Source organism: Poeciliopsis prolifica, unplaced genomic scaffold (genome assembly GCF_027474105.1).
Source record: "Poeciliopsis prolifica strain line A6 unplaced genomic scaffold, Auburn_PproV2 SCAFFOLD003, whole genome shotgun sequence".
NCBI lineage: Eukaryota > Metazoa > Chordata > Actinopteri > Cyprinodontiformes > Poeciliidae > Poeciliopsis > Poeciliopsis prolifica.
This window is the reverse complement of record NW_026562378.1, coordinates 5,709,149-5,832,833: the sequence shown is the minus strand read 5'-3', so window position 1 is coordinate 5,832,833 and position 123,685 is coordinate 5,709,149. Positions and strand designations below refer to the sequence as shown.

Here is a 123,685-nt window from a genome sequence, read left to right as displayed (position 1 = left end):
AACTACACACACACACACACACACGCACAAAGGTGCACCTTTAGCCGATAGAGAAGAGGCTTGCTCACGGAGTGGCTGACGCTTGTGCCCTTGGCTCGATCTTCAGGCCGCTGTTACGGCGACGCAGCAGCTGCGTATGAGATCCCGCACTAATAACCACACACTGAGGGGTGGGGGTTTCATGCTGTCAGTCAGCAGGAGGATGCCGGGATCTGCCGGTCCTGACCCATCTACAGGTTTGCGTTGGTTGTTACATATGCAAATTTTATCCTCTGCCTCCTTGTTCAAACTCAGGAATTGGAAATAGATCTCATACTTGTAAAAACACAGGAACACGTTGATATTTGTATTCCTGTATGCATTAAGTTCACATCTGTATTCGAAACATACATGTAAGGAAGCCATGTCCCTGCACAGCAGCAATTGACCTCTCCTCACTCCTTGCTTACATGGATTGGTAATTCCTGGCCAAAGAGGAGCCTTTCCAGAGCCAAGGGGACTTGCTCTCTGCACTCTCCTCCTGTTCCTGCTTTGATTTCCAATATGTCCTCACCATTACCACAGACAGATGCAGAGGAAACATTTCCTCAACTGACTTTGCTAGCAAGGCCCCAGGGTCCCCAAGGCTGATGGGGGGGCAGAAATTGGAGAATAATGTAATAGAATATTCAATTGGGCTCAGATTGTGGGACACTGGGAAGTCTCCATACCGGCTTCAAAGGGGCATTTGTTTAGTGTCTCTTGCGCCTGTTTTTAAATTTCATCCATCTGTAGATTATGACTCAATCAAATTTGGTTGCATCAATCCACAAAATCTCTCATGAAGTGTGAAAACAAATCTGATCATTTAAAGTGTAAGAATCTGACTGTTTTAACTCTCCTGTTCTCTTCACTTTCTGTATACACCCCGTGTTCTCCAGGTCAAAATGACCCGTCTTCACTGAACCCCCAATATAAGCAGCTTAATTGATTTTTAAAACACCAAATTTCATCTTGTATATTGTAATTCACCACAAAATGTGTGAATACTTGCAATTTCCCTCTCCATTTGAATTTCTATAGCTTAAGAAAAGAAAGAAATGTGCAAAAAGGAGTTTTGAATGCATTTTTATTCATCTCAATGACTCATTTTCTTTTACTTTTCTCCAGTGAACAATTTAAGAGAATGTACAATACAAAAATATGAAAAATAACATAACCCATTCAACTAATTAGCACATGTAGGGCAGGATGCAAGTGCACAGCCTTTGCAGATATATTTCTTACACCTGCAGCACACAGTATGTGTTTTACAATCCTTCTTTTGAGGGCAGAACTGACATCTCTTCCTCTTACTTGCCCTAATAACCACACACTGATGCAAGAGGCATCAGTGTGTGGGGAAGTGGTTGTGGTAGATGGATCCCCAGGTTGATCAGGAGGTGCTGCACTCTGAATTGCTTTCACAACTGCTGCTGAGGCTTCTGTGCGGGGGACATGCTTCCTTCTTTCAATGACTGGAGTTACAAGTGCTTTTCCTAGCTGCTCCAGGAACACCCTCCTCTTGTGCTTACGAGACAGGTTGGGTTGATCTCTCTCCAAATCACAAAGGCATTGTAGGAGGACACATCAATGACGTTGTGGAAGATGACCAGCGGGCAGTCATTCTTCTGCAGCTATATGTTTCAGTCACCTTATCTAGGTTGTCCACACCTCCTTTGTTGTGGTTGTATTCCAGGAGGATGATTGGCTTCCTGTCCACACGATCAATAATGTCGCCGTCTTTGTGCAGTGTGCTCAGAAGAACCACATTCTTTGGGAGGTAGGAAACTAGAGTGGTGGGTGTGAAGGCAAACTTTGAGGAGAAGACCTCTCCCTCCTTTGACGCAAGCAGTGGAGGTGGGAGCTCAGGCTTATTCTTTCGAACTGTACCAACCATGGCGATCTTCCTCTTCAGGAGCTGCTGTCCGAGTTCGTAAGAGGTGAAGAAATTGTCACATGTCACATTGTGACCCCTCAGTCCCTCTGTCACATCAAGCACAACTCGCATCCCCTGGTTCTTCTTCTGAAGATGATTCATCATGCTCTGGGTTGTATTCCTCTCCATCTTCTTCTTTGGATACATCCTTTACTTCCTCTTCTGAATCAGAAGAGGAACTACTGAACTAAACAACTAAAACTTTGTAACATTCTGTGGTTTGTAAATAACTCTGTGACCTTCATTTCAACTCTATTTGCCTCAAGCATCATTTTGACCCGAAGACCATCTTTGTATGTTTTTTTTTTTGTACAGCTTACATGGAAATGTGAATAAAAGCAACATTTAACTTTTTCTATTGTTTTGGCCAATCTAGGAAAAGTCTTAAAATCCCAAGTTAAAAAAATAACATTTATTGGATTTTTTTTTTTTTTTTTTTTTTTAACACAGTGACTGGTCATTTTGACCCGAGGAGAACAGGAGGGTTAAGCCATTAAACTGGAGATCCTTCAGTTCATGTGGGCTACAAGAAACAAAAAAACCAACAAACATTTTTTATTGCTTTTGCATGAGAATTTTCTAACATCTGTGCTGGTCTCACAAATGGTCTATGGCGGGGCTCCTGAAACTTTCCAACTTCTGACCCACAAAATAAGACAGCCAGCTAAAAATGATAAAATGACACTAAGCACAATCAACGGCCAATACTTTTATTTCTTGTAAAGATGGCTTTTTAATATAGCTTTGATGACGCTTTTAAAATCTATAAGCTTTCTCATTGCCTTTTTGGGTGCTTACAAATTTGCTGGGAACTACTGGTCTATGGGGCAAAGCTTTATGGTAATACAGTTAGTGATAATGACAAATATATATTCATAATATATATTCATAAATATATATATATATATATATATATATATATATATATATATATATATATATATATATATATATATATATATATAAATATATATATATATATATATATATATATATATATATATATATATATATATATATGACCTTGCAGCAATCAAACCTTTCTTGTAATTGTTAACCAGCTTTTTTATGGTTTCCACTGATGCATGTCTTTGGCGAGGAACTCAAGTTTTTGAGGTTCAGATTAACATTTCGCTCCCCGTCAGATTATCTGACGGGGAGCGATTCGGGACCATAGCTGAACATCTCCAAAATGTTAACGTCTCTTTTAGTTTTGAAGAGATGTACCATGAAAAGATTACTTCTAGACTAAATCCTTCCAAGTTGTGACTGATTTTACATTTAGCTGTGCAACAGGCCCCGTTCTCACTGTCAGCTAAACTAACAAACTGCTTCGGGGTAAAATTATTAAGTTAGTTAACCACCATGTCAGTGTGACGACTCGAGGTTAACTTCAAGCATCTTAAGTTTTGTAAACAGGCACCCACATGGACACACTGGTATAGGCTGAGGCGCCGTCAAAACGCAGAACTGTTTATGTCGCAGCTTGTTCTTTTCTTTGAGACGTGTCAGCCTTAGAGAATAGACTGATATGAAATAACCCCAGCAGACATGGACGTATTAAAGTTTTTCATCAAGTAAATGCTCCCATGACACTATGAATAACTAAAGAATAAAATGTTATTTTTAACCTTAGATCTCCACGCTGCTATCCAAAAAGAAACGCACTCTCTCAAGAAAAGGAGGTTTAAACGACTGAAGGAAAAACTTTGCGTCTAGATTTTAAAAAATTTAGTTTTTGGAAAAAGTTAAACTGTTGCCGTAGTAGCACACACACCCATCCACTTCATTGTTTATGCTAATTACCAGCTACGGGATTCTAATTACTCGGAGCAGCTGTGCCATGACTTTTGTGATCTCTTGAGAATAAAGACAATTGTTCAGATGAAGGAGCCGAATTTCCCCCACTTTCCCATCACCTGCTACCTCCGCGTAAACATACCTCCCCCGCCCTCAAAACCCATCTCTCAGCAAGAGTAGACGCAGCCAATTCAAACTAACCCAAAGGTGTAGTCCAGCTCCTCGGTGGGTAGCCGGTAATTGCCAAGTGCAACTTTGCGCACATGGTAAGATGCCAGGGGACAGAGTGATAGACTGAAGCTTGAGATGAGGGAAGACTTGAGGGGAAACAAGGGATGTTTCAGAGGAACGGACAGACGGTCCAGACTGGCTCAGCGATAATGTGGCCGAGAAAAACGTGATGACTCATGTGAGAGTCGCGGTAGGACGCTCCTGACTCTGTTGTCAGCTCGCCGTCGCTCGCTGAGTTTGGCATCTCCTTCTACATTTTCTCTAAAATCTGCAGTCCTGAGTTACAGTGGTGATCCGCCGTTGTGCTGCCTCAGCAGTGCGGTGCCCGGAGTGAAGAACGATGATGCAGTTTGGAGGGTTTAAAATTTCACACCCATACTGAGGGAAAGAATGGCAAATTGAGCATTTTAGACAAGGTGCTAATTGAGGAGAAGACGCACCATCTGCTTGGGTTTTCCAAGGTGAGCAATCATCCAGCCTGCTGGGGGCGGGGCTTCAAGCTAAGCATCGCCATTCTCCCCACTTGCACAAGAGGGAGCCATTCTTAAATGGGACTCCAGTTATATCTTTGATCTGCCTTTATTGAGCAAACTACTATTTGATGTCTGTGTGGCTGGACTACATTACAGCCCGTTTTCACCGCATGCTCTTAAAATATAAGTTGTTTCAAAAACAGATCAAACAGGAAGGAGACATTCAATACAGGAGTGCACTTCATTCAACTGACATCTTAAGATTTCCAAAAAGACTTCTTGTTTCGACTTAATGACTGCCATTAGTATAGCTCGTGATGAATAACATTCAGTCCAGCAGTTCATAAAGTAAAAACAACAACATTATTCACAGATGTCACATATAAGGCAATCTGGAGCAGCAGAGGCACATCTAAAAGTTGATGTTCTACCAAACACTTTGTGTCCTAATTATATACGATCTTGGAAAAGCACCCAAAGTTATTTAATATTTCATTCAATGTTATTTGTGTCATTTTCAGAACCTCCCGGTATTTGCAGGTTTTTTTGTAAAGCATCTAAAAATAATGGAAAGAAGATCCAGCTTGGGGAGGTAAAATACTTGAGCACAAAGCTACGCGACTTGATATTGGCTGGCATCTGCAAAGTAACCAATCCAGGGCATTTCTTTTCCTTGGCGACTATTGGCTGCACCCACAAAAGCAGAAATAAGAAAGCACATCTTAGCACTTCTGCGGTAGTGCTAAGATGACTTTCACTGTGCATATTAATGCACATTAACTTACTTTTGGTGTGAACTATTAAAAAAGGCAGTTTTAAGCGGAGTCTTTAAATATTTACTGATTTTAACTGTTGTCGTGGGTGGCTGTGGTCCCTATCCTCTGTACATCAAAAAATCTGGCAAGACGGCGAGGAAAAGGAATCGTAAATGGTAAAAAACTTCCATCTTGAGCGTGCCATCTTTTCAGAAAGTTTGAAGTGAACCTTCCAGCGTTTCCAGGGGGTCTTCACAGCTGAGCTTTTTCTACGCAACAGCAATGAATGTCAGAAATGAACACTTACCAACAGAAAGAAGCAAGCAAAACCTTAGTGTGTAGATGGAGGTCCTGATTAATTACCTGCGACAGATAAAATGTGCACATAATTGCAGGTGCAAGTATGTTAACTGTTTTATATCTTCCAAATCATTTTCATCTGTTTTGAGAGGGTCTACGTCTTAGTGAGGGGGCCAGCCCTCACCTTCCCGTCCTATTGTTAGCACCTTGAGCTTGGGTAGTCTAGGCAGGAAGACCAAACCAGAGGTTCTGCACTGGACAACTTTGCAGCCGTTTCATAATAAGTTGGGTGATCGGCACTGTCAGTTCTGCTGTTTGGGGGGAAATCAGAGCTGCAGACTACACCTCCAGTCATCAATCACCTGCCCTAATCCACCATGTGAGCCAGTCCGCCCGGGCTTCAGGCCAGAGGATTCATCAGAGGGGACAATGCCTGACATCCAGAAAAATGAGACAACCCTCCACATGCCAGGACAAATTGGTGTGCAATGTCACTGACTTGCTTAGCACAAGAGGCCTCCATTCAAAAGGGATTAAAGGGATAGGAAATGTACACTCCGAGCAACATCCGATTCTATTTTGGTTCAAAATTCTGACAGTCGGTCCCGAAAGGTGCCACGGCGGCTCCTGCAGCGGGAAGTTTTCTGCAGTCATTCTGCACACATTCAGGTGTGTGTGCACCTGTCTTTCACTGCCTCTCTCTCCTCTCGCATAAAGTGCTCATCCAAGTTGAGCAAATGAAGGGGAGAGTCATCAATCCGAAAATGATTTATGCACCTTTTTGTCCACCGTGACACGTGGAGCACATCTGCTCCGCTGGGACCGCGGCAGATACGCTACCTGCTTCAGGGATCTGTGCACCCCCAAACCCTTTCTCCCCTCCCCTCTCCTCCCGAGGTTTCAGGTAAGAGATCAGTTCCTGCAGCCAGCACCTCCTCCCCCTACTCAAAAAAATAAAAAAGCACCCCAGGGTAACGCAGTCTGGGCCCACCTTGGAGCTAAGCACATTAGGCGGGGAGGATATTTATGATGTGGAAATGGCCTGCTATTTATTCAGCGTACACAGAATGTGGAGATGATTCATCGCTCTTTCAGACCTCACAAATCTATTCAACTCATGTCTTCATTCTCTGTTTTATTCTCCACTCAGTCTGTGAGGAATTCCCTTCTACTTACTTTTAACTATCCTAGATCCACTTAAAATTCTCTGTTTTCCTTCTGAGACGGAGTCATTTTAATGTGGCTAAGTCGAAAGTTACACTGAGATTTAGAAATGTCTTCGCACAGCTGGAAGTATTTAGTAACTGTGACATGGAAGGAAAAATTATGACATAATTTTGGGCCATTTTAACGCCAATATTTTTCGTCCAATAGCTCTGTCCACCTTTTGAAATTGCAGGAAATACCACCACGTTTGCCTGCAGGTTTTTGTTGGTTCACAAGCAAAATCTGTCAAATTCGGTTGTCGTAACATGACAGTGTTCAAGCAAAGCTTTTTTGAAGACTTTTTTTTTTTTTTTTAAAAACAAGGCACTGATACTGGGGGATTTGCAGGTTTATCCAGGCAACAGGAAGCCTGACAGGAGTCATAGATGAGCAAAGAGCAGCGGAGCAGAGAAGAACTCAACTCTGAATGAAGTGGGTCCCTGGAGATCGTTTCTGAGTGCGGCAGTGAAATTAGAAAGTAATTTTAGGTTAGTCATCACAGTTAATGAAATCCCATCGGAGCACGTTGGAGTGAATGTACAGCAGATTACCTGATCAAGTAAAAATGTGCAATTAAAAGACAGTTTACTGAATAAACTGTTTACTTTCCATTAATTTCCAAGCTTTTTCTTCTCCATAGCTACATTTTTTTGCTCAAATTTTGGCTCGAATCTTTTGACTGCATACCAATGATGCACACATGTTTCAACCGTGTGCTGTCTTTGTGTGGAAAAAAAAAGTTGCTAGCTGTCAATTTAGTACAACATGAATCATTTTGCATTATAAATCATTTGTTGGATGCCAGTCAAAGAGAAAAAGAAGTCTGACTTTGCTTGAGGGGGAAAAAACACAAAAGCCTCGTCGTCTGTTGTGATGTCTACATTCACTGTTTTTCAGGAAACTAAAGCTCCCTCCTAGCAGTGTCATAGTTTTCGTGTGATTGTGTATATCTTTCACACAATCACTTTTAGCACAATCAGATTGAGGTGTCAAAGATAAAAATAGATAAATAAAAGAATAACAGATGGAAATACAATGCAAAAGCCGAAGTCCCCAGGATACATGCTACACCTTTAATGAATCGATTCCTCCGATACCACATTATGGAATCTGTGACCACTTGGGAGAGTATTTTCTAGTCTGGGTGACCACACACACACACACACACACACACACACACACACACACACACACACACACACAGAGGTGGAAAAAGAGAAAACCAAATGGGGTAAGAGAAAAGAGAAACAGTGAAAGGAGGAGTCTGTGCGAGTGTGACAGCGGATCAATAGTCGTGTTTGTGGCGGCGCTCCCACAGGAGTGCTGCAAGTATATGAAAAGCCGCTGCTGATGGCTGAAGGTCCTCTCAGAACATTCCCTGTGTGTTTAGCCCTGTGCCAAGGTTAACCCCGGCACAAAGACGCCACAAAACCTCAGCCTGCTTCCCCAGGGCTACACACGCTCACACAAGCCAGAGCTCCCCACAAGAGCCTTTCTTTTTAACGTGTGTGTGCGTGTGGCTCGTGGTGACAAAATGGTGGACAGTGAAAGTCTGCAATAGCCACAAGTCTTGACAGAAGCTAAGCTCAATTTACCTGTAAATTACATGAATGACTATGCTGGACAGGCAAATCCTGATAACACAGTCAAAAACTTAAGTTATTTCTGCAGTTTAAGTCAAAAACCAGAATACATATATAGATTCATCACACACAAGTTAATACATTTTGTGTTGTCTTCTGCTTATTTTGATTACCAAAGACTACAACTAATAAAGCCCAAGTTTCTTGGTTTGTTAAAATATAACAAAAGAGCAACATAAAAAGCATCGTGAAAACATGAGATAGTTTTGCTTACTTTAAATATACACAGTTCTTTAAATGTCCTGTGAGTAAATAAATTTGCCCATTTATCCATAACAACTGGAACTTTCTATATCTACCAATATGGCCGGATCGCTGGTGCTTTATTTTTGGTCGTTTGTCATTGTGGCCAAGTGTTAGTAAATGAAATCTACCGAAGGAAGCAATTTCTTTGATTTCTGAGTTGCTTGTGGCGAAGCACCTGCGCTTCGAGAAGATCTTGCAGAAAAATCAGCACAGAGAGTGATGACGCAATGCAACCGCTACGTCTCCGTATGTGGCTGACAGCTCTGCTGTGAACTGCAAAAGGAATTATTTCATTAAATGAACAGTGTAATTGCGTGCTAAAGCAAAGCTAACCTCTGTGATTTTTCCTGGCTCAATTTCCATATTAACGCCTCTTTATTGCTTTTACTAGCAATAAACAGCTCCTCCGAGAGAGAGGTAATAACTGCTGGGCCGTAACGACGCTAAATCATGCATTTAAAGCGGTACAAAGTGCGAACGAACACTTCGCACTCAGGCTGGACTGGGAAACTACACATGCTCGGGTAAATCAATGGAACCTTGTCCTCTCTTGTTAAAGCCGGATACATGAGAAGAAAAAGCTCATCTTCCTTCCAAATTACATCCTTCGCCCCAAATTTGCCACCGACGACGGATCGGTGTTGTTTTTGATTACAGAGATGGAGGAAAACAGGAAGCTTGTCATGCTCTCTACAGTAATGATAGGATACTCTGTCAAGCAGCTCTCAAGGTGTCTAAATCCTTCTCCTCAGCCGCACTCCTGCCCGTACGGGCCGTAACTAGCTGCGATGAGTCCCGACAGGCCGTCATCGCCACAGAGGACTGATGGAATACTAATTAGCGTGCCACCACTTGAATTATTCATGCATCTTAATTAGGGGAGAGATTTCCCATTAGGGTTTGAGAAGCGACTGAACAGTTTGGCTCCAATTTTTGTGAGCGAGAGAGAGAGAGAGAGAGAAGAGAGAGAGAGTCGGCCGTGGATGTAAACAAATCGCGAGCAAATGCAAACACGAGGGCTGAGCGTACCTGTGTGCAAGAAACAAAAATCAAGAACACAGTGACGTAGTTTCGGAGCCTTCGTCCCAAATTGCTTACAAAAAGCAACCCAACTTTTCACTTTGGATTGTACAAGTAACACCAGCTGCTTCCCTGAAAAGCTACAGACACCACACACACCGCAGCCCTTCTGCAAGGTTCACGTATTAACTAACGGCTCGTCGCAGCAACCCGCGTGTGATGCTTCTCTCCGTGTTTGCGCCTCGCTTTTATGCCGAAGCACGTCGCGCTGGCCGGCCCGAGGACCCAGGCCACATCCATCTGCTGCAGTTTAGCAGGGGGAATTAGGCACTCAATGTAGCATATTTGTTTAAGTAATTGGAAAGTAATTAATAACCTGAAAATATAATAATGTGCTCGACAGCGGCCCTTCATCTGCGCAGCACCGAGGGGGGGGTGCCGCCGAGTGCGCAGGTGTCTCGTCAGCACATTACGGTGCTGCAGCTTTTAAGCGTGTCTAAGAGTGAGATGAATAGGAATGACTGCAGAAGAGGGGATGAGGAGGAATTAAATGTTGATTCATAGGCGGGGCACTGACACGGGGCTCCACGGGACGCCACATAGCGGGGCGTTTATCGGCTCCAGACGCTCCACCTTGCAGAAACACTGAGCGAGGATGGCAGTGAAACAGGAAGCCCCAGGATCAGGCCAACATTAAACCTCGCCTCTAATTACGCGAGGTTTTTTCATAAATATTTGATTAAATGTCATCTGTTCTGGTGAGGAAGCACAGGAGGGGAATGTTTTGAGCTCAGAGCTCAGTTTTACGCAAACACATTCACTGTGCATGTGCTGTTTTTTTTTTTTTTTTTATAATAAAAAGTGTTGGAATCCAGCTTGAGTAAAATGTCTCTATTCATCAGTTTACTCTTGATGCAACTTTGTGTTGTAATAAAAAAAAGTCTTTCTGCCGAACCATACATCCTGTGGGGGCTCGTCCGGTGTTTCACTGCTTGGTTTCTGTGGGCTAGTGATGATTTCCTGACTTGTGGGACAAGAACTGTTCATATGGCTAGTCCTACTGACAATAGTGGACTTTCTTGCTTCTGATTTATCATCAAAAGCAATCTAAAATTTGTGTATAAGAAATTACTAATGTGCCAACATTCATGATATCAAATGTTTGACTATAATGTATTTCTGTCATTAAGCAGAGTGCAAAAAATTTATTTTAAAATAGAAAAACATCTCATGTCTATGCAGGTCGTTTGCTGAATATATGATATGAGTCTTGTGTAATGAAAACTCTTCCTGTCTATTATCAACATAATTTTATTGTGTTTCCTACTGTCAGTCATTAGCTCTCGTTTTCAGTGTGTTGTCTCTGCAGCAGCTATTCCCTCTAGCATCACAACAGGAAATAAACAGCTCCAGTTTCAGGACCAGCTCTGACTGCTCGCTGTACAGATCCATTTCATTCCCCACTGACGGTCCACTGAGGAGACAAAAAGGGCTACAGCACACAACCCAAATATCGAGGCCTCAGTCTTTAACATGGCCGTCACCGATTCCTGACTCGTTGATCTTTGCCACATGTCTTCCCCCGCTCTTATAATCCACTTCCCTGCAGCTTCACTTTCACTTTCAATTAAAGGCCACAAAAGCAGAAAGAAAAGGGGGAAAAAAAGAGAAAAACGAAAGGGCATAAAAGAGAAATGAACGTGAATTAAAGATGAGTTATGACGTGCTAACTACCCTGAGTCGTCGACATTGTAAAGTGTTTTTAATTCTCATGGAAAGTACCCCTGGTCTCTTGCCTTCAGGTTTGGCAGTGTCTCCTTTCTGGCCTCTTTACCTCCAACTGGTCTCAACAGATAGTTTTTCACACTTTTCCTGGTCCTGCTGGAGGGTTCTACTTGTTAGCAGCCAGATATTCCTTTTCTTTTGCCATATGGCTCCTCAGAATGAGGAATTGTGGCAAAAACATTGACTTCAAATGATTGTTTGAAAACAAATGTTAAGGTGAATTTCACTTCACTATAGTAATAATAGATTTATACAACTCAACGTGATTGTATTTTTGTAACTGCATTTGGACTGAAGCTGTTTGCCTGTTAAAGTCCCCTGAGATGATATTTGTTTGGGAACTGGTCCGGTAAATAGAACGAATTGAATAAAACGTACATGTTTTAATCAGTAAAACTTGTATTTCCTACAAGTACAAGTTGGAACTTGTACTTCTAGCATAGCACAGGAAGAGGGAAGCTGTGAGAAGCGTGTACACAGGGATGATTGACAGTGCAAAGACCCTCCTCCTAGATAATGTTTTATCCTACACTGTCACAACAAAGTGACAGTTTAGAGATAAAAAAAAACCTTAAAAAATAAATGTTACATTATGTAGCGTTAATATGAATATTGACCCAGATGAACCGGCTGTGCTTGCAGGGTCGCTGGGATTCTGGTGACTGGAACATCCTGGTATGAAAGCACAGAAAACAACCTTCTGATTGCGTTCTTCCTAATGTTCCTAACAAACTGCATCCCTTTTCCTCCTATGTGTCATGACCTGAAAAGTTCAGAATGGCCTGTCCTCGCTCTTTCTCTTTCCAAAAACCTTGTGCGCCCCAAACACACAGAGACACACAATCCACTCCCTATGAGACCACCCAAGCAGCTGCTCTGTGTGTGTGTGTGGGGGGGGCACTTCAGGCATTATCGAACTCTGCCACAGAGTCTGTCATGTATGTGTCCTTGAAAGTGTGAGTGAAGGGCGATGGATCCAGGTGGAGCGAGCCGGGAGGGACCTCCCAGCTCACCGCCGCCACTTTGTTGCTCCACCAAGACGGCAAGTTGACAGCTGTTTCTCTGCTTGAAGGAGTTGTTTGGAAAATTCCTGTTTTCGTTCTCTCTGCTGAAGCTCTGTGAAGTGACTCATGAAGAGCAGTAGGCGACGCAGTCGCGTTAATCCACTGGCGTGGAAATAAATAAACTCTTCCAGGAACCATTACCATCTTGTAATGACATTTTTTTTTGCCACTGTTGAAGTTGTTTTTACCCAAGTCTTTTTTTTTTTTTCTCATTTTTTATTATTATACGTAAAAACGTCATTCTAATAAATACGCTCTCATTTCATTCACATAGATTTGGTGTTTTGTGTTTGGTTTGTGGGAAGACACTTTCCGCCTAAACAAACAAAACAAGGAAATTCCTCATATTTGCAGGGTGAATATTTTCCAAACCAGCTCAGTTCATCCCTGTATGTTACATTAAAACTAGTAATTTGCAACTTTGGTTAAAAATAATCAAACGCAGCTCACATAATGTGCTTGTTAGATTGACCATCAAGGCTAATAATGTGTTAAACTTGCCTTCTGGTCACACTTACTCAAAATAACTAAACATTTCTGCATTTAAGAATGTGATGAATCACAAAAATATGGCAAAAATGTTATCCACCATAAAAGTTGTAAAGATATTTAAACTGATGAAATAAAATTACACTGGAAACAGGATTTTTTCCCCGTCATGAGTGAATGGTCAGAGTGAGATCATTATTAGTAACCGACGTTTGGCGAACATCAGATCCGATCCTTTGGCATTCAACGTTCCAGCCTAAGCATTTGCTTACTAGCTGGGTTTTGCCATCAGAAAAGCCGATCCCTGACTCTATGCATCTGAAGAGACAACTTTATTTTTTTTAGGGCCAAATTCTTTGAAGCGATCAGTAAGAGCTGGATGGCGAATCTGTAGGCAGAAAGGATCTGTGGTACCAGTCGCTTTTTGAAACGCATCCGCCCCAGTGCTGACTCTGGGTTTGATTTGATGCAACGTGAAATGCAGCGCCGTTTCTCACAGGATAATTGATAGCAGCAGTATGTCTGCAAACATGGAGACTTTACTATTAAGCCTCCCTGAGGCTGTGCTCCGGCGTCCCGCTCTACGCCGAGGCACGAGTTACACCGGGAAACCACGGCGTGAGCACGGGTGGGCTCGTGTTCACGTCGACCTTGACCACTCTGAGCCTTCATGCGATGGGCCGCTGCAAACATTCAAAAAGAAAACACACTGCCATGTTTTTCTGCCTTCTGACCTTGCTCTGCTCACCGGAGCTCATTACTGAGGGGGGAGGATGGCAGGGAAAATCAGACATGACCCTCAGATTTCTGGAGCCGACATGAAAGCGCCACGCTATCAGGAGAGAGGGAAGGGGGTAGGGGGGTCGGAGGCAGAGCTGTCCACAGCCTCAAACGGGGAACATACTGGTTTGCATAATTTAAGGTTAATGAGGAAACAACCGCTGATTAATCTCACTCGTTTTATCACAGTTGGATTTGCTCTGACAGAGAGCTTTTTGTTAATATTAGTCACCAAATAAAGTGCTTTGACAACAGGAAAATCCAACTTTTTATTTTCCGAATTTAAAATATTTTGATTATCTCTCTTTTTGTTTTTTTAGTAACCTGGACAACTTCTTCATTCTTGTAACGTACTGGATATGACTGATATCGTTAAGTCAGGAAATGAGCACCACGGCATTTAACAGGCAGTACAACAATGTGACATTTAAAAACAGAGAAATATTAGTGTTTTAAACTTACTATGAGTTATAAACGTGATCAGAATGAAAGAGTGACTTCCCTTCTACCTACTGTATGTGAATCAATACCTTGATTAGATTAGGTAAGGAAAGATGACATGGCAATGACGGCCTCGAAATGGTTTTTGTCAACTCTGACAGTGTTTAGTGCATCTAAACTCATACAATGAGCTGATTAAGTCTAAAATCAGTTCATTGTGATTTCAGTTGTTTGGTAAAAATGGGAGCTTTGACATGTGGGCACCGGAATGGCTGCGTTTTAAATTACAGTTTCTGTCTTTAAGAGGTTATTTCTACCCAAACAGCCTCGTTATGCAGTTCTGTTTGGTGCTGGTTTGTTACTTCCAGCTTCATGAACTCAAACTGTTTTCCTCGGCTGGACATCTCGCCGTGCACCGAGGCCTGATTTCAGCCTTGTGTCGCATCGCTTCTGCTGTGTCCCCGGCTCACTTTTGACTTTGGTACTTTCCGCGTCGCTTGTCGATTTCAGACATGGAAGTGAAAGTAATTATTGTGGAAGATAGTCGAGTGAGAAAAGTCGAGGTGGGAAAAATAAAATAAAAGGGTGCAACGTAACTGTCCGTGTCGCAAAAGCAAATGATTAAAGATTAAAGACAGTAGAAGTGTTTGTGTAACACTTATTACACGACCTGGCGATTCAAAAGCTCTTATAAGGCATGCAGGTATTCTGTGCTTTACATGTGGTTTGACAAACAGCACAAACTTGATGTGTGGGGACATAATTTGTGGCAAAACACACAGTACCTTGACTTTTAATGAGTGCTGCGGAGGCAGAGGCAGCCTTTGGCCTCCTATCTCTCAGTTATCCTCACAGAGGTAATTGAGCAGAGGGACACATCGTTCTCTTTTCCCACAGCCGCGTCCCCCTCATCCTCAACCCCCCACTCCCTACCCCATGCCTAATCACACCTCTATTTGCATGGAGAGCACCAAGAATCAGCCTCAATATCGCCGCACTGCCTTGAAAGATGAGTTTTTAATCTGCGAGAGGAGATGAGTTTCTGACCCGCACCTGTTTGTTTCCACAGTTTCTTTTTCCTGTCGTACCAAAGTGACCCGCGGGTAAATTTGCAGAGGCAGGATAGCTGCTCGCCTCCCTAAGTACTGTCATTGTGCATTTATTAATATCCCCATATCTGACATGGCGGAGAAAATGGTTCTTGGCGATAAAGGGCACTTGTCTTGGTGGGTGAGACCGTCTAACAGGCAATCAGCTGAGCTGACAGCGAGTGTCAGCCAGTGTGTGTGTGCGTGGATGTTTTTCTGCAGGCTGCGAAGAGGGCTGCGGTCTTTACGGAGAGGGGCGGGTTTTATTCTTCTCCCATTGCCCTCTATTGACCCGCGTAATGGAGAATTGCACAAGGAGAAGTGTTTGAAACATTCCTTGGATGTAGGTAATGTGTTCATCTGGAGGAGTGGGCCGTTTTCCACCCATCTATAACCCAACGTATATTGTTGGTTTTGTTCTATACGTAAAAATGCCAACACAGCTACGACTTCCAATGTGCCGCTGATGTTGAGGAAAATCTCTGCAAGGAAGTGGCTTCAGTAAAACGCGTTCAGGTGAGTCGGATTTCCAGGGTCAGAGTGCAAAACTTTACGTGGAATGAGGGGAAAATGTGTTTCCACTAAAATAATGTGATTTCTTCAGAACATCTTAGATCTCTAAGTATCTAATGGAGCAATGTTGCGTTTCTGTTGTGGATGACGGACATATCTAAACGAAATCCATCTAAAAGTGTTTTCCTTTTCGATGTAGGAGATCTAACCAGTCCTTGGGAAGGTTCGGTCACATTTCTTAACTTCTGCTGGTAACAAGCGAAGAATTCAAGCATGTTGGATGAACAACGACACAAAGTCTGATCGGTAACAGACTTTGTCTCGTTTTACAAAGCACAAACGAGACGTGCTGGCAGCTGGCCAGAAAAATAGGGAAAGTGGGGGATGACCAAGCTGTGTTAAAATAAATCAATGTTCATAAACAGTTTGATGAGTCTTAAGATAAAAAAAAATCACACTATTGCCACCCACTGGTGTGTTGCACGTACATAAAGATGGTTCCAGAAAGCTCTGACTTATGGTGAAAAAAATCATACTCACAAACTGACAGTCGCTCCTGAATTGATAGGCAGTGGCCATCAATTCACTGTATCCTCTGGAAACACACACGCAAAAAAACAAGTGTTGGAAATGAGAGACTGCATCAAATAAACTTGTAGTCCAGCAAATCTAATCAAAGCCACACGACACAAATTGTAAAAGCAAACTCCATAATCCTCTTCTGACAGAACACCTTCGCTTGCCTTCACACGCCGAGTTGTGTTCCACCTCCAAAGGAAGGAAAGAAGAAGAAGAGAGAAACCCTTTCAGTGTTGAAGCGGCGTAAACCGGAGCGCTACAGCAGGGGGAACCGAGAGGTTAGCTAAAGTTTACAAGTCGTTGATGTATTCAGCCCCTGCATGTGTCGAGTTGTGATTTACATATTCAGGCCGAGACACTGAACGCCGGGTTCTTGGTTTACTGGCTTTGTAAAAGCAATTCGCTGGCGTCGCTCAGTACAAACAGAACTTCAAGCATATTTATCTGCACAAACAGCTCGTGCCATCTTCCCACGGAGGGATAAACACGGCGCGCGCACGCAGAGCGGCATCGCTTTGTTGTTTGTATGCGGACAGAGACACACATCGCAGGTGAGAAAAAACACACACACACACAAAAACACACACACAGCACACCTACTTCAATTACCCACAGCTCCTGCATCCTAACAGCCGTGCTAAACTTCATCGCCTTGTTTACTGTGTTCGCTTTGGAGGGAATTTCAGCCGTCATCTGCCCGATGCTGCTCGGCTTTTACACCGCTGCCAAAAAATCACAGGCGACAGGCCACTTCCCCTCGCCCCCCCTCCGCCCCGACCCCAACCATTCGCCAAAAGACTCTCCGCGTCGGCGCGTGCGTCAGTCATTTGCGGGGCAATGCGCGGCAGGCAGGCCCCCAAAGCGCGCGCTTGAACGCAGGTCTCATTTATTCAACCGGAGCGTGAGGCGACAGCGGCGGAGAAAGAGGCGTTGGAAGGGAGGCGTTACCGCTATTAACTGTCAAAGTCACCTTCACCCCGAGGCACAACCTGCTCCGTCCGAACAGGAGCGAAACGCACGTTCATAAGGACGATGCATGAAGCGCGTGCATCCAGAGGCCGTCACGTTCCTACCAGTCAAACCAGGAATACTTTAAGGCTTGGATGAAAACTTTCCTCCTGTAAAGTTTACTTGCTCAAAGGTTTTTGAGCTACCTTTCTAATTATGTTTCTACAGGTTTAAGCTGCTGGAGAACGAACGCACGAGCCACTTTCTCCTGCTACTCGCCAATTATGAAAAGTCTGCCATTTTTGCTGCTTTATCTGTGTTCTTTTTTTACGTTACAATCAAAATTGGCCATAAAAATCACTAAAAGGTTTTTTTTTGCGCGTGGATGAGGTTTTTTGTGCATTTAGCTAAAAAGGCAATGGAAACCTTTTTTTTTTTTTTTAGTCACTCCAATTTGCAAATGGCAGCAAGGCGCTTATTTGTAGGCGCTCGCCTCCTTGGACTATGCGCAGTCGGCTTTTGTCATTCAAAAGAAGTTGCATCCAAAACTCTTCTGTAAAATAGCCGACTAAAATTTCCCAAAGATGCAGCATACTTAGACGCTCCCACCATCAGTCTTCCTGTCAAAGTCCCTGTCATTTTACACTAATCTGTGTGAAATGCAGGTATAAATATATAAAACAAATAAAAAATGATGTGTTCATTGTTGGAAATGCAACACTGTCTTTTATTATGTTTTGATGTATTAAACAATCTATTGGGATAATTTCTTCTAGTTCAGGAATGGGTCCTGATGGATAAAAAAAGAAAAGAGATTTGTATTATTGAATAGAAAATGATCTGTCCCAGGCTGCAGATTATGTCATAATGCATCGAGAATGCATGTAATTGAATTTTATTATATGGAACAGATAATTGTTTGTTTTGTGCCGTGGATTAGTTTTTTTTCTTTCTTTTTTTTTTCAAATTGATGGGACCGCAGGTGGACACGTCTTCACCACACCAGCAACAAAAATCAACTCCATAACTTTTGTCTTTTCCTCACCAAACCAGGCTGTGTTTGGTCCCCGGCGTCCATCTCAGAATACCTCGGGAGCCTAGTTATCAAGCAACCGGAGGCAGCTTTCTCTCGCCCCGCGGACCTTTGTCGAACAAAGTTCATATCTCAGGGAGGGGATTTCTTTTCTCACAGGGGAAGCTAGCAGGGTGACACTGAGAGAGTCAGGATGCTGGGAATAAATATGGGAGGCAAATAATGGAAGAAGAGTAAGAAAAACATAAGCTATACGAGAATAATAAGTACAAAGCTCGATTTTCTCATAAAAAAACCCAAAACATCAGTCTAATCTCGATATTAAACTCTTGGACTGCAAGAATATAAAAATATACAGTGTGTTTTCATAGACCTGAAGAAGAAGAAGATGAAAAAAAAGGAGAAAGTTTCAAAATGCGTTTGACTTATTGTAACTTTTTAAACTATGGCCTGTTTGCTCAGTTTCTTACAGACAGGCAGTTTGAGGAGAAGGAAATGTTGTTTTTTTTTCTGCTCGTCTGCCGATCCAAGGCCGAATCTGAGGTCGCTGTAGGCAGACGGTGTCGACCTGTCAGCTCCTTGCTCACTGTGGGGTTTTTTTCCTCCCCGTCTCCTTTTTTCGTTGCTTTGTCTCCGTAAAACAACACCGATGAAAGGTGAGATGATAACGGCAGCGACAATTAGAACAAACCTTTCCTCAAACGTTCAATTGGGAAAGACAAGATGGCGGCGACAGAGTGACACGAAACTCATGGAGGTTTGTATTGTTTTGCTACTTGTAGTACCTGAACTTTTTTTCCCCACATTTTGCTGCGATGCACAACCACACACTTAAGTGTATGATTAAGATTTTCTGCGCTAGACTAACACAGAGCGGTCCACGGCTGTCGAGCTAACATGTAAGGGTTCTTGTTACAGCGCCCCCTCAGGCGAGGAGGGGAACTGGTTTTCCAAAGAGTTCGGATGATTTGACGGAGCATTGTGAAAGCGAACAGTGACAACAGCTGAAAATGTGACAATTGTTTGCAATTCTGGTCCCCAATCGAACCGAGTCTACCGGATTATAGCGGCTGGACGTTATTTTGCAGGAAACACTGACACGTTACACAATTTCCGAACTTATCGAATCGACTAAATGTGACAAGCTTTAAGCCGTGAATGTTTTTGCAAGGGAAATGTGCCCCTAGTTTTAAATCCAACCCACACGTTTCGTTCTGACTCTTAATATAGCACAGAATCGACCACCTGAACGTGGCGCACGCAGGGTCGAGCTCCTTATCAGTCCTCTGCCTGGTCAACAGACACACAGGCGGAAAATTGTAAATATCGAGCCTTGTCCCCGAAAGACAAGGCCCGAGGCAATCCATCCCACTGTTACGCTTTTTTTTTTTTCATGAACTAATATGTTCATAGCTGTTGCTTCTAAATGACTCGATAAACACCCGATGCGTCCTCGCAGACGGCCTTGACCCCGTCATGCCGAAGCGTGTTTCTCGCCGGCACCGGTTGGCTAAACGCCGAAAGCGGCTTCGCAGAAGTGACAATTACCGCTCTAACATCAATTTAGACGCATACAACAAAAAAAACTACCAGTGTTTTGAGATAGCACAATTACAGGGACAAATAAAGTGAGCTACAAAAAGAAAGAAAAAAAATATAAAACAAAACTCTCACAGCATAATAATTCAGCTTTAATTAAAAGAAGCAGCCCATGCAAATGGGTCGTTTAAGACTCCGGCCCCGTCCCTCTCACGTCCCGAGTTAAAAGCAGGGGGCCACACGCTGGAAGTCTTTAGCCTGACCTCCAAAGCTTCTCTTTCCCCCCTCCTCATCTATATTTATATGAAGGAGCGGCACTAATTTTGCTCAGTAAATCAGTGTGCACGTTTCGTCCTGACCTCCAGCCCGACACTGAATTAAACAATATCAGGGGGCCCCCCGAGAAGCCCGCTCTTTAACAAGCCTTAAATTCCTCCGTCCAATCCATCAGCGGGGATATTTCTGACACACGCAGGGAAGAGCATGAAATAAGGCAATTATTGAACCCTTCAGCCCCATTTTTACGGCTTGGCCGGCCGGCTGGATGGCGGCGCCGAGATACACGGATTTCTTTGCTCTCCAGATGATTCCCTGTGATAGGAGAGCTAAAACAAAAAAAAACAATACCTTGCAAATAAAAATAAGCTCAGAGTCATTATCCCGTTAACGCAGATCGCCTCCGAGCGTGAGGGGGGTGGGAGGGATGGACTCGGAAGTGGAGCAAGTGGAAAGAGTCACCAGAGGACCTCTCTTTTGGAGTCTCCTTGACTTTGCTGAGTGAAACAACCCAAGTCGCTGCAGTTTGAGAGTTTGAAACGGAGACAGACTTCTCTCTGGTGAACGCAGTGGGGGCTCGGTCTGCGTGTGTATGTCTTTCGTGGAGGTGGCAGTCGATCCGGCGAGCCTGGGCGTCCTCTCAGATTGCCTGACAGATAATCCATCACACAGTCAGTGTGTCTGACAGGAAGAGGTCTCAGTCAACCCTCTGTCTCACACAGCCGCCCTATAAAGGACAGTCGCCTCCCTTCGGTCCCCTCTGGGGACGCCGCCGCACTCAGGCTTCATTAGAGGGGAATGAAGGCCGGAGATCTGGGGAGATTAAAGTGTGTTTGTGGACTCCAAACTGGAAGGAGGGCGAGAGAGAGAAAACATAGAGATGATGTAATAAATGGCGATGACGACTGTTGTCTTATGTTTTTTTTAAATTTTTTTATTGTATCGGAAAAGCTTGTTCTGATATTTTGGAAAACAAACAAACAGAAGTTCCATCTGTTGAATTATGGATGAAGGAAATGGAAAGAATCCTGTTCTCATTTGTAAACGAACTAAAAAACAGATACAACAGGCCTGAAGCAGCTTCGATTTGATCGGAGGTGAAAAGGGAGGAGCTTCTGTAGGACCTTGTTCCTGTTCGTTTACGTCACTTTTGACTGGTTTTGTGCTGTTTTTTTTTATTATTTACTGCCAGATTTGAAAGAGAAAACTAAACTGTGTTGTCGTCGTTGGTGCTTTGATTCGCTCAATAAGAGGCAGACAGGCAAGAAAACCCACACACAGACCTTTGGAGGTAAATACAGAGACATTTTTATCATGTTGCAACCACATCAACAATAATTAATTAATCTTTCTTTTTTTTTTTTCAGATCTTATGTGTGAGAAAGATCGCAGAGTGGCTCTCGGTTCTGTAGTGGAAGGAAAATGACAGATAAATAAAAATCTGAACCGAATCGGGAGAAGCAGCAACAGAGACCATGTGAGCTTTGGAGGAGATGCAGATTCCCACAGCTCAGGCGGGAACACCTGGACAAGCATTAGTCGTCAATATAGCAGACATAAAATAAGACGGCCATTGTTAAAAATAACAGCATGAGAGTCTTGGTGGCAGCAATAAATGAAGCAATTTGGACACACATTGAACTATTTAGGCTGTATGCAAAATGCCACATATTTTGTCTAAGTAGTATAATTTATTTGTTGGCTCTTTAGCACAATATACTGAACACACACATGATATATATATATATATATATATATATATATATATATTTTACATATAATTACTGAGTCGGTAGGTAATATATTTTATCTTCCTGCTCCTTTTCAAACAGAAACCCAGTGGTAAAGAAATTATTTTGTTTTTGATTATGTAAGCACATGTTTTCTCTGTCCTACTGATTGCTTGTTTTTTTTTTTAAATAACTAAAAAATAACTAATAATTTTAATTGAAAAGGGAAAGACAACCAAAAAACAAATAAGTCAGTGTTTTTGGGGAGGCCATTCACAGTTAATGCGTCAAAACAAACCGGCCCTACAAACCCGGGATGGAACCAAAATCCGTGAAACTATTGAAAGATGCTCGTGTTATTTTGCAAATGGATGACATGCTGGCTGCCCAAGCCGACCTTGATCAGTACGTTTCAGACTCAGTGTCAGAAGGTGGGAAAATTAAGTGAAAGTGTCATTTTAGAGTAAATTTCACGGCAAATATCTGCTGTCAGCTGTGTGAAAGCTCTAACCTAATGAACGCCAGGTCCACACATCAACCAGAAACCGCTCCGAGTCGCATTTGGTTATCGCCCGGTTCCGTTCCGCCCGTTAGAAAGCGACACGCGGACAAGAGGACGGCGCCGGAGGACTCATCCGTTCTCGCACGTGCCGAGAAATCTTTCAAAACATTTGTTGCCTCGCTGGCACGTCGTCTCGCTCGCTGACCTTCTGGACACGTAATTGGAGGCCCGTGTGAAAAATGCCTGGAAATCTGGAGCAAGCGCTGCAGAAATCTGTCCCCAAAGCATTTCACAAACAGGACAAGAGGAGAAAGAGACGCGCAACTTTTTAAAACAAATGACGCCAAACTTATTGAAAGAAAGTTTATTTTATGGCAGAACAGTACTTATGAGGCGGACATGGAAGAATATTATGGTCTTGGCATCAATGTGCTGCTGTAAGACCGACTTCCTGAGCACTCCGAGTTTTTATTTCAAATCACCTGCGAGATGAAAGAGTACCTGGCTCTGATTGGTTGTTTCCCACCGAGCCGTGTATTTCTGCAGATGGCTGTTGGACTGCAGGGAGAAAGCAGAGCCGGGAAACGGTTTCACAGGTTGTTTGTCTCGTGCTATTCTGTTGTTCAACAGTGACGGTTTTACCAAACACCTGAAAAACAAATTGTTTACAAAAGTGGCACACCGCAGCTATAAAGATGTACTTTTATTGGCGAGCTTCGTTCTGAACTCTGGTCATTTTCTAAATATTTCTCCTGCGAAACCTTCTGCCCGTCTGATGCGATAAAGTGGAAATACCAACCAGCCAACCTATGACGTTGCACTCAGGTTGCAAATATTTTTTTTCCTCCCCGTGAAATCAGTGTGTGTAAACTGGTATTGATTCTCTCTTCATGCAGACAGATAAATGTATTCACTTTGCTGCGATGTGCCGCTTTACTCTCAGCTTGAAGTAAACTCCCAAAACTAAACTTCAGCTTCACATCTCGATGCTCATTTTATCTCTGGGTCATTAATAAAAAGAGAAAAATAACTGAATGTAACTTTAAAAGTGACCTCCTTGGTAAATATGGATATGCTGATGTACATAATTCGTCTTTTCACATCGAGTTAAAATAACATTAACAAATCTCGGATTGTATTTATTTTACGGTGGTTGTTAGTTTGACCAATTTCACAACCTGGCATCCCTTCTGGGTTGTTGGAAAATGTTCTCAGTGAGATCATTCTGCTGTAACAAGAATGCATTTTGTATTTATTAAGCTTTTGTGCATGTTTTTTTCTTGGTTTTTATTTTTATTTAATCAGGGATGCCTAATAAACATCTGCACTTTAAAGAACAACAGATGAAGGACGCTCTGTTTTTCCTGGAGTCAACAGAGTCTGAACTCAAGGACAAAACCGAACAAAACGCTGCAGCTCTTTTCTCAAATAGACACACCGACCAGATTCTGCAAACACGTTCTTTTTTTCTCTTTTTTTTTTGTATTAATAGGCAAAAAAAAAAGTAGAGTCAGTAGTAATAATATGTTTCTGTCTGCTGGCTGTTTTACACAGAGGGGTCATCCTCCAAAAACACACAAGTCACGTCTTTGAAATATCTGTTTTTAATCCCTTAGATTATGTACACAGCTTTCAACCTTTGTTTTTGTTGCTAACATACATTCATGATTTTACAAAACGATATATTTCCCCCTATTCTAGTTTCAACATTTCACCCCCCCAAAAAAAAAACAAGTTTAGAGAGGATGGAGCTGCATTGTCAGCATCCCAACCTTTCAACCTTCGATCCTCAGGCACAAATGTGTGGAATTAGCACTTTAAACATAAGACACGACGTAGGAACTCAACTGAGAGACATGCAAGGCGCTGCATCTAACCTGAGCCTTGAACAGTTTGCACCGAACGTCTCGCCGCCTTTAGCTTATGTTACATTAGAAGAGTTCACAGTTTCACCTTGTGCTTAAGAAGTACAAAAATGTCTTCCTTTCCCTACAAAAATGAACATAAGCAGCATGATATCCAGAGAGATTTGTCTGTCTCCACTAGAAAATGGAATGTAATGGGATGAAAGTGATAAACTTCGTTTCATTTCCTGTCTGAGGTTTTGGAAACTCCTACAAAAAGATAAAACCATGGTAAAAGTAATTCATCGCAGTCAATTTGTTAGAAAAAAACCCCAACAAACAGCATGACTGTAAAATAATTTTGAAACAAATACAAATATGGAAGTGAGAACTCTTTCACAAAAAAAAAAAAAAAGAAAAAGCAAAGTTGATGAGAGAAAATGGAGGCTTGTGGATAGAAAAGGCTGCTGGTGACGATGGAAGCCACGGAGGAGGAAAGTGTGGGGATGTCGGCCAAAGCTCTCATTTCCTGATGGCGGCCACCGCTTTCTTGGCGGCGTCATCCAGGTTGTCGGCTGCTGTGATGGGCAGGCCGCTCTCGGTCAGGATCCTCTTCGCTTCGTGAACGTTGGTGCCTGACGGAGTGAGAACAAAGAGCAAAACGCGAATAAAGGAGGGAGCATGGGAAATTACTCAAACGGTTCTGAACAGAGACGCTGAGGGTTTGAAAAAGTCAAATTCAAGACTTTTTAAGACCTAATTAATGCCACCCAGAATAAAAATTACGACTGAATATATAGATATGGAAGATGGTTGGAAGAGCTAATAGCAGCTAGCTACCAGTAGCCTCAACCACCTCGAGTCACATGACGCCTTGAAGGCGTCTGTGTGCAACTTCATATTTTGCCTGACAGAAAACTAAATACACAAGATCAAATAGTCTTGAAAAACAAATTTAAGGTCGGTTTACATTTTTAAGATGGATTTAAGACATTTTAAGGTCTTAGTTTAGATGCAGAAATTTCAGACTTTTCAAGGATGCGCAGGCACCCTGCTTAACAAGGTTTGACCCGATCTGACATCTGGAGTTAGAAAAATAAACAGAGGAAGAGCTAGGAAGGAATCTCTCCATAGGTCAACAACAGGCCATTCACCCGCTGATCCCAGAGCAGAGTTACGGCAATGTGTGTGTGTGTGTGTGTGTGTGTGTGTGTGGATGCTCCCCTGGCTGCGCCGAGGTCAGGGAGAGCAGGTGCTAGGTGACACGCTGCTGATCACAGCCTTCGGTGAACCTTAAAGAAAAAGCCCAGAAGCCTCCTGGAGGGGTGCGGGGTAATCCCCAAGCCGCCGCGACACAGCGACCCGGCCGCACGCTGCTCAGCCGAACCGCAACCTGACAGCAGAGTCGCAACACAGAGCGGGGAGCAGAGAGAGGACGACCGACTGGAGCGTTAGCGAGGGGGTGGTAAAGAGAGCGCAACGGAGCAAAAGGTCAAATGAAGCAGTGACGCCCCGGTGACTGCTGTAGGAGGCGGGAAGGTCCAGCTGTTTGCTTGGCATTTACTGAGTCCACAAACAACGGAGACAAAAATATTTACATAATCAGTCTCATCTGATCATCGGCTCTTTACTCGATCAGCTGATCTTCTCCTGTAACAAACCAGAACGACTCTCTTCCAGGAAGGGATAAGATTATCCTCCAATCAGAATCTCCGTTTGTTCATAGGCAAAATGGTGAACCCTGACCTGTCCGTGTGCAAATTGTCAAAGTGATGCTTACAGACCCGCATGGAGGAGTATGTCACACAATTCCAGCAGTTCAAACTAAGATCCTTATCCCGTCTGCGTGAGCTTCAGTGGAGCAGTAGGACGCCGCTCATTTAAATAATTTGGAGATTTCTATGTTTATCAGAAGGAAACTTTCATAAACAGTTTGTCGGCAGTAAATCGGTTCGTGTAAACGGTGCCTTCCACAGGCATTTGTACATCCTGAACTTTTCGGGGAGGAACTAAATTGAGCTTTCTGGGTGACGCACAAAATAACATCTGTTCTGAAAGAGGGCTTTCCAAACGTTTCCATTTTTTTCCATGGCGCTCCAAAAAGCATTAGCTTCTGTTCAGGGACCCCATTTAGTGAACACACAGACAATGTTACAAAAAATTAAAAAATGCAACCCGTGGAATGTATTTTTTCTCCCCGGATTTCATTCACTATTCAGTAATAATTTCATTCGTTTAGCATAAATGCTGCCTGATCTTTTCTGGTTTTAGTGCTCAGGGTTTTTACCCATTTGATAAATTTGACAATCAGCCAATCAGAAAGACGAGCAATGAACATTTCAATTAGTTACTTCAACATATTTATCACAATAATCATTGATAAACAGATCGCTTTTTAAAATAAATAAATTAAAAAAACACTTATTAGATTCAATTTTGTTTTATTTTGCATTTACGACCCCCTATATTTTCCCTCCAAATCTTTTGAATCCCCTCCAGCGCCCCCTAGTGGCCCTGGCCCCAACTTTGAAAAATATCAATATGAACACGTCATTTCCACTGTGAAACACGGTGGTGGCAGCATCATGCAGGCGGGAAGGCTGTTCATTAAATCAAAGCATCATCATGTGTTATAATGGTCCAGCAGTGTGATTGGTTTTCATAATGTAACAGAGTGACCCTATGACAGGAAACTAATTTATCTGCTTCATACAAAAAAAAAAAAAAGTATTTTTTGTGTGATTGTCACATTCATTTGTCACTTAATTTACCAGATCAATACCAGATTAACTGATCTCCTCGCTGCTGAAGCCGCACTGGTTTTGGTCAGACCAACGGAGGAGGTTCGCTCAGACGCTCCCAGCTTGACCTCTGCTCCCACCTGTCACCCCGGCTGGCGTGTAATTAAAACGCCGCGGTACGTGAATCCTCCGGAGGCCCGGCCGTCCCGATCAATAGACCTTTCATGAGGAATTCTATTACCAGCTCCACTTAGCGCCTAATATTTCACCTCTTTTGTCCAGGCGTATAAGTCACTCCATACACATTTTCCCGCGAGCTCACACTCCAAAACAATCAATTCGGCGATGTGATTAATTAGAACGCTAGCAGGAAGAGACCTTGTTCTGACACGCGAGCAGGGATTGGGTGTCTCGAGTCGTTTTCTCGTGGAGCGGTGGACGGTGTGCCGGCCGGGTGTACTCGTATCGCAGTTGCTGACGCTGTCGCTCACACACACACACACAAAGAGAGAGGAACACTGCAGAGCTGCTCACTTTACATCCAGCAGACTGACCAATGAGCTGCTCTAGATTGATGGATCTATGATGCTCTGCTGTCAGACTTATCTGCCAGATGATTAATTCAACAAGCTTAAAAACAACACTGGACAAAAAACACAAGCGGAGAAGCTGTCACTGCAAATACATTATATAGGAGATTTCCTTAAAAAAAAAAAAAGACAAATAAGAAAGAGTGAAATAATTTAAAGCATTTTTTCTCCCTTCACCCCCACAAACCGCGAATATTTATGAGCAGCAGTGGCGCGTGCCACATTGTTCCGATGATGCATCTGCGCTACTCGTGCTACCCGTGTAAAGTGTGAAGGCAGGCGGGGAGCCTGCGGGAGAGAGGAGGAAAAGTCATGCATTTATGTGCCGCGTTTTGCTGTGTGTGTGTGTGTGTGTGTGTCGGCTGATTGCAGTTCCGCTGCGAGCGGCAGGGAGCACTGATGGCTCACAGCGGCGGCGGCGGCCGCGAAGACGGAGCCCCGCTGGATGAGAGCGAGTGACCGAGTGGAGGAGGAGGAGGAGGAGGAAGAGGAGGAGAACTCACATGTTTATTTATGCGAGTTCTCACCTGCGGCCACTAGGTGCTGCCAGAGACCAACTCACAGGCTGGATAGGATGCAGCACACTGAGCTTTAAGCCTGTGTTCATGCATGTCAATTTCAAGAAATTACAAAGTCATTTACTTAGTAATACTATTAAAAAAAAGTTTTATTTGGATGATTTTGAGCCAAAGCTCATGAAAAAAAAGAAAATATTTTCTTAAAAAGATAAAAATAATACGTAAAATAGTCTTTTTTATTTTTTTAAGTCTTTTCGTTTGGTGTGGCTTGCTTTCACGTTTCGCTTTTTCGCAAGCGGACGAATTATCATAGCTCCCATTTGACAGAAGTGACAGGAGGGAGATATGTCACAAACATGGGAGTCCTGCTTGCTGCATTTGAGGTGTTGCTACAACTGCAATAGCGTTCTGATTGTCCATAGCGGCTCATTAAACGCAGGTTTCTCAGTGGGATGTTTCTACTTCGGCAAAAGCTGCTGCGAGCTGAACGAGACGAGATGCTCTGAACCTCCTGACCCACAATGTGCTGGCAGCAGCATCGCTAAGCAGAGAACGGGCGGATCGGCTGCGACTCCAGTACAATCAGTACGTGCAGCGCTGGCAGTTAGCAACAACGAGGGGCTTATTTTTACTATCATGTTTGGCAAAGGCCAAAAAAAAAGTATATTTCCTGTAGCTGGTTTGAATTGGGGCCAGTTTGTATTCACCCCAGAGTTTGTTTGGAAGCGTCACACAAGCACACTTTTTCCTTTGACCGAACTTTCCATTAGTATGTTAGGATACACCAAAAATAGTCTTGACCGTCATTTCTGGTTGGCCTAAGTGTTGATTATCTAATTCTGGGTCTCAATAGCAATCATCAACCTTAACAGAAAAGCTTAAAATACATCACACTGAATGCATCTGCACAACATGTGAGTTACACTTTCTTAATCCATATCTCATCATTACTGATAAAATTAACTGAGATCCACCTCTACCCGCCAATATAAATAGGAATAGTCAGACTCCAATGCTAAAGGAACTTAATTTAGAACATTGAACTACGTAAATGCAAAGCTACAACCGTGTTTTTTTTTTTTGAAACTCTTCAGACTCTGATTTATTAATTATCGAGTCAGAGTGATATGAGCCGGCAACCAACCAAGCCAGGTCTGCAGTTGGTATTTAGCTGTGTGATATACTGCCACTTTACAAAACCTTTCTTTTGGAGCTCTCCTCCAATTAGGAAGCTCACTCGCGACAATTGAGAGAATGTCACTTTAATCCACGAGTTAATTACGGCCCAACTTTTAAAGAGCATAATAAGGCCAGGGACTGCGGCAGTTTCTGCACAGGAGGACTTCAATCGATGCCACCGAACATAAAACTGTGACTAACTCTGCATTAGCACGCCGACATCTGTTGGGAAAACTCCTCTCTGACAAATATTAAGTTGGGTTCGTTTCATGCGTGCATTAGTGCAGACAGAAAAAGTAAGTCGAGATCATTCATTTTATTTGCTTTTTTGTGAGGATGTTGGAACACTTAGTAGGTCTACATCAGGTGTGTCAAACTCATTTTCGTTTTGGGCCAAATCAAGATTATGAAGGCTCTTAAAGGGCCGGTTGTGCCAGAATGTGTTGATAAAACCTGTTCACAAACTGTTAATATGTCAATGAATTCTTAAAATTACATAATATTATTGAAGAGCTTTTCAGTCCCTTCAGGAATAAATGCGACTATTTACCCACTGTATAAATCATGGATTATAATCATACATCAACTAAATTCTCAAGAAACTGGAGGGATTGATTGACACAAATTGGCAGTAAACAGATAAGAACTGCATTGATATAATTGATAATATAATATTTTATCACACTTAGTGTTTAGTCTAGTCTGTGGAGGGCCACATAAAAAGCTATGGCGGGCCAGATTTGGCCCCCGGGCCTTGAGTTTGACACATGTGGTCTACATCATCTTCCGGTTAATCAATCAAATGAATGGCTTAATCCAAGTCTGTGATACTCAAACGGAGGTGCAAGGACCGCTGGTGGGAAAGAATAGCAAAAGAGGACAACAGTGAACCATCCAGTGCTGGTGGCTCCTTAAGTTGTGTACAATTTACCTTTGAATTCAGAGCTTTGGTCTCCGGATAACATTAAATCCAACGAAGCCGAGATCCTTTTGGTCGACATCTCCTCATGCATTCTTTACGCCATTTCAGACATTCAGATTTTTTTAATTCTTCTTCTTTCATCTGATATAATCTGTAACCCACTGGCTAGAGTATTCAAATTTTGAAATAATTTTTTGAAACAGCTAATTTTTGCTGAAACTTATTTTTTCATAGAATTTCAAGCAGAAGCTTTGAGATCATTGTGATCTTTGAAGGTTACATTCAACACATTCCTTTCAGCAAGAAACACCATTTAAATCTGACAAATGGTCACAAGACACTGACTTATTACCACACGCAGCAGCTTTTCAACATCTTTCACCACTTTTGTAAAATAACGATTCCGATTTCATGATTTCTTTTTGGCATTGTAAAAGCCCTTGATAGACCTCTCTGTGTCTGTGAACATGAGCCGCTTGCAGACAACAAAGCACCTTTATTAATACTATTTATATCTGAGCTGAGCTCCAGAGCTCTGCTCAGTTTCACACTGATTTCACTAGAACCTCTTGCAAAGAGGAGTAGAAGAAAAGTCAGTGAAGTCACAAAAACCTTTGGTTCTGCACAGGCGGACGTCCACAGAGGTCACACAGGGTTTTGAGTCAAGCAGACAGACGAGAAGCCTGGAAGTTGAGAATTAGGGCAAAGTTTTCAGTGAACATTTAACAGTTTAAATTGTCGGTTGTTCCTGCTCAGATTTGTATTATATCTGATATATCAGCTTGTGTTTTTATGTTTGCTCAATGCTGGTGAAACTGCTTTAACGTGTCTACTTGTTTTAGCTTCGGCTTACAGAACTCGTGTCATTTACACATAAATTCTGTGTGAATAACACAGAATTTATGCCCACTGAGCTTTTTCTTGATTCACTTAGTCAAGAAAATGCCATTCTTGCAGTGAATTTTATCTGCAACCAGGCTAACTGCTAAACTAGCTTCTGGGAGCTAGTTCACATGTAGCTTCATGTCCTATTGCTGCAGTGAAAGACTAGATGAGAAACGTGACATTTCCAGTCCCTGCTCATCTTTTCCACAAGTATCTACAGTATATCTAGTTGCATGCAAGGCAGCCATATTGGATTTTAAGGTCAGGGCTGGTTCGAAAAATCCCAAATTTCTGTTTTTGAATTTTAACTGTGAGGATTTTTTATTTGATTTTTTCCCCCAATTTTGAACTCAAACTCCCCCCACTTCCGAGAGACAATAAAAAGCTAGCAGATGATAAAAAATATTTTTTAAAATGTGTCTTTTTTCTGCTTTATGATGTAAAACAGTAAACCAAAAAAGTCCAGGTTAGGTTGTACAATTTTTAAAAATGTCCGCAGTATTACTTGGAAATCTTCCGGTTGACTGGAGCGAAGCTTCAGACCGACATTTACGGCTTAGTCAAGAAACTCAACTTCATGAAACACGCATAAAAAAGAAATCTAAACTATTTGTTCCCTTATTTGCTGACCTCTAATCTTCATGCAAAAAAGAAAGTTCCTTCATATCAGAGTTACATTCTTCGACTCTGAATATGATTGCTGTATCTCATAAAGTTTCAGCACCAAGCGGTCGGAGTATTCCCTTTACGTTCCAGGATGAAGAACCCCCTCCGCCCTCATGTGTCCAACATCAAATGCCTCTCATCTGAAGGCAGAGCAGGGGGCTCCTCAATGCTGCAGCAGCTTCTTCCTTTGAAGTGCTAGCCAGCCACTAATTTAAGTTTTCGTGTCTTTTAAACTGTCTAGACCGCTGTTTAAGAAAGAAGCAGTGCAGCTAAGTCGACCGGATTTAAACCACATATTTGACACTGGCAGTTTAATCTCCGGGATCATGTTTTTTGGTGAACGCTAAAACGCCTAATGTGTCAGCCAGAAGCAGCAGCAGCAAGAAGCAGCAGAAAAAAGAAAAAAAAAAAGTAGTTAAGACGCACAGGATTTATCCTGATAATCAAAAAGCAGAAAGCTGCAGTATGTGTTGGTAACACTGTGTGCGGAACGGCCATTTAAAGAATATCGGCTCGGATTCCACCGAAGGTCCCCTTTTAACCTTATTAGAATCTAAAATCTCTTCTTAAATAAACAAGGCGACACCTTTAAGCAAAAAATCAAACCTCTGATCTCCGACAGCCTCCTACAGAACGGCTCATTGAGTCAATAGGTTGGAGAACGCAGTCACTCTTTCCCCCGGACCCTCAGGATCACTTAAAGGGAAAATTGTCCCTTCAAATCGCAGCAGACAGTGAGCTCACAGTGCAATGACTCCATTTTCCTGCTGTAGCCAAAGAGGGCAGTACTGCACTTTCTCAAGGAGCTCCTCCTATTTATACCTCTAATATTTTTCACCACACATGCGTAAATATTTTCTGGAGTTTTTTTCTCTCGCCTGAATCTGTAAGACGAATATAAAATGGCAAGATTACAGTCGTTCCCCGCTACAAACATGAATACATCCCTAATAGCACCCTGACCACATGGCACCTCTCCTCTACATCTGGGAATACATAACTCTCCGCCTGTGCAATCAAGCGCCGTCTTTTAAAAAGAGCCTTTCCAATTAAAAGTGCGCCCGTTAATCCATTCTGATCCCGATGAAGAGCGCCAGGCCGTGCTCGCCGCCCGGCATCCGAGCGGAGCTGAGCTGAGCTGATTGATTCTGAACCAATCCTCTCTGCAACACTGAAGCCCGCGATGTAATGACCCACGTCTAAAGCCTGGATTAGGCCCGGGCCAGGAGAGCACTGGTCGGGAGCGTCGGACGGAGCTGACCTTCTGCCACGTTTGCGAGTCAGGCTGAATTACGCGGCCCTAATATGAGAAATGTTGCAACTTACTGAGAGGCCATTTTAATTGCTAATTCGGTTACTTCCACTGCAGCCAAACGTGGCACTTGTGGGCCCTTCCTCTCTGGTAACCAAGTTAAATTAACTGGATGTTTCGACCGTGTGCTCAATCAGCGGCGCAGCCGGTCTTAAAATACACAATGTTCCAGCAGAGCTTCTTCCCATCCGTTTGGCTTGAAAGTGCAACTGTGGCTCTGTGGGGATAGTAGTTGTTTTGTTGAACGGAAGGTTGCAGGTTCAATTCCAGCTTCCTCCTGCCACATAATAAGGCACTGAACCCCAAATTGCCTACTGATTTGCATATCGGTGTATAAATGTGTGAGCGTTTGAGTGATCAAAATGACTGGGAAAAGTGCCACATAAGTTCAGTTCATTTAAAGTTAAAACGCACTTATGATTTTATTTCATTATACTTTATCTAAGTTACTTTGGACAAACGTGACTGAAAGCAATATTGACACTTTGTTTTCTTCTGAAAACGTGTGCATTGACCGTCGCGCTCCAGCTAGCTGTCCATTACCCGGTGCGGCGCCTCCGCACACAGCCAGGTCACGAAAGCAGGTTAAAAGCCTTGAGCTGTATATTAAATGCTAATAAATACACACCCTTCACTTTGTGCTCTGGACACACAACTAAGTAGGATCTTGACAATTAAGGTAAGCAGTAACTGGCCCCATGTCGGTGAGAGCCGCAGCTTTCCACACACAGTGGACTGAGTGGCATTAGCATACGCAGGTGAAAGGTGAGCCAATCAGTGCTGCGTCAACTGCTCCTCTGACTGCCGCTAATGAAACGCGCAGCAGAATGTGATATGTGTGAAAAATGCATTGCTATTCTAACAGCGACGCAGGGCCACGATGAGGGAGTGGGTCAAGCGCCATATACACAACGACGACTCCAAAGTTTTGTCTTAATTTGCACAATAAAATGAAGTGCCATAAGAATCCCGTTTGTAGTTGGTCTTAAGCCAGCTAGGGACACAGCAAACATGTGGATTACATGCAAAACACATGTAATGAAGCAAAACATATTGATGTGAATCAGAACTTCCTGAACAATTCATCTGTTTGCATGGCAGATATTAAAGACGGTCAAAACCTGAGACATGGAAAACAGGAGTTTGTTGGATTTCTTTTTGTTTTTTCTATTCATATAAAATTTCTATTACGATAAAGTGCTTTTAATATTGGCTAGCGGGAAATCAATGCGGTGTAAACCATGTTCTGCAGGAGAACGAGGAAAAACGAGATCCGGTTTTACCTTCGAGCCTGACCACCAGCGGGACCTTGAGCTCCAGCTCTCGACAGGCTTTGGTGATGCCGTTGGCGATGATGGCACAGTTGACGATACCTCCAAAGATGTTGACCAGGATGGCTTCGACCTGTGAAAAAGATAAGGTATTTTAGCGTGGAAGCCGGCGACGCAGGGTTTTCGCAAGTTAATGCACGACATATGAGCTAACTGAGGATGACAAGAACGTTTGGATTTAATAAAACTGTTTTTAGCCAATGTACAAATGGACTGTTGAACAAAAACAGGACTGCATGGATGGTCAAGTTGCCTGAAGAAAACCATTAAAAAGCCAAAGAGCACAGAAACAACAATTTGGGGATGATGGGGTTGAAACAATCAACGCTGAATTGGTAGAGGAGTCAACAAAGCCTATTATGGAAAGTATCTTCCCAGTATGAAATGGCGGTGGATCAATACTGATGCAGGTGTTTTGGAGATGTGTGAACTCAGACATTTTGGTTGAAAATGTGCACCATTCAGATATGAAGCTGAGCACATGACTAGATGTTCTGGAATAAAAATGATCCGAAACAAAAAACAAAAAAAACAGGTGGAGCTGTCATTGGCAGAAATAGTGAAAGTTCTAGAGAAGTCATCTCAGTACCACTGATCTCAAGCATGCAGCGGCGCCTCCGCACACAGCCAGGTCACGGAAACAGGTTAAAAGCCTGGCGCTAGACACTGTATATTAAATGCTAATAAATACACACCCTTCACTTTGTGCTCTGGACACACAACTAAGTAGGATCTTGACAATTAAGGTAAGCAGTAACTGGCCCCATGTCGGTGAGAGCCGCAGCTTTCCACACACAGTGGACTGAGTGGCATTAGCATACGCAGGTGAAAGGTGAGCCAATCAGTGCTGCGTCAACTGCTCCTCTGACTGCCGCTAATGAAAACTGCAACACAAAGCAGCGTGTTGAACATCCACTGCTATTCTAACCGCGATGATAGGTTGCCATGGGGAGGATACACGACACTGGCTCCAAAGATTTACATAGGTAAAAAAATAATAATCATACACAAATTTACATTAATAATTAAGAGCAACCAGTTAGATTCAGAAGTCCCATTGGTAGTCATTAGTCCACGTCTGTGCACTTTAGTTTCACTATACAGCAGTTAGAGGTTTTTTAGGTGAACACTGGTGAGCAAACAGGATGATGAAGTCGAAGAAGGGACCACAAAGGCCAAGGATACCTTGAGGTTTAAAGCAGGAAGGATGTGGGACATCCAGCAGGAAAAGTTCTCTGGCCAAGAAGGATGGCAAGTTTTACAATGTAAGAAAATGAATACCTCCTCAACAATGTCAGGAGAGGCTATACATGACACTCAGAACCAAGTGTAATTAATATTGTGATCACCACTGTGTGTCAAACTTTGTATGGCCATCCACTGAAAGATTAGAGAAAATGTAGGAAGAATACACCCACTAATGATGTGAAATGTGGCTGTCAAAACCACGTCACCGCAAATGTAAGATAAACCCATAATCAGCAAGACTTGTGGTCAGCAGATCTAGACGTTGATTTCATTGTTGTTGCCGTCTGCGTCTCCTATGACATGGACATGGATGTGGTCGGATAAACCTTTTGAATTTCAAATAAGTTGTGCTAGGCGATCTCACAGTCTGCCGCGTGTTTACTTCAGCCGTCTTTGGTGTTCTGGTGGTGAAGGGATCTTAAAGTTTCTCATGAAATGAGCAGCTGAGGCTGATATCACAGAGCAGAGAAACATGAGTAGCCGGTGTGTGTGTGTGTGTGTGTGTGTGTGTCTGTGTGTGTGTGTGATTACACTAACAATCTAGCACTTGGTAATTACCCTGGCTAGCTCAGTGGAAAAGTAGACTTAGAGCACACAGGATTAATCCTCCGTGTTTGTTTATAATCACTGCTAATCTGTTAGCGCCGATTTGGCTGAGCAGCTTGTGGGGGTGTGCGCCCGTGTGCCTGCCTGTTGTGAATGTGTATGTTTCCTGCATTGCGGTAATGATGTTTACGGGGGGAGAAGATCAAGGACTTGGATTGCTATCAGAGCGACAGCCGTGGCATTGTCCTCGACATGCTATCCAAATGAGCATCTCCTTATGAGACGGCGGAGGATGACACAAGACCCAGAGAGCTCAGAAAGTACCTCTGAGGTGGGGAAGTACCAAAAAGACTTATACGACTGTCTGAGGAAGCTGTTAGTGCTTCGTTTTCTTTTATGACTGAATTTCTAATGTGCGGCTTCATCACCCGGGATGCATAAAAACAAGGGTGAAAAGGCAGGTTAATGGCAGCCTTGAATCACAAACAAACACGAGTCGGATGTTTCGATGAAGAAATTCTGAGTAAATATTTTGAAATAACAGACTAACTAAAAGCAAAGAATTGCACAATTTTTGCACCATATTTTTGACATCGTCTGAACCAAAAAGCAAGGCGTACGAGTTTATGGAAAATAATCTCATCTCTCACAAGTTTTCACCTTGTCTTTTAATTTACTGTAACATCTGAGTCTCACGTTCCCAGCAACTTGAGTTCTTTGGAGTTCAAAATGCTAAAGATAAAACCAGGAGTTCAGGATATCTATCTTCTCTGACTTCAAAGAAGTAATATTTTCAGAGTCCAAGTCAAATCCCTAAAGACTGAAATTAGCATTCTCTCCTCGGATCCTTATGATCTAGACTTCTCAAAACACAGAACTGCTTAAGGTTATGAATCGCCAAAAAACGTTCGCAGTTTACCTACAAGCCAGGTAAACATGCGGAAGAGGGTGCTCTGTGCAGACGAGATGATAAATGACCATTTAGATATTCATTCAAAAAAGTGTTTGGAACACCTTGAAACACGGTGGTGGCAGGATCATACTTTGAGGATGTTTGGCGAGAGTTAAATACAGGGCAATCCCAGTAGAAACCAAAATCCTAAACTCATGCCTGGTACCATGTTGGAGAGCACAGCATTTGCAATGGCGCAGTCAAAGATCTACAAACAATTGAAAAATCAGTGATAAAACACAATATTTGACACACTTTTTAGGTTTCTGTTCATCAAAACAATTAGAAACCAGATTATTTTCTCCCAATTTGCAAGTATGTTCTATTGTGTGTATGTTTGTCACCTAAAATTATACCAATACATAAAGTCTTATTTAAGTTTATTGGTAGGAACTGACACACAACAGCAGTCCCATGTTTGCATCATAGTGCAATAGCAATAGCTAATTCACAGCACTTGTCCCAAGACGAGCTTTTAAAAGGTACCTTTAAAAAAACATGTAAGTGATAATCATTTAAAATAGCATGACATAATGTTGACAGCATCTACAAACAAGCAGGGAATCATAAAACATTAAACATGGATAGAGGTCTGTTTGTGACATAACCAGAGTTTTGAACATACTAAAACTGGTTACGGACTACAAATCAACAGGAAGTGAGTTCCAAACTGCAGATCCTCTCACGGACAGAGCACTTTGAGCAAAACCGGTTCTTTGAAAGCGGACCTTACAATTTCCCTCTGAAGCAGCTCTTGTGGTTACAACAAATAGTCGAGTGCACATAATTGACTTCTAACTCAACCATCTGAAGTAAAAGTGCATTTTTCCATGAAACCGTGATAACAAATGTGGGGGGTGTTTCTTCCACAAATGCACAGACAATTTAACAGACCATCCAATTTGCAGGATTTTTATCATTTGTCTTTTTTTTTTCTTTAAAAAAAAAAAAGACAAATGTTCATTTTATAGATGTGACATAATATGGGATATAACTAAAAAAAATAAAAAATACAGCACACAATGTAACATAGACTTGGGCCATTACAAGCTTCCCCACTAGGGGGCAATAGAGATTTAGGCACCATATGCAGCCAAATGAGCAGTAGTTCTATTCTCACCATATCTACAGCCCATTTTTCAACTCTGTCTCTATTGGGAAGCACCATATTTCTTCCATTCATGCGTCTCCCATTGACAACAATATATATTAATGATACATAGGACATGATTTATGCTTCTTGGCACAAACGTAAATGCAGTCTATAGAAATATGGATGTAGGGAAGAGCAAGTTGTACTTTGCTGTAAGTTTGTTTTATTTTTCCACTCGGTCTTCAGTTTACAAGAAGGTACAAGCCGAGGAACATTGTTCTCCCTGCGGAGAGAGAGAGAGATGTCTGCAAAGAAGCGGATATTTGATTAGAAAAAATGGTCTCCCACTTGCGCCTCGTCTAAGAAGAGATGCAACAAAACACAAGCTTGCATTTATAATCTTTTGTGTGTATCCATTTAGCTCCAGTAGTGTTATATGGGGGTTAAAATGAGTCAATAAGAAGACAGTAAGAGCCAAACTTAGAGCCAATTTCTCATCTCCCGCTATCAAAATCTCACTTTCCTCTCTTCCATGTAGGTTCTCTGTGCCTCTGAAATCCAGCTTCGAGGTATGAAACAGCACTGCACACTTCAATCCACCAGAAAAACCTTCCAAATCCCACTCTAGCGCATTTTACCTCCCCGTTACAGAAGAACAGCCTTTTCCTTAAAGGCGCTCATTTAAGGTGAGCTAAGCTGGCAGCAGGGTAGGTTCCTTTCATCAGAGCTCGGCATAAAGGCATCAGGTACAGTATAATGTGCCAGTTCGCTCTTTTTCAGCGGATCTTTGTGCTTTCTTTCACTCACTGAATGAGCGCCTGCCTTTTTAAAAAATTTTTTTTTACCTGAGTTCCGGTGAAATGATTCAAATTTTGCGAAATTAGATCACCGCTGCTGGCGTTCCAATGCCATGCCAAGGTTTCTTTCATGTCGAGTAAGAAAAAAAAAGGGCTTTCGCCAGAGAAACAAGCTTTTCTGCCTGCTTTTATACGCCCCACTAAGTGCATTTAGGCCAAGAAAGAAATGTAGCCCAAACAATTTGACATGCTCATGTGAATCTGTCCTCCAGTCTGGGCGCTTTCCTGAGACGTGTCTGCAATGCATCTTGCGTTAGTCTCATCTCATAACCGAATGTCAGCTGCCGTCTGCATTGTCTCCAATGTGCATTGGGAAGCAACACTGCACGGCAAGGAAAGTCTTTATAAAATTGATGCTGCGCGCAGCAAACAAACAGGTTTTTGCTTTTTTCCTCCAGATTTTCACTCAAGGGACAATACACACATTGTCTCTTTCTACAAGGCTCCTTCACGAGTTCCTGTGTTCCTGAATTATCACGAAAATACACATTTTCATGCCCATATTCATGTTAAGTGTCGCTAATCTCTCTGCAGGAGAGACAAGGAAAAGTGCCCTGCTCTCTTTGTTAGCAGGAAGCTGATAGGAGGAGGAAAAGGCAGCACTGAAGACGGGTGCGCGTGTGTCTCTCTGTGGCCTATTAAGGGCTATTGTTGTGTCTTATCTGCTGGAGACAGCCTGTACAGTCGCTGCCTGCTTTGGCAGGCCTTGTTTATTTCTCTATGATCTGCTGCGGGTCCAATGCTCAGCCCAGGGGGCAGAGGTTAACATGCAAGCTTTCCAATCTCATGGCGGCCGTTAATTACAAACTTTGGTTTGAAACGACAGGTGTGGTTTCGTGAACAGGTGTGTGTGTGCTAGAGGTATTAATTTTTTTGAGACCTCTAAATTAGGACGTGTTTAATTTATTAAATAATGTCCACTTTGAACTGGCTCTTCATTTTGGCAGTAGAGCAACCAATTTTGCAAGAGTGCCAATAAAGCGATGCTCTCAATGAAAGACAGACCTATAAAGGGGAATCTAATTCGGTGAGCCTCGGTTCTGTCACAACAAGAACGTTTTTTGCCAGATCAAATCTATTCTTATTGAGGCTACAAATCAAGAAAAAGAGAGTGATGTGAAGACAAGATGAGGGAACAGAGGGTGCTGAAGTCAAAGAGTGAGGTGAAGTGAAACAGATGGAAGACGAGAGATGGTGAAGAAAAGGAACGGGGAGAAGTGATGGGAAGTGGTGCAGCCATTGCCTTCCATTGAAGGCTAGGATTGGCCTGCCAAAGGAGGATAAGAGGGAAATAATTATCCGGCCTATTGAAGCATGACAGTCCCTTTTTGGAACTGCAGAGAGACAGACTGTGCGTTGTGTCAAAGATTGGCCATGTCACTGGCAGCGGACACTTCTGACAAACAGTCATGTCTGAAGTTTCACTTTAAGATAAAAAATAAGAAAAATCCACAAACTGGTACCTGGATAGCTGTCTAGCTGATGCAGGGTAGACACACAGGAATTACACGTTTATCATTTCATAATGTCATAATTTTTTTTGCCATTTTTGTACATCTGAATTGCTTTAAAACAAGAATTTCCCTTTTGTTGCAGAGTTAAAGAACTCAAAGCTAACGATGGCTTTTGGGTTTCAGGGAACGCTGCAGGGTGATTGTGCCGTTTTGTGCCATTTGTACCAACTTATGCCAGCTCTGTTTGATATTGTGTCATATCTCAACATGAACTGGAATGTCCTACATTAATGGAAATGATGTAGTCTTAGCAGCTAGGGATTTTACTTAGAACAAGAGGTCCGACTCAACCTGAAACAGAAGATAGGCAAGTGGTAAAGAACCACAAGAAGAAGAAGACAATAAAGTAGTCGTAAGTGCCCATTTATTCAGTAAGAAAAAAAAAATCTGGGAAATTAATATGTTTTATCCAAAGTACTGATATTTATTGAAATTGTATGATACTCAAAACAAACACAATCAAACCCTATCCCTGTCTAAATAGACACTTCAAAACTTGATCACCAAAGATAAATATTTAAAACAACAGTAGAAACATGCTAAAGGCTCGTCAGCAGTCATCAGAAGGGTTTGATTGGAAACAAAAATAAACTTACTGTGAATATGCCACTTTTCAAAATAAAATGTAAATAAAAGGATTATTCCAAATCAGGAACTCCTTTGTTGTTTTATCTTTTGCATATACCTTTCTCATTCACTATCAGAAAAACAAACTTCTTTGTTTAAATTATTTTAATGCTCATCTAAACCTTTTGCCTAACTAAGTCCTTGGCAAAAACCTTTATAAATCAATGACAATCAATGATCATGCTCACCTGGATCCAAATCTTTGAGTACACGCATATTTGCCTGAGCTCTCACTCACATTTATACCCGTCTGCTCTTTGATTTCCTGTTTTTTATCCCCAGTTAAGTCAATAGGAACCCAATCAGGTGCGACAATAGTTTTAAGAGCTCGTAAGGTAAAAAGGGGGGATGGATTGAGAGAGGGTGACGTCTGGAAGATCAGGGAATAGATCCGGGAGATGGCCTTTACTTTAAAATGTGAGGGGGGAAAACTAGTGAGGTTAAAGGCTGTGACATTTTCATCATGGCTGTGTTTAACCAGCCATTCTAACCTTCTTATCTGGAAAAAAAAAGGAAAAAGAAGAATAAGGCAGCCTTCCTGAACTTCTATTGAGTCGGGTATTGCCCATCGGGGCTTAGCAGGAGTCAAGCTAAGCCTTAGCATGCGGGACAAGTTGAGCACAATGTTTCACCTTGCTTAACAAGCCTTTAGAAGCGAGAGATAATCAGGCTGAGCTACTTTGCACAGGTAGGAGAAGCTAGGACCGCCGCTCCAAAACAACAACAAAATCAACTGCAAAATTAGCAGCAGGGTACATGTTGTCATTTCATAGCCACTAATGATTATGATTTGGGTTATAATGGCAGGTTTGGGCCAAATGGGATCAGATCTATTCCAGTCCCCGCCATTTGGTGTTGACAGTCGAGAGATAAAAAATCTCGCAGCATGTGGTGTTTAATGTTTGCAATCATTCGCCTTCTGATTCACTAACTGCGGGCTTCCCTATTAAAATCATTCTAAGCATGTTTGACAGGTGGGAGAGGCACAAATAATGCTAATTAGAGTAAATAAAAACTGTTATGTGGCAAGCAAACAAAAAAAACAAAAAAAGAATGCTCCGATGCGTCCTGACTGAAAGGATTTGTTTACATTTCCCCCCCCCTTTTCTCTCCAAAGGTAATTCTTTAATTTGTTTTCCTTTAAAAATGCAGGACAAACAAGCAAGAGCTGTTTGACTGATCTCGCTTTCTTTTCGCCGCTCTATTGCAACGGTATGTAATCACTCGAGAGTCGTCAGGCTGCTTCATGACTGCGTTCATCACTGTATTTACTTTCAGTTGATATGCGATGCTTTTGTCAAGACAAGAAACAGAAAATAGGTCGTTACTCTGTGTGAGGTGAATGGTGCAAGACGAATATAGTGGAAAAAAACCCAAAAAACTTTCTTTAATCTTTATTTCTATCCAAATAGACCTAGTCCTTGTCAAGATGCAAACTCCTGTAACTAACAAAGCCTGTTATAACTTGTTCCACATTTTCACTTCATGCATAATTTAATCCAACTCTTGAACCCTCTCCTTGTTGGGTAACAGAGAAAACGTGTAGTTTTATTCCATAAAAACAAAGCTGTCACACCAAATGGTAACATTTCTCCTCTGGAGAAACAGAACAAGTAAAAAAAAAAAAAAACACACAATGGAGTTTATAAAAAATTTATTTTGCAGACACGCTAGTCTTATGTTGTTCAACAAAGCTCGTTTCAGTCTCAACCTCTCATTCTCATTTGGTGCACAAGTATCCACATCCTTAGATTTATTAACAATAATCATTTCGCTGTTAGAGATTTCCATTTCATAGATTAAATGTTTTGTTCAGCCGTCTGATATACGGGACATCTGTGCTGCGCCACGGATCGGGTCAAACGCTACGTTACAGCAAAGCTCACAGCATGGCCTTCGAAGAAACAATCTAAATGTATCCAATCATACAACCTAAAAATATTCATCCCAGATGTAATGACTTTTTCATTTAAGAATTTCACACTTTTCTAAACTCAGAGTTCACTGTTCTTTGTACTTTTATTTAGCCTATCCATCGTCTTCCTCTAATCCAAATCCAGTTACGTGCTCAACAGGCGCTAGAAACCATCGTTACTTTAAGTAGACTTGCAGAAATCCCACTTATTCTGGGCACTGGCAGGATTGCAAGGGGAGGCGATGGGGAAGAAGGAATGTGATAGGAAACTTCACAGTCTCACTTTTGCTTTTCACGGATTATATAGTTCTGTTGCCATCCAGTGGCCGTGACCTCCATTATGCACTCGAGCGACTCGCAGCCAAGTGTGAGGCGGCCAGTAAGAGTCGGTTCCTCAGACTCCGAGGGGGAAAGGTGGAATGTTCCTTCCAGGTCGGAGGTCAATATTTGCTTCAAGCAGAGGCGTTCTCAAACAGTGAAAGACTTTCCTCATATTGTGCAGCTCTAGTCCAAACACAAAAACTGCTCATCTTTTTGTTTCGATGGGCAAAACTGGGTATTGGTGAAAATATATTTAATAAAACCATATTTCTTCCAACTGTTTTGCTCAAAGTGTTCAAAGCTAGAGGACGATTCTCATCAAAATGCGGAAGGCTGATGTTTCCACAGCTTCCACGTCGCTTTTGCGCTGGAGTTGTTGTATGAATCTGAAGCCTCTGAAAGTCAGCTTTGCAAAACATGCTTTGCTACACTGCACATCGTTTGTAATGGAGATACAAAACAGCTGCGCATGTTGTTATTTTTGGAGGCACAGGATCAATTTTATGTTGAAAGGCTTCATGGAGTTGTTAACATACCCCGATAGGCTCGGATAGTCACTAAAGCAGGTGCTGAGCATAAAATCGAGATGGCCAGAACGGCTACTGGAGAATTTCAAAACCCCACATTGAAGAGGGTGTTTAATACCTGAAAACATCTGCAGTCATTGTCCAGAGAAGAACTGTCTTTTAATCTAGAAAGCAAGGTGTTCATAACTGTATGGCTGATCTGATTTTAGCACCTTCACTTAATATGGAAACTTCTTTCAATGGAGAGAAAGAAACCAACTAAATCAAATACCAAAACTGTGGCCCTCTATAAACTAGACTAAACACTAAGTGTGCTTTAATATTATGTTGTCAATCAAATAAATGCAGCTTTCACCTGTTTGCTGCCAAATTATATCAATCAGTCCCTCCAGTTTCTTGAGCATTATCATGAAAAATGCTGCAACTATTGGGAGTTTGTTGCAGATTTTTCTCAAAAATTGCTAAAAACTGTTTTTACTTGTGCTAAGCACCTGCCTCAGTCTTTGATAATGTCAGACTATCGGCCATAATCTACAGTGAGAAATAAAAAGTCACATTTACCATCATAAATAAGCGCAAATACTGCAAATATTTCCAAATTAGACCCACAAACACGAAATCCTGGAGCGATTGACAAGATGTTCAGTAACATTATTTAGTTTTAAGAATTAATTGATATTTTAACAGCTTTTGAACAGGTTTTATTAATCCATTCTGGGACAACCGGCCCTTCACAAACAGTCATGATATGAGTTTGACACCCGGCGTGATCTTAATCAAATATATGCAGGTTTTCATCGTTTCTTATTCAAATTTAATAAAACTTCTAGAGAAGCGCGACACATCAAAGTCCACAGGAAAGAGAGAGACGCCGCACACGATGCCGAGGGAGGACGGAGAGCCGCCTATGTAGTGAACCGGCAGTTTGTCAGATATCAGTGAGGGATGTACAACTCCCCTCCTGCTGCTCACCTCGGGGTATCACAATCTCCCTGAACCCCTTCTATGTACTTACACTCATCGACACACACGCACACTGACAGGCACACACACAAATCATTTTGTGTGCAGAACTGAACTCAACAATTGGAGCCAACGTAGGGCAAGCATATTATTCATTCCTGGAGGGAGTCGTGTCATTACTGACAGGCAGACATAAATATTCCTGAACTCCTTCACCAAGGGTTAATAGCTGTCCATCAGACAGCAGTGACACACACAGGGCTGTGTGTGCCCAGTGCGGACACAAACAGTATGGGGGCGTTCAATGTTACACCAAGGTTATTTGTGAAGATTGGGGGAAAAAAATCTGGAGAAATGAAAGAAGGGATAGAAGACGATGGTTAGCATCAGTGTAGCATGTTTAAAAGAAAAAGAAACAGACCATCTACACACTTACTGCTACACATACCGGAAAGATTTTCTCTGCACTTCACAATGACGTATGAGTTGAAAAGTTTCAACAATGTTTCTGTGTCGTCTCTTAGGCTGCTTTGCTCAGAGCAAGAATTATTTCATTAGACTGAAGGAATGCGCGATAGTCAGGGAATAGCATACCTAATCACCTCAGAGACTCGGTACAACAAACCAGCAGCTGAATATGAAAGTGCCAACATTTCCCACTTTGTTCCTAATGCTGCACGGCCAATCAAAATTAATTTATTTTAATGTATGCACACAGAAGGTCAATTATCCAAATGATTCCAGTTCAGATTGCACCTGATCTTGGGAGCCAATGAGCCATGGAAAGGGCAGATGGGTGTTCTTTGCAAGGCAAATCATCACCCCAACTCTTTTTTTGTGTGAGTATGTGTGTGTCACCTCTGCACTATTTACATGTCCAAAATGCACGGACCGTTATTACTGGACTGCATTTCACTCAATGCATTCCAGTAATAAATAAATAACTTAACATTTAACTTGCGCAGAAGAAGCGAGGCCAGAAAAGACCAAGATGAAAATTTCCATATGAGATATGAAGCTCAGCTGTTTATCTCAAAGTCTGAGAAGTAAAAGAAAAATCTGAATTTCACAAAGAAAGTGAGTAAAGTAACTACAACCATACAAAAACATCACACAACTTGCTTCATTATTGATTTAAACATGCTTAAATATAAAGCGTCTCGGGCAGTGAGAGTTCATCAACTTGGCTAATTATATTCCCGCGAGACCAAAGAGCATCATTTCAGGCACCGAGTAATCTACCTGCCAAATATTGCATCAGAACAAGTTAATCTAGTAACAATAAGTGTTCTTTCATGTGTTGTCTTTTAGAAACAACTTGTCTGAGGCTTATATTTCTTTATTATTCGAATGGAACGGCATTACGTTTAGTCTAAATACAGATTTTTTTAAAACCATGAGTTGAGAAGGACGGATGAAAAAAAAAAAAAAGGACTTTGCAAAAAATGTGGCAATTTTAAAGTTCAGTTTGGACCTCACTCGCTTCACAATACAGTAAGTGGCACTGTTACAGCAATTTTCATCTGAATACGTTTCATTCAGGCTTGCAGCAACATAGTGCAACAGTTTCCTCAGAATATATGAAAAGATGAAGTTACTGAGTGACTCCTTTAAATTGTGAGACAAGGCAATGGTAGCCAAAAATGAAAAGACCAGATAGGTAAAAAACAACAACAACAAAAAACAAACGACACAATAAACAGCTCAGAGCAGCACAGTACATAAAATGTTTGGACTGGTATTAGTAGATGAAAAGAGTGGACAGCTGTTGTCAGTATTACAAGTGAAGAGAGAGAAGCCACGGAAAGTTCCTACAAGATCGATGATATGTTTCTTAGCCTCCTCAGAGATGAATTTATTTTGTGTAATTCAGAACTCAACTGAACAGAAAGTATTCACTCTCCACTTTGGTTTGTCAGTCTTCAACTACTCCCCCTGTTCTCCATACCGAGTCTGAAGAACTGAGCTTTAAATTTACTCAAGCAGACGAACCTGTTCAGAACCGATGGGAGCAATTAAAGTTTGATTTTCAAAGACCTACATATGGATCTGAAAACTGATGAGACTTCTTATTGACTCCCACTGTTTTCTTTCTGAGCTGATAGAAAAAAAATCTGCAAAAAAAAAAAAAGCAATAATTGCTAATCTCAAGTTTTATTAAACCAAAATGAAGAACTTGTTTTATAGAGGAACTCTCAGACGTCTTACAGGAAAAGGGAATCAACCGGTCGCTCCCTGCTGACTTTTGATGGAGCTGAAGAGCAGAGAGCAGCATATTAATTAGCCGTTATGGGTTTCCTCAGGTATTAGAGGGATCAAAGAAAGCAATAAAAGGCTCTCAGATCGATAGAGGTCACAACTGCAGGCTTTCTCGATATCACGACGGCCAAGTAAGCTCAACAAATAATGTGACCTTTAAACTCTAACAGAAGATGATTCAATTGACTTGAGGTGTCAGACTTGGGTTGCTTTACATAGAAATACAATCCTCTAAGCGGGCTACAAATAGTGGATCCACACAAGCTGGTGCACATCTCCTAACATTTCCCTGTAAGACTCAGAAACTAGAATCTGTTGTTCCAAAGTGCTTACACAGTGCTGTTAAAAAGTGATGCAACTTAATGGCACACTTTCTGTAAACAAATCAGTTTGTATTCCCACAAAAAAAAAAAAAACTGAAGTGTTTTTTCCACCAACATTTTAACAGTATTTTTCAGTCAAATGAAAATGTGATATATCAGCTATTTTTTTAAATCTATTTTTAGCTTCCATATTACAATGTAAATGAGACAATATATTTACAAATGCAAAAGTATCCACCTTTCTAAGACAAATTCAGCAAACACTAAATTTGTCATAGAAACGATTTATTAAAGTGCATTTGATTTAGATACTTGGTTAACACATGAGAGTCGATGCTGTAGTTGAGTCCAGTCATGAAATGAAGCAATTTGTTAGAGATCTGAGAGGTTATTTATATTTTCCTGGCAGGTGGTGCCATTTTGTAGCACAATTGGGAAAACATGTTGCCTTCAATTGATTTGAAAATGCTCTATGTGTCAAAAACTGAAAACAAACTAGACTTTACCTGAGGCTCCAACACAGAGATCCAGGTAAGATCCAGCGTATTGTATGAGCAAGGTCAGGGTAACCCTAAAAAGACTCTCAACGGGCGATTCGAGGATTTCTCCAACATGCTTGAGTGACCCAAAGAAACGCTCTGGGTATGCGTTTGATTTTAACATGATGTGAAAATAAAAAACAACAATTTTGCATAATAGACCCTTTTAAAAGTCTATTTGCAAAGCAACTGGTCAGGCTTAATCAGACGAAGCCTTGCTGAGTTACATTTATGTAAGATTATCATTTTGTGAAACTGATCAACCATAATCACTATTACTCTGCGTCTGCATTAAAGGCTTTGAAAATGTTCTCAACTTTTCATGGATTTAATGTTTTGTGTGGGAACAAATTATATTTCATCAAATTATTATGAAGATCAAACAAAAACCGAAAACATTCTCCTCCAGCAAAAACAGAACTGCAAACAGCCCAACATCCAACACAGAGCTGTACTCTCCACATTCCTAAGTTCACAAAAACATAATTATTACCCAGTAGATTAACTTACAACATCTTTAAATACATGAGGAACGGGGAACCTAAATTGTGAGTTCCAGTAAAAGAGTTATCGTATCTTCAGGGGATGCAGTCAGTGAGTTTAAAAGTCTTGTCCATCACCAGCGGTCACACTTGTGCTAATTAGCTGGGGCGCTAATAGCAGAGCTCATTTTCTGTTTGACGAATCAAGCGTTCAGCTTTAAAAACAGTTTTGTTCACTTAGTTTCCCCTAAATTAATTTTTCTAGTTCAATTGTAAAGCACCGCTTTACTTGGCAGTTTTTTTTTTTAATATTTTTTTAAATTTGCGTTGAAGTCTTGCTTATTGGCTGCTAGAGATCCGTCAGGAAGTGAGATGTTTTTGTTTGCGCTTTTATTTCAAAGTGGGTAAAGACTGTTGACGATTCCTCACTCTCGTTCATAGCATCTCTATGAGATCAAATTAGTTATCTTTTTGTTTTGTTTTTCTTACCAACCACTGAAACAACAGTTCAAGTATCTGAATGATATTCTACATCCAGAATTACTTTTACTACGCTTTATAGAAGCTTTTCAAACAACACGGCTCGTATTTCTGTTTGAGGACTAATCTCACATGATTAATATAGTTTCCTTTTGTTTTTGGTTTCCACCTTCCCACATGTTTGCACTCGTATTTATCTTAAGCATTTTCCTGGTAGCAGGAATGGATGCTCAAATTTGGGACAGGAATATGGATAAAATACAGTTTGCGAGGATGAAAAATGAACTGCAGAGCCGCGGCAGAGAAGCATGAGTGAAGGTTCTGTTGAGGCACTGTACAGACAGCAAAATGAGAAACTGCAGAAGATGAGTGGAAAGGGAGGGAAGTTCTGGATGGATGTGTAAAATGGGTGGAAGAGTGTAGTGGGGGGTTGTCCTAGCAGTGATTACATTGTCCATCAGGCCGCAGGACGGCCTGCATCAGCCCACAGGATTGATGTTTGACAGAATAATTAGAAAACTGTCTCAGGCTGTAATCACTGGAGCTCATCTTGCAGAAGACGACTTCCATTCCCTCGCCGCCACACAAGCAAGCGCGCGCGCACGCACGCGGACACGCAAGCGGGAGCCGTCTGTGGTTGACTGGGTGTATACGGCTTGATAGAGTGGTAGGATGGGAGTGTTCCAGTTTATTCTTAACCAGCTGAAAGACTTTATCTGCAGAGGTGGGGACAGCAGACGATCGCGGCACCCTGGCTTACCGAGGGCGGGAGGAGTGCGGGACACGCTGGTGATTTTAAAGGTGCGCCGCGACTATTTATGGAGCGAGGCTAGAAAAATGAATTGAGTGGAGTTTTATCGCCGTGGCTGGAAGAACCCACATGTACGCCAACCCTCTCCTCTTTTGACTCGATTAGTTCAGAGCTGCCGTTTCAGTGATGCATCTATCAGTGCAGATACTTGACACAGTCCAGACCAGCAGCTCCTGTGGGAGGAAATATCTCTGCTGGCTTTTATTTATTGCTGCCAACCAATGAGCTGTACATTTTGGAGACGCAGCACACCATGGAAAAGTGGAATATTTATTCTAGAACTTTTAAATGTTCCTGCCTAAATCAACTTTCGTCAAAAAAAAAAAAGTGGGATTTTTCTTTCTTTTTTTTTTTGCAAATCTTATATATTATACAGACCTTTGGTGCACTTTGGTTTGTGAAAAACAGATGGAGCATCACCTTAAAGCTTTTTAAAAGTACCACAAAAGATCGGTGTAAAACAAGACGTCATTTATTAGTCTTCAGCCAATGTTGTTTAGGAAAGAAGCTTTTGAACGCTGACCAAATAGGCAGCACTTTATTTGAAGGGGTGTGCATAGGACTGACATGCACACAGTCATAAACATGAAGGAGTCTTTATGAATGTTTATTACTGTTGTCATGAAGGGTCTTTCAGTAAATATTAACACTTTTAACGAAAAGTTGCACAAGTCAATTAAAAGTGTCAACTTTGCATTAAAGTGTCATTACTTACCAAATAATGCAAATTTGCACTTTTAATTGACTTTTAACATAACTTTCAAAGGGTCTTTGAAAGTCACTTCAAATGAAGTGTTACCGGAGCATAAGCATACATGAAGATCAGATTAAAAAATTTAGATGTTACCAAACATCTAAGTCGTCTTCTGCAAGATTAGCAGGTCAGCAATTTCTTAATGTCATGTCAAAAAATATACCAACGTACACAATCTGTCGAGACAGGGAGGTCTTGACAAAATTATAATTTGTCGTCAGAACAAGTTACGGCAAAACATACGCTCAACAGACACCCATTAGATACACTGATTCAATTGTTTATTACAGAAAGAAAAAACTGCAGAGCTAAGCACATGGCAGCTGCCTAATATATCCAGACACCTAGAAGTTTTAAAAATGACTTGCTGAAATTTAAGCCATTATTAACCAGGATGGTTAATAAATGGACTTTGAGTTGGTGATACCTGGCAGGACAGTGTGACTATTTCAGAAAGTGCTGATATAATGGGATTTTCAAGCACAATTATTTATCAGGCTTACAGCGAATGGCCTGACACAGAGAAAAATAATCAGAATGAGGGACTGGAAACACCTTGTTTATGTCAGAGGAAGACAGGCAGACCTGTTCAAGATGATGAAAAGGCAACTGTAGCTCAAACGAGCAGATTTTACAATAAAGGTGTACAGAACACAATCTTTCAAGTCAAAACCTAAAACCCAAAAACACACCAGCAGCCAATGCTTATCGGCTCAGAGCAAGAAATGGGGACAACATTTCACACTGGCTCTCTAAAACTGGACAGAAATAAGTTGGAATATTTCCACCCAGCCAAATAAGTGACAAGTTTGGTTTAGCGATACGTGATATGGCGACGTTAGGTTTTCAATGCTACTTCAATCAACTCCTATTCTTTTAAATCTTGGTGTCTATTACATTTTATCTAGAACAAAAATAAATTCCTAAACAATGTTTTATTTATATATCAAGGAGAGCATCATGACTTGCCTATAGCGAGAGTAAATGTTTCGGGTCTGACCTCGGCACTCGGAAAACAAATCTGAGCATCACACTGTCGGATAAAACACGTTTACATGCCAAACAATAAAAACTGAGACAAAGGCATTCCAATTTTTAGGGAATGCCTTGCACAAAGCATGCAAGGGATACCTTTGCATCCCAATTCATCACCCCAATTACAGCTGCAACACTAACCCTACCCCAAGCCTTAAGCCAGAACTGGGTGTAAATAACATGTAATCCTGGTCAAACTGCATAATATTGCAAAGAACTTTGTCTGATTCCCTCTTGCCATAACATACAGAACAACCTTCAGAACTTCCTGAAGGCTTGACAAAAGGGTCATATGCCATTATTGGGAAAAAAAGAGAGAGAGATTGAGTCTAAATGTAAATTGCAAATGCTCTCAACAAAAAGCCAGCTGTCTGCAGTTCTCTTAGTGCAGCATGTTTTAAACCAATCAGGAAAGGAAACAACATCCCTTGAAAAGGTCTGAGCCAAACATCAAAGAATGTTTTAATCAAATTATAGCCAACTCATCCAGAGCTACAGTATTGCAGGTTAATCCCATAAAATTGTTGCTCCCCTATTGTCCTCAGGTCAAGCTACTCTGTTGCTTCTAAGAAAAGCATCAGATTTCCTGTGCACATCCTTCAGGTCCTCCAGAGTACCACCTGGATGTCATCATTATCTTTTAATCAAATCAAACTCTATCAAAGAGAACAGAGAACTAACAAAATAGAGGACTGTACTGAAAAAGAAACTTGAGCTTCTTTAACAAAGCCATCCACCAGGATCCATTAAGAATCCATTAGGACCAGAGAACATTGGGTACACTTGTCCACATTTTGATCCACACAAATATCCAGCAGACGGTTCCCTTTATGAAGGATTTTGTGACATTTTTGAGCACTGATATGGTGCGTTTTAATGATTACAATAAATCAGAGCAAAAGGCCTTTGAGTTCGTCGCCTTGGCAACAAAAACGTCTATAAATCGAATGGCCTGCCGCCCGCAGACTCAGAGCAATGTGAGGATATCTGTTTTATTTTTACATCAGCCTGAAAGAGTCCATATTCAAACGCACCAGGAGAAACGAAAAGAAAACGAAATTACAACAAGAGCCAAGATGAAAATGAACTCTTGATTTGGTGGCAGATGCTGTTTTTTTTTTTTTTTTTGTGCGCTCCATCAGCAACAGAAAAACTACGTTAGGGGCATCTCGGTTTCCCCGCAGCGCAGATCTCCTGTCCGTCTGTATCTTCTTTTGGCAGCAGCAGCTGATGGTGACTGAGATAATAGCGCAGCGGAGCCGTGTTTTACATCGCCTCAGCTGCTTGGTGAACAAGGCAGGCTGCTGTAGCGGCAGACATTCATGTAAGCCCAGATAGAAAACCAGGGATTCAGCTGCGTCATGCAATCTGACAACACAGGTTTTTCTACCAGCTGCCACTTATGATGAATGTAGTGATACTAATGAGTTACTATGGACTTTCTTCTGAAATGTTCTAGATTGTTTGTTTTAATTATTCGGGGTATTTAAGTACAAAACTCCAATCGAGATGGAAAAAACCCCCCAAAAACAATAAGTTGAATTTTGGCTCAAATGTGGGAAAGTGCGATTTCGCTGCAAACCTTTCAATGTCTGGATAACCTTAGAAGACCTCAATTTCAAATTCAACCAAGCAATAAATTAAAATAAGCCACTAAAGAAAACACACATTGGGAGCCCCTGCAGAGCATCTCACTGATTCAGGTGTATGAACCGGCTCCTTTAACAGACACTGGACACGTAATGCTTCAAGAGCTTACTGGTGTCTCAGTTTTTGGACCGTTCAAGGTTGTTTTATTTTTACGATTATGGCTTACAGCTAATACAAGCTAAAAATATTAATATTGTATTGCAGAAATGCTAAAAAAAAAAAAATTCTACCATGTACTGCAATGCACACCGCACCCCATTCCTGCTCGAGGCTCTTTTTACACAACTAAAATCCCAGATTTAAGGTTTTCAGAAAATTAGAGTAATTCATAAAATCCATAACACTTACAATGCAGAAATGTGGACACATGCGTCCATTTACTGTGCAATAGACATACTCAGTATTTGACTGTATATACTTTTGCATCGGTGATCAATGCAGCATGGCATGAGGAGGATCAGGGTCTGCTGAGGTGTGACGAATAGACAGATTGCCTTAAGAAGAGGCCTTTGGGGCGTCTGTTGGCTCCGCTGTCTCTTCTTCCTCTTGACAACACTCCACAGATTCTTAGTGCGGTTCAGGTTAGGTCAGTTTACTGCCAATCAAGCACAGCAACACGATAGTCATTAAAGCAGGCACCGGTACATTTGGCAACGTCCTGCTTCAAATCAAAATCAGCAACTGCATCGTCTAACTTTTATGACTTTGGGCTTGATGACGTTGACCAACAGCAGCAGGTGACGCGGCTCCTCAAATTATCACCGACTGTGGAGGCTTCACACAGTACCGTAATGACTTGGACTCCAAGTGTGTCGGACTAAATTAGAAAATTAGAAAGCATTTCTAAAGAAAATGCAAAGTTTACATTAGACCGGATAGGGAGGGGAAAAACTTAAATCATAGTCAATAAACACAAATATTGTTTCTCAAGCTATGAAATGAAACCTCATTTGTTCACTTTAGGTACAGATTAAAATGAGTTTAGATTCAAATTATATGTTGTAATGAAATACAAGTGCACATCGACACGATATATCTCGACTGGGTTACCCTTCACTAGATTCAACAGTTTGTGATTTGTGATGCTTTTTGCTTGTTTGCAAAGATTTAAAACAAATGGAGGGTCAGAGCTTTGCTTGGTGTGTGAATCGGAGTGAATTGAAGTGAGGAGATCCTGTTTAAAGATGGATTCATTCATAGCGAAAGACTAAAAATGCAATAGTGAAATGGGCATCTTATGTTGTAAGACTAACCAAAAAGCCAACACAACCAATGAGCTCGTCAAAATATAAGTTGAGATGTTGCAAACAGAACACAAAGGGCATTGACTACAAATAAATCATGAAAAATTATGTTATTTTTCAGAAAGTTTGTAAAATTTAAAGTTTTAGACAATGGAGTAATAAAGAAAAATGTCTGGAAACTCAGACATTTGTTATATCTAGACTCTTAAAAAAACAATAAAGACAATTACTGATTTTTTCAGTGCATTTTCCAATAACAAATCCAGGCAAAAAAAGCAGCTGTACACGCTTAACACTGCAGCTATATGTGTAATGCCAACATCAGGCTGTTTTCTGGAGGCATAATGCGTGTGTGTTTTCACACGAATGTCATCTATTCTGACCGGCAGCGTAAAAACACAACGCAAGAGCCGATCTCTCAGGAGATTTGACAGGAGGGCGTTTCATGTGAGCCTCATTGTCTTTCCATTACAGCCGATAATAAAGAACTGCGCGGATCAGACAAGAGGCTCGTATCAAATCGGGCCTGGAAAAGCCAATTATAGTGACAATAATCCCTCGCTGTACCGCTGCAGGCATGTCTCACTATACAAAGCAACAAATACCTGAAACAAGACAGACTGGGAGGGAAGCTGTTGAGATGAGAGAAGACAATTAAAGTGATACTGAGCAGAGAACAGCTAATTAGACCTCACAGCTGGCAGAAAGATTTCATATTTCAAGAGCACAGCTTTGGGATTTTGAGGAATTTAGATGGTTTTGACAAACTGCTGGAATATTTAGAAATGTCTGGGCATTCAAGAGAAAAAATGTATCTGTACTCATTTTGAATGAATGAAGCGTTTGTGTGTCTCTGCGACTTCTGCAACGGTTCTATTTACGTTGGCAGAAGCAACAACAAATTTACTTTTGTCTTAAAAAGTGAACAGATAGTTAATCTTCTTAACACCAGCACAAATATGTGGTGATACTATGGCATTGTTGTACAAGTATTTCTTGGGAATGTGCTTACATTGTAGACAACACGTCAGTACTAGGTACCAGGGCAAGGCTTTGGTACGCAGCTAACAGCCTTAGTTTTACGGAGCTAATTAATTTACAACAACATTAGAAAGCAATTAAATCGTGATGCAATCATTAAAAAACAAATTTAGAAGACCATCAAACCCATCAACAGCCAAGTAGCAAAGAAAAAGGGCTGCGTTTTGTTGTCAGTGCACGGCTCAGGGAGCACAAATGGCCTCATCACTCGAGTCGCTGAGTGGCCTCACATAAGACAAGACGACACATGAAACTGTTCGTGACAGCTGAGGGGTTTTCCTACAAACCAGTTTCAGTACAAGAACTAGGCCAGTTTCTAACTGGTTCTATGAAGGAATCTTTATAAAACTAAATATCTCTCTTGGTTTGATCCTGCCTGCTTTTTAGTCAGAACTTTTGCAGATGGGCAGAGCGAAAGGAAAAAGTTTCACCACATCAATTATTCTACTCAGTATCAGCAAACAGATGCTATGCTTCCTTTCCGAGTCATATTGTAGGGTGCATTCACATGAGCCCTATTTGGTCCATTTTAATTGAACTCTGGTTTGTTTGCCTAGAAAGTCCGGTTCATATGGGGGGTGTGAGTGTGCATTATAATGCAGGGCATTCTGGGTAAATACAAACCCAACAAACGCGTGCCTCTTGCGTTAATGGGAAAATGTTTTGTGATCTTTTGCCAAAGATGAACAAGAAATCCTACAACCGTTAAAATCTGACCCTCGTTTTTGTTTCCATTTCACAAGGGAGGAAGTTGAGCTCAGAATCCCATACAGAAATCTTTTAAAATGGTTTGATTCGTTTGACACAAAGCAGTGTGAAAGCAATCCGCACCAGCTGAAAATGTAACAAATGTTGCAATTTCGTTGCCTAATTTTACCAAGTCTATCCTACTATCCGGTGTGAAAACATCACTCTGTGTGTGGCAGAGCAACTTTTTGTTGAGGATTAAATGGACATCAAACTTCGATTTCTGTCCATCCACACACCTTATTGGTCCCCCTGTTCGGCCTCTACCTGACCACCAAAGTGTGAACCAGGTGCTGCGATGACAAAATGCTCCTGGCAGCAATAAGAGAACAAGGGCCGCGCTGCTCAATTAGACTGAGCTCCAATCCGAGATCCTCTATTGATTTCAAGAGAATGAGGAATGGCAGACAGGGGAAAGCTCAATCAGACATAACCATGGGACTTGCCTCTCTCCATTTCTGACTGTATGCGTGTGTGTGTGTGTGTGTATGCATGTGTGTGTGTGTGTGTGTGTGTGTATGCATGCATGTGTGTGTGTAGGGTTATGTGAAGATCAAATGGGGACAAATTGATGCCAAGACAAGGTGATGAGGTGGGGTGAATACATTAGAAATCTATGCCTTTTATTCAAACATAATGGTAAAGTAATAACTCTGTTGACTGACGAGGCAGCAAAAAAAGCCAGAAGTGTTTGAAAGCATGATGTGCCCTTCTAATGCAGAACAAATGGAGAAGAAGACGGACAAGGCATTAGTTCCCTAAAGGGCAAATCAACCCGACAAGTCGGCTACATCTCTACTCATTTCCATCTCTTCTTTAAATTAACCTTCGGCAAAGAGTGCAGACTCACATTGTTTGCCCTTCACGTTCCAGTTGAACCCTCCCAGAAAGGTGGGAATTGGACATTATTGCTTTGATTCCCGAACATTAATCACAATCAATCGGCAAGAGCAGCTCTCCATCAATCTTACATTTTATTATTATTCATTTTCGAGAAGAACATTGGAAGTTCTCACATAGTGATCATCATACTCCGGACCGACCATCATTCTTTCTTTATGTCGATGAAACACGCTCAGAAGTTACCGACGAGAATGTAAAATGAAGAGAGCTGATAGAAAATATTTATAAAGATGACTCCACTAAGATATTTATACCAACAAGGCAATAGTTTATAATTTATACCCGTTCTACAAAGTGACTCATTGTGTTTTTGTATTTAACAGAGTCCTGAAGTCAGAGCTGACACATCCTCACAATGCTGCATTTCCTCTTACTGCAGCTCACCACCAGTGTATTCAACACCATTTCTCAAAATTGATAAATTATGCAAAAATACAGCTACTTCTGCACTAGATTAAGCATAAAATATCAGAGGTTGGAGGAAAATAAATTTACTTCCAGTGAAATCAAATTAAACTGTTTATACCTCATATCGATATATCTACAGAGATCTGTATATTCTTTAAGTTATTTTACACTAGCTTTGACCATATGTCCAAGATAATCTGAATTATTTAGTGCTTCTGACCGCTTTAGATATTTCCTCTTTAGATTTCTGCATATCAATCTTTTCCTCTTTCCTCATGAACCCGGACAAGCTCCAGATGCACTGAAGCCACCGCCATGTTTCTCTGTTGGGATGGAGACAAGTAATTATAAGTCAGAATAAAAGGGAATGCGTTAAAATAAATACATTGCATGAAACTAAATGCTTTTTTATTAATCATTGTGTTTTTGTAGGAAAATTACAGTTTTGCCAAGTACAGGCAGGAGTGTTTCCCTGAACGTTTTGATGTGCGTAAACAAAACAAGCCTCTAATCATGCCCATACTCATGATGCATTAATCAGTAGACGTGCGCTTCGGTAAAGCAGTACAAGTGGGACATAAACGTCTACCCTTCCCGTCTCGACGGCTGGAATGTACAACCTTGAAACCTGCAGAAAGAAACAAACACATTTCTGCATCCAAAAAAAAAAGAAAAGTGCATAGAGTAAACTGAGAGGTAATATTTCATCACGCTCGGAGTGAAAAAGTTTCATGGACTAGCAGAGAGTTAGCATTACTACGGTATTGGCTTAAAACACAACACTAATCTTAAAATGTACAGTGGTGGACGACAATGCGCACAATGCCGACCCTATAACGGCCACTATTAGCTTTTACTGCCCTGTAAGCAAATCTGCCAGAAAAACCATTATATAACGTACAGCCTTCCTACTCCCGTAATGGCAAACCAATACAATGACCAACATGGCACATAATTGAAAAGAAAAAAAAAGAGAAATACATCAACCAGAGCTACTGCTCCCGGAGAACACACAAACTGTCTGCTTGTCAAAAGCAATGTTCACTTCTCTTGTAGCCTGGCCTCAATATGGCAGCCCCAGTGTGTCGGCTGGACTAAGTACGCGTCCCCGAAAGGCTGCTCCCCTATTTAGTACTTGTGTTATATTCCGCACGCTGAGAATGAACTCCATTATCGGGGTAGTTTGCTTTCTTCTCTTTCTCGCTGGTGCTGCTTGTATTTATTACACGTGGGAGCAGCATCTCCCACAGGCCCGCAGCTCCAGACAGGGAGGTGATTTCACTCGGCTCCAAAATAAAACAGCTTAGGACTTTTACATCACATGCGAGTCTTGTGATTAAAAGTTGATGCGGGTCCCAGGTGGGCCGCATGTGCACACGAGCGGCGGCGACACAAGCCACATATTTGCACCCATTTACATGTCTTTGTGGTGAAAGAAAGAGGGCCGTGTGATTTCATGTACAATAACGTGCTTTAAAGCATCAGGGAAATAGCTTTTTAGCACACAGTTGTTTTATTTCTTCCTTTGTTCCTTCAAGGACAAGGCAGCGTTGTTGTTGTTGATGTTGAGCAGAACAACTTTCGCGGCCCAACTTGCTCAGAGTGGAGCTTCTTCCGTCCCGCAACATTTTGGGGACGGGATCCGACGTCGGGGGCAACTGGATGAGCTCCTGCAGGATTCGGCTAGCAGCCGTGTAACTAAGAGCAGCGCCTCGCTTTTGAGCACAACAGGACTGGGCAAAATGAAAGACTACAGGGACAGGAAAGGAGAGGTGCAAGGAGGGAGAGAAGTTCAGAGAAGAGGAGAGTTAGACATAGACAAAGCAAAAAATAAATAAAAAATTATGAGACAGAATGATGAGAGCAATAATGGGTCCATTTTGACACTGCGCTCAGTATAAATGTGCAGTCATGTCCAACTAAATAACTAGTGGCAAATGGCATCTATAAAAATAAATAAATTCTGAAGAAAGGTAATCTTAGGAAAACAGTAAGAGCCTGGCCCTGTGGACAGGATGATGGGATCTGGAGTGTCACCGTGAGGAGGAAAGCAGTTAAAGATGGACCACAAGGTAAAGCAAAGCAAAGCTACTGAGATGGAAAGAAGTTAAATTGTGTGCCATTTTGTTTCAGGGCCACAGGGGATAGAGAACTGTGGGAGGCACCTTTTAAAGTTACACATAGTGAAGGAAAAAATAATATATATATTTTTTTAAATTATGATAACTGCAATGGAGTTCATCACAATATAACATGTGGGCTTAAAAATATACATACACTTCAACTGATATTTGGTTAAATGTTCAGCAAAATGCAGAGAAACTATCCACCACTTGTACCAATATGTCTGAAGATTTGTCCTGCTACAAGGTTTGATATGTTCTCAAAGTGTAATGTTAGCCTGCTTGATCCATCAGGAAACGGCAACTTAGTCCTCTCAGAAAACATGAAAACAATTAATTTAAGGCGAGGAGAAAGAATGTGATGCTACTTCATTAGGAAGTAAATCCCTACCACCTGATGCAGAATAGTTTGTACAGTTAGTTTTAGTTTAAAATCTTTGTCTCGACTCCTCCAAAAACATTTTTCTTGACATTGTGGCCTAACGATTCAATCTTTGTCTTCTCTCACCTTTAAACCTCACTCCAGAAGACGACTGGCTTATCCGTGTGGACAGAGACAGATTCTTACAGCACTTGAATATGATTTTAGAGAAATCCCTTCTTCCATAGTCAGAATCCTCTCAATTCACGCTACAGCGTACAATCTACCCAGCTTTTGTCTTTTGTTGTTTGAGAGAAAGGAGAGAGAAAAAGTCTGGGTCATAAGTTTGAAGTGGAGACCAATAACACAAGTAATGCTTTAAAAACTAAATTTAGGATGTTCTGAGTCGGGGTGTTTTTTAGCAGGTTTATATTGAGGAACTGATTATGCACAATTCAACATGACAGATACACCTGAGGTAAAAGCATTTGTTTTGATGTGAGTAAACTATTTGTTTAAGTAACTTTGCAGCTGAAATTGTTTCATTCTTTCATTATGTAGCAACATGAGAACTTCAGCAGTAACAACTCCACACAATGACATTTTCACAAGGATCTTGTGTACTGCTTGGGATGAAGCTGGGTCAATTTGCCTGTTGCAGTGTTCTTAAATCCACTACCAGGTTTCAAAGCAACACATTTAACTTGCCTTTTAATTTGTCTCTATTTAGTTGGTGTCGATATCGCTGCTTTTTCTCAAATTTGTTTTTGCACTGAAGAACGGCTGTGGGAGGGGGAGCTTTTCCAACAACACATGCAACGAAAATGTGCCCCAGACTGCAGCCGACGTCAGCAGAACAAACCGTTCTGAAAGGCTTCATCTTCATAAGGAGTTTCCTCCTGTTGCAGAATGCTTCTGCCTCAGAAAAAAAGAAAAACATATAACAGTTGAAGTTTACTTTACTTTAAATAATGTATTGGTTACATTATCTGTTTAGTCCATTAGCCTTTCTGCTGAGGAGTAAACAGCAGAAAGGAGGAAAGCATTCCAGAGGAATTTCATCATATACTGTAGCCCATAGAAATTACGACGACAACAACAACAAAAAATACAGCCCTAAGCTTCGAGAACAACATAAATGTCAACCTGAACAAAAAAAAAAATCCATCTGCCACTTCCTTGATGGCACAAGCACGAAGCAATAACAAGGTCATTTGGCTGTTGGTATAGTCCTGCTGCTCCTGCTCTGTGCCTACAGGTGATCTGAGAAAAACCCCAATAAATTCAGCTATTCTGTCAACAAACTGTTCGAGACGCGGATATGAAGAAAGCGCAGCTATTTATTTCGGCATGGAAAATAAATACGTCTTCGCATAAAAAGGCTAGGGAGGAGGGCCTCCAGTCAAACAAAGCTGAATGGTCTGGCGGAGACAACCGAGCCGCATAAAACTTCACAAATTTAAAGTGAGAACTTTGCTTCCAGTCATTTTATTTTCTCCTTTCCCTCAGTTTCATTACACTTTGGAGTTTATTTCCTGTGCATGTAGCGTCACAAAAGTATCTCCACCCTGCACGCGAGTTTCCTTTTCCATTTACTTTTTTGGAAATATGAATCTTTACGGTAATAGATGCTTAAAGGGAAGATATTAAGGAGAGAAAACGAAGGCTTTGTCATATCCTGCCTCGTCTCTGTTATGCAGCTGCAGACGCTAATATTACTTCCTCTCCTCTCAGCACAATGACCCAGAGACATCAAAGCAGCATCTGACAGGCAGGGAAAAGAGACAGAAAGAGGAGGAGAAAAAAAACACACACAAAAAAACAAAGTATGACGGAGAGACTGTGGCTGACAAAGACGACAGATACCAAAATACCTGCTTTGTTGTGTGACGGTCGCCACACTTGGACCGTATTGCAGGCCTGTTCCTTGTTCATATGGGTTCTATGATTTAAATGGGAAATAAATCGATTGAATCTCTCTGTGACGAGAATGACACAGAGGCCAATAACAAGAATAAGCAAGATATTAATGGCTGTCCTTACAGTAGGCATCCAATTCTTTATCTTCTTCTGTAACAAACTTATACTATGCGTCATCAATAATGTTCACCAAAATATTAAAAATAGACGAGCACTAAGTAATGAAAATACATTTATCCGAGATATACTGAATAAATTCAGGAGAGAATTGCGTAAAGAGCAGCCCAGACTCTATCCATTAAATGTTATGATGTTTATTAATTAAGGAAACTTTGTACACGAGTCTTGATTGCAGTTAGCTGGAAATGGACTGAAGACAACGACAAGGTAAATTATCAACCAATCAGACAAAAACATGAAGTAAACATTGTTGTAAATATCCTAGACCTTAAGCAAACTCCTCTTTATCGTCAGGAGGAACAAAATGTTTGATATTTTCAGTCTGTTGATGCATTTGTCAAGTTAGATAAAACTTTAAAAACAAATTTAAGGCAGTTTTCGGGTTTTGGCTTTCCTAACAATGTTAACCTCGCTGCTGGATGTCCTGCAGACGCTACAGTAGACAAAAATACCTTCATTACCAGCAAAATCGCCACATTGTTTGATAAAAACAAAAAATAAAATGATCAATTGATTGAACTCTATTGCACATATGATTTAGTCACATGACTTTTATTAACGAATGCTGCACAATCTCTAGTTGTCTGATGAGGAGCTTAAATGCCCCCTGGGTATTTTGAAGTGGTGCAAGAAGTAAGTGAGGTAAATAGCACAAAGTGAAATATGAGTAGACAGCATGTAATACTGAGGAAATGTAATGCAGCATTAGTTAGCTGCATACAATATATTGCTTAAAGTATTCAAATTAAGGAATTGGTCCAGTCACCTCGTATCCAGACACATAAAGACAACTACAAAGTCGGTCTTCTAACACCTGCAAGCCATATCTAGGGTTAAAGAAATAAGAAACTCATTCATCCATTTATCAAGGTTGTTTTTATAGTCAAACTGATTACTGCAACAGTGCTGTTGCAGACATATGCATTTAATCCAGAAAGCAGATGCTTTTGTAAAAATATGTCATATTAAAGCCCATCAATCCCTAAATAAAATATCTTTGAGAATGGGGTGCCGTGTTAGTGTAAAGGCGGCAAGTCAGTAAAATAACTCAGCAAATATCATGTACAAAATGTCTCAATAGTGAAATCTCTGAATATGACACATAAGTTTAAAAGTTGAGGCCACTTTAAGGCAAACTGTCATTTGTAATTTGATCATTAGGTGATAAACCGACCTCAATGACTCTTCAAACCTCCATTTGTTGAGTTTATCAAATGCACAGTGCAGTTCAAACATCTATTTTTAAGTAAAACAAAAAGTAAAAAAAAGAAAGAAAGAAAGCAAATAATAAATGCAAATGAGTAGCTTGCTCAAATTATGAAATGATTAACATTCCCTGTGCAGATGAGAGCTGGTTTCCCAGCTACCCGGGTTGAAATGCTAATGGGGCCTCCAACTCTCTCTAATGTCAGTCCTGTTCGACTTTTCTCCTCCAGGCTGGGAGGAGCTTCTTGTTGCTATTTCCGTCCGCAGCAGCAGGAGGGACAGACAGGAGGTTTATTTCCCAATCTGCATTTGGGGAGACGGCCCAGGACACATTGAGGCGAAGAAACAGGAGGGTGGGTCCTCTTGTCCATGGGGGAGCTTTTTTTCTTTTCCCGCTTTTTCTATCTTTTTCTCTCCGCAAATATCCAACCTATTTTTAAAAGCTCATTACAATAATCACGGCCGCTCCATATGGGGAGGGAGTGATGAGTGAGACCCTGTCTCTCCTGTTGATTGCATGTCTTTTTCAAACCACCGTATTCTTGTTGCTCCATTATTGGGTTTTAAATTAGAAGGGCAAATCGATCAGAGAGCAGAAGTGTGATTTGACAGGCAGTAAGAGCTGATTAAAGAAGATTTTTTTTGAGAATTTAAACAGTTAAATATCTACTAGCTTTAGTTGAAATTATACTTTAAAGCAATAAAGTATAATTATTGCTTTAAAAACACATTCTCATATGTTTTTATGACAATGTGCACCGTTTCTGTATTTTTAGGAATCCATAACATATCCTATCGGTAATGTTAGCAAAATATACATGGAAATAATGAAGAAAATCACACTGTGGTAAACTTGATGTGATCATCGTGAAACTTACGTCTCTGATCTGAGAACCGGTGGCTGGTTCCCAGCCAGTCCAATAGTGTTTAATGTTGCTCGAAATTGCAAAAATAGATCAACACGGCAACTTTAAGAATCAATGTTCAAAGTGCTGCCTTGAAAATACGCCTCCATTTCACCCAATTGTTGGGAATTACAACTTATCTTAGAAATCTGTGACGGTGTATAAACCTGTGATGTTATTTAAGAAAAAGAAAGACGGAGGGGAAGATCTCACTTGTACTCTTTCTAAATATTTACCATTTCAGTTTTTACCACAGTGTAGCGTGCGTAAAAATGGACAGTTGACAAGTGGAGGCCAAAAGACAGAAGTGTCAACCACAGCAGGTACATAAACATTTCAAAAAGGTCTTACAGACATAGGAAAAAACAAGTCAACTATTCTAAATTACAGAGCGAAAACATGACATGGTATTCCTCCCTAATAAAGGAATGACTTTGAATTAAAAAGAAGGATTTTTCCTGAACTTTCAGGATGAGGGATGCAACAAACGATATGTTTATTTAGAATCTTACTTAGAGGTCCCAATAACTGCGTCTGGGACTGAACTTGCTTTTCTTAAATTATTTTGAACATTTTCTTAGGACTAAGAAATCCAAAGGCACCCAATTCGTAATGAAATGGGCTTTCATTATTTGAAACACCTGTGAAGTTCTCCATTTGCAAATTGTTCTTTTGCCCGGGTATAAACTCAAAGATGTTTGTTGCACATAAACATGGTAAAGTGTTCCTGAGACCGCATTTCGACATCTGCGCACGAGGTGAAAACAACAGCAAACAAGCTATCGCAGCTCGTAATTAGAGTGAAACGCATACACTGTCGAGTCGAAGAAATGTTTGTTATTGCTGGAAGGTGGTTTTTAAAAGCTGGACTGATTACCAGCTCATTTAAATCTGTATTCCACACGTCAAAAGGCCGCCGGAGCCGCCGACTCAAAAGGCAACTGCAGATCAGTGCTGGGATACGGGGGGTGACAGCAGTGAGGGAATTAGTGATGTGATAACTGTCAACACACAATCAGCCGTGCAGTATAGTTACAACGCTCACACTGTTTAGACTGGACTTATTAGATTTCTGAACATAGAGTCGAATCGGTTGCAAAACAGCCCAAGCTGTCACTCACTTAGATTCTCAGAAGCACGCTTCTGATTGACTGTGCGTTTTTTTTTTATAAATTTTTTTGATAGGCGCATGATGATGGCTATTGAAACAAGCCTTTGACATCCAAACATGCAGCTGAGAATGGAGTTCATCTGCTCTCAGCAACCAAAATGATGAAATATGACGACACAAAAGCCTTTTTTGTCTCTGTGAAGCATGGACAAACGCCAAGCCTCACTAATGAGCGCTATTGTCTGAGCATCATGGCAATGGCCTGCCAAAAACAAAAACAACTGATAAGAAACATGACTTATATAATCGCAACAGGTCGTCAAGTTTAATTTCTTTAATGTTTGAGGCGACGACATAAGAAAGCGGATTCACTGATGGGCTTGATTCATGTGGGTAAGCTGTGCGAGAGAAAGAGAAGCAAAACACTTTTGTTGACACTTGGCTTTTACCTTTGGGTCAGCAGTCAGCAGCTTAAAAGCCTCGTACACCTGCCTCTCTTTGACACCGCCCCCGAGGTCCAGGAAATTAGCCGGCTTCCCTCCATGGAGGTCAATGATGTCACATGTTGCCATGGCCAGTCCGGCTCCGTTCACTGAAAAAATAAAATAAAAATGTTTATATGCCGTATTTTCCAGACTATAAGTCGCAGTTTTTTTTTTATGGTTTGGCCGGGGGTTCGACTTATACTCCGGAGCGACTTATGTGTGGAAATTAACACATCTGTACATCATATCACATGTTATTTTCTAAACCGCAAGAGGGCGCTCTAGGCCTGTGTTATTCTACATTCGGCGATAGCAGAGTTGTTTACAAGCGACACAGAGGACGAAGATTTTATTGCGTTTCGTGATTTGAAGTGACACGGATGGTTTGGTAAACTTGTTATTTATGCTAAGGTTATCTGAATAATTCTTAATATGTTATGCTAACATACCAGGCACGTTCTCAGTTCGTTGTTCATGTGTCATGTAACGTTAGTATACCGTACAATTATTCAGCCTGTTGTTCCCTCTAGTCTATTTTTATTACCTTTCAAGATGACATGTCTGTTCTTGGTGTTGGATTAGTCAATAAATTGAGATATGGGTAATCGACTGATACCGTCAGTGCAAATAATAATTATATCAACTGCCGTTGCTGACCTACAAAGGTTTCTCAACAGCAAAGTAAAATCTTTAAGGATCTCAAACCTTAGAAGGTTGAAAAATATACTTGTGGCAGTAGCTACAGACTCAGAACCTAGTGGTGAAGACCTTTATTTGCATGATCTGAAAACGGAAAGAGCATAATTTTATCACAAACCATCTTCAAACAGGTGCTTCCTACATAAGTTATCTATAAAGATGTGTAAAAATTACCCTTACAGTAAAACATCCATTTGTCAGCGCCATTTCCACTCTCACTGCACAAGACTCCACTACTGAAGAAAACTCATATTTGGTAGCCCAGTGAACGTTTTTGATTTCATAGCACACATCATGATTGATGATGAAATGGCATTGTTCATTTTTCTTCAATAAATAAATAAATAGTGGGGCTGTCTTGACATTGATCCCAAACACAGAGGCAAAGAACTGAAGATGGTTGAGAAAAGTCGTCAGAAGCTTTGAGGTTTGATGACACACGATGTGGAAGAATTGGTCAAAATTACATCTAAGCAATGAACGTGACTAGATTACTCAGACAAGTGACATCTGGAAAGTGTCATTTAATAACCCCCAACTAATTTATAATGTTTATTAAATACATTTCAAAGCATGTCTGTAATTTATTTCTCTGAATCTTTTTCACACATATCAATTGTGCTGATTCCCTTACAGGTGTGATCCACTTGGACTGTTTCAGAAATCTAGCTTGAAATTCATACCTTAGTAGTGATACATTTAGTGAAAAAGAAAAAACATCAACATTTTCAATTGAAGGAGACTGAGCTGTATTTTTTATTTTTTTGCCATCGTTCACCTAACTGGCTGTACAACCACCCTGCTGGGTTGTGCAGGGGCCAGTGGCACAAGTATGTCTTACCTCATTTAGTTTAGACAAGCTGAAATTGCGTCCTGGCAAGCTCCCCCTCCGACTGAGGTCTTAGTAAAAGGAAAATTTGCTTTAACAGCTGTCACTTTGGTGCCTTGCTGAGCTCTCAATGAAGCTGCGGGGTCTTAAAAGCTGTTGTTACTTTAAGAGAGTGGAAGCAGGGGATGCAGAATTGGGCGGGGGTGAGCGGGTGTGCGGAGGTGATGAGGGTGTTAACACACATCTAATGTGTTTAGGAGGCTACGGGGTAAGGAGCGAGAGCACCTGTTAGTGCTGCTGTACACTGTAAAAGCTTTGATTTATGACAAGAGAGGAGGCCTTTAATGAGAATGCTAACAATCTGGCTCACTGGAGACTTTCTGGGCGGATTATGGCTAATTAGAATCCATTGGTTATGGCAGCGTTCATTTCTGGAGTCTTCAGAAAGCTGCTTGTAACGTAGACGAAAGCTACAGCGGTTTCCTTCGCTGCCCCCTCCCCACAGACGCTCAAAGCTATTTGCCAGGAGATGTCCACCTACTGACAGTGACTCATTTATTTGTTGGTGTTTGTGTGTCCAGGTGAACGCGGTCTGTGACAGGGCTCTGCCCTCCTACCAAAGCAGGCGATGTTTCCGTCCATTCCGATGTATTTAAGATCCCACTTGGCCGCCTCCATCTCCGTGGCGTCGCTCTCCGTCATGTCATCCATGGCGAACACATCTTTCTGACGGAACTCGGCGTTGTCGTCAAAGTTGATCTTGGCATCGAAGCAGACCACTGGGGAGACAGGTGGGCAAAGAAGGAAGGATGGTGAAGACGGAGTTGGGAATGGCATCGGCAAGAAAAACACAAACTGGGAAATGGTAAAGAGAAAAGGCAAAGAAGGTTGAGGAACTGGAGAAGATAAATGGAAACCAATTATGATTTTTATAAACATTAGATGATTGAGCAAAGAAAAATTTGTTCGTTTTTCTTCCTGGTCGACGTTATTTCAAAGTTTGACTCATTAATTTGTGTGCTTTTAATGCTGATAGATGTGTAAATGGAATTTTTTTTAAATTTTGAACTAAACATCAAGGCCTACATTTAACCATACTTTCACATAGTTTTATATTAAATGGCTATGTAACTTCAAATGGCTTCGGAGGCACTTTGACAGAAGACTCAATAATAATTTGAATAATTAAAGCAGGGCAGATACTCATATCCAATCAATGGTATTTATTCCCAATTAAATGAGGTCTGCTATATTTTCCTTATTTACAAACTATCTACAAACATTTTGGTCATTCTGAAGACATTTCTTTAGTTTTATTTCACCAAAAAAATCTATTTAGAGAAGCAGTCTGTTATTGCTAAGTAAAGGTGTGCTAGTAGACAGCACACGATCCCAACTTAAAAGTTGACGTAGCAGGCTAGCTAGCATGCTGGCATCACTTCACGTGTCACTACTTTCTTGCCAGAAAAATTTTTTACTTTTGAGCCGATATCAAAATTGTGTTAAATTTTTTTATGTTATTTTTTTTTATTTGTTCCTTATCAGAGAAATATGTTGGCAGTAACAGTCTGTTAGCTTGCGGATAGCTAACAACAAAATAAAGAAAGTCTTATTTCCTTTAAAGCTCTTTTAATTTTTTTAAAAATATTTAGGCTTATAATCAAAATGTTAAGGTTTAAAAAAAAAATGAAATTTTTTTGATATATGTAGGCTACAGATATATACAACACTAATAGGCTATAGAAAAGAAAGAAAAATACTGAAGTATGATTGTTAAACAATACATTTTAGTTTTGACATTTACATTTATAATATCAATTTAACAGTTATGGTTTTAAATATGTTTACATTTTTAAAAAATGGATATACTTTTCTTTAAGACATGGTAAATGGCTTCATGTTGACCTTCCGACACACAAAAAAAGAAATATTTAAATATCTCAGCACAAACCTTTTATCCGCTCATTATTCATATTTTTTAAAATAAAGAACACTTTAACACAAATCTGATTTTAACCTGTGACACTAAAGATGCAAGTAATCTTGCTGTAATATCTTAACACATCACATTATATCTGTTCAGAGTTAGATACAATAAAAATTTATCTCATTTTTCTTTATTTCCTTTATTTCTTTGAAAGAATGTAAAAAAAAACAAAAAAAAAAACAAGTTGGGCCCAAGTTTAACAAAAATCAGTGCTGCAATGATTTGTTGTGACAGTAAAATGTCGTCATCAGATGAATAACGAGGACTTGAAATGTAACTTGAGTCACATTATGTAGATTTGTACTGTGGGAGCAGATCGAATGTTGTAAATTATTTCAACATGTCCATTAAATTTGGTATATTTGAAAGCTATAAAAGGGTAAGAGTCTGTGTGAAATTTAAGGATGGTAGTTGCAATAAAATGTTACTATGCCAAACCTGGATCTTTAAATAAAAATTCTCTAATAGAAGCAATTTTAGGACCTGATATGGCACAACTCCATGACGTCTGTTTTTAATCAACTTTTTGTGGGTCAGCTCGCAGACAGCAGGAGAATCAGACAGTGTATGATTTATTTTAAACTGATGCAGAAACCATCACCCTGAGAGAGTCACATCTTTCTTATGCTAACATAAATACCATAAAGCTATTTCACAGACACCTTAACCGTGACAGTCACAAAGAGAAGGTCTGAATTAGGCCTAAGCTCACAAACCCAAAGGTACGCACACGCACATCCAAATACAAACCAGATAATGGAGGAGAAAGAAGATTAAAATAAAATCAAAGAGCATCAAAACAACATAAATATTTTAATGCAGTCGCTGTATAATAATGGAGACAGCGACAATAAGCCTTAAACCTGGTCAGGACTTCTCAGGGGAACCCTCAAAGGCAGTGAATGTCCTAAGAAGGAAGCATATGAGTAACTTATTGAAAGCTGCTCTGATCAGAAAATCCCCGTCTGTCTAAATGTTCCCAAACACAAAAGGGTTCAAGGGCAGACGACAAAGGTACACGCTGAGCTGTGGGTCTTTCTTATCCCTTAATGTTGCTTGTAAAGATGGCCTGGGTTTTCCTTCCCAAGTAATATTTAATAAAAATTACACAATACCAATTTAATGTAGTACTCCGCCAACGTCAGCGTCATCAGCAGCGAGCAGTTTGATGAAAGCAAAGCGAGCAGAGCTGGTGTGAATGCAGTGCAGTGTGATTGAGCTCATAGCTAAAACACGTTGATCATCATCAAGTTGTTTTCCTTTTTTGTATTGCCGGATGCTTTATGCATCATATCAATAATTGTTTCTATGGATTAAAGCGAGCTGTTAAAAGGAGAACCTATTTAAAGGGTTTTGTAACCTTTAATTTCAATTTGTCCTAATCTCCCTTTCATGTATGAGGAATAAGAAAGATTTCAAACTGAGGATTCCAGTTGGAAATCTCCTTTATTACTCACTCAAGTGACTAAACTCTTGATAATTACTGAGGTCTTAATGGGGTTTATGGAGTCTGGCCCAGAACATCCAGACGTACCAATACTAAATTGGCTTTGGGTTTTAGAAACAGAGAAAAATATATGTGAGAAAAATGTTAATTATTTCTAACACTAACTTAAAAGAAATCTTGTGATGTCTGTTGCTAATCTAAATGCAGCTCCAGGCGTTCGAGGACCTGGAATTACCCTGATTCCCTTTTCTCAGAAACGTATCTAATTGATAGGTTTCTTTTTTTTTTTTTGTTTGACTGTTTTCTGAATCATATTGAGATTGTGGTACACCAGGGAAGCATGAGAGGCTGCTTTTTTTTTGTTACTTCTGGATGAGCTTAAAAATCGCTATCAGAAGTGAAGCAGCAGCATGGTGTTAAAACACAGAGCTCTGCTCCCTGAAGCCATCTGTATTTTGAAGCAGATAAAGTCATGTTGACAAGTGGCTGATGTCAGTGTGTTGCAATTAGAGCACACTTCACATTCTGCAACGCGTTCAGGCCTGAGACGATAGCATCTTTGCAACGTGCCGTGTTCTTTCACTTTATTTTATTTTATTTCATTAAAATAAATACAATTCTGGAAATCATTAACATGACAAAAAGAAAAAATGCAAAAGACATAGGAAAGGTGAGCCGTTTCACTGTGAAACACGGTACCTTGTCCTTCGGGAGTCTCTCCGAGCGGATTGACTTCAACTTGAGTGGCGTCGACTTTCAGGAACAGATCATAGAGCCTCTTAATCTGATCCGCTGCCTGCAAAGTCCACAGATGACAATAATTACCTGATGGCTTCACTCGGAGCACTCAGCCCCCACTGAGGCCACTCGGCTTCTGCACACAGACTGCATGAGAACAGGGCAAATGGGCTCCCGACATCGCCCCCGTTAGAGCCTGTTCTGCATCGAGACGTACATGCAGAGAAAAATTGATTTTCTACCCTTAAAGACCAGCTGGCCAAGAAATCGAGCACAAATCAACACACTTCGATTGTTTGTTGTTAATTTTTTACATGTATAGGATTATGGCAACATCTCTGCAGCTGCAACATATAGTAGCTATTGATTTAATGTGTTGGATTTTTAAGTCCGAACCGCGCCTTGCAAAAAATTGATTCGCCCTTAAACTTTGTTACAAACAAACTTTTGTATTTTGGTAGGACTTTATGTGACAGTCTAATCCAGGGGTGCCCAAAGTCGGTCCTGGAGGGCCGGGATCCTGCATGTTCTCTCCCTAATGCTAGTAACAACCTTTTCAGCAGGTCACTGTTCTTTTTAGGCCTCTAATGAGCCGTCATTGGATCCAGGTGCATTAAACCAGGGAGAGAATTACAACATGCAGGACGCTGGCCCTCCTGGACCCACTTTGGGCACCACTGGTCTAATACTTGGAAGTGTATCATTCTGTAATAGGGAAGGGTGACATATAGGTTTATGGGGTTTTTTTTGCAAATAAAAATCTGAGAAGTGTGGAGTGCTTTTTTTCTTATGAGTCAGTCCTGCTTTAAACGCCTCCACAGCTTCATCTTTGCTGTTCTAATGCTGTTTGTTTTCTCTAACAAACTGCAGAGTCTTTGCAGAACTGCTGTGATTAAATGACATTAAATTTACTAACCAGCTGACTTTTAGTAAAGTGACTGGTCCCACTTTATTGTAATTTCGGGGCATTCGGAGCAAAGAGAAAACGTGCACATTGCACTTTTAACATTTTAATTTGTGAAAAAAAAAAATCTTGAACCGTGTGTCACTTTACTTCTGCTTCAAAATTACACACTATTCAACCGCATTTCAAGTCCATACAAAACACAGAGACGTCTGTGGCTGTGATGTGAAAACATGCATGTGACATTACTGAACCTTTCTTCTTTAACTGCTTGAGTACGGCGATAAAAAGTAAAGCTGATTCCACTGCTAAAGTCCAAAATTTTGTCCTTATACAAACTGCAGAAGACTTTTTCTATTCCTGTCTTAAAAAAAAAACTGTCCTGGCATGCACTGAACATCTCTCCTGTCCTCAAGTAGCTTATTGGAAGCAGAAAAGTTATTTTTGAAGTGTTTTAATTTTATCGCAATGAAAGAGTCTGGCAGCTGACTCGGAGGCAGCAAGGGCAAAAGCAAAACTAACAATGCAGACATTTACCCAATCCTTTTCCATTTTCCCTCGTGCCTGTTCAAAATCAATGCCCTTTCAACACCCTGCAAATGGAAAAGATCTCAAATAATGGGAGAAGTGGAGGGTAAAGGAGGGCGTATTGCACAATCAAAAGCAAACATGTAAGCAAACCCTAGTTTGTCTGATTTATTTGTGCTTCATGTGTTGGAGTTGTCGACTTAATCTGATTTTTTTTGTGCCATTACTGACCTGATGCCAAAAGACAAACAGTTTCAAATCAACTCGTCTGGGCGCTCGCTCTCATTTGGACTGCGAGGCCTGGGCTCGTCTTCCCTCATTTAACGGGCCGATGAAGATCGAAGGTGAATTTTAAAAGTTGGGGTTGAAAAGAAAACAAATCTTCTTGTTTCACAGACCAGATGTCACAAAGGGAAGATTTCCAGCTCACCGCAACACCCCAAAATGCACTGATCCCAAAATCACTGTGCGGCTGGTTCTGTCATTAGCGATGTCGGCGCCCCGAATCTCTCTGTGTTGTGACTCACTACCAGCTACAACCAGCTAACACCTGGCAGGTGAGAGTGTTGTAAAGACCCTTCAACATGTTGCCCGTGGGAAACTAATAACAGAAGAAGTACGACGTGTTTGCAAATGCAAACCCGTCCCGTCTGTATGCGCACATGAATTGCAAAGTCTGTCTGCCGCCTCTTAGCATTGCAGCTTTAAAGGCTTCGGTGGGCTCATTACCTGTTTTTGTAGAGGTCCTTTGAAACCCAAATTAGCTGCCATGCGAAGCGCCTGGTCGTCTTGCACGCCTTTATATATATCTATGACTTCCTAGAGGAACAGCACAGCACAAGAAGGAGAACAGACATGAAATGACTGAAGAAAGGGAGAGAGGAAGAGGGGAGAAAAGCACCAAAACAAAAACAGAGCCATCCTATTGTATATTTAAAAAGGGAACTTATGTCTGTCCAGTTTTTCCGCATGGCAGACATCAAAAATGTTCCTGGTTCAGTTGAGAGGATGGTCAGTCTTCACATTTATAATGTTGACATATGGTTTTAGTAGGTGGCATTTTACCTGTTTTGACTCATTAATAATTCAATGCTTAACTTGTTTTCCAGATGAAAACGAGCTAAACATTGTGTGGGCTAAACTTATAAAGATGTGATTCCCCTGTTTTGATTCAAACGTTAATTTTAAGTATTAATTTCTCCCATCACGCAAACTGGAAACTGCAGCGACCAATAAAGTCGACATTCCATTGAGGTCACCATTGTAAAGGTTGGCGTAACTCTTCTTTTGTCGGTAGAAACCCGCATTTCTCCGATACGACTCACATATTATCCAATTCCACCATTATTATAGTTTTCTACGTAATACTTTTATAGTGGAATCTCCCTGGAAATCCAAGCATTCCTATTGCTAAAGTATATCCAGACATCGTACACTACTGTGTGATCAACCTAATGTTTACAGTCTGCGTTATGGGAAGCACTCGCCTGTGTAACATGTAAATGTGGTGTTTAAATCAAATGAAGAGGCACTGGATGTCTGCTCCCAGAGACGGCCCTGGGAAGGGTAATGAGGGGTAGAGAGAACCAAGACAGTAACAACTGAGCAAAGGATCATTAAGACAGTAATAAATGGAAGAAAGAGGTCGCAAACAGGAAAAGGAGAGAAAGGAACAGAACATCCAACCTGGGCCATCAATAAGGGAGAGTGCGTCCAATCATAACCTTTTTAAAACAACAAGAAGTAGATTGGCAAGACGTAATTGAATTATTTTGTTGACTTTTAAGAAAACTGATATTAAAAAGAGTGGAAAGGTGGTGTGCATCAGCAGGCAAATCCAAAGTTATCCTCCTATGATGTCTCCTCTAGACTTTTAGCTCACAACTTCATTTTTATACTGACACTAGAATAAATGCTAACCAGATGTACCAGATGAAGTAAGGTCGTTCTGATGAATTTTGTTAATAATAATAATTTTTTTGTTGATGAAATTATTGGGGGGATCGTTTGGAAAAATTGACATCAAAACTGAAAGGTGGATTTTTAGATGTTGTCAACTTCTTGTGGTACTGACTGGTTACAACCTCTCAACAGAACTAGACTTGACAAAAAAATCTGAAAATCCTTGTCTTCAATTTGCAGTGTGTTTTTTTCTTTTGCTTATTTGTTCATTTATGCCATGCAAAGCCATTTACTTTGTACGTAGGAATACAGTGGAAAGGTCAATTAAAATAAATGCATTTTAGCCCTGTTTCAGTCGTACGTACACACAAATATGTGATATACTTCCCAGTGAAATCTGATTTTTGGAGAGCTCAGTTAATTCGTTTCAAACAGAAGAGTGAAATTAACAGAAAAGTTCTGTTTATTTCTGTCCAAACCCTCTAAAAGCTTTGGCACATCACCGTGCAATCAGAGATCTTTGTAATGCTTCTACAACTTGGACGTAGTCCCCCACATGTGCTCCGCCAAAGTTATTATACATAATTAAGACAGGCTCCTCACTGCAGATAGAATTCAACATTCGATGCTTGAAAACAGACTGAAAGGAAAGTTTAAGAACAATCCAGCATGTTCAGTGAAGGTGCAGATCTGATGTGGAAAACCGAGAGTACAAACCGGAGGCTTCTGAAGCCATAAAGAGGCACATCTGAAAATACAGCCAGACAAAAATGGTGATCAAAGATCTTTTACTTGACGGTAATTTTGAGCAAAACCAAGAGTTGCTGAAGGTTTGCCATCATCCAGGCACTTCTCTAATCAGGCCATTAAAGAAGCGTTAAAGTAGGACAGGAAAGCTTTGAATGGAGAATTCAACAACATGTTTGCCCAAAGCTTATTACCCATAAAAGTAAAAAAAAAAAAAACACATAAAACACCTGGCCTCAGAAAGCTAATGTTTAGACCTAAAACTAACTCTAAAAAGAAAAGTAAATTATACAAAGCTGCAACCTGATGCTCATCATCCAGCTTAATTAAGTTTAAATACGTCCACCAAGAAAAAAAAGACATGGTGAAAACAACTTAATCTCGTGCCAAGCTCATAAAACATTTTTAATCTCTTTAAAAATAATAATAATAATACTAAAAAAAGACAATCATACCAAAAATAATCTGTCTGAAAACACTCCATCGGAGATGTAGAGCCGAATCTTTGGAATGCGCTGACCTCTGACCTTGAAAGTTGCATGAGTATGTGTGACAAGATGAAGGCATATGTGGTACTTAAAGTTGTCCATCTGTTAACAGTGGCAGGAACTTGCCAAGTAGCTCCCATTGAAGATTAATGAGAAGTAATAGAAAGCATAAGCAGCCTTTTAACGTGTCTTCATTTGTTTAAATTGAGGCCCAAGGTGCTGCTGTAGAGACACAAGAATCAACCGGATGAGCACAAAATCCCTCTTTAAATTTTACCTCGATAACTTGGCCCGACTTCAAATCAAAATAAAATGCTAGATGCTCACTAGCTTTCCCAAAGGAACAAACTTGTTGAGCGTCAGTAGATGCTTCTGTAAAACACTAAAGCAACAAATATCCAAACTATTTCTAAGTCTGCAAAACATTTAGACTTTCTGTCAGTATCTCAGTATTTCAAACCAGAAGTAACGTACCTTAAAGATGAGCTCTGGGGTGGTGGCGGCCACCTCCTCGATGTCCATCCCTCCCTGGGGGCTTCCCACCATTACTGGACCATTACAGGCCCGGTCCATTAGGATGGCAAAATATGTCTCTCTGCTTATATCCAGAGCCTCAGCAACCATCACCTGGACATGAAGAGGAAAAAATGACATGGCAGACAGAGCATCCTCTACATCCTGGTGTAGAGGACGTATTTATCCTCTGTATTGTATTTATGTATTTATCCTCTACACCAGCTTCTCAATATAGCAGAAAATCATTGAGATATTTTATTTCAATAGCAAGGATGCATCCAGGATGTGGGCTCCAGCTGTGAACGGTTCACAGAGTGTCCTATCAAAATATGTGAAAATATGGTTCTGAAGAAAATCCCAATGAAGAAAGAGTGGGCATGGACTGGTATGACTTTAGCTTCTGAGTCCCACAGGCTGATTGCTTCCTCACCACACTTCTTCCTTTCACTCAATTTTCTATTAATATGCATGGGAAGAGGCGTTCTGCCACAGTCAGATTAGAAAGCAATGGCCTTTTATGGCTTGTTGAAGATGTCAGTGACTGTCTGCCAACATGTCTGTCATAAATGTTTTTCTGTCCATTCTGAAATATAAAATAATTAGAAGCTACATTTTAATTGTTTTATTACATAATTACCAGAACTAAGCATTTATATTAATCTTTATTTTTGTTCTATTTATTCTTACTCTTATTTGAGATACAAATGCTAATTAGAGGAATGTCCACTATAAGTGACGACAATAGGATTTTTCTATCTTTTACTGAGAACTCCTTGACATTTTCTCGTTGTTTATCGTCTATACAAGCTGGACGACATGAGTAAGTAGCAGGTTCCACATACTAACACGGGTTACGAGTCGGACCTTTCAAGAAGCACTGCACAAATCAAGGAGCAAATGAATAAAAACTAAGAGAAGGAAAGAGGGAATTTGGGAGGGAAAAAGCAAACAGGACACCATCCGTTCTGTTGCGGTTAAGGAAGAGTTGGTTTTCTCTGTACAACGTCCGCTTGAACAAGGACATTCCCTTCCACTTCTCACCCGTGTGAATGAGAATGGACAGCTCTCCCTAACCTTCATGTTAAAAGACTTGCCCCTCCATTTCCTTGTCCAAACGCTGCCGTCCCCAGTCACTGAAACGAGTCTCTGGAGTTCATTTTCATTTCAGTCTCTGCTCACAAACCAAACACGTTTTCACGTCGGTTCTCCTCCAATAGCCGTTTCCCTGATAAGTCTGAATTTGTGTCATCCTGTGGTGTTCCTCACCCGACACCGACACTCCCCTCCCTCCCTGCCTTGTCATCCATCAATCAGTGCCATGTCGGCAAATCGGATGCAGAGGTACTGGGCCCTTTTTTCAGGTGGGGGTGGGGGAGTACAAGACAAGAATAACAATGACAGAAACCATCAGAAAGGTGTTGTTTTAAGCAAAACTACTGCTCTCGTAGGAAGATTCTTCGGCTTTTCCTCATCTTGTCTGATTTTCTGCACTGTAACCAATACGGTAGATGTCCAGACAAAAAGACAATTCCACTTTCGCTCAACTAATTAAAAAAAAACAGACTGTTTGCCATTCCCTTGAGACAACTGAACTCAAAGCTGTTTGAGTGACTTTAGCGGAGGCTGACTGGATTCCACCTGTAAACTCTGCAGCAGGAAAGAGGAGTAGTGGTGAAGAAGGATGATGAGGGGATAGGAGAAAGAAGAGGAGTGCAGGAGCCACACACACTAAGCACAAACTGAGAGGGCTTCATCACCTGGACATGTCTGCTGTGAAGAGGTGCTGGATGCAGCGTGCGAGCAGGAAAAATAAAAAAAAATAAAATAAAAATCATATTCCTGCTTGTTAGTGGCACATAGTAACAGTTGTTTACCAAACACTTTAAATTCACACTGCGCCTGGCTCAATTTATGCAACAAGCCTGAACACCAGGCAGCACAAACCCGCAGTAAACAACAGCGGACAGCTACCCTCTCCTGCTAATATGCAGGAGAGGGAACTCGGAGCCAGACATTCATTTTACAGAGCAGCATTACTGGACTCGCAGAAATGAGGTCAAGAAAAAAAAGAAGAAAAAAAAAAAAGAACATAATGAAAACATTAAGAAAGAGAAAAGTGGATTTTTCTTTCTCCTTTAGCTCACCGTTTTCACTTTCACTCCATCTTTGGGTGTCTGCTTGGTAATCAGGTTGAAGCCGAGCATCTTTTTAGCCAGCTCACCAACGACTGCGGGGCTGAAAGTGGAGAGACGGCGCTTAAAACAACATCCATCACCGTAATGGCCGCTTTTTACGACTTCGTAATAGCATTGTACATATTCTTCCTCACTCTGGGGATTACTACATCATACGCTGCCTTGCCGAGGTGTTTATGCTCCTTGACTTTTCACAGTTTGTCAAGTTTCCAACTAGGGCCGGGCAAGATGTCGCGACTACATCATCGCTGTGATGTTGGGTGTGCTTAATCCTCCTAACAACAATCTATTCCAAGTGTAATGAGTTCGCACCTCGGCCCCCTCAGGGGGTCTCCTTGGAGTAGACGCTCAAACCTGACACAGCTGCTGAAGATCACCAAGCTGGAAACTCACACAACAAACGCAGCAGTGGAGGGGGGTGACAGGAATTCTCAATTTATTGATGTCACCATAGTACTGTTTTCTGATTTTGTGCAGGACGAGCTACAACTAGGTAATTTTTTATTTTTTTTTCCAGTGCGAACTTTTTTTTAATCAACACAAAGTGGTGCCTTATTGTAAAGTGAAAAAAAGGATAGCTTTAAAAAAAAAAAAGATATAAAAAAAAAATCAGCTTATGCTAACTACTCAGTCCAACGCAAATTAGAATGGGGTAAACTGCATAACAGAGGAGCATTGCTGCGCTGACGTTCTTAAAGAGACAGAGGCCCAATGTCAATGCATCAAACTGCGAAGTCCTTTTTTTTGTTTTTAAGTTTTGTTTGGTATATATACCATTCCTATAACAACTTACGGTAGCGTTGATGCTTAATTGTGTTACAAAACGGCACTGTGTGCATGGAAAGCACGTACTAATACCGGCCCTTTAAGAGAAGTGACTAATTCTTGAGGGCTCTGATACAGATGGTTGTAAATGAGCTTCTCCTTATTCTCTCTGCCGAAAAGCTCCCAGCAAACCAGAGCTGCTTCAGTAAGCCTGCTCTGGTTTGGTAAGAGAATACAAATGAAGCTGGTGGTCGGGGGGGGGGGGATGCATTCATTCTTTGATAAATGGCAGCGGTGCGAACCGCGCTCTCATGTCACTGTCTTGGGATGATGATCTTCAGCGTGTCTCACTTAAGAAAAAAAAAACTTTTAGGAAGATTTTAAACTGCAAAGTAAGGTGCTGCTGATACTGCCTGCTACAAATGTCATAAATCAGCTTTTTTTTTTTTTGCCTCTAAGGCCGCAGTAAGTGGTAGCAACAATTGATAAAAAGGAGGCACTTCTTCAGGTGCTGGGAGAAAACAGGGGGAAAGAGACGCTTTTTCAAGTCGCAGCTCAGATTTCTGGAGAAAAGAAAATGCAGATTTCTGCTCAGGCCATCATTAGAGGAGCACATTCAGCACACTTGGTGGTGCAAAGTGCTACAGCTAACCTTTAAGCCGCTTTTTTCACCATTTAATTAAAATGAGTTTTTTTCCCTCCCAAAATACAGAATAAGGGAAGAGAAATATTTGCAACAAAAGAAATCCTGACAGTGTCTTTGTGCTTAAATAGCATCTCCAGAAAGCCAACCCTAAACGCTAAAATCCATCTCCTTCAGTAACTCAGTTTTGAAAAGCACATAAGGGAACACTTACTCCTTAGTTAAGTGCACTCCCCCTTTGAGGCCGCTGTCGAACACACCCTTGCCTCTCCCACCGGCCAGAATCTGAGCTTTCAGGACTATTTCTTTGGCATCTGAAAAAGGAGACAGAGACCATATTAAGGAGGGAAAAACATAAAAACTCAGGAGAAGTTAGACAGATCACTTAAGATATGGGTTCATCCCCTCAGACAACACCTTGAGCCGGTAACTTATTTGTCTGTGGGATTGAAAAGGGAAGCGAGGTGGAAAACAGAGGGCTGTAAAGAAGACAAGAGAAGAATACAGATTATGAGAGAGTAAGAAGTTTGCACTTCTGTTCAGAACTCTCCATCACAGCTACAGCATTTTAATGTGATTACAAATATCGCCGGACGTTCTGAATTTAAAACATGTGAAGCTAAAATTAACAAAACATTTTCAAAACTACAGTTGATAGATCAGAAACACTAATTTAGAGGTTCAGCTTTTTGTTAAATCCGCAACAGCAAAAACACAATCAAGCAGTCACCCTGTATGGAAATCATTTGACTTACATTAGAATATTATTATGTTTGTAGGGCATTCCAACCAAAATGAAAAGCAGCATCATTAAAAAAAAAAAAAACTGCTGCAGACTGATGCCATGAACGACATATTTTTTTATCATATTTGTTCTAATTCCTGCTCTGGGTTGAGCAAAGTATATAAACTAGATGCTCTTGTTCTGGGTTGCTAAATAAGTAAAAGTACTCCACAATTATAAGGTAGAAGGACATCAAACAAATGCTAAACCAAAGAGGAAAATTTATTCATGTCTTCACTGCATGAAGTAAAAAAACAAACAAACAAAAAAACATATATTTTGAGTCTGATGTATTTATTGAACTGGGGGGGAAAAATCTGCATCTGACCCGGTCATCAGTAGTCAGAACTGATCAAGAGGAAACAAGCCGCCTGCAAACACTGGTGAGTAGTGGTGTAGAACCACATCTAAAGGGCATGACAACTAGATTTATTTAAATATTTCCCATCACAGTGAAGACTGTCTGGCAAACTGCTGTCAGGATGCGACGGTGTCTGGTGAAAGAAATTACAAGATATTAATACAAGCCCTGGAGAGGCTTTATGCTCGACCCCCGGTAACTACCTGTTCTTGACAATATTGTTTTGACATAAGAACAGATTTTCCTGAGCTGCCCTGTGTTTGGAAGAGTCGACCAATTAAGATGCGAATCAGGGCGAGACTGGCCAACAACACTCAGCTATGAAAGTGTTTAAGAAGACTCCAACATTTGCATGGTAGCATTTTGGATGGCTGATTGAAAAAGTGACCGACTTGACATGATTGACAGTAGCAGGCTAAAGAAGAGTCGCCAATGATGCCACAGTTAGCATTTGCTTCAAAACCTCCAAGCAGTGGGAAATTACAGGACTATCTTACCGTTGTTAATAAATTTGGACTGTATTTAATCCTTTCTAGGTGAAAAATGTAAAGATACAGTAAACTGATCAGGTGTGAAATTAATAATTCCACACTGAACACATCATTTGAAAAAGTTTGCCAACTGAAATGAGTAATTTCAGTATTTCTGTGTCATTAGCATTAAAATACATACATCGTACCAAAAAAACTGAATCAGCCTTCTGGTCTATCCATGGCCACAAGTGTATAAAATCCAGCAGCTAGATCAGGCAGTTCTTTTCTAGGTAATAATGTGAAGGAACTGTTCATTATCATGTTCATTATCATCTTCCAGCAAGGCAAAGTGGTACCTTTGCAATAAGTTAAGTCAGGAAATATATTTGCTCAGATATATTGCTGCAGATTGACTGTGCACTGCACAGTGTGTCATTGAATGGCCCAATATAGTTCCAGTGAAATGAACTCGTATTGCTGCAGCATGCCAGCACATTTTGGACAGTTTTAATGCCAACAGCTTTATGGGACTGGTTTGGGGATTATCCTGTGCCATCGTTATGGTGAACCAGTGCAAAAAGCAGAGCACTAAAGTTCTAGGTGCAGAAGAACTTGATTGGGTCCTAATACTTAAATCATAGATGGAAATGTGTTCTGTCAATCAGCCAAAGGTGTTCTGTCCCAAAGTTAAAATACTTTTGGGATGAATTAGCACATCAGTGTCTGACTTCACAAACCTCCTTATAGATAATTCCCAGAAACAAAATCCTGAACGTTGTGGGAAGCTTTCCCAGAGGCCGACAAACTCCAGGCTTGAGGCTTCAAGTTCCAGAAGACTTAAAACAGTCAGCATCAAATTAAACTCTAAGGATTCAGAACAGGATGTCAGTCAAGTTTCACTGTGAAAGAGCAGACTAGTTATATATGGCCTAAAACCAAAGTGGATTTCTTTAGTTTTCCCAAAAATGTTGATCAATTTTCATTAACCCCTTCACTGGCGGTGTCCCATCCATGGAACAAATCCAGTTTGTTTGAATAATCTGTCTTTTTCGGCGCCAGGTAAGGGGTTAACCGATTCTCGTAAATCGTCTTGTCTTTTTATCTGGATGATTGATTGGTTGACGCTTTACTGTTCATTTTAATCATCATGAGACTCCAACTGTATATAGAAAAAGTTCACAGTGATTAAAGCTCTTTATTGTATAGCTTTCCCCTTTTTAGAGCACTCCTGCTATTAACATGGCTACCTGCATAACAACAACCACATTAGGGTTTAATTTGGTGCAAGAACCGGGTCTTTGGATAGAAAGGAGGGGGAAAAAAACAACTTATCAAATGTCGGATGGTTTCACATGTCCTTGTCCTCATTAAATAACCAGCATAGCTTAATTTTGCTGTGACACACATGAAGAGGAGTCTCCCTTTAGACCTCTGCAGACAATCATCTTCTTTTGCATTTGGACCAAGGACTCCTGATAAAGGATGGTATCTAACTAAGTAATGATTATTCGGATGAGGGGGGGAAGGAATCAACCACTGTCAGACGAATCCTATCAGTGTGAAAAGTGCAGAAGAGGGACGATCTGTTGCAGTGAGAAAGACGCCTTAACCTTGTTGGAAGGAAAAAAAAAAAAAAAAAAAAAAAAAAACACACACACACAAGCTGCTTCAACGATTTTGCGCCAGAAAAAAAAAAATAAAAAAATTGGCACAGCGAAAACTGTCTAGCAGCTGAGAAGCAAAGAAAGCCTAAAAATGCTATCTGAGCTCAGAGCTGCTGTAGTTTGAAAAGAAACCAGAGAAAATAGTCTCTGACAGGGCGACGGGGATTAAACCAACACTATGTGAGTAAGGCCTGCTCTGTGTGGAGAGCCGAGGGAGAGAAAGAGAGACGGGGGGAGAATAAAGGTGCACTCAAATGCAAAGGCCTTTGAAAGGAGTTATAAATGAATAAATATGTTAGTAAAAAAAACTGCTACTATGCAAAAAATTAAAGAGTTCAAAGCAAGATGAGGAAGACTGTCCTGCGGGCATGAGGAGAAGATGGGGACAGCGCAGAGGAAATTACTTCTGCTATAACAGAAAAGAGAAAAAAAAAAGATACAAGCGGCAGAACAAAGATATTTAGGCCAACAGGGAGACCGCGTTGTTGGGGATGTGAAGGGAAGGTAAGAGATCCGACACGCTGACACAGACATTCAAAACAGCAAGCTGAGGTTTTAAGAGATACGCGGAATATATTATTCCACTATGTAAAGTGTAAAGAGAGGTAATGGGGTGAGAACGAAGCAGGTGTTCACTCCTGCTGCACAAGTGTTTGACGGCAAACCTGCTTATTACGTGGCAAATCAGCAATTATAAATGGGTGCTGCAGAAGCAATCTGTGATAACTCAGAGGCTTGCACAAGCATTCACACCCCTTCAGCCTTTTCACATTAGTAACGTAGCCATATGAAGGGTACATGGAGGGCTCCCTCAGCCTTGTTTGAATGTCCCATCTTCATGAAGAATACAGACAGGAAAAGATCAAAACGCTAAGGGATGCCACATGCTAGCTACGGCGACACCACATTTCCTCTAAATCCTGCAATTCATGTAAAGCATTTTACACTGCCTTGTCATTGAAAATGTGCTAAATAAACAGAATTACCACACGTTAACACCACGACATGGTGTTTGAGAAAACGTTTGCAACTGTGAAGTAGCCTAGTAAACCTCCTAGATGACATAAACTAATGATGTCAGTTCATATGTTCGGTTCACAGACACTGCAATGACAGTCTTCAGTTTGAGCTCCCTAAACTTCCTGAGAGCAAAGCCTCCAAACACGCAGCTCTCCGTTATCCTGAGGCAGTGGTAATATCTATCAACAGAAAATGATAGGGAAACAGACGTATACAGTGGCTAATTAAGCAATGATGACACAACAGCATGACTAAATAAAGTACATTTCAATAATTAACACTTATACTAAGTGATGTCTGCTCTCGTCTTGCCAAAGGAGGAAGTGACACTTTTAAATTGCTTTCCAAAGAAGGGCTGAATTGTCCCCTACTTCCCGTTTTCTCCCCATTAGAGAAAAAGCATCGTCATATTGTAATTGATTGGGTTTTGATCTCATAATTTAGAAAGACACCTGATCCTGAAACCTGAAAAAAATGTTGCCACAGTATCAAATATTGGGACAACCCTACATTAAATGAGATATGAGAATAAAACTGGATACAAAGACAGAACATACTTTTAAGTTTTTATCAATTTTTTAAAAATGTATTCCTATCCATCCACTTCAGAATCATGCTTTACTTCAAGTTGAAAAATACATTGAAATTTGTGGTTTGCTTACATTTTTTGCCTAAAAAAATGTAGGCAAAAGCTGTAACTTCTGCAAGGCCAAAAAAAAAAAAAAAAAAAAGACAGAAAATGGAAGAGCAGATATTTGTAAATGTGCAAATTGTCAAACATCCAGCTGGAGGTTCCGTTGCAGAACCGGAAGAATTTCTCTGCTGAAGAAACAACAGGCTTTGTGGAAATGCATGGGGAAGATAATGATGTCCTCAAAGATCACAGTGAACATGAGGCATGGTAAAGAGCAAGGTGACCATTAGCTGCTCCTGCTGATGCTGCTGTGACAGACAAGAGCTGGCCTCTAACGCTGAGGCCGAGGTTGGTCCATAATGAGCGTGGAGCAAAGTGTGCGGTGGATGGAAAAAAGGAGCAGCACTGTTTAAAAAAGAATTACATAAAAAAATTCACAAAGACGGTCGGCTTTTATGTTCGACTCAGACGGCGCAAAGTGTGAGAGGAGAGAAGGTCACATGGTTGGATTTGATCAGTAAAGACACCAGCGAGAGCTGTTGGAGAGTCGGCGCTCAGGGTGTTCATGCAGCGGAAACATGCGGTATTAAATCCGTAAACATCGAGGTCAGCCTAATGAAGGGTGACATCGATGTGTGTTCCATCAGACGACAATAAAATGCGCATCCAGTCCGAGGTGCTTCCGTCAACGCTCGCCTCCATTACCGAGCGCAAGGCAAAGACAAGCCAGATAAATGAATAATTTCACTTGATGCAGCTGCTATAATTACAAATGCCTCCTACAGAAAGGGGTCTGGTTATTAGCGGAGTGAGAATGTTTTTTTCTTCTTCTGCTTCTTCTTCTTCTCGGGGGTGTAAGGGAGGGGATCTTGCATAATCAGTTCTCCACTTCCATTTGGATCATTGCGAGGGCCCACTGTGAAGATGTAGAACAAGATTTTCATCTCCATTTATTTTCTGTTTCTTGGGGACACAGGGGAGGAGATTAAACATCGCACAACATCTCCAATCACATCACATGCGTTCTGAGTAATGCGGTCATCATCCTCGGGCCTTACTCATTTCCCAATAATGAGTGCAAATCAACTCGCAGCCCGCTTGCCTGTGACAGCAGCTGGCAGAGAGGATGCTACTTCGATACGAAGTCTCTCTTTCACCCTGTTCATTTAGCGCGCAGCTGGAAAAGACCGATTCTTTTGGCCCACCCTCCTCTCTTCCCGAAGGGGTCCAATGGAGGCTAGCGCTGCGGCTAACTTTGGAATGATATTTAATTAAGCCGTGGAGGCTGTGCCATGAGGGAGATGCTGGCTGGTAGGGGAAAAAATTTAGGCAGAGTGCTAATCCAGAGAGGGCGAGATCTGTCCACCATCTGCAAGGGAGGAAGAAAAAGATGAAGGTGGGCTCTTCACTAGTATGTGAGCTGCACAAGAAGAAGAAAACTGCGCCATATCAGAGGACTTTTTGGGAGAAAGGCAGAATAGTGTGAAAATTGCCATAGATCAAAGATAATAAAAATCCATTTTGTTGCAACTCAAATCATCCTCAAAGAGTTACTTTGGGCAAGAAGAATCTCTGGCAGTTTTGAATGAATATGAAGGGGCATCTTAAGTCTGTTGTTGTATGACATGCTAAAAGTTCAATAACCAGGCAGCTGAGGCAATATTCCGGAGTAATGTGTCTTGGATGATATGTCCATCAGTTGTTGGAGCGATGCTAATCCACCTCATTTGCTGTTGCCGCTCTTCTTTGAAGCTCCGTCTGGCCGTTTAGTCAGAATGCCAGCAGGAAGACATCAGAAATGAAGATATAATGCTTACAGATTGTGATCGATCGAAAAGATGGCTTGAACTTCCTTTTTTTTCCCTCTCTGCATCCATGAAGCCTCCTTTTCAACTCCTCTGGGATTGGGGGTCAGAGTTCATTTATTTTGTCAGCTATTCAGGTTATAATCAGCTCCCAGTGTTAAAAACACATCATATAAACTGTCCAAAATTAAAGAGGTAAGACCAAATATGCCTTCACATTCAATACCTCATCCATATATTTATGAATCATGTAAAAGAACAAATCAGAACGACTCTAACATGTTGCCACCATGAGCAGCTCAAGTCTGGAATCTAGAAAACAATCTACAGACAATTTAGTTAGCATAATTACAATTAATTGAAATAAATTCCAATTTCTCACAGGAATCAAAGTAAAACTGACTAACATAAACCTGCAACCTGAACACATCGTTCCCATAATCAAATATGACGCTTGCAGTATCGTACTATGAGGTTTCTTTTAAAATATAAATGTGATTTCTCTTTTTTTCAAAAAGAGTTTGTTTAGCATATAAAATATGTTCCAAAACAGTAGGGGCAGACATACATTGCACTCTTCCTTCAATGGATCCTTATAAGTCCATATAATCTCAACAACACTCAAACCTGAGACGCCTGCAGCAGTTTGTTCAGGAAGAGTGATTAAAATACAGATTGGTATCTTTTCCGTCCATTTTCATTGTCATTACAGGAAATAACTCAGTGAATGAAAAAGCAAAGTCTGAATTGTGCTAAATTGTGAACAAACAAATAGGATGCCATTAAACTTTTGTCAGTTTCAAGTTCTTTCATGGAAAGTCCGTTTTATTATTTTTACTGTGGATGGGTACACGCAGGGTAAAAGGAGCAGTGGCTTTGCGTTCCTCTTTCATTCCATTTTAAATTGCTTTCATTTGCTGCCAAATGGCATCTCTTTAAATAACTTCAATTACGATGTCAAAATGGACGATTAGGTTCAGGCTTACTATCAAATTGCAATGGGGTGTTTTAGTGATGCACTAATCGAAGAAAAATGAAACCCATAACAGTAAACGGCACCAAAGGCAATGGAGGATATTAACAACCTAGAAAAGGTGGCAACCTGGGGCTTAGTTAATTATGTGAACTAAAAACTGCATGACTGCATAGATTTGTGTTTTATATATATATAAGAGGGTCAATACAGGTCAACAATTACTTGTGTAAATGCAATCAGTGCAATAGCATCGCCAACACATTGTATTTTAATTACACTTAAGCATGGTTAAACCCAGAGCGCAGAATAGGTCAAGATTAATTATAAAGCAGCCTGTGTAACGGTTTATATTTAAACACAGTTGTGAAGTTGCTTCTACCTCGCTCAAACCTTTGCCATTTCAAACGTTACCAGACTGTAAAAAGGTCAGACATGCATATTTCTCTATCCATTCAGTGAGCGGAAAGGAAAATAAAATCAAACAGTTTTGATTGTAAGGAGCTCTGGGTTTGAGGGAAAGTACATTTGTTGCTTGTATGGTTGAGGTGAAAGGTCACCCAGAGTTGCTGCTGTTGTGCAAGTAAGATCAGACGCATGAAGACCTAACAACGGGCTTAAAAAACTTTGATTTCGACAACAAATACGTCAAAGACAGCTATTTGTCCTGCCATGACTAAAAGTTATCATTACCATTACCATAGCACTGTCTCGTCTAGGTAAACCTACAAGCCATTTGTCTGTCTCTGTATCAACTGTAACAACGCCGTCTGAGCGCTGCTCAAAAGCGAAAGAATACCAGTGTCCCAGACGGACAGTGACACCTTTATGTGCCACCTCCTCCACTCCCTGCCTGCATGACAGCTGAGTCCCCATTAGAGGAGAAGTCCACCTGCATTTCAAACACAGAAGGCACCTCTAATGACAACCCAAGGTGGCCCAGGTCTCAGACAGAGTGAGCTGCAGTTCAAAACCCATGACGGAGAGACTGTCAACGCGACGCAACCGGAGGGGGTGACAGTAATGATGATAGCGTTGTGGATGATGGGTGCTAAATGACCACACGCCGATATCCGCAGGGACATTCATTTGCTTTGAGGGAGACACGCACGTCTATCATGAGCGGCATCGCGAGACGCTTAACTGCGGGAAACGGCAGCTATGGACAAACCCACTGCAGTAAACGAGCTGCTCGTTTTTCAATATTGACTGAACAAATTTCCATCAGTTCAGCATGAACAATGGAAGGGGGGAAAAAATATATATAAATATATATAAATAAATATATATATTTATTTATTTTTTTAAAAAAGCACCAACATCTGCTGCAACATTCTGCTGATGCATCAAAGGGCAGAAGGACTACTTGCAATGCAACTTCCAAGGATGAGTAATGAAGTGTGCCTAATGGCTGGAGCTTCTTAGAACAAAGCAAAAGGTGCTTGTACATTTTATGCTCATATTTGTAATTCTGTGCTTTCCTCAACTTCTGATTTCAACTTGAATGAAACGGCCAGAGGTGCATTTTCTACACAACTGTACAATTACATCTTTCTAAAAGAAGACGTTACACGGCAAGCTCATACATTGAGACTTTCCAGTACATAATTGTATCCAAAGACTCCTTTGTGAAGCAGAACACTCTCATATGGGAATCAGCATCTGGATCTCTGATGTCAGAGCAGTAAGGATGGAACTCGATGTCAATTAGGATAATGGATAAAAACAAACATTGTCACAAAGATGGGCGCTATGATAGATAATGGGCTGAATGAATGGGGCTCCAAGTAGTTGTGAAGTTTGCATTCACATCCCTATGACGTCATCGCAACAAGTGAACATCGCCTCAATGATTATTATGATGTAGTCGATCTTAAAAAATATGAAGTCGTTCAACTCTCAGTCTGAAACAAACAGAGCTAACAATCATCTTAAGAACTTGAGGCTGTTTCAAAACTGTCTACTGTAGACCCCTGGTACTCACAAGGGTTATGGTGGGATGGCTGCCATTGCTAAAGTTCACAAATAATTGTGACCTACTCTGAAAATGCACATTATTGCCCATTTTAATAGTTCAAACACTAAATGTACCTTAGTACACACAGTGGACTAACTACCATAGAAGATATCTATAGTCTTCTGTATTTTTTCTATTGGGGCACAGCCAATTAGTGTCAAAAAAATTAAATGACGCTCCTGGATTGGTCACTTTGTAAACACCAGCATTACATCTTGGTGTTTCAGCTTCCCAAGATGCATTTTCAGAATATTTTCAATACTCTCTCAGAAAATATCTCAGAATGTGTGGGAGCACATGGTGTATCTATGCTTCTCTTTTAGATTATCCATCTGATTCATCTACTTGCCTGGAGATGAGTTTCCAGGCATGTCTTAGTTTAGTGTCTTTGTCTTGGTTTATTTCTTTTTAGCTGACAGACGTTTTACTTCTTCTTTGCTGGATGTGTTATGACTTCAGAGATAATATTCTTCATACCTTGGTTGTAATGAGTATTTTCTGAGCTACTAATAATGCCATTCTGTCGTGTAGTATCAGCCTCCCTATTCGTTCACACAAGTGCCTCTATGCATGCTTTCTAATTTTTCAACCAATCATTGGAAACCAGAGAGAAACAGGAAAATCTCAGGAGGTCAGCAGTTCTTTAAATACTCAAACCAGCCCATCTGGAACCAGCAACCATGTCACATTCAAGTCCATCTGCTCGGGGATCATTTGCGGGAGATGTGGAGGATGATGCAGCAATTTTGTGCATCAAGGCAGAATAAACAGTTGGTAATTGAAAATCTATAAAGAAATAAATCTGGTCATTCCAGTCTCCTTATGACCAGCCTGCAGGCATTGTTATTGGCAAATTATCCAGAAATCTGTGCTCTGTCCTCGACATTCAACTCAGGGGTTTTGCTGGAATAGAATAGATAATAAATACCATGTAAAGTGCAACGGGAATAAAAACATATCAAGAAAATCACAAAGAATTGTACTCTGAACATGGAGTTATCACACAAAGTGCAGAGAAGGCGCATTTTGTTTTACATAAGGACAAACTATACAGTTAAATATTGATAAAGTCATCCTTTAATTTAACTGTTTACTTTTAGACTTTGGAGTGACTCAGCTATAGTCCTGGTTTGAATATGAAAGACAATTAGTGGAGGGAGGTAAAGATTTTTGATGATTTGGACAGTCATCAAAAACAACAACTATAAAGGTTTGGTTGCTGTAAAATCATACATCTTATATTAACTGTTAGTAATTTTACTTGTTCTAATTTGTTCCTTGTCTCACATGTAAAGCATAGATCCTATATTTAGAAACAAGCTTCTTGGTAAAAGGAAAATCATTAAAAATTCTAATTTGTCAGGTGTATGAATAATGTTGTGCGTACCTGCATCCTGCACAAGTTTGATTCGTTTTAATGCAAAGTCTGGCCTGTAGGGATGAACACTGACATATTGCCCTTATGTAGTGACCGTAACAAGTGACACCAACAAAAAAAGAACACGTCTAAAACTACTAGCATATAAGAATCAGCTTAATACGACAAAGAGGATGAGAGAGGAATAATTCAACGTCTTAGCCACAACATGAATAGGTTAGGATGTGTAATGAGGAGGTGGAAACACTAAGCAGCTTACACAAATCAGCTCTTTGAGAGACAGCCTGCTTTACCCAGCAAAGCCCATTTACATCTGGTAAGACAATTTCAGACCCGTTGAACTTCACTTACCAGGACAGACCTAAACATTTGCTCATGTAAGGGATAACAAAGCCAGGTAGAGTTCAGCATAAGATGTCTGTCGATGGACCTATCTTTTTGTCTGATCTTTGTGTGAAGAAGTCTCTGTAGCACATGTTTTTGTCAGCTACAAACCCTGGAAGAGATTTCTGCTCTGCCTGGTAGGTAGGCGAGGCGGTGTGGGCCCGTGTCTATAACCTTTTCTAACACACTGTCTCCACCCTTCTGTTACCCTCACTGCGTGCTACGCGTACGATCTTGGCAGGCGGTGCGTGCAGAAAAACTGCAGCCCAACATCAGTCTTCCAGTGTGACAGGCCGGCCCTACGGAGAGAGGAGAGTATTTCCGTCCATCAGCAGAGGCCTTGCAGCGAGTAGGAAGGTGAGAGTCGTGTGCCGCACACTCAATCTAACCCACTGCACTTGTTCATTAATCTCCTGCAATGTGATCCAAGTGGCAAATGAGTACTATGTTCATTTTATAAAAGAGTCAACCATAGGTATGTGGTGCTAGCTAACACAGTAGGACAGAGGTGATTAGGGTTCCTACACATTTAAAGTTACGTTAGCTTTACTAAGAATTTAAAAGAATATACTTCTAGTGGTCAGAGTTTCAGTATTGAACCTGAAGAAAAGAAGCAAGGACGGAAAACTGACAGACAGTTGTGTGGACAGAAAAATGGATAAGTGGACGGACAGAAAGATCGTTAAATGACAGATAGATTGATAGATAAATGGACAGACTGTTGGATAGAGCAGATGGACTGGTAGTTGGACGGCCGGGTGGATGACAGTTCAAACAAGAGACACACAGAGAAGGAGAAAACGAGGGACACCTGGATGATTGATGATATATGGTACTTAGCAATGTATGTGAAATATTTTAATTACATTTCATACTTTTATACACAGCACAGGAACGTCATCTCCTTTACTCCATGGAAGAGTAGAAGATACAACTGAGAAGATACGATGTTTTTACAAAGAGTGGTACTAAAGTCAATAAAAAGGGAAAGACGGGATGTGTGGATAAGACCCACATTTCAGTTCATTTCTTGAACTGAAACCAATTCAAGAGAAAGTTATTGGCATATATGTGTTCAAAACTTTGGCTACGTAAATGGAGGCGAGATTTTTAGTAAATTTGTCAATGGATTTTCATAGAGTGCGCACAACATTGTGGGTTAAACTCGGCTTTCCAGGAAGTGCTAGTACAGTTTGAACTGAACATCATTCAACCTCTCTCATCGCTAATGGTGTTTTCCAAGGAGGGCCAAGTGTTAACACTGGAGATAGGAGAGCTCGCAATCATAACCACTTAGAAGAATTGAATGGCTGGCACCAAATGTAAAAAAAAAAAAAAGAGAGCAGCAATTCGAATTCAATCTCTTGTATTCCACAAAAGATGAATAATCCTTTGAAGCCTATATACTTTTTTTTGCTTGATGTAGGATCAGTTGCTTTGATAAATGAGCAGCTGCCTGAACGTCCTTTGTCCAGCAGACCAATGAGATGAAGGACCTCTATACGTCCCAGCTGGTTACAAATATACACAAACGTAACTTCTAAGAGAGGCGGCCCTATAGGCGCTACTTCAGACGAAGGCAGAAACTAAAATTCAGCTAGCGCTATTCAACGCTAACTACTACTGTCAGCACTTTTCACCAGAGACTATCTCATTTTCTGAAGGGGAAAGATGAAAGTGGCCTTACAAGGCACTTGAAATGTTGGCGAGCACAAGGAGACTCCAGTGGGCACAGTGTGAATGAGATGGGAGGAGATATGCAGCGATGACTGCTCTGGCTATGTTCTGTGCTTTGACAGCAACACTTGTTTGTTGCTATCTGAAATAGAAGTGGGCTACAAGCGCGGAGAGCATGCACAAACGTGCCATGACTGAATTTCTTCTCCTCTTTAATCGCACTAGATAAGCTCCAACATGTGTGACTGTTGACCATGGTCAGCATTGTTCTATAAACAAAAATAATAAAAACATCAGAGTATATAGAAACAAAAAATCTCCACAGTCTGATCTAACAATGAGGAGAAAAATCACTTGTGCATTGCTTATTCACAGATCTCTTTGAAATGGGTTGGCCTTAATAAAACATGCTATTGAAAATTATGCTGATGAAACCTCTATCACTGGGCAAGTACTGAGAAGTGTCTAAAAAAAAACTGGGTCATGAATAAAGCCAAAGAGCCGGCTCAATCATCAAATCTGGTTTTCAGGAGTTTCATGGGAATTATTAGGACTGCATCACAAACACACAAAGACTTTTAACAACACATTAACAAAATAATGCAATATTATCTAATCTTATTTATGAATAGACACATTATGTTATTATGAAGAATTTATTACATGAAAAGAAAGTAGGGTAAAAAGAGGCAAGAAATTAATAAAGAGCACAATGAAGGCATGAAGATAAAAAACAGAAGAAAAGAAGGTAGGATATGAGGACATAAGACAAGAAGGAGGGCAGGAAGAAAGGAGAGAATGCATGTACACTGAAGGATTACGATTTCTTCCTTTTCCCTTCAGGAGTATTTTTAATCAATTTGCATTTACTACAGAGCAACAAATTTATATTATTATGTATGCTTCGTTTTCATTTGGCTTTTAGGTTAATTTTGCTACAGAGACAATAGAGTAAAGCTGTAGCTATGGTACCACAGGGAAGGCTCATATTAGCTGGTTATCTGCAGTGTTATCAGCTTGGGTAGCTAGCCGGTGGTCCGCTGCTTGAAACAAATGCGACTCTTGGCTTCAAAACTACTTTTAATGATTTTAATTAGCTTAATGAGAGTGATGATCACACTCTAAATGTACAGCAGTGATCAAAGGTCAGTAGAAACTCGCAGCCAGAGAAAACTTAAAATCCTCCATAAATGCAAATTGACTTGTTTTTCTTTTCACATTGAGACTCACTCTACAAGTTCCAGCCGCATCACAAAAAATAAACCAACAAATCCACACACAGAGTATGGAAAACTCAACCGAAATGTTCTGCACTTTCTGACATTTGGCTCCATTTGTAGCATTTGAGAACGTGAGCAGATCCACGAGTAAATGTCTTATTCCTTCACAGTAACAGAACATCATGAATTTGCAATACTACCTCCACAGTCACACACACATCTGACTCAAAGAGTCTCTTCGTGTCAAGGTAGCTTGCAATTATTCAGCATGCCGACATATCAAATTAACTATCCTTCTAATAAACACACATGAGATTAGACAGTCATGCATAAAAAACTGTTTACACTGAATATTCATGGCAGAGCAAACTAAATGAAAATGTTTCCTTCTTCTGATAATCGTCACTCTGGCAGAGAGACGTCGCAGAAAGAAGATCGGGAGCAGAGGCCAACTGAGGAAGATGAGGAATTTGAAAACGGTGTCGATGTAAACGAGCCAAAAAGCGCAGCAGCAACATTAATATAAAACAGCTTCGGCACAGTTCGTCGAAGAAAGGACAAGAAGATTAGCAACAGCAAAAGAGCACAATTCCCCCCAACCTTATTTCATTAAATAGGAGGCGACCATTTGCGCAGGTAGATGTTGCCCACATTCATCACACAGCGCCAGCATACAGCTAAGATAAGCCAGCAAAAAAGCCACAAATCCCTCCATCACCATTTTGTCAATGAATGATTTCAGAGGAGGCAACAGATATGGGAGACGTAAAGAGGTCTGTAGCAAGAAGACGGAGGGAAAATTAGGTTTTGATTCAGAATTCAGGCTGGAAATCCATCAAGATTTGCTCAACAGATGCATCTGTCAAGCAGGTGGCGACGCACTAAGTGGCTGCTGCAGGCTGCAGGTATGCGAGCACAGATACATGTTCATTTGCGCGCATGTGAAAGAACCTGCATCGAATGTAAGCAAAGTTTCTTTTTCATCTGTATGAGTGTTCAAGATGCGTAAAACACCTCTATATTTGAATAAGATCTTTTTCTAACGAGGAGTAAAAACTATGGGAATCAAAACATCAACATAAAGACTTTGTGTTTTTTAAAAGTGTCCATCATGCAGACGTTGTGTATCTAACGATGTCAAGGATGTCTTTAGATACACCTTGATGCTGCTGGGTTATGGAGCGCCCTCAGCCAATTCTGGTACACAATCAATATTGTTGAAAACCAGTTTTGGACGGTTTAGATTGCAGCTTCACAAAGATGCTTCAAATGTGTCGATATCCGATGTGATCTTGTGTTTAACGTTAAACATTTTCAAAATGCTAAAAGGTAAAGGCCCAGGCACAGAGATACAGGCCTTGAACTGGGCTCCTTTGTGGAATGCTTAAGAATTGTTCATAGAAATAAAATTACCGTAATAACCCTATATTTTTGAAACGTCTCTCTTTTGAGAAATTGTTACAATATTTCAGATACTGCAAAGTGCGATGGAATTACGGTTCTGCAAATTTGGCTGGATTGCTGGCGCTGCTTTTGGTCTGGAGGGGTTAATAAATACATTTCTGACATATTCTCTCTATCTCTCTCTCATTATTGTGACATTTACCAAACAGAAATAATTTTGCTATTTCTAGCTGACCTAAAACAAAGATTTAGGTCTGATTTCACTTCAGAGAGTGAGAAAAAATATATATGCAATCAGTGTATGTAAACTTTTGGTTTCAACTACATGTAAAACCTTAGAGCTGAGAGAAAGCTCCAACTTTTAAAATGGTTTTCCCTGTTTTTATTTAAGAGAATCTTAGCTCAGTTCTTCTTATGGCCATTGTTTAAAAAAACAACTTTAATAGAAAGAAAAATATGTTTACATCCACAGCAGTGCCCTCTAGACAGCATAATAGATACCAGTCATAACACAGCATGGTAAAAATCACTGTTATTTAAAGCATCGTATGAAAAACAAGCAACTGAGGTTAAATTCAAGCATAGATATATATTTTAAAGGATTGCACATTACATACTTGAAGCCATAATGATAAAAATGTCTACTCTAATATTTGGAGGTTGCAGGCTACTAAACCGTGGTCAGTGATGGAAAGTTTTCCACTAAAAAGTACATTGCGCAGTACTTGGAAAAGCGCAATCTTAAACCCACAGGCTGATGCAGATGCAGGAGTCACAAGGTCATATTCTGAATCTAGCTACTGCCAAACAGCACCAGCCATTTGTGTGAATCAAATAAAATAATAATAATTAAAAAAAAATACTAGGAAAAATATTCCTGTAACAATAGTGATCCACTGCTGTTTGCTGAGAGGTGAGGGTGAAAAAAAGCTCAAAGAAAGTTAACTTCCTTCAATGTAATATTACCTTTGACCAAAAGGCGCCTCACACGTTAGGGCGAAAGTGGCTGAACAGTCTTCATTTGTATTCAGGCTCTGAAAGAGACGCTCGAAAACCTCTCTCTCTCTCTCTCTCTCTCTCTCTTTCTGTCTGAGACTTTGCTTTCAGACAGGCAAAGAGACATCCGAGGATTATGGGCTGTGCTGCATGCGGCCCAGCCAAAAATACAACAAATACGCTTCCAAACTGTTCAGCGACTAAAACCCTGCATCCAACAAGAACAGGGAAATATTTGGCTTTCAAAACTGCAGTCTGCACTCTCCTCGGTCTGAAAACAGAGTGTTATGAGAAGGAAATGGGATGCTGCTGGTGCCGCTGATGCAATGCAGCAGAACTTTAATTCTTCTCTCGTTCGTTGCTGGCAGCTAAATGTTGTAGTAACTAAAATATTGTGAGTTATATGATGAATAAGAAATCAGTGTTGTACCAAGAACTTCTTTGTCTTGTTTTAAGATTTTATTTTGCCTGTTGAGTTTTTAACTTGTCTGACGGTGGAAGCACACAGAATCATTCAAAAGGCCACAAACGGCCACATTTTGGACGCCCCTGCTCTGGCTCATGTTTGATCCCCCTTCTGTTGCATTTGGAGCTTCTGCAGAGGATCACAGGAACATTTTTATTCAAACAACAGTTGGTGATTTCAAAAGCTCTTTGCAGGGCTGAGCAGCATCTGATCTATGAGCTTCACCTTCCCCACCTGTTTCTGCGTACTGGTGATCTAATAGAAGGAAGGCTGAAAGAAAGAAAGATGACGCTGTCCTGAAAATATTTTCTGCATGCAGAAAATACAGAAATCCATGTGCAGAAACTAACAGGGACGCCAACTATTTTTCCTTTTTAAGGTGCCAAGCTTTCGAGCTGCATATGTGTTAAACAGCTAACTACAGCACACTATTTAACCAGTTAGTATAATTTTGTTAGTGATAGCGGGAGAAAAGTCTATCGCCTAACAAAGTGATAGGGGAATGTTATGTAAAATCTACTTTTTGAGCATTTCATCATGTTACAATGTTTTTCTCTCATCAATCTTGTGTTGTTAATGTCTTAAATGATCCAGGTTAAAGCTACATGGAACTTTAAAATGCGATCAGAAATATTGCTGCTTGTTTCTGATGAATCCGGATCTCTGCTATATTCTTGCAAAATGTTGATACTCCTATTGAACCGATCGATGTGAAAAGAAGAAGAAAAAAAAAAAACGGAAGTGGAAGAACGAGATTCTGTCACTGCCTCGCTGTCCCTTCTCCGCTCAGAAACTACTTCAACCTCTGGTTTCATTAACATCTGGGACCTGATGCCCAAGCAGGAGGCGCTTGGTTCATCCCTTCGTTCAGCATAACTTTTACTCTTAGAAAAAAGAAACCTGCAAAAATGTCTGTCCATCGCATTAGGTTGACATCAAAGATGAGATGTGAGAAGTTTTCTAGCCTAGGAAGTACTCAATCAGGGTAGGTAAGTGTGCTGTTACATTTCTGTTACAGAAATGCAACAGAAAATGACACATTTCAAATATTTTTCCTCTGAGGAAAAGTTTGGGTTTCTTAAATCATATCATCTTGTTGCAGACAGACCACTTCGGCTACACACACACACGCGCAAACACTGGAAAGATTAAAAGCTTCAAGTGCGAGACGGGTGGATGTGGGTCATCGATTTTGGATGGACAGCGCTGGTTAGTTTGCCACTCTTGCAGCGTCCTGGCGGAGAGCACATTACAAAAGCTTCAGACTTTCTGATAACTCCCCGAAGGATTCACCCAGTGTGGCGCCGCCGAAATCAAAACCCTTCTTTCCATGAGCCATTAGCTGGGCACGCATCACCCATCTGCCATACTGCAAACCTCCCTCCTAGACATGCCATTCAAGTTAAAAGGGAAATCAATGATCCATGTCGGGCTCTGTTTTTTAAAGTTGTGATAGAAAACTTAGGGCTCTTTCAGGGTTTTTTTAGAAACAGTAACAGAAAGCATCGCTCTTTGACTTCTTGAAGACTAGAGAAATGTTTCAATGCGATACAATTTAACCACCTTACCGGCTTTATGGTTAAGTGAGAGTTTAAAAGAAAAAAAAACAAAAACTGGAGAATATTGTTTGGTGAGCCTAAAGGAAGAGATGAATCCCATTCATCTCTGCGCCTTAATGCTTGGCTAACTCACTCTGGTGTGTGCACAAGAAGCCAGAAGCTCACAGCGGGATGCCAGTACTGACCATAAATCTGCTTAGAGTTGCTGAGAGTCGGCTCAGATACCCCAACCAGACGGATCTCATGCATGGAGAAAAGCCTGATGTCCTCCACAGGGTGAAATCAGTAAACGGAGCTTCAACCATGGTTGGCCCCCGGGAGTCCGGGTCTGCCATTCTCGCTTCGTTTATTGGCCCAACTAATCCTAACTGAAAAGGTTATAAATATCTTGCTTCCTTTCTTTCTTTTTTTGCCCCCTCTGATGCATCTTTGTGCGACCCAACGCGGCCCAAGAGGAAGCGTTCACAGACGCAGTGCAAGCGTGAGGAAGTGCAGCATCTGTGGATGCTCATTTGCACGCTTTATTAGCAAGCCAGCTGTAGTCACAGGTTGCAGAAGTGCAAGGAAGTCGCAGAGGCATGGCAGGCGAACCGAGTTGCATTATTGGACAAGGTAACCAACACTGAAAACATTTATTCACACACATTTTTTTCCCACATCTTGGCAGGGAATTTTTAACAATACCTTATTTTAAGCAGCTCCAACTCCAGCGTGCCAATTAAACCTGATGCTGAGCTGTTCAACAAGTCTTATGTTTTATTTCATTATTTTTTTTTTCTGAAGATCAACATGCCTTGCAAGCAAAGGTTAGAGCTCAATGTGGCTGATCTCAGCATGCAGTAACAATAAAGTTCAACAATGCAAAAAAAAATAATAATAATAATTCCAGACTCAATTCAAGCTACAAATCCTTACAAAGTTTTCAAACAGTTTTTTACAAATAAAATCTAAAAAGCGCATTGTATTTTTGCATTCAGTCCAACCCACTGCCTTAAGAAGTTGCATCATTAATAAATAGAGTCCACCTTTGTGTAACTTAATCTCAGTATGCGTTTCGGTCACTGGTGTGAAATTGTGGAATGAATCGAATGACGATTTCAAATTATGTCTTTTCTTAGTGAGCTTTGAAAGAGCCTTAAAATGTAAAATGATAAAATCTTACTTTGTTGTGTAGATGTGTACAGAAAGATGTGAATATGTGAAGATATATACTGCTAAGTATATAAATATGATAGGCAAGTATAAGCTTTGGCTTCAGCCTATTCCTGTTTTGGCAAATTATGGCTTTGTTTATTGTTATTTTTTTGTTTCCTGTGTTTAATGTTGACAATTTATCAACATAAAGTGATTGATTGATTGATTGATTGATTGATTGATTGATTGATTGATTGATTGATTGATTGATTGATTGATTGATTGATTGATTGATTGAGTTTATATCCAGTTGATCTATGAAAGGCTCAAGTGTTTCTTAGAACATTAGTAGAGAAACCGGATCATGGGAACCAAAAGAACAGATTGGGGATAAAGATGAGGTGAAGTTCAAAGCAGATTTAGGTTGCAGAACAACATCCTGACATTTAACAAATCAATCATTGTCGGGCAATAATGCAAATATAGAAGGCTGGCTGAGGATAGCATCCTTCAGCAAAGCACCCAATAGACCTTGAATGTCTGTGGAGGAGCTGCAGACCCTTTGTCAATCAGACAACCAATGTTTGGACTGTATGGATCAATGGCAAAATGAAAGCCAAGGGGAAACAATGCAGGTGTTTCCACAGAAACAATTACAATGAGGAGCAAAGCTGCGGCATTGGTTACATTTTCAGCTGGTGTGGTTCACTGTCACACCGCACTCTATCAAACGACCCAAACTCTTTAAAAAAATCTGTTCCCTTCCTTGCCTGTGGAGGCGCTGTATCAAGAACCACTGAAGGAAACAACATAAAAGCCTCTGAAAAAGAGAATGAGCATAACTTTAGTGGTTGTAGGATTTCTCATTTGTCTTTGGCAATAGACCATGGGCCATTTCTCCCGCTCATTCATTTGTTTTGGTTATATTTACCCAGATTGCCTTGCACTGTAGTCTCCCTCCTACTTTTGAAACAGTTCACTGCAACTGAACCAAGACCTAGGTTTGTAGACGAACCAGAGTTTTCTGTTTTGGTCTGGATGCGTTCACATCTCCCCAAATGAACTGAACTTTGTAAGCAAATGAACTGAAGTTTAATTAAAGTAAAATTAACTGGGCTGGTTTATACACACTTGTAGTTTGGCATGAGCTATGTTGGGGAACACAACAAATCAAAAGTGTCAGAGGTGAATAAAGTAGATTTATTTGGTCTATATCCACAATTCTTTGTGTGGTAGAATATGAACACTGCACACAAATTTGAACACAACATCTCCATCCTGAAACATTACTGTGTCAAAATGGACCAGCCAAAGGCCAGATGTAGATCCAACAGAGAATCTGTGGGAACATCTGAAAGTCGCTGTTCAAAGATGATCTCCATCTGCCCATGTCTCGCCTGGCTTCCATTAAGCTGTCTGCTCTCTAGTAACTCATCTGTCTTGAGCTTTCGCGCTCTCTCTCACTCTGTTTCATCCCTTGCAGCAATATAAGCTGTCAGGAAAATATATATAATCCTTATGGTATTCAGTTTATCTTTTTCTGCATCACAACCAGAACCATTGAAGTCAGAACCGCAGGCTCCTGACTTCCTGGGCGGCAATCATAGTGGCACCTCGCTGGCTGAAAACCAATCTGGATACGGTTCCAAAAAAGCGGTTTCTGTATTTAGAAACCAATGCTGAATAAAATCTAAAGGCAGGAACACACTCTGTATGTGTCAGAAGCAAAGTAGAAAAGGGAAAGTAAAGAAACAGAGAAGAACGCAGTGAGCGGGTGCATACAAATGGATGCTAAACCCTCTTTGTTTGTGCAAGTGCAACGCATTGTTGCAGACTTGTAGAACAAGTGGAATTTCAGCTCCTTCCGCACACAGCTCTGTGCGAGTGTATGAAGGCAACAAACGGCAAATAATAACAGCAAGAAGACAAACAGTAATCATAAAATACGCATGCAAAGCATGAGAAACTCAATGCGAGAGGTTGTGCAACAAATTAGGGCGGATGAAGCACTGCGATGAAAAGCAGAGCGGGCAGAGTCACTAAGGTCAAAACACCCTGGCTCATGCATAGAAATAAACAGCACAAAAGATGCGATTAGAGCTGATAAAACTTCAGACCTTATTATACACAGCCTGGTAGCAAACAGAACAACACTGAACACAGCCCTACTATATTCTGCAGCGCAGTTTCGTCTTTGATATTGAGAAGCCAAGATTGGTTTTAAATAAATAAAGAGCGGGTTTATCCCTCAGTCAATACAGGAGGCTACAATATATATATATATATATATATATATATATATATATATATATATATATATATATATATATATATATATATCATTTAATATTTTCCAGATGATTTTTGTCAAGACCTTATCTCACCACCATAAAACATTTTCAATGTTTTGTACATTTTATTGACTAAAGAGTACAATTTTGATCAAAGTTAAATCAGTGGTTTTGATATAAAAAAAAAAAAATCCATGAATCTATTGGTTTTGAAGAACAATTACCAAATGAAAGGGAACCAGAAGTTTCCAAATGGAGAACAACAACTTTCTGCTAAAAACAACAAATAAGGTCTTCGGTTTGATCATTTTATTTTTTTCTAAGGGAGCAATTTGAAGTATTTTCATGCTTTTATCTGGCAAAACCAATGAGATAAGAGTGACTTATATGACACGTATTAAGGTAAAAGTCTGCATCTTTCTGGAGGAGACTAATTTTTAATTAAGACAATCCTCTGCCACAAGCATCAAAGTACGCCACTTCACTGCTAGCCAGTGAAGGTCTTACACATGAAATAATAATGACACGTCATGCTTTCTTACCTGACCTAAACCCTGTTGAGAACTTGTGAGAGATTTTTACAGAGAAGGAAAACAGTTCTGCTCTCTTAACAGTGTGTGGTTGTCACACAGGCTGTCAACACATGCAGGAACTAACAGACTCCACTAATGGAGGGACTTTGTTAGTACAGATGTGTCCAAAGTGGGTCCTGGAGGGCCGGCATCCTGCATGTTTTAGTTCTCTCCCTAGTTTAAATGATGGCTCGTCAGAAGGCCAAAGAAGAACATTGACATGCTGAGACGGTTGTTGCTACCACCAGGGAGAGACCTAAAAGAAGCAGGATGAAGGCCTCTGACTTTGGGCACCACTGGCTTAGCAAGTAAGGATTGCCGTTATTGGTCACTGAATTTGTTAGAAATGATTAATTGTACATCTTGAATCATTATAACCACTAGAATGAATAAAAATCAACAAAAATAATGCACATTTTTCAATTAATTTTGCACATACCAATTGCTTCACCATAACTGTGCATACCCAGATATATTCTTTAATAAAGGCCCATGCACTTTCTTAAATATTCACTTCTGAGGTTTTTCGATATGTTTTATTTGTTCAGCAGTTCAATTCAATAAGGATCTTTAAAAATAAAACTTGCCTCATGATTCTCCGTGCAGCGTACTGCTTTGGCACTATCTACTCACTGAGTCTTTTTGCCGCCTCTTGCGCCTCAGACGCTGTGTCGGCCACGTAGAAGCGTTGGACCGCCACGCCGCTGTCCTGCATCAGCTTCTTGCTCTGGTACTCCTGCAAGTTCAGCCATCTCCTGGGGGTCAGCCAACTGCCCTGGAAGGACGAACAAGAAAGCGGGAGAATAAGTTTGCTTCATGGGGAAACAGCTAACGTGGTACACAAAGATTTTCCAGGACTTAAACCACGATTCCCAACTGTTGGGTTGTTTCTCATGATGGACCACCAAACCACGTTCTGCACCTGAATTACAGCTAAGGAGCCGTTTGCTGCACCAGCAGACATTGGCCCTGTCAGCTCCAGCTGTTGCTGCTATTAAAAAGAAATTGGCTTTTTAATAGGAAGGAGAAACACGGGCTGCTTTAGAGATAAAATCCCCCTGCACCACCTCACAGTGCTGAGCGCACAGGTGGAAGTGCAGGTTGGCAAGCAGCCACATGTGCATGCATGCAAATGCTACCAGGGAGGGAAAAAAAGCAAACTTTAGGGAATCATTAGGAAGGGAGAAGTTTGTTAAATTAAAACCAAAAAAGGATTTTGATGTAAATTCAGCTTTTGTGTGTAAATGCTTCAGGTGTTTGTGTTTTCTTACCAATCAAACATGAAATTAATATCAGGTGTGGAATATATCCAATATAATTGACTGAGTCTGATCTGTGTTGTGTCAGATTTGCTTATTTTCAACTTTATTATCCTTTAAATAATAAATCTGAAAACACAATAAAAAACTTGTAGCACAAAACAGAAGATTCTAATGTGTTGCTCCACATGGTTTTACAGTCAATACAAGTATATACTTTCTGAAATAAATAAGAGAAAATATAGACTGATGCAGGTTTGGACCAAAGTCAACTGTTACCAATAAACGTGATTAATTTATTCTTTTCTGAATCATGCATTAAACAAACCCACAACAGACAGGAAACCATATAGTTTGCCCCAGCTGTGTGTTTCTAAAGCCCCATTTGACTGTAATAAATGGCAACATTAGAAGTCAGGACCAAAAAGGTATTGATGACCAAAGAGTGTGTGAAAGAAAAAAAGTGTAAAATGTATGCTCCTAAATAGCACCAGGTCTCACACTTTCAGACTGATGCGCACTGGAACAATAATGCACCGTGTGACCAGCTCCTGACCCCACAGTTCCACAGTTCACCTTGAAAGTGTGAAACAAAAATCTATAAAAGGCAACTCTATGTTGTTCTTTTTAACAACACTATAACACATCCGGGACATACAAAAGACGCCTCCAAATGAAGCATTGTTGCATATTGCCGAAAGACAAACATGCCGACAGTAAAGCACACTGGTGGTAGTATCATGCTTTGGGATTTCTTTACGTTGACTTAACTTGGGCTTCTTGTTCAAGTGAAAGGAATGACAAAAGTTTCCACATGTAATTAAAGAAAGAGACCGTCTTCACAGTGCTAAAATGACCCCATCCATACATCCAATTTATAATAAATGCATTGACTTCAACACATCTTTAGCAAAATGAGTATGAATTCAGTATGAATCTTCAATCATACTGAAGATTGCTTAGGCATTCTGTGCCCAATTGGAAGCACAAAACTGAAAATTTCAAAGTCCAAACAATCAGCACAGAGGGGAGATTTGTAGCCTAGAGTGGCTGCAGAGAGGAACTTGAGGTTGAGACAGGAGAGGTGGATCGCTCCCGTTCACTGCTGGGTCAGTGCCTCACTAGAAGCACAAAATTAAAAAAAAAAGTCCAGATTTGAGAATTCTAGATTTTTCAGAGAAAAATTTGTGGCTTATGCTAGTTTGCAAGCTCAACATCTTGTTAATTACGCCTAATTTGTATCTTTCTTTTTTATGACATTTCAAGAGTCCACTTTAGATTTTCTATGGCGAGTTGATGGAAACATTAGACTCAAAACATAAAAGGCCAATGCATACTCTGAAAAAACAATAAAATTTGTTCTAACGCCTCAGGCTGCAGGGACAAAATGGCCATGTCATTCTTGCAGTCTTGGTTTGGGAGATCATGCTTGTTCTTTGCTCATTTCTGTTCAAAACCCTTTTTCTTGTCTGATGTCTGATCAAAAACCTTGTACTTCTGAAAAATGAAGGGTCTGCTGCAGTTAGAGAGATGTATAAAGATTTTCTCGGAGTCCTGTATGGCCCTGCTAGAAAGAACTTTACTCTAGCAGCCTTGGGTAAAAGAACAAAGTTCTCAATTTTTGCAGAGTATGCATTGCTCTCAAGCCAGTGTACACTTACTTGATAAACAGATTTTCTTAGTTTTTCAATGGTACAAATGTTTCAGAAGGACTTAACAAACATTTTAAGACAGTCTTTTGTATCTATTGTGACACAGTTTTGGTTCACTCTGCACAGACTTAATGGAGAAAGCATGTGAACACAGAACGCAACATGAAATTTTATATCTGTTATTTAAGCAAATATTTAGCATCGTAGACCTGCTCTGTAAGGATGTGGGCTTCTAGAGCAGCCACACTCCGTTCAACAGGCTGTGTCTTACTGGCATCAAAATGTATGTTCATGAAACTTGGAATATATTAGCCAAGATTTATTGCATTTTGAAAGATCCTTTGTGAAATTCGTATGACATACAAAGAGAGATTATGATGCAATATAACACACAATAATTGATCAAATAGTTAGCTATTTGTGCTGTCGACCCACCATATCGAGGAGGAACATGACAGCATCTTGCAATAAAACTTGGAAGATAAAAATTTGTCAAAATTCTGACAAACTGAGGAATAAAATTTAGAAAACTCTGCAGAACTGAGCCTGTCAAACTAATATGGATCAAGGGGCTACAAAGAGCATGTGGTATACCAGCAGCCAATAAATGATGAGCAGAATGGTTTTCAGTAGCCTGGTAAAAACGCTTCACTTCGTACAGAAGGTCAGGACTCTTGAATATTCAGAAATGACTGTGTGCTGGAGGTGTGGACTCTGTTGAAGTTTTAAATAGGTTGTCATTTGCAAAGCATCCAATCCGGGAAGGCCATTTATTTTCCTTGACATTGATTGGTCACACTGCGGTAGTGTTAAGACAGTTTCCAGCTAGCGCATATTAAGGTATATGTAGAGTTTGAATGATTAAAACGGACATCTATAAGCATTTTTAGAGAGGATACCAGGTATTTGTGGCTTTTAGCGATTTGTGGGCGCCTGAATACTGGAGGTCTGCTGTAGACTGGTTAAATGTCATCTCCACTGTATGGTGTGTGTGAGGGTCTGGGTGACAAAGGAAACAGTAACATATGAACAGTGCATAAACCATCTGGAAGTCAACTTATAATCGTTAATTTTTACTAGATAGCCAAAAACGTAAATGCAATACAAGTGGTGCTGGTAACACAAGCAAAGTTTTGTGTTTCACTGAATTACATCCATCTCTGAATTTAGCATCAGAACGCTTACAAATTCACCTAAACAAGAAAATGTAACGTCATTAAAGTGCAGGTCACTGATAAATCTCCCAAACTGCAGTCCTTGTTTTTCAAACCACACACCACTCAGGGTAGGAACGCCCCCACAAAGATAAGCTTCAACCAGTTATTGCTGGCATAGCTTCACATTTTTTCAAGAAAACATACTCCATATTGGTGATAATACACACTGAGATGTGCAAAACACAAATGGATCAAGGCTCGAAAATGTCAGGAGAAAAGGCCCACCAGGTCAGACTTTAATTCTTTATTGACCCAAACAACAGATCAACTACATCCATTTGCTGGCCGGATGCATGACGGTAATATGAAGGAGGTCTCAGGTCACAGCAGAAGAGAAGAAAAAAAAATCCATTCTCATACGCCACAAAATTCATCACGTAGAAACATATCTCTGAAAAATGAAAATCTTTTTTTGTGTGGTGCTTTCTATGACTTTCCTCTTGCAATCCAGCGCTGAACCCCCTTTAACCAATCTGGGGTCGTCTTAATAGTCATTTAGGACAACCTCAGTGGGCAAATAATCAAGTCAGATTATGTATTTATTCTGAGTCATCATTTCTGAATGTGCAACCCAGAGACCAGTCATGTCAGTGCTAAACTGGATTAGCATGGTTTCTGCACTCCAACACTCCTGAGAGGCTGTCTGGAGACTTCATTAGAGCCAAAACAGCTTATTCTTTATAAGAACAGTGCATGCTGATATGCACTGGTCTCATCTTCTGCATAAAAAAATACGTGAGGGGGTTCTGCAGGTCAAGTCTTTGTGCTCATCTGTTAAAATATACTATGCTTCACTTATTACTCTCTGTATTAGAAGTTTATGTAGACCTTTGCTTCTGAAGCCCCCGATGAACATTCATAGAGAATAATGATGACAGGGCTTTTCTGAAGCAGCATGAATGGGTTTAAAGGCTCACTGAAGAACTGTAGGAAAACACAGAAATATGCAATTATAAATAAAAGGCAAAAAAAGACAGAAAAAAGGACAAATCTGTGAACGAATTTGGAGGAAATGGCCCTGCATACATTTTTACCGCCTGTCATTTATATCAACTACTTCACTTAAGGGGAACATGTTCCCACAGTCGGAACAAGCCGAATTGCAGAACAGGATTTCCCCGTTTTGCAGTCTACAGTCATTTTTCTGCTGTCAGGTTCCCACAGGGCCTTTGCTCCTACAACATCCACTCCCAACTTCCCCACGTCTGTAACTCACCATCCATTAAGTTTTTTTGGTTTAGGCTGAGGATACAGACAGAAATGCGGCAAGTATAACTTTGACATTGAATAGGGAATAAGAAATAATGAAAAATGTCTTTCTATTCTGGTTAGCATACGATACAGACTTTTTAAATGATTGTCTCATAGTCATGTGCTTAAAAGTACAAAAAAAAATGATTCAGTTCAGCATGTAGAATAAAAATACAGATGCATTAAAGCTCAAGCCTGTTTTCTTTGTGTGATTTTGACCAAATGCAAGTTTGTTTTCCCCAAGGAAGCCAAGGTACCATGCAAAGCTGTAACTGGAAGTCAGTGGGAAGATACGGTTTTTCTTTTTTTTTAGCAGCGACATAAAAGGCTGAATTACTTGGGCAGCTTTAATTTGCAAAAGTGGGCTGTCGTAGTGATTGTGGGTCACCGGCAAAAATGCTCTGTTCTATTTCTTTTTTTTAAGTGGGGCTCTGTGTATGGAAGTATGCAGGCGAAATTGATTTGTGAATCTCTATTCTCTGGCTGGAGAGCGAGGGAGCAAAGAAATTTGGACAAGTAAAGTGAGTCGATACCATTAAGGCTCTCGCTGAAGGCAGTTTTTCTGCCAGTGAGTCGCCTCACCAACAAAGACTAAGGAGGAATCTGGTGCAGCAGCTCACAGTTCGGTTAATGCAGTCATGTGGTGCATTAACCGAACTGTTTTACTGTTGTCGTTGTGCAGGACTTTTAACTTTATGGCAAGAAATTAATTAGTGTTTTCATTTTTAAATAAATAATGTTGTGGGTAAATGGGATTTAAAGAGTCACAAGTGTTGTGGACTATTGTGAACGCCTCATACTAAGTGCCGTAAGTCACAGGAAGATCCAACATTCAAGCTGAGATAGTAAAATTATAAATAGGTCAAAACACTGCACTGCTCATTTTAAAGACTAAAAAACACTTACCTATCTGCTATACAATAGCACAGAGGTTTTCACCTATTGTGCTGTTAAGTCGAATTAGGACAACAAGGCGAGTCAACATGCATCTGCTGCATACGTTGCTAAGGCTCTCTCCTCAATGCAAAACCAAGAGCTAGACAAGGTCAAACAGACAAAAAAAAATCATCTCTGAACATGTGAATGTATTTGCGTTTTCTGGGAAATATTACTTTGGTAGTATGTGTTAAAGTAATTAAATGAATCGTTTTAATTAATCATGTATCTGTTGAATACAGATGAATTCCCTCCAAATGGACATTTCCAGTATGTCAAGCACATTTCTGAGCTCCTGCAAATAAATTTTATATTATTAATTTCAAATTATTTCACAATGGCCAAAGTTTATATGCGGAAGGTTGAACAAATGCGTCAGTTTAAGGATGGATGGACTGACAGATAAGAAATGACTGATTTATGGACAGACAGACTTTAAGTGTTTATTGTATTGATAATGGACCAGGAACAAAACGATAAGTCATTCTATTTTTTCTATTCACTTGCTTATATGGAACGGCGTAAGTTTAAATTCTTAGATTATTGCCGCGGGGAGGGGCATGGCGTAGTAGTGAAACAGGCGGCTCAAGTACAAAGGATCTCCGTCCTTGATGCAGTCACCTGGGGATCCATCTGATTCAGAAAAGGCCTTTTGAGATTTGAGAGGACAAACTATTTTTACATCCAAAGTCTTCCACCAAGAAAAACTAAAATGTGTCTTAAACTCTACTGTGCACGGATGATTTTTAAGCTCTTTTATCTTGATTTCTCAGGCGCGATTTTTAGAGTACAGTTGTTTATAATACATTACGCAAAACTTGTGGCATTTTACTTTCCTACACCAGCTCAACATCAAACTAGAACCCTAATGCTCGAGCTCCTCCAACACCCCAAAAAAACGCGTGAGCAAAGTAAAGAAGAAGAAAGTGAGGCAGACATCCTAAAATAACTGCTTATTGAAGAGGTCAGGTGGGCTTGAGGTGACCCCTCAGGCACTGAGAGTTACCTGCGGCAAGACACAAGAGAATGGAAAATAAACCTAGGGCACTAGATGTACCAAATCCAAAGACAGATCTTTTTAAAGAAGGGATCCTGTAAACTGCAATACAGGAGGAGTGTCTGTAAATGTAGACAGAAATTAGCCTGAACTGAAGCAGGCGTTCCCATACGGACCCATAATAATGCATTATGGATTTATAGGGGAACACAAATTAAAATTTGAAAAAAGAAAACAACACTGTAAGCTTTCTTGAGTTTCTTCTTCTATTTTTTTTTGTTTGTTTAAAACAGACAACTCGCAACTCTCATCATATTATTTCTGCAGTCCTGTCCTGTCAGGTTTAAGCAGACATTCAGACATAATGCAAGTACTGCAAGACGTTTGAGAAGCTAGAAACAAGTTAAAACAGACCATGCAGATATTCTGAAGATCACAAACATCCTGCTAAAAGTTACCTTCGTTAGCACTGAGTAAAGGACAAAAAACTGCTCAAGACGTTTCCTTCTGCACGGAGCGAAAAACAAAACAGATTGAGCTCAGTAAGCAGCCAACTGGTCATTAACAGGGAATTGAGTCATTTGAAATGAAATGAAAGTTTTGAGATGTTTTGCAAAGAAACACATTTTCTGTTCTGTCCTTTTTTTTTCTTTAATGTGTGCTCATGTAAATAAACAGTATGGGACCTACCAGACCTAAACTCTGTCCTTTACAACAACAAATCTACAAGGAATAGACTGAGAGCAATAATCACCATCCATCATTTATGGAAAGGCTTCAACAAGCAATTCTCAACAAATTTACTTGACCCGGTCGACCTGTCGTCTTTTACCGTTTTGATGTCACTCTGAAAATCCTAACTGGTCAAAATATAAAAACGCTAACATGCTAAAATTGACTGCAGTCACAGCACCATTCATTTCTCTTTAAACAATCTCGTCCACTGCTGTATGTTTTTTTTAAAAATAAAGAACATTTGAAACACCCTTTTTAACAATCACTGCATCCTTTTTAAAAACAATATCGTTCAAAGCCAACCTGAGGTTGTGACAAAATTTAATTACCTTACAAGAATTAAGACGACCCCAAAAGTGGAATGATCTAGAGAAAACAAAATAAAAACACTCTTTTATCAGACTGGTCGCAATTTTAGCTTGAGCTTTTCTCCAATCTGTTTAATGCTGATAGATGGGAAAGTCATGATACTGCTGAGGCCTAAAATGGAGAGGAATTATCTGAGTGCTACATGTCTCCCCTGGCAGAAAACAGTAAGTGGTGGATGACAGAGTGGCAGCGAAGCAGGCAGCTGGCCTGCTCCCCCCCGAGACATTGTCTCTACAGTAATTATCATCATCGGCACTCCAGAGACGACGCTACACGGCCCCACTACCTACACACTGCTCCACTTACCCTCATACGCACAAAAAAGAGACTTATAAAGAAGAAGAAGAAGAAGAAAAGATAGGCATGATGCACTGTACATAATAACACCATGTTGTGAGCTGAGGGCCTGAGACGGGATAAAGAATTCACAGCATACTCTTTTACACACAAAAGCACTTAAAGATCGCTCTGATGAATGCATCCGAGTGAGCAGAAGTGGGACACACCGGCAAGGGAGACGTGGAGTGGTGACAAAGACAAATAACAGGCTCTATCAAGTTACTGAGGTAAGAGGAAAACCGCATTAATGATTTACTGCATGTGAAAACAAATCAGAAAAGGTTTGGGTTTCAAACCATAGTGATCTTGGTTTACAATTTTTGGAAATTTTGCATTAGTTGCGTTGATTAACAGTTGAAGACATTGATGGTTTTCACAATGTGTGTGTGGAAGCTTATGTTTATTTTTGCTTTAAGTAGGGCCATTAATTCCCAAACATGTCAATAATAAAAAAAAAACTATGAGGTTACGGCCAAGAGGTTATTGGTCGGCTGGAATCAAATACAAAACTACAACAAAATTCAAGGTCAAAACAATTGAACGGTTTTGCATATTTAGATTTAAAGCAATCTTTCATTTTTTCCAGCACGTTTCTTCTTACTGGAGGTAATATTTGTGTTTTAAAGTTCGGCTTCTGACTTGGATCAGACAGGAGAACCATTTAAGAACCATTTTCCATTGTTTACTCAGCCAGGTCTAAATACTTTTACATGTTTAATTGTAAATAAACTTCAGCTAAATCATTTTTTCCCACAGTAATGCCATAGAAAAAATTCCATTGTTTTATCTTTTGAGAATCTTAATTCCTTCCAAAGTCAAACGTCTTGGTTGAATGAAAATTATTCTAAATCTAAATCTGCCAGGGGTATGACTGTAAAAATATATCTATATATTTTCAAGCTATTAAAAGGACTATAAGCAGCGTCATGTTGACAGTTATGGTTTTCCAGAAGCCAAGTCTTAAGACGTTCGCCTGAAGGAGGAGGAAAACAGGAGTTCACGAAAGGTTCTTGGAATTATATTCCTGCTCGGGGATAAAAATAGCTCGATAAAAAGCACCCGTCACAAATGATATAATACGGTCATATCTGGTGCCTGCTCTGGTTACATTATCTGAGTTCTTCTTAATGAATTCTTGAAACAGAAGTGAAGCTTGACTGGGAAATATTCTGTGGACCAGAACAGAATCTGTGCAGTGTTTTCCCGATTCAACTGTTTGTTTTTTTTAAGCGTCTGACAGTGACGATGCAATTACTTTTGACATATTTTTAGAGCTAGTGAGCGATTCACAGCTCTGCTCTGGTTCTGTGTCCTAGATGAAAAGTATGATTCAATCCAGATCAGTGCATTTAAAAAGAAGCTTAAGTAAAAAAGGTATGTCAGCGAAATCTGGTGGGTGACGGTTACAAAAATATTCCTGAGATGGATGACAACAACATCTGCACCCAACTTTGCTTCTGTGTTTTCCAGGAAGAAGCAGGCAGCCTTTGTAGTTGTATTGTCAAAAGGCAAATTGAATTTGGTTTAAGCTGTGTGGGCCTTTGTCTGGACTGAGTAGTTTGGATGTTTTTATAGAAATGTTGCCGCATTCAAAAACGTTACATTGTTTTTGTTGAGGCTTTTTTTAAAAGCTCTCTAAGCTTCACTGTATGTCTGTTGACATCCTTATCTCCAGCAGATCTTTTTTTTTTCAAACAGTAATAAGTTCAGGGATAATTTGCAATTTGATGCTGAAGCTTACTCAACTCTATAGCAAACTTCAAATGAGTAAGAGGACAGGAAAGATAAGTTAACATTAATTTTCACAAGCAAGCTTGCAGAATACGTCTTGATTTAAATAACCTATACATCATAGACAAAATATATATTTAAACATATATTAGCATTAGTTTTTTTGTTGTTTTTTCCTTAAATTCTGTGAAATAGCATATAATGCCAGAAGCAAACATCCTACTTACTTTAAAATCAGCGATGTAGTCTTCCATTTTGTTTTTGTTAATAAAGTTTCTAATTTTCTAAAAACAGCCAACCCACATTATTTTTAATTGCAGTCTATCACGTTTAAGCCTGTTGGCATCCGGGGCTATTCAAGGCAAACAGCCGAGGAATGAAAGATAAAAAGGGTTGAATGATGTTGCGGGGGAAGGAATGTGGAAAACTGTTTTCATTTTCTTGGAAATGTATTTGATTGACGGCTCAAATAATAATTTAAAAACGGCAGCCACAATCAGCAACCAAAAATAATTAAACTTGTTTTGAATTAAATTGTTAAAACCGGCACAGGAAGTCTGCCAAAGGAGTTAAGAGTAATAATAAGCTTGAAACTCATCTCACAGCCCCTGAGAGAGATGCAGTAGCAGATGCATCCGATGACCATGTCCTCTTTGCAGATGCACTGACGTTTTAGAGGCACTGAAGGACAAAGTCATGGTTTGTGATGTTACTCTCCAAACACTTCTCTGGCCGCACCATATGGCATTCAGCACAGCGTCGTGCAACATCAGGACTTCTTTTCCTCCTGAGAGGTTTGAAACTGCGCGTTGTCGTGTTTTGGTAGAGAGCGGGAAGCACAATGTCAAACTGCACTACGCCGTGAGAAGTGTCATCACGGCAAAGGCGATGCCTGATCTTGGCACTTCGCAAAGTCACGCCGCTACTTCGTCGTTTGCCCTTCTCTTAAACTTACGGAGTCAATATCCTCGGGCTAATTTAAAGCGGTTGTCTTTCTCAGTCGGAGAGAGGCGAACAATGTCGAAAAAAAGTGGCCATCTGACACGGAAGGTCTGCCTCCTTCGGAAATTTATTAGAGCCGTAATTTACATGAGAAGGTCAAAAAGCAGGCAATCACCCCTGATCCGGTCCATAAACAGCAGCCCGTCGATGCTACACCGCTTGTCAGTCAATCACTCAAAAACTCAAGGACTTGTAAGCAGTGGTCGAAAAGAGTAATTAATTTCATGAAAGGGACGTAAAGCAGGATTGTGCAACAATAACTAAAGAGGAAAAAGCACTAAGATCAATTTTGTTTCTCAAATATCTAATGAAGGATCACAGCATTACAAAATCATTGAGCAGGTGTCAAATGTTTGCAGCATTTTTTGAGATGGCAGCTTTTCAATGAGATGAAAGGGCAGTATCTCTTTAGTAATTAAGCAAACTGTCTTGGTGTGTAACCGGGCTTCTTACATTTTGTTTGTCCACTAAACACCTAAGCGACTGTAGACATTCATCTCCATCGCGTCCCATGAGTTGAGTTCACCCCGGAAATCTGATGCTTTCGCTGTCGTTTGTCACTTCCTATATGTCGATATAGGACATATAGGAATGTCCCCATTAAGGGGAAAAAGGAGGGCAGAAGTAACTCAACGCACCAGAGTGAAGTTTTTTGTCATCCAGGCAGAGAGAGAGAGAGGAAGGACAAAAACAAACAAGCAACTAAAAATCATCCTCATTTTTATTTATCACAATTAATTGGTTTATAACCCTCTTTTGCCATCCATCATTGAAATATTTGGGGTCAGACTGGGTATTTTCATGTTGTATAGAGCACTGATCCACTGTTAATATGTTAAATACTAAAGGACTTTATAACCAGTGACAAGAACAGCTAGAGGTGCATGATGCTGGGCCTGAGCCCCAGCTCATTCCTGTTATGATCTCCTAAATTTTTGCTCCCAATTCTGTTAAATTGCTTACTCAAATGTTAAATAAATCATTACTGTTGTGCTTGGCACTGACAATGCCCTCAGGGGTTACAACCACACCTTTTGTCCAAAAGAAAATATAAGAACAGCAGAGCTGGCAGCTGAAACAATTACACAATTTGCATCTCTTTGTCTGTTTTACAACAAGTACAAATCTGCTGCCAGCGCTGGTTAATAATGGGCCTGTCTGAACAAAAGCTCTTACTTTCACCTATATTAACCTTTGCAGTTTGTTCTAAATTGCTAATCTAACTCACTGGTCAGGCCCTAAAAAAAAGGGAACGGGGGGCGGAGAAAAAAAAAAGTCCTATTTCATGAAGCAGAATTCAGAGATGTCTGCCGAGGTTAAAATCCTAATTACTCGTCATGGCCAAACTGTAACCCTTTGAAATGACACTACTCAATTAGTGACGACGAATGGCTGCAGAGTTAATTAACCAGAATGCTTCTTATGAGAGCAATATCAAATGTCTAAGAAATTAACAGATTGCCAGTCCAACAATTCGATGTAATTGATTTGTTCCCCTTTTTCGGGTGATGAACTCGTCTCTTTTCCCTATCCATTTAGCTAACCATCCAGGAAGGATTGAAATGGGAACTCTTAGTGTCCACTTCTGTGAGCGCAGGCTGAATCACAGGCGGCAGTCCTCGCAGCGGCTATCAGAATCATTGCTGTACTGATTGCAGTGGAATGTTCCTCGGTTAATGAGGTGGCACTCTGCCACTTTGCAGCATCTCGTAAATACAGACCATTTTGCAATTAGCCGAGCACGCAGTTGTAAGTGAGCTGTCATAGAGGTGACCGTGACATATGATAAAAGCAAATAAACAAGGCAAAGAGGCACAGATTTTCTGCATAAACATCCCTGTGAAATATTTAAAGCCAAAAAAATATTTGTAGCAAAAAAAAAAACCACAATTGATTCATCCCCCTTCGCTCATTAAGTTTATCAGTCTTACAGAAAAAAGAAAAAGAAAACACTGCGGATAACAACAGAATTGAATCTGTTGAATTAATGGCAACGGCCAATCTGATTAGCCAGTACTGCTATTAAAGCTGCACGTTCAGAACCAGGGCATTTATTCTTAAATCACAGAACGCATGGGTAAGAAACGGTTTAGTGGTTTGCTCAAGGACACGCTGACAAAAGGTTGCCAAGTTTCCTCTCTCTGCCTTTTAAGTTAAAGGTCATGCCCGGAGCATCGTAGTGTACGGAGAGATTTGACATCTGCCGGGTAAAGAGCTGGGGATAGAACAAGAGCAGGGATAGAGGCGAGAGCAGCAGAGCATGGCTCCGGGATTTAGATCAGCCAGATTTGCATCATTGGCAGGTCTTTGGGCAAGGCAGGCATAATCCCTTGCAGACAGGCTTAAGAAAGGAAAACCTGACTGTTGAGTCTCTATAGATATGGATTTTAGCAATTAGCATAGCTAATAAGAGAAAGGGCGTAAACAGTTGTATTGAAGAGTGTCAAGTGAATAAGGGAGATAAGAGTTGGTAAGGACAAGGTTTTACAGGAATCAGAACTGTGTCAAAGTTCAGCCTCCTATATACAACTGAGTGTTTAACACTGCTGTGTAAACAGGCTGTTCATGCTTAAAACTCCCCAGTGTGGCTGAACTAAAACTATTTAGCAAAGATGCTTGCGCAAAAATTGCTTCTGAGGAGTGGAAAGACTCATTGCCTGTAATTGCCACCAATGACGGCACAACCAGTCGCTCGGTTTCAGTGTCAGTTTCTATGGTTCACAATTCTAGGTTGATTTGTTTCCTTATAAATTAACACATATTTAAACTGATTTTAATATTTACTTGTTGTCTTTGACGCTAATGTTTTTTGATGACCAGAAATTATGAAGGTCGGAGGGCAACTATTTTGTCACAGCACTGAATTGTCATGTGCACAAGGTCATTAAGAGAGAATGAATGACAAAGCATGTAATTTGGAAATAAGGGAGGAAACTGAAGTACTTAGTCTGGTAAAAACCAGGCTCTTATACGCTTTACTTCATTCAGAGGGTCTGAACCTTTGTCTCTTGAGAAACAATTGCTTGCTGGAGGTATGGACATTTAACTTTTGCCAGGGAAGTATGCAATGCGCCAGTTCAACGCTATGATGCTTACCAGAAATTGCGTGTGCTGCAAACAGTCATCCTCAACTGCGGATAGACAAGTGCCCAGCCGAACAAAACAGCTGTTAATGTAAATTCAATATGGAAGCATTGCTAAAACTACAACTATAGCAGGCTACAATTCTACAGCAGCATGGAAACTTGGAAATATCAAGGTAAATGGGAGAAATCCCAGACAGAGTAATGAATGGAGATGAGAATCAACCAGAATTGTAAAGAAATGCAAGGACAGGTCAAGACCTTACAAAGCATGAAGATAACATGCAATGTAGATTCTCATACTGCCCCTGTATGGTTTGAAACCAACTAAAATTCAAGTATTTCTGAGAGATTTGGATGCACATCTACTTCTATCCAGCACCTTTCCTCACACACTGGAATTAGATTGAACAGCAGATGGCCTAACATCAGGCCACTAAAACAGTGAGTGGTTAAACACCTAGCGCAAGTAGAGTTGAATGACTTCTCAATGTAAATCAGGTTTTTCTTTTTGCTCCTAAACCAGAATGAGAGTAAGTAGAAGTTCTGCAGGTAGTACAGCCATATTCACTAACTGCATTCCTCATTTCGGAGGCTGGTTACAGTTCCTAATGACTGCAGCCAGTCTAAATAATTGAGAGAGCCAAAGCACCACATCAGCTACAGAAACGGCTATTAACCTTGGAGAGCGATATTCAAATCCAGTAAGAGCTAACTACGGCCTCCAGTGTCCCTGGCGGGGAGGAAATGTAAATGTGCTTGAGCTGAAACAGATGGGGAAAAACCGGCCGCCGTTTGAAGTTCCAGCTAAAGAAGTCGTTGCGAGCAGAGGGCTCTCCACCCCCTCGATGAAATATTCAGGGTTACATCTCCCGGGCTGCCTCTTTTCACCGTTGGCCCCCATCAGACCGGGCTGGACTTCAACGCCGCTGGATTATTAGCAGACATGAACACCTTACAGAAAGTAAAAACTACAAATATTTAAATATTTCCAGCTGCGCGGGGAGCAGGGAAAAACAGCTTGAGGTTTATCTCACCCAGCACCGAAGAATTGGGGAGTATGATTTATGAGTTGGAGAAAGACAACAACATCTCACCACTCCTTTAAGGGCACTCTGCAGCCTAACTGTTTGGATACTGATGCGTTCTAGGCATTGCTGTTTACAAATCATCACAAATTGAATTTCTCAGTTGAGTTGACATACTGTCAGAGCTGATTTGATTCTATTGTGGTGATACCTGTCTGCCAATCATTTGCGGCTGCGACACTGTGCTGTGGACCAAAGAGAAATCCTCAGCATTACCGTTATCACCTTCCCCATGAGAGAGAGATGGAGATAAAAAGAGAGAAAGAGAGAGCGCACAAGCGGTGTGGAAAAAAGAGAAACGGGGGGAAGAGACGGAGACAAAAGGACTTCCTTTCTTTTCAGGAGACAAGCAGTTACAAAAAGGTGGCAGAAGTGAGATTAAAAGTTTTGCGAGAGTTACTTTTGAGCCGCATCTTGCTGCAAAAGGATGTGGTTTTAAATGTCAGATATTCAAACTTGTCCATAGCCTGGCGATAAGCATGGGCATACATACAGCTACCCATTTTCCATAACTGCTTTCTCTTTGTGTGAAGTTGGGGCCTTATCTCCAGAGTGAGAGGCAGGGTACTATTTGGAGGGTTCGCCAGTCCATCACAGGACAACACAGAGACATCTGGACACACTCGCACCTAAAGGTAGTGCAGAATCTGAGGACAACCTAATATTTAGTAGGAACTAGATACATGTTTCTTCTCGTTGCTAGGTGAAAAATATTAATTATTTTAGTTCAATACCAGAATAATGCCACATTTTTATGAGGTTTTATTAGTTTCTTTAAGGTTAAAGGTTCACATAGATTGTCTTTGTCTTTAGGATTTGTATTTGGGAGCAGGCTAAATTACCAAAGATAATGCAGTATTTTAATTTCACAGTCGAAAAAGTCATAGTTTCAGTAAGTACATGAAAAAAATCTGAGTATTGGTATCAATTATTGGTCAAATGAGTTTTAGCATATGAGCATGTGAGATGTCAGCCAAAAATTCAATGTCGTGCGTCCCTAGTTTGCTGTAATTCTGGACCACCGTGAGTGACAGATTTGATGTAAAAGCATGTTTCATCGAGTCGAGACAGAAATCGTTACCCCTTCCATTTTGATTTTATTCAGAAGTACGTCTTCTCAGAGAGAAGCCTTGAGCTGCCGCTTCTTCTACACAACATCAGTCAATGCATAACTCTGCCACCCGACAAAAGTAGTTTAGCAACACACGAGTAGCAAATGGAGTGGCTCAATTTCCACATAATAGCTGAAGACAGGCTCCCTTAGCAGTTTTTTTGTTTGACAAAGGTTTTCAAATTTGGATGAAATTTGCTGAGTTTCAAAATGGAGCATCGCCACAAAACAAACCCAAGAATGAAGCTGCGACAGCACACATGAGAGTAATGCATCAAGCCACAGATTCATGAAGAGTTATAAGTTACAGTTTTTTAAAGTAAGAGCCAATGTGAGATTCTAATAAAACAATAACCTTAAGTAAAAGTAGCAGGGTCATAAAATTATGTAAATTATCTAACATATAAATCAATTGTGAAAAACGGAACAGCTTTTTAACAGAAAATGGATCATCCTGCTGGCAACATAATATACGCATTGCTCATTTTTAATTTGTAATAATTATTTATCACATGTGTATTAGTATTTTATTTTCGCCTCAAAGACAAACATATATTCCATATGTGCTATGATAGTGGTAGAGTGCTTGTTTTTGAGGACAAACAAGGTTATAGTTTATAGGAAGATGGATGGAGCTAGATGCAGCTGACCTCCTGTATTGACTGCAGTCAGAGACCAGAGTCGGACACGAATAGGTAAAATCCACAAATGCTTGAGATCCTCTCTAAGACTGTTTACAACTTTCCATTTTAATAATTCAACTACCAGATATGCATTTATTCACGCAGTGAAAACTGTCAGCAGCACTACCACAGAAAGCTAACATCTACAGTACAGCCAATCAGTGCCAAGGAAAATAAAAGATGCCTCTGGACTGGCTGCTTTACAAATCACAGCCAATAGCCTGACAAGTAGGATTGTGTCAATGTATTTCTGCTTCCCAAGCAGCATTTACTTTTGAATATTTTAGATATGTTCTCATTCATGAGCCAGACCCATTGCAAGTTACATTCATGAGCCAGCATCAGGGGTTGCATGAGAGCTGAATCAACACCTGCGTGTAAGGGATATCCTGGCACAGTGAAAGCCACTGCGCCACACAACAACCGCTCTTCTGATTCAGCAACAGCAGCATGCTGTTTGTAAGAACACACCCTGGGACAGCTCAGAGCGCTGTGTTTGGCAAGCAGGAAGGAGCAGAGGCGGTCAAGAAGGGCATGTGAAAGGAGATCTTCCAGGAGCCACGACAACCCAGGATTTTTCTTTTCAATTTGAAAATAATAAATACCTTGCCTGCATATATATGTGTGGGCAAAATGAATGATAGTTGCCAACCATTTAATTAAATTAAACGCAACATTTAATTTTTCTTAAAGGGGAGAAAGTAGTGCTTCTTTGTATTGTCATGAGGACTTCTGCACCGACTCAGACACACTAACGATGTAAAACAGACAAGACATGGGCAGGTCATCCAGTTTAAATTCTGCCATAGGATTTCAAAAGTTTAAAGAACTTTTATCAAGATAGAAAAAAAGGACTGGATTTGTTTTCTCCAGCTGCATGACGCATGAAGTTACAGTGCTGCCGATTTCCAACCTAATTGTGCCCTGTCAGTCCGTTGGCTGGGGGGAAAAAAAAGCAGCTATAATATTTTTCAGTCATTCAAATCTGGAAATCTTTACAGCCACAAACACTTCCTTAGCAGTCAGCCGGCAGATGAGCCAGGAAGATGTGAAGCTGAGGTGTGGACTGGGAGGATTTCTCCTCATTAACGGACAACAAGACATTTGCCAGCATGACAGAGGTGACCTGACAGAGTTTATGTAATGAATCGCTTACAAAGTAAATGTGCAGTTATTCACAGTAGGGGTCTCACACACACACACACACACACACACACACACACACACACACACACACACACACACACACACACACACACCTTGGAATTTACCTGATTCTGGACATTGATTTACTTTGTCCATTACGTAAGATAAGGATGCACCAATGTCCACTATTAGCTGGGGCCAAAAACCGCTATACTTAACCTAACCTTAACCTAAAAGAAAAAAAAAAAACATACTGTGCCAGATAAATAACTTAAAATCGTGTGTTGCGTCTCTACCACATCAACAAACAAATACCACATGTCCAACCCTCTCTCCTTCAGAAACACAAGCCAGACGGAAATAAACACTGTTTTTTAATATCGACTCACATTTACTAATAAACCAATTTGTTTAAAAAAAAATTACTGATTGGCTGACATCGATGTTAACTTCAGACATTTTCTTTATATATAAGCAATTATAAGAATCATAATAATTGTGAATTCATATTATAGGAATTATAAGAATCCAAACATGTTTTCAGAGGGTATCTGCCACTCTTGCCCAACCAATAAGTCACTGGAAAATGCCTGCTAACTACCCACTGCAGGATTTTCTCTGCAAATGATGAATGCGCCACATGCTTTTTTTTTTGTGGCATGAAAAAAAGCAAAAAAGATCAATTTATATAACTCTGCTGTTGGTATAAATCTGTGCTATATGTTGAACGAAGCACTTGAAAAACACAGCTGATTAAAAATAAATAAATGTTAGACAACATTATTGTACATGAATGTTTTGAAATTGAAGTTCAACTAATAATACCATGCCATGTCTACTATAGATGAAATGACAACTTCAGTGGGAAAAGTTAAGCTTGCAGAGGTTTGTAGCTGAAAATTCTGATATTTTTATCCCTCTAATCTAAATTTATATGTATAAAAAAACAGTATGAATGCAACTTTGTTCTCTAGTGTTTCTTTGCAAGTCAGTACACTGCAGCTGGTTTGTTGCTGTTCAGCAGTTTTGACAGCATTCGACCAATTTAGGCCTTTCTGCTTCCTGCTGTTTACAGACAGAAGACCAAAGGTGACCTTTGAACTCCAGGTTTATCTGAAATGAGGCTACAGTCCACCACTCTGACCTTTGTCCTAGAAGCAGGGAACAGGTACACTTTGTATCTTCAGCTTAATTTAAAAGCTCTAGTTATGCTCCATGTGTGCTGCCTCTGTTCAAAATAAAAGTTCTAAGATAACTGGATGAAATTCTCCAAGTATTTAAAATTTTTATCTGGTCTAACACGCCTATAATTTTCCAACTTTCGGATAAGAACGAGATCCTCAGACTTTCTTCAGACAAGTTCGAGTCAAATAACTATGATTCTGTCGAGCAGTACTTGTAACAGGACATGTCTAATTACAGCTATTACAGGACTCTGCAGGGAACAGGGAGAGCCTTTACTGTCTGTCACTCTGCTGAAGAGGCATAACCCCGCAAACCACGTTCCTTCACGCCACGCACTGGCTGCGGGAGCACAGACCCGCGCCGTCACCAACACAAGCCGCACCGCTACCTTTAGCTTGTCCAGCAGGACGTGCTTTGTTGCAGGTGTCCTCAGTCCTCTAACTGCAGCCTGGGAAGCCATGGAAGCCGCCATGTTGACACGCAATGCCAGAGACAGAAGTGACGTCGAAGCCACGTGAACGTCAAGAAGGAGACGTTCATAGGGCAACCGGAAGATGTGGGCGGGGCTTCAAGCAGAACGAACCTATGGAAGGAAGCGCTGACGTGACAACGCTGATAAATACAAGTAATAATATAATATAATATAATATAATATAATATAATATAATATAATATAATATAATATAATATAATATAATATAATATAATATAATATAATATAATATACATTATCCTGAGAAGTACATTATGTAGAGACTTTAAATGATGAGGGTTTCACACAAACA

General features: G+C 40.6%; 1 protein-coding gene across 1 annotated transcript; it reads right to left on the bottom strand.

Moving 5' to 3' along the window:
• Positions 1-23,984: 23,984 nt before the first annotated feature.
• Positions 23,985-123,401, bottom strand: suclg2 (succinate-CoA ligase GDP-forming subunit beta). The gene is made up of 11 exons (XM_055027339.1): positions 123,289-123,401; positions 103,750-103,891; positions 80,519-80,618; positions 78,846-78,936; positions 76,660-76,812; positions 73,778-73,867; positions 71,578-71,674; positions 68,062-68,223; positions 65,881-66,023; positions 34,339-34,459; positions 23,985-24,877 (listed from the first exon to the last, which is right to left on the bottom strand). The coding sequence occupies exons 1-11, from the start codon at positions 123,370-123,372 to the stop codon at positions 24,765-24,767; spliced, it is 1,296 nt and encodes a 431-aa protein (XP_054883314.1). The 5' UTR covers positions 123,373-123,401; the 3' UTR covers positions 23,985-24,764.
• Between the last annotated feature and the right edge of the window lie 284 nt (positions 123,402-123,685).

Bases quoted from the DNA above. Each gene is read 5' to 3' on its own strand.
- suclg2 (XM_055027339.1), bottom strand. From the start codon at position 123,372: ATGGCGGCTTCCATGGCTTCCCAGGCTGCAGTTAGAGGACTGAGGACA. The intron at 68,224-71,577 runs GTACCGTGTTTC...CTGTCTCCCCAG, and splicing joins AGAGACTCCCGAAGGACAAG to TGGTCTGCTTCGATGCCAAG. The intron at 66,024-68,061 runs GTAGGAGGGCAG...TTATTTTTTCAG, and splicing joins CGGAAACATCGCCTGCTTTG to TGAACGGAGCCGGACTGGCC.